This window comes from Nyctereutes procyonoides, unplaced genomic scaffold, assembly GCF_905146905.1.
Source record: "Nyctereutes procyonoides isolate TBG_1078 unplaced genomic scaffold, NYPRO_anot_genome, whole genome shotgun sequence".
Lineage (NCBI taxonomy): Eukaryota > Metazoa > Chordata > Mammalia > Carnivora > Canidae > Nyctereutes > Nyctereutes procyonoides.
The window spans coordinates 11,188,032-11,332,210 of record NW_026575031.1 but is presented as its reverse complement, the minus strand read 5'-3'; the positions used below and the strand labels follow the sequence as shown (position 1 = coordinate 11,332,210).

At 42.3% G+C, this 144,179-nt stretch overlaps 4 protein-coding genes and 4 non-coding genes across 11 annotated transcripts in view; 5 read left to right on the top strand and 3 right to left on the bottom strand.

The window, feature by feature from the left end:
- The window catches only part of GATM (glycine amidinotransferase), a 16,589-nt gene extending 11,300 nt beyond the window's left edge, over positions 1–5,289 (top strand). Inside the window, exons 5-9 of the mRNA XM_055316858.1 lie at positions 53–190; positions 366–530; positions 1,765–1,828; positions 2,295–2,411; positions 4,259–5,289. Of these exons, the coding sequence (XP_055172833.1) occupies positions 53–190; positions 366–530; positions 1,765–1,828; positions 2,295–2,411; positions 4,259–4,371 (597 nt within the window). The 3' untranslated portion in view covers positions 4,372–5,289. The remainder of the gene's footprint in view (positions 1–52; positions 191–365; positions 531–1,764; positions 1,829–2,294; positions 2,412–4,258) is intronic.
- A 21,521-nt stretch (positions 5,290–26,810) lies between these two features.
- LOC129504124 (protein SET-like) lies at positions 26,811–28,782 on the top strand. The gene is made up of 2 exons (XM_055316630.1): positions 26,811–26,847; positions 27,096–28,782. The coding sequence occupies exons 1-2, from the start codon at positions 26,811–26,813 to the stop codon at positions 27,965–27,967; spliced, it is 909 nt and encodes a 302-aa protein (XP_055172605.1). The 3' UTR covers positions 27,968–28,782.
- Positions 28,783–66,747: 37,965 nt separating this feature from the next.
- SLC28A2 (solute carrier family 28 member 2) lies at positions 66,748–94,642 on the bottom strand. Its single transcript, XM_055316627.1, is given in 16 exon segments — positions 66,748–66,812; positions 68,406–68,537; positions 82,978–83,038; positions 83,040–83,088; positions 83,293–83,363; positions 83,366–83,397; positions 85,331–85,389; positions 85,391–85,410; positions 86,206–86,366; positions 86,369–86,403; positions 86,577–86,741; positions 87,186–87,308; positions 87,310–87,419; positions 88,887–88,939; positions 93,785–93,871; positions 94,624–94,642. Coding segments are annotated over 16 exon segments (1,242 nt in total).
- A 12,226-nt stretch (positions 94,643–106,868) lies between these two features.
- On the bottom strand, positions 106,869–106,972 carry LOC129504286 (U6 spliceosomal RNA). The gene has a single exon (XR_008663326.1). It is a non-coding gene; the product is annotated as a U6 spliceosomal RNA (small nuclear RNA).
- An 8,288-nt stretch (positions 106,973–115,260) lies between these two features.
- Positions 115,261–115,332, bottom strand: TRNAH-GUG (transfer RNA histidin (anticodon GUG)). The gene has a single exon. It is a non-coding gene; the product is annotated as a tRNA-His (tRNA).
- A 655-nt stretch (positions 115,333–115,987) lies between these two features.
- TRNAH-GUG (transfer RNA histidin (anticodon GUG)) lies at positions 115,988–116,059 on the top strand. Its single transcript has one exon. It is a non-coding gene; the product is annotated as a tRNA-His (tRNA).
- Positions 116,060–117,533: 1,474 nt separating this feature from the next.
- TRNAH-GUG (transfer RNA histidin (anticodon GUG)) lies at positions 117,534–117,605 on the top strand. The gene has a single exon. It is a non-coding gene; the product is annotated as a tRNA-His (tRNA).
- Positions 117,606–123,358: 5,753 nt separating this feature from the next.
- On the top strand, positions 123,359–143,049 carry SHF (Src homology 2 domain containing F). Of its 4 annotated transcripts, XM_055316859.1 has the most exons (7): positions 123,359–123,859; positions 132,921–133,062; positions 135,404–135,610; positions 137,130–137,270; positions 138,485–138,656; positions 138,801–138,920; positions 142,290–143,049. In XM_055316859.1, exons 1-7 carry the CDS (start codon positions 123,359–123,361, stop codon positions 142,474–142,476), a joined length of 1,470 nt encoding a protein of 489 aa, XP_055172834.1. In that variant the 3' UTR covers positions 142,477–143,049. The 4 variants fall into 4 exon arrangements, with proteins under 4 accessions (XP_055172834.1, XP_055172835.1, XP_055172836.1 ...); XM_055316860.1 differs by lacking the exon at positions 137,130–137,270; XM_055316861.1 differs by lacking the exons at positions 137,130–137,270; positions 138,485–138,656 and having other exon boundaries at positions 138,725–138,920.
- The last annotated feature ends 1,130 nt before the right edge of the window (positions 143,050–144,179 follow it).

Sequence of the window (144,179 nt, the reverse complement as noted above, 5' to 3'; positions counted from 1 at the left end):
TAATTTTCTTATGAACCAATGCATGATATGTATTCATTCTTGTTCCATTTAGAATTACCCTATCCATTCTGTAGAAGACAGACACAAATTGGCTGCTCAGGGAAAATTTGTGACGACTGAGTTTGAGCCATGCTTTGATGCTGCTGACTTCATTAGAGCTGGAAGAGATATTTTTGCACAGAGGAGCCAGGTCAATAAAAGCTGCCTCTTAAATTCCATGCTTTATTATTATATTTTATTATTGTATTATTTACTTATAAATTGTATTTATTTATTTTTTGAAAATATTTTCATCCTAAATATTTTTAGTTATCTAAACATAGAACCAAATCTTTATAGAATTATTATCATCCTTTCATTTTCAGGTTACAAACTATCTGGGCATTGAATGGATGCGTAGGCATCTTGCTCCAGACTACAGAGTGCATATCATCTCCTTTAAAGATCCCAATCCAATGCATATTGATGCCACCTTCAATATCATTGGACCTGGTCTTGTGCTTTCCAACCCTGACCGACCGTGTCATCAGGTAAGGGAGTTTTTAAGACTCTGGAAAAACAATAGAGTCTAGTAACTTAAATAATTATCACTTTTATTTTAAGCACTTCCATATTTCCTAATGATTATAAATTACAAATTCAGCAGTGCTCAACATTATGATAATCAAACATTGGATTGCTTATGGTGGATTTACTACAAAATGTCCAGCACTCACAAATGTACCTTGAAGCCATGATAATTAGTGTAGTGTCATCAGACTTTGACTTTGCTGCTTGCTGCTTTCAAAAGCTTCAAGTTTGTGTGTCTGTGTATGTTTTTATCAAACAGTATATTATCCCATAACTTGTAGCCAAGACTCCACAGCAACTGAATTGCAAATAGAATGATCCCTGCATGGCTGGGTGATGCCATTGGGTAGTGGGTATCTTCCTCCCTCTCCAGTGTGTCAGGACCCCTTTGGCCAGCCCCACCCTGCAGGGAGGAGCAGAGCCACTGCACTGCAGCTGGTCTATCCCTATCACCTGCAGCCTCCTACTTCTGCTCGCTCCCTCCTACTTCCAGTTGGGTGGTGAGTGATTTTGTGTTATTTGGTAGGCTGCAGTTCACCTTTTTAAAAATGACTATTTTATCATGTTCATTTCTATCCCATATATTTATACCCAATGACCAAGTTTACTTATCTGTTTCATTTTAACATAATTTATTGATGTACTGAGTATGTGAACATAGGGATGGCTGGGTTATAATAAGTCCCTAAGGACAATTATAGTTCCTGGGAAAGTCCATCCTTAATATCTATCTTTATGTTGTGGTATAGATACAAAATGATGGACTATGAAGTGGATGGACTATGGGTTTAATGCAGTGATATTTTTGTTTCCCTATAAACTAAATAGTGAGGAAATATTTTCATTTTCTTTAATGTGAATTTGTCAAGGACAGTATCTTGTATTTTAAGGCCTCTGAAACCTAAATAAAGCATGAGAATATTTTTAAAAGCTTTCATATTTCTGTTACTTTTTAAAACTTTAACCTGGTAGTATGTGGATTTTATGTACATTTATAATTAGGATTCAGACAAAATCATTTCAGATGTTTAGAAATTTAATTTCTTTATTTTGGCAGCTGAGAAGTCAGCATCTCAAAAAGAATTATTAATCATAAGAGCTACCAGAGACTAAGAATGATAATAATAGCATGTATAGATTTAAACTTTGTCTTTGGGGTTTATTTTTTGTTTGTTGTTTGTTTTTGTCTTGAAGATTGATCTTTTCAAGAAAGCAGGATGGACCATAGTTACTCCTCCAATACCAGTCATCCCAGATGGTATGTTTACTATTATGTACCCATAGCATAAAATGAGTACTTCAGTGATTGAAGATCTTTCATCTATAGATAGCAGCCCAAATTTTAGTACTTTAGAGAAAATGTTTTCCCAGGAAGGAGTAAACTAGCATGTGGGCCTATAGGTACAAGGACAAGGCTGGGACTTATGTTTGCAACCTCTCCTTCCATGGACAATGAAAGTGAGAAGATGGGAAAAATCAGTATAAAGCAATATCACAAAGCAAGAAATGACTTTTTAAAGAAAACAAGGTGAAATCCGAATGTGTAATGGGCATAGATTGAGTCATAACATTCATAGATAAACTATCTTAAGATCAAAATAAAATCCACAGGGAAAGTGAACTACTGAAAGAATAGAGGTGTCACTTTAACATTCTTCACTTTGGAATCCATGCTTAAACATAAATGAGAGTAGACATGATTTAACAGTTGTTGCTATTTTTAGATCACCCACTCTGGATGTCATCCAAATGGCTTTCCATGAATGTCTTAATGCTAGATGAAAAGCGTGTCATGGTGGATGCCAATGAAGTCCCAATTCAAAAGATGTTTGAAAAACTGGGTATGTACAATAAATGAAACATGGTGTCATGCATTAAAGTGTTAAACCAGAAGAACTAAGGAAATTACTTGCTAGAAAAAAAAAAGAAATGACTTGCTAGGTCTAATGTATGGTTTATCTAATTCAATTTCTGTTCCTTTTAAAGGTACCAAGCTATTATTTTGTAGATGCACAATATTTTTATTTTTAATAATCATAATCCCAAAGGTTGGAGATGTATTCCAGGCTCCTCAGACACTCCCTTAGCAATAAATGTCAATCTTCTATGACTTACCTAATCTCTCGGTGGCCACGTATGAAGAACTACCCCTTTGTAGATGGGCATATGGATTATTCAGTCTTTCTCCAAATAAGAAATTGACTTGTTGAGGGTCCTTTAAAAGTAATTTCATTGTCATTACATATTTTAAAGGACTTATAAGGGTACAGATACAGAAGTGACTTATGTGTGTGATAAGCACAGTGAACAAAGTCATGAAAAGCAGTAGAGGCTGTCAGTAAATCTTCAGCTTTGAACTAAGAATTAGTTTTTACTTGGGTGGGAATCTGCTTATATTGATATTCAAAATTTAAAATAGATATTCTAACACTATTGAGAAAAGTATTGAAAGAAAGGATTTTCATATGGCTAACTCATAGAGTATAGAAAAATGTTTATCACTCTTCACATACTTGGCATATCCTAAGTGTCAAAGAAAGCCAGGCAGTATATACTTGTTGAAAATGAGTCATGTTTTTATTCATGCCTTATATTTCAGGTATACTAAAGAAATTATTTGCCCCCTTAACACATCCCTCTTTAATGTGGTATCAGTTTAAAAGGATTGTCCTGTCAGTTTTAGATTGAGCTCTTTAATGATTTGACCTCTAATACTCTGCCACCATTTTTGCTGACTTTCATTAAATAGCCAACGGCTGGCTTAGTTTCTTTGTCCATTAATATTTTATTGTTCCTCAAGTTAAAATATTATTAAGAACCAAATATATGATTTGTAATATTATTTTTTATAATTTTAGACCCAGGGAATTTGTTAAAGCAAACTTTATCAAGCAACTAGAACCTCTCCAATTCAGGATTAAAATGTCTCTAGCCATCTGAATAATATAGATATGTCTGTCTACCAAGAAGCATCCTTGTGTTTAAAAGTCCACTCCTTATCCCAAGCCCACTCCTTACCCCTTCCAAGCCCTGTTCTTACTTCCCAAAGCCCTGCTCAGTCTCATTTTCTCAGAAATGCCTTTTCTGATGGCTCCTGCTGCTTCCTTCCCTGACTAACCCAGTAGACTCTTTAGTGACTCTATAGCTATCTTTCCCCTCAAAATAATAAGTTCCTTGAGGGAGGAGAGTAGATTTCATTTTTAAAATCCCCTTATGCTGAACACAACAGATTTTTTTCTAAATACCACTGGTTGACTGGGCCATGCACATCAGCACAACCACATCAGTAAAATAGTGCCAGATTAAACTAATTGCCTGAATATATTTGGTACCTGTAGGATTCTACAACCCAGCATATTAAAATATGAGTTCAGTTCCACTGTTTTCTTAAGGTGGTAAAGTTAATCCTGTCAGATACATCTACTCATTCAACTCATGGACTTGTGAATTGTCAGTAGAACAAAACAGACTTTACAGTCTCTGCTGACTTTCTGGTGAAGATTTTATATCAGCAGTGGAATAGGTTAGATGAAATAGAATTGGTGACAATATGGTTGAAAGACTGTTTGGGGTTCAGGTAGACTTGAGAATTAGAGACACAGGATTCCTACCCATCTTTTGGCTTACTTCCTACAGGAAATCTTCACGGGAGTCCATCTAACAGACACATGTCTCTCTTTTGATGCAGGTATCAGTACCATCAAGGTTAACATCCGTAATGCCAATTCCCTGGGAGGAGGCTTCCACTGCTGGACCTGTGATGTCCGGCGCCGGGGCACCCTGCAGTCCTATTTTGACTGAGGGGGTCTGGGTGGCTGGTGGCTTGGGCTCCAATAAATCTAGGAAGCTTAGGGAGAAGGTTCATTCTCTCACTTGAAAAAGTGCATGAACTGTAGTGCTTTAAACAATCATATCTTTAACAGGGGTCTTAAGCCTGGTTTATTTTTATTACTTTTCTTTGATATAAGGAAATAACTTGTGCTAGGTCATACTCTCTACTCCTAAATTTATTTACTCTTTGGCTTCAAGTGTAAACATTTGGTAAATATGAAGCAACAAAAATTAGTCGTTTGAGTAACTTGGCCACTAATATTTAACCGTCTACCTCTGTTGTTAATTTTCTTTCCAAAAGGCAGCTTGAAATGTTGGTCCTAATCCTCATTATTTTTTCCTTTTTTTCTAGACTTGTGAATGTTTCTATCACTTCTCTTTTCTAAATGAGAGAAAGACTTAAAATGTACACAGATTTGAAGAGAACCAGATAATTGTCTCTTTCTCTAATGAGGAATTTAAAATTTTAATTTCTCATCTTTAAAAAATAACCTAGACTATGCAAACATTTTAAGTGAATTTTCCATAAATGTTTTTAATATTCTTATTTCAACATTGGTGATATTTGCTACTAAAAACCTTTTCATACAACTTACCTCATTTCAAGTGATTTAATCTTTTTTCTCTGTCCAAATTTTACAAAACTACTTAGTGCAATAGGTTATAACTCAATTCTGAGCCTAAAGTTTGATGTCCAGTATCTAATGGATATATTGCATCTTTGATAATCTCAGCTTGGTTTACAGATGTGCGAATTATTTAAAGCACAGACCTTAAAAGCATTAAAAAAAAAAAACTAATAGAGGTAAAACCTATATGCAACATGAAATAATTTTAATGTTGGATTGTATGTGTATTTTTATTCTAATAAACTTTTATGTTACAGAATGGATTTCGTTAGAGTTTGTCATCAGTCTAATTATTTTAAGCATAAGTAAATTACTAGAATGTAGCTCTAGGGACAGAATTCTAATGCTCTGAAATAATATATTCATCCCTACTAAATAATTTAAACCTAATACTTGTATTCAGAAATGTTTAGCAGAGTCAGGTTTTATTAGTTGTGTTTTTTTATTTTTATTTTTATTTTTTATTTATTTATTTTTTAGTTGTGTTTTTTTAAAGATTTATTTTATTTATTTTAAAGAGAGCACGTTGGGGAGGGGCAGAGAAAGAGGGAGAACAGGAATCCTTAAGCAGACTCCACACAGAGCACAGAGCCAATTTAGGGCTTAATCCCACGACCCTGAGATCATGACCTGAGCTGAAAGCAGGAGTCAGATCCCTAACTGACTGAGCCACCCAGGTGCCCCAAAATTTTGTTAGGTACATAATTCATTAAAAAATATCTGAATGTTTTCTGAATCTAAGAAACTAATCCTAGGCCCCAGAAAACAAAGAGAGTCTCTGTTCTCAAGATGCTAAATGTTTTGACTCATGAGATATCTGGAGGGTTGGAGGGTGGGGAAGACCTGCTTTGAAGTGAGCCATAGGTCTCTAGCCGTGTCCATGCCAACACCTTAAGCTCCATTGTATTCTGGTGTCCTTTTTTTGCCCACCACAGGAACACCTTATCAGTTCTATACTCCGGCTGAATCCTCAAGAAGTCCACAGAATCGTGTGGATGGGTGCACACTTAGGATATATATTCCCGGGTCTGAATACTGTTCAGCAGTTCTATTACATACCCCTCCACCTATTCCAAACCTTCACTATGTTCTCTTACCTGATCTTATCATTACATTTTTCACTGAGAAAATAAAGGCAGTCCAGTGTCAGCTCCCTCAGCTTTTCTGCTCCAAACCCCTGCAGATTGTCTGTATTTGCATTCTCTGGTTGAAGTCCTCTCTCTCCTTAACTTTATAGCTAAGCTTCTAAAGAGAAAAGTCAGGCCTTCATCTCATCACTTGTCATGTCTTTACTTCTCGACCCTCTACAAAGAGATCCTTCTCTCACCACTACAGAAAACAAGGTAAACCTTCTGAGCAGGTCTAACCCATACAACTATCCTTTGACTCTAATCTTTCCTTCAGGAACTTGCTGTATCAGTTATCATTCTTGTAACTCCAGTCTCTCTGCACAATGTATGCATGTTATTTTTTCCTCCTCAGTAAATAGTCATACTTAAAATAATTTCAAAATAAAAACTATTCTTTTGACTGAAGTCAGAAGAACTAAGCTAGAAAGAATACATCTACTATCTTAATTTTTTCACCTTTTATTTACTCCTCAATCTCCTGCTATCTAATTTCTAACTTATCACTGCAATGTACTAATATATATCCCTGATCTGACCTCTGCAGTGCTATTTTTAGTGGACATTAGTCAGGCCTTACTGACCATTCCTTTCAGTGTCTCTCCTTACATGGATTTTTGTGATGCCACTTTCTCGCTCTAAAAATAAATAAATAAAATCTTTAAAAGATAAATAGGCACATGAATCTGATCACTATGTATGTTAACTTGTTTCTACATAGGAATACCACACAATAGTTTGGGAGAATGTAAAAATACACTACCACAGATTTTTTTTGGCCAACTTTTTGGATACATAGGATCTTTTTCTTTATTTGAGAAATTAGGAAAATATTTTTAAAATACGCCATTTTGGGGCAGCCCGGTTGGGGTTTAGTGCCACCTTCAGCCTGAGGCGTGATCCTGGAGACCTGGGATCTGTCCCGCGTCGGGCTCCCTGCATAGAGCCTGCCTCTCCCTTTGCCTGTGTCTCTGCCTCTCTCTTTCTCTCAAATAAAAAAATTAAAAATAAATATAAATAAATAAATAAATAATAATAAACACACCATTTTTAACTTCACTAATGGTAACCGTTAAATGAGGCTTGATTGCTAAAGACTCATCAGAGTCAAAATTACATGCTTATAAATCTATAGTATATTGCAGGAAAAGGATACAATAGAGCAACAGCATTAAGTAAGGACATGCATCATAGCCAAAGGCTACCTCATAGCAAAGGGTTCAGGGCAGCCAAGCCCAAGCTCCACTTGTAATCCCTCTGTAAGGGGCCATCTAGACACACTTTCTACAGATCAAGAACCACCAATGTGGACATGGACCATCTCAGAACCAAGGAGCTCAAGATGGAGTCTTGACCAAGGTTTCTCATCCCCTGCTGGTCATGTGGGCACATACTTGTTATGTAACTACCTCCAATGACAAACCCTCGGGGTGTCTCAGACCAGGTGTAAATGATCAATATTACTGTTATCAATAAACAGTGCCAACAGCTTGCCCTGAAACTCTTCCCACCCATGGTTACAAAGCAGCACTTAATAATCTGTAGACATTATGCCTTGATGAGATGTCAGGATCACGTGGGTACATTTCCTAATTTAGTAAAACAACTCAGGCCAATTTCAGTCCTGCAGGAATTAATCCTCACAGTACAGTCTATTCCCTTGATACATGCTCAGGTGTTTTTTGTTTTTGTTTTTGTTTTCCTTTTTTTTTTAGGATTTATTTTTTTATTTGAGAGACAGAGAGAGTGTGTGTGTGTGTGCGCATGCACAAGAGTGGGGGAAGGGCAGAGGGAGAAACAGAATCTCAAGCAGACTCCCTGCTAATTGTGGAGCCTGATTTGAGGCTCAATCCCATGACCCTGAGAACAGGACCTGAGCCAAAATCAAGAGTCAGATACTCAACCAACTATGCCACCCAGGTGTCCCAATAAGACAATTTTTATTATGAGTTTTAGCCTTAGCAGAGGCCAAATAACAGCAAATCCTTCTTAGGAAGCACCATAGTCAACCTAAAGGAAAAGAGGCTACTTGCTTATGGGACATAAATTCCTCCCATGGAAACTCATGATAACATGCTCCATTTCCATATTAGAATGCAACTTCTTTGAGCATTGTCCACATTGGAGTGCTTTTCTGACATTACCCATGATGCATTTCAGGTCTTAACATAATCTTCTATCCTTTCGTTATTGGAGCTGTTTCATAAATGGTCAGTAACAATCCTATAACTGTTTTCTAGAAGGAGTATACTAGAGAGTAGCAACTGGTGCTTTTCTAGTTCTAAAGCCCAGAGGTCACCATCGATCAATGGCTATGGGCTTTTGTCAGAGACTCTAGTTGACATGAGTACAGGCAGAATGCTTCTAATTTAATCTTATCTTTAGGATCATATAGTCCTAATAGAACAATCTGAGCTGTAGCCTTCTGCAGTCCTATGAAGCCTTGTTTGCTGTTCAGACCCTCAATCAGATACATCCTTTTCCTGGGTAATTTTATAGATTTAAGCTAATAGTATCTATCCCCCGGTGAAGGATATAATTTTTCCAAAAACTAAATAGGCCCATCAGGTGTTGAGCTTCCAGTTTATTCTGGGAGGTGAGAAGCAACAACAATTTATCCCTAGCTGTCTTGGTAAGCCACAGGTTATTCCACCTCGTGCAATCGCCCCAAGTTTTACAGTCTGTGTGGGACCCTGGATTATTTTGGAATTAAATTGATCATCCCCAGTCATATGATTTATGACCTTAGTAAGGTTGCGTTTAGCTTAATCCTCAGTTGCTGAGATAATCATCATATCACCAAAATAGCGTACTGAAATATTGTCTAGTTGTATTAGATCCAGGTCTCACCTAACCAGACTGACAGTACATGGGAGAGTTCAGTATCCTTGAGGTGATCCTGTACATGTATGTTATGGACCATAACATGTGAATGCAAATTGGTGTTGCCTCTCCTTGGAGACTGGTAATAAGAACAACGTATTTTCTGTGGGGTTCTGTGGGGTGAATTGGCTCACTTCTCATTATCTCTGTAGACACTAGGGCTCTGCTTCCTGTATCCTGCTATCAGATCAGGTATCACTCCTCCATCAGCTGTCTTGTCTTTCAAAAAATGTGTGGCCAGCTCTCATTTACTATTCTCTCTTTTCCCTTCTCTTCAGCCTTGTGGGTTTTAATCTTGTTATTCTGCAACTACCATTTTAGAGCAGTTTCAAAGATAAGTGAAGATAAATGTTTGTGTTTCATCCACTCCGGTCCCTGATTGTGTAAAAGCCGTTAGACCATTAATCCTAAATTGCATGATAAAGGAGGAAATTGAGGGAGTACCCCAAAAACTTCATGAGATTTTGTAGGAAGTTGGGGGGTTACCCACAGCTTTGTCTCTTCAGACTCCTAGGATGTAAAAATCCCAAGGCTGGGTGTACAGTTTGGTAAGTGAAGTACTCACCTCGGGCACAAATTTAAGGTAGCCCGAAATTTACTGATCCACATAAATACTTCAATGCAGTATTATTAATTAAAATTCATTAATAAAATAATGAAAAATCCATGATGAACAAAACATAGAATTTTAAAATAAAGATAGGGTCAGTATTATTGATGTTTCTTTTGCTTCTACTCCAATGTGGCTTAATTCCTGATTGCATACTAGGAATTAAGGTGAAGTAGAAGTAAACCAGCCCTTGCACTATCTTCAGCCCAGCTTCAAATCATCCGTAGCCCAGAAAGCCCTTCAAATTTTCTGTAGCTCAGAAAAATCTCTAGCCACCTAATGGATTAAGATGAAAGATGATACTTGATTGCCCATAGTCTAAGATGCATGAAAATAAGCAATGAAAATTTTTTTTGAACAAATAGAACATCCATCTAGGGTTCAAATTATTTCTAAAAATAAATTTTCACAAAGTCCCACATATAGCCAAAAATAGATGCAGGAGGAGAAAAGACCCCTTCAGAACACATCATTCAGTAGAAACATATCCACAGGGACTCCTGATTTCAGATTAACAGAAGTAGACTATAAAGCAATCCTCCCACACCGCATGACCATTAGCAGACCCTCCGCATTTCTCTTCCAACCCCCAGGCCATTACTAATCTACTTCTTGTCTTTAGAGATTTGTCTACTCTGAATATTTCACATAAATGGGAGCATACAATTTGTAATGGCTTCTTTCACTTAGCAAAATGTTTTCAAGATCATACATTTTGGGGCAGCCCGGGTGGCTCAGCGGTTTAGCACCACCTTCGGTCGAGGTCATGATCCTGGAGACCCGGGATAGAGTCCCATGTTGGGCTTTCTGAGTGAAGCCTGCTTCTCCTTCTGCCTGTGTCTCTGCGTCTCCCTCTGTGTGTGAATGAATGAATAAATAAAATATTTTTAAAAAGATCATACATTTTGTAGCACATATCAGTACTTCATTCCTTTTTGTGGCTAAGTAAAATTCCACTCTATGGATATTCCACATTTTATTTGTCCATTTCTACTTTTTGGCAGTTATGAATAATGCTGCTATGAACATCTGTGTACAAGTTTTTGTGTGGATATATTAATTTCTCTTGGGAATAGGACTGGAATTGCCGGTAACTTCAAGTATGACTTACAGAAGAAAATCACATAAAAAAAAAAAATTAGTAAGGGGACCCCTGGGTGGCTCAGCGGTTTAGTGCTGCCTTCAGCCCAGGGTGTGATCCTGGGGTCCAGGATAGAGTCCCACATCCGGGAAGCCTGCTCCTCCCTCTGCTTATGTCTGTGTCTCTCATGAATAAATAAATAAAATCTTTTAAAAAATTCTTTAAAATTTCTTGAAGCATATCGGGGGGGGGGGGGATTTTTCTCAGGTATTTAAAAATTAGACTAATGGGATATTTTTATATAAACAGCAATTTTATTATTTTCTAATATGATAGTGTAGTAATTCAAAGTAGACCAAGAAAACATTGACTAATAGAGCACCACAGTAAAACAGAGAAAAAAATAAACAATTTGATACAAGAAAGCATGGGCTTCCCACAAGGTGCTACTTACATTGAAATTTATTATTTGCATGTTCATTGAAAATAATGTCTGAAGCCTTTAAAAAAGTTGCAAATTTTCCCATATAATTTTGTAAATGGCCTTAATTTTCTATGGAAATGGTATCTCTGAGGTAAAATTCTGATTTTGTCCCTTCAGATGATCACAAGTGGTATGAAATCTGTTTTAGTGAGGTCTTACTCTAACCTACACTGCACAGAAAGGCAGTTTGGGTGTTATTTGTGTGGATGACCATATATATGTATCCTCCAGCCAAAGCTGAGATATTGGCCAGCATTTTGGTCCACACACTGTGTTCTTGGGCTCCAGGATACAGACAGAGGCCTTCAAACAGCTTTCTACTCTGTCCCTACAGAAACTATTTCCATAACCAGAGCTGTTGGCATTCCTTTTGCATAGAATGAGAACAAACTTTGGCACAAGGTTAAAATGTCTTTAGTTCTGTGAGACATTCTGAGAATTGCTCCAGCAATTTCTCCCCTCTCTCTGATGCACTGATATTTTTTCCTTCTCTACAGAGACATTTCCATTCATATACAAATATGGTATTATTTCGTCCACTTAAACAACAACAATAGCATTCTTCCTTTTTTTTTTAATTTTTATTTATTTATGATAGTCACACACAGAGAGAGAGGCAGAGACATAGGCAGAGGGAGAAGCAGGCTCCATGCACCGGGAGCCCGACATGGGATTCGATCCTGGGTCTCCAGGATCGTGCCCTGAGCCAAAGGCAGGTAGGTGCTAAACCGCTGCGCCACCCAGGGATCCCCAACAATAGCATTCTTGACCTCACTTTTGCCTCTAGCTTACTGCTCTATTTCTGTACCCTCTCTAGAAAAATTCCTCAAAATAATCATCTAACCCCATGTCTGCAATTTCTCTCCCATTCTCTCCTGAACCCACTTACTCAGGCCTCTACCCCGACCTCTCCACATAAGCTATCCTTGTTATGGTTACTAATATCTCCCAGGTTGTAAAATCTAAAATCCAAGGCACATCTCCACCAGCAGTGTTCTCAACAGATTACTTCTTTTTCTTCCTTGAAGCATTTCCTTCCTCTGGCATTCAGGATACCCTACTCTCCCTGGCTCGGACTGCCCTCAGTGGCCATTACTCCTGAGTGTCCTTGGCTGGTTCTTCCTGACTCCAGATCTGACCCTAAAGGCCAGAGTGCTCCTGGGCTCAGTCTTGGCTCTTTGTCTTACACTCTATCCATGTTTTCTCCCTTGGGAGTGTCATGTGTTGAGATGGCTTCCATATTTCTATTTCCAGGCCTGACTTGTCTATACTCGTATAATCCAACTGCCTACTCAGTATCTCTCCTTGGATGTCTAATAGGCATCTCGATTTTCACACATCCCAAACTGGACTCCTGATCTTTTTCCCAAAACTTGCTTTTCCCTGAGTGTTTGCCTCTGTTTATTTGGTTAAGGTAACTCCATCCTTCCAGTGGCTCAGGCTAAAAACTTTGGACTCATCCCTGACTCCTCTCTTTCTCTGGAATAAAATGAAAAGAAAAATTGATATCTGTTAAGATAACGCTTAAAGACAAAGGGACAGCATTCTCACCACTGTCTAAAAGGTGTAAGAGGGCTACTGATGCCTCTTCTTCTCCCAAAATGCCAAGCATCACCTATCATCACCCTTTGGACAGACAAGGACAATTTTTAAAAACTTTTTTGTATATTTTTTATTGGAGTTCAATTTGCCAACATATAGCATAACACCCAGTGCTTATCCCATCAAGTGCCCCCCTCAGTGCCCGTCACCCAGTCACCCCAACCCCCTGCCCACCTCCCCTTCCACCACCTCTTGTTCGTTTCCCAGAGTTAGGAGTCTCTCATGTTCTGTCACCCTCACTGACATTTCCCACTCATTTTCTCTCCTTTCCCTTTCATTATTTTTTATATTCCCCAAATGAATTAGACCATATATAATGTTTGTCCTTCTCCGATTGACTTACTTCACTCAGCATAATACCCTCCAGTTCCATCCATGTTGAAGCAAATGGTGGGTATTCGTCTTTTCTAATGGCTGAGTAATATTCCATTGTATCCATAGACCACAGCTTCTTTATCCATTCATCTTTCGATGGACACCGAGGCTCCTTCCACAGTTTGGCTATTGTGGACATTGCTGCTAGAAACATTGGGGTGCAGGTGTCCTGCTGTTTCACTGCATCTGTATCTTTGGGGTAAATCCCAGCAGTGCAATTGCTGGGTCGGAGGGCAGTTCTATTTTTAACTCTTTGAGGAACCTCCACACAGTTTTCCAGAGTGGCTGCACCAGTTCACATTCAAGAAGAGTCAACAAAACTAGAAGACAATCTACAGAATGGGAGAACATCTTTGCAAATGACAGATAAAGGGCTAGTATCCAAGATCTATAAAGAACTTATTAAACTCAACAGCAAAGAAACAAACAATCCAATCATGAAATGGGCAAAAGACATGAACAGAAATTTCACCAAAGGAGACATAGACATGGCTAACAAGCACATGAGAAAATGCTCCACATCCTTTGCCATCAGGGAAATACAAATCAAAACCACAATGAGATACCACCACCTCACACCAGTGAGAATGTTGAAAATTAACAAGACAGGAAACAAATGTTGGAGAGGATATGGAGAAAAGAGAACCCTCTTGCACTGTTGGTGGGAAGGACAATTTTTTTTCAAGATTTATTTACTTTTTTTAGATGGGGGGTGGACAGAGGGAGAGAGACTCTTAAGCAAGCTCCACACCTCACACAGGGCTTGATCTTAAGACTCTGAGGTCAGATCTGAGCCAAAACCAAGACTCAGTCACTTAACTGACTGTGCCACCCAGGCACCCCCAGACAAGGAAACTTCTAGTCAGATCTCTAAATTCTACTAACTGGATAACAAATACTCAAACTGATTCCAGTGGGAGGAAGGAAGGAAAAACACAAGGCTGGACATTACATTCCTTTTACACACTCTACTTATATACATCGAAATATTTTTCACACATTTCTTTTATTCTCTACTCTCAAATGGTCAACTTGCCTACCAAGTGCTAAGGGGAACTCTGAGATGTCAACCTTTGGAAAAGTTCTGTGCAGAGCACATAGTTGTCATAGGTACTGTGGGGTGCTTGTATTGGAGGGAGGGAGAAACAGAGTTGGCTTTACCTCTTCTGGGGACATAAGGGATTCCTAAGAAATTATGGTAATGGGGAAAACTTCTGCCATAGACAGAATGTAGACTCTAAGTCCCTCTGGGAGCTAGTTACTTACTTATTTATTTGTTTGTCTGTTTAGAGGGAGAGAGAGCACAGGAGGGGGTGAGGTGTACAGGGAAAGGGAGAGAGAGAATCCCAAACAGGCTTCACGCTAAGGATGGAGCCTAAAGCAGGGCTCAATTCTTCAATCCCAGCAGAAACCAAGATCTCAACTTGAGTGGAAACCAAAAGCCAAAAGCTTAACCAACTGAGCCACCCAGATGCCCGTCTCTGGGAGCTTTTTAAACAGTAGGTGTATCTTCTGCTTTTTAAAAATCAGCCCCTTTGCAATTTCTTTGAGATATGAGCTATGTTTTCCACTCTTTTGTGGGGAACAGGGGGAACCACACCAAACAGCCTGAGTAAGGTATTTTATGTTTGATGAATACTCAAAAAAAGTTGCTGATTTTTCTGAACGTTTCTCCCCCTTAGAAAATGGATGAGTTCCTTTTATTCTTTAAACACTCATCATATTTATATGTGTTTCTATGACCAAGACAGAAGGAAGCACCTACCTGTCACATGAGGAGATTAAGATACACAAGTCCTAGTGAAGAAGGTATTTGAGACAGTCTTGGAAAGTTGCTCTCCTAGTGGAGGGGCTTCAGGCAACAAGGAAGATTAGGAGAAGAGATCCTAAGGTAGCCATGTGTTTTACACATTACCAGTTTATTAGGAGAAAATCTAAAAGGATTGTTAATCTATCACTATTAATAGAACTACCTTCTTTCTCCCTTACAAATCAGCATTTGTACTCTTGTTGTCATTCTTCCTAACAATCTCTTAGTCTTTGGTGTCCTGAGTGCATGGAAATACACTTCTTCCCCTCCCATCATCCACCATCTATAACTAATTATATTTTGACATAAAGGAAATGGACACTATTTAATAGACATCCTAAAGATTGAAAATATTTTTAAAAGCTCCATCTGAAAAAAACTGTGACAGAGAAGTATGAAGAAATTACTTTGTATTTATATTTTAACTTTACTTTCTATTAAATGTTATTTTGAAATATTATTTTCTGGAAAAGACAAATGAATGATAAAGTTCTTTTTTTAAGATTTTATTTATTTTGGAGAGAGAGCATGAGCAGGGGAGGGGAAGTGCCTACACAGGCCTGGATCTCACAACCCTGAGATCATGACCTGAGCTGAAATCAAGAGTTGGACACCTACCCAACAGAGCCACCCAGGTGCCCGCGAATGATAAAGTTCTTTTTATTTTTATTTATTTATTTATTTATTTATTTATTTATTTATTTATTTTAAAGATTTACTTATTTATGATAGACATAGAGAGAGAGAGAGAAGCAGAGACACAGGCAGAGGGAGAAGCAGGCTCCATGCCGGGAACCTGACGTGGGACTCGATCCCGGGTCTCCAGGATCGTGCCCTGGGCCAAAGGCAGGTGCTAAACTGCTGTGCCACCCAGGGATCCCTAAAGTTCTTTTTAAAAGAAGAAATTGCATAATAGAAATCTGTTAGAGCTATTACTAAAAAAAAAAAAAAAAAAAAAAAAAAGCTGTGAACCCATGAACAAATGCTTACAAATAAACACAAGTAATTGATGTAAATTAAAAACTCAGTCCTAGTTTCAAAGAAAGAATTGATAAAAGTAAAGTTAAAGAAATAAGGTTCCTTCCCACCCCTCTGTTTTATGGAGATATAATTGACATGTAACATTGTATTAATTTAAAGTGTACTACCTCAGGGGTTAAGCATCTGCCTTCAGCTCAGGTCATGATCCTGGGGTCCTAGGATTGAGCCCCACATCCGACTCCCTGCTCAGTGGGGAGTCTGTTTCTCTCTCTCCCTCTGCCCTCCACCCATTTGTACGCTCTCTCTCTTTCAAATAAATAAATAAAATCTTTTTTTTAAAAAAAAGGTTGTATTATTCAAGGTTCTCAAGGGAAACAGAACCAATGAGAGAGATAGATATATCCATATATATATAGATATAGAAACAGAACCAATATATATATATGAGATATATATACATATATATATTATATACATATATACATATGTATATATATATATTTAGAGAGAGAGAGAGAGAAGGAGAAAGAGAAAAAGAGAGAATGAGGAGAGAGAACATGATTGATTTTAAGGAATTGGCTGATGCAATTATGGGGGCTGCCAAGTTTGAAATCTGCAGGAAGGTTGGCTGGAAATAGGCTGAGTGTCTATGTTGCAGTCTTGAGGGAAATTCCTTCTCCTTCAAAAAACCTCAGTCTGTTTTTAAGGTCTTCAACTGACTGGAAGAGGCCCACCCACATTATGGAAGGTAAACCGCTTTACTCAAAGTCTACTGATTTAATTGTTAATCACATCTAGGGATCCCTGGGTGGCGCAGCGGTTTGGCGCCTGCCTTTGGCCCAGGGCGCGATCCTGGAGACCCGGGATCGAATCCCACGTCAGGCTCCCGGTGCATGGAGCCTGCTTCTCCCTCTGCCTGTGTCTCTGCCTCTCTCTCTCTCTGTGTGACTATCATAAATAAAAATAAATAAATAAATAAATAAATAAATAAATAAATAAAAATTAAAAAAAATAAAAATAAATAAATATTAATCACCTCTAAAAAAAATCTTTACAGCAACATCTGGACTGGCGTTTGACCAAACAACAGGGCTCCATAGCCTCACCACGTTGACACACAGAATGAACCACCATTACAAAGGTAGTCAAGAAGGAGTATTCTTCCTCTATTTCTTCTTCAGCTAAGGAAGGAAAAGAACTCTGAGTATTCAGGGGCGTGATCAGGTGCACTAAGAAGGGTCACCAAATTTATTCAAGATTGGCAGGCACCAGCCTAACACTATTAAAGTCTCAATGAAAGAAGTAAGTGCTTTTGGCACTCTACAAAGCTGCTGAAGGTCCCAGAACTGTGGCCAGGCCAGAATAAACACAATAAAAATATGCTCTCCTTTCTACTTAAATCAATCCCTAGAACTATACAGTGGTATGAAATGGGGCACTTTACTGGTCTGGGCACTAGTTTTGCTTTGGCTCAGTCAAGCCCCTTGGAATTTTTATACAGCTTCTCTCCCCGGTCCTCCCTGAGGTTCCCCAGTGCAGAGACAGCTACATGCTTAGGCCAAACTGCTCCATTGCTATTCACATATAAAGTTCACCTTGCAGATTTTCATCCTGAGGTCATTTATGAAGTTGACTATCTAATCATTTGGACTTCTTGTTTTTTTTTTTTTTTTAAGATTTTATTTATTTATTTATGACAGACACAGAGACATAGGCAGAGGGAGAAGCAGGCTCCCTGCCGGAGGTCCGATGTGGGACTCGACGCCGGGACTCCAGATCACACCCTGAGTGGAAAGTAGATGCTCAATCGCTGAGCCACCCAGACATCCCTCATATAGACTTCTTGATCTACCCGCAGAGGCTGAATTAATTTTTTCTAAATTAATATTTTTATTCCCCTATTGTAATGAAATCCAAGCCTCTCTGATGTAGAATTATGATAGAAAATTATTGATCTGCCACAAGCATTCTAGAGAGTGAAGGAAACACATGGCATTAACAATTTCTCTAAATTGAGTCCATTGAAGGAATCAGAGAAACCCTGTTTCTTTTATTTTTTTATTCAATTCTTTTTTTTTTTTTTTAAATTTATGATAGTCACAGAGAGAGAGAGAGGCAGAGACACAGGCAGAGGGAGAAGCAGGCTCCATGCACCGGGAGCCCGACGTGGGATTCGTTCCCGGGTCTCCAGGATCGCGCCCTGGGCCAAAGGCAGGCGCCAAACCGCTGCGCCACCCAGGGATCCCTATTTTTTTATTCAAAAATGGCTTTCAATCACAATCAGTTGGATAGGCCTTCCCATCCATATCTCTGATAATTCCCAATGACACCTAAGGAACTGCAAAGGAGACAGCGGTTAACTATCTGGGATGATGAGTAACAAAATCTGAATGCACCACCATTTCCCCCTCTGATTCTTTTTTCAGACCGTCTTCCATGACTCTCTTAAAACTCCATCTTTTTATTCTTGGAATCCAGGAGATAGAGAAAAACTCCCGGTGCCTTATTTACCATCTAATTCTTGTTAATGTTCCTTCTGCTAGAAAAGATGTTGAAAGTTAACAGCATCAATGTGGGTCTATAGTCAAGAATACTCTGTGGAAGATACAGAGAACAGTTTGGTGTTGCCAGAGATGGGAGGAAGGGCAAGTGAAGGTACAAACTGCCAGTTAGAAAATAAACAAACACATAAAATAAGTTATGTACAACAAGGCAACTAGAGTTAATAATATTATATTGCATATTTGAAAGTTGCTAAGAGAATACATTCTAAAAGTTCTCAGCACAAGAAAAAAAAATCTGTAACTATGTATGGTGGACAGAGGTTAACTAGTCTTATTGTGATCTTTCACAATATATACAGATATTGAATTATTATGTTGTACACCTGAAACTAATACAATGTATGTCAATTATGCCTCATAAAAAAAGAAATTTTAAAAAGAATATTCTATGGACAATAACTTACATGTATAAATTACTTTGTGATATACAAAGCACTTTCACAACCATCTATCTTATTTGTTCCTCTTAATACCTTAATATGGCAGGGATTGTTAGCTCAGATTTAAAGACAACATTGAGGCTCAAGGAGATTAACTGACCTGTTCAACGTCACAAGGTCAAAAGGTGATAGGAACCCAGGTCTTCCAAAACCCAGTTCACCGCATCACCACTATACTATACTGTCCTAATGAAATGAGTTCTTGGCTGTTAAATTTACCACTGCATGAGGTCTATATTGTAGAGGGAAGATATCACACAGATATCACACAGAAAATAATTATTGGTAAGCCTACAGAAAGAACCAGCAACAGAGGACTATAATTTTCTCAGTGGATTCTTTCAAAAATAAAAAAGAGGTGCTGTTACGCATAGTATAATGAATTTTAAAATGACTCTAGCACTCCTTCCCTTTTCCCTGTGACCTCATTCATTTTCTTAATCAGTTCTGAGATTGAATTTGCAATTCTGAGTTCTAATTGCCAGTTTGGATGGGTATGTTAATACCTTGCTATTCAAGCAGTAGCACATGGATGATAGATGGGTAACATGGGTAGCATTTGGGAACTTGTTAGAAATCCAGATTCTTAAGTCAGATTCTCACCTCAAAATTATTGAATCAGAATCTACATTTTATTTCTTTAAAGATTTTACTTATTTATTTGACAGAGAGAGAGAGCACAAGTAGGGGGAGTGGGATAAGGAGAAGCAGGCTCCCCTCTGAGCAGGGAGCCTGACACCCGACTGGATCCCAGAACTCCTGGATCATGACCTGAGCAGGGGAGCTTCTCAACCAGCTGAGCCACCTATGCTTCCTACAATCTACATTTTAAAAGATTCCCCAAGCCATTCATTTGCACTCTCAAGTTTGAGAAACATTGTTAATATATACTTGCAGATTTGTGTCAATATTATTCCGAAAGGAGGTGTCATACTAGCAAGTTCATTAACAAATAGAAAGTCTGGGCAGCCCGGTTGGCTCAGGGATTTAGCGCCGCCTTCAGTCCAGGGCATGATTCTGGAGACCCAGGATCGAGTCCCACATTGGGTTCCTGAATGGAGCCTGCTTCTCCCTCTGCCTGCATCTCTGACTCTCTCTCTGTATCTCTCATGAATAAATAAATTCTTAAAAAAAAAACACAAAAAAACAAATAGAAAGTCTGCTTCAGTTAATGAGTGTGTGAAATGACAGATAATCAGTCAATAAAAGATATGTGAAAATCAAAATGTTTGACTTAGGTTCGTGCTAAAACTATCAAGTCCAAATGACTGTAAGATATTAAATCATGACAGTTATCATATTAAAATGTACAACTTTCACTCCAAATAATTCCAATTAGCATAAGCAAAAAGTCTGGGGACCTTTCCATTTCCATATTCCCTTTACAAGCACAGAACAAGAAAATTTTACCATTTGTAAAGAAGGCCACAATCACCTAACCACCTATTTCTCTGCCCTGGCTAAATATGAAAATAACCTGAGAGGGCTTGACCACCAGACATTCTGATTTACTTATCTAAGATAGGACCTGGGTCCCCATGATTTGAATATACAGCCAGGGTTGAGAACCACTGACTACCCAATCCCTTCATTCCATAGATGAGGAAATTGGAGTTAATTAAAATGGTACCAATACAGTATATTTAAATAAAAAAATTTCTCATAAATAAGTAGTGATTTCTAAAACCTGAAACTCATTGATCAAGTGAAACTTAACTGTTCAGACAACTGTTTGCCATCTCTCCCTCTATTTTTTTTTTTTTTTTAAAGAACTAAAGGTCTTCCTTATCCTTGCATTAACTCTGTGAACATGGGTTAAGTCATCTAACCTTTCTTTGAAAAAATTGGGATCCCTGGGTGGCGCAGTGGTTTGGTGCCTGCCTTTGGCCCGGGGTACGATCCTGGAGACCCAGGGTTGAATCCCATGTCAGGCTCTCTGCATGGAGCCTGCTTCTCCCTCTGCCTGTGTCTCTGCCTCTCTGTCTCTCTCTGTGTGACTATCATGAATAAATAAATAAAATCTTAAAAAAAAAAAAAAGAAAAAATTACTAGCAAAATATTTACCCACAGGAGCCGACACAGGCAAATTTCAAAAGAATAAAACTTTAAATAACATGGTTGACTCCCATTTTAACTTGCTCTCACAGAATTTCAGCATGCATACACATAGTGAGAAGAGCTATTTTAAGTAGCTTACAAAATTAAAAACCAAACAATGATTAAAGTCTAACAAGTAATCTCTGCAACTAATAATACAGTATATGTTAAATTGAATTTAAATTTAAAAATTAAAAAATATATCAGAAGAAAAAGTATATCTACAGTATTTTAATATCATGAGTATAATTGGATCTATGCAGTTCAAACCTGTGTTGTTCAAGTCAACTGTAGTTAATGCCATTAAACTGTACACCTAAATATGGTTAAAATGGTAAATTATATGTTATGTATACTTAACCACAATAAAAGAAAAAATGGGGTTACTTAAGGTTCAAGCATCTAAAATAGGAGGATAAATCAAAGCCAGCCTTTGAAATATACTATTTTCATTTTACTTTTCCCTTATGACAAGATGTCAAATATATATAATTCACAAAAAAAACTTTATTAAAATTCAGTTCTTGCAATAAATGTGTGACTTGTTGAAAGTTACATTCCCTTCCTCTTAATTCCTTCCATCAACTACTGAATAAAAGTATTTCTAAAAATGCACATTAAAAAACTCTGAGAGGTAAACAGATGTTATGGTAATTTCCAATTTTCTGTAAAGGGCCAGATAGTTAATATCTTAGGCTTTACAGACCTTACCGTCTCTGTTGCAACTACCCAACTCTGCATTGTAGCATAAATGCAGTCATAGACAAAATGTAAATGAATGGACATGGCTATGTTCCAATAACACTTTATTTACAACGACAGGTGGCAGGCTGGATTTGACACAAGGCCACAGTTTACTTATCTCTGTAATAGAGTATGGAAGAAATGCCATGTGACTTCTAAAAGTAGGTCATAAAAGGCCCTACAGCTTCCACCTGGAACACTCCCGGGACATTCCCTCTTGGAACTTAGCCACCACCCTGTAAGAAGCCCAAGCCAGAAAGAGAAATTGGCTCTAGGTTAGTGATCTGGTCAACAGTCCTGGCTGAGCCCCAAGCCTTTGTGTCATCCCAGCCCAGGTGTTGGCATGTGACTGAAGAAGCCTCCTGATGATTCCAGTTCCCAGCTGTTCAAGTCACCACTCAACACTGAGTCTTCCTGGCTGAGGCCTTGGACAGAGTGGGACAAAGACAAAACATCCCTACCATGCCCCACAGAATTCTGTGAGGATAGTAAAACTGCTGTTTTCATGTTGCTAGATTTGGAGGTGGTTTATCATGCAGCAATATATAACTAGAACAGAGGATGACTAAAAAGCTCTTAAGATCACACACAAGGCTAAAAATCTCAAATAAAGAAAGCTAGAGTTAATAAACTAATTTGAAAATATTTTTGCTTTTTAAAAAAATATATGCTTGTAAGTGATAAATCAAGAAACTTGTAATATTCTTTTCATATGAATACTATAAACATCCTGGAGTAATACATGAAACATAGTTGCCAATTTGGGATTATCCTATGACAATGGCTTTATGGTTAGGTGATAAAACAAATCTGGGACTAGTTACCAACTAACCATTAAATATTTATGAAAATAGTAAGCAATTGGGATCAGCTAATTTAGTCCCATTGGCTAAACCAGTTTCTGTGTATGTGCAGAATGCTGAATGCTCAAATGTGCTATGGTTGCAGATCCCTTGTACATTATAGTGATACCAAATTTACAGAGCTAGTAGATACTAGAAAAGCTTTCTAATTTTAAGTAATATGATTTTTGTTCTAGTTGCAAGTAAATTATTGTATACATAAATATATATAATACATATATATAAATTTTATAAAATCTAACATGATAGATATTAATTAATGTTGAACTTCAGGGATACGTGGATTAACAATTTGCTAACAATTTGGTTATAAGTGGTTAAAGTCCAGACACCAGTCCCCCTGCCCTGATCCCACAAGGCCCTGGACTGTTGGATATGGTATAGTATCGGGATTGTCCTAAGAGGTACAGAGTATAGGTTGAAGCAAATGTGAAAGCATTGTTCTGAGGCACACACAAAATCAAGTCTGCAACAGAAGAGGCAAAAACCAGGTATAAGGTGAGGGTACAATCTTAAGCCACCAATATAGAATGAGTATTTAGAGAGAATCTAAAAACTCATTAGGGATATGTTTAGAGTTTCTGAAGCATAGCTGCAAGGATTTTTTCTAGGGAATTAAAATGGCTCTAAGACCAATTCCAGCATGTGTATGGAGGAGGTTCCTCCCACACCACTAAGCAATGCTCAGGACACCAGGTAGGTGTTCTACAGCTGAACTCAATTCTGAACTATCTACCTGGAAATAGCATCAGATTCTAAAGAGACAGATTGGGATCCCTGGGTGGCTCAGTGGTTTAGTGCCTGCCTTTGGCTCAGGGCATGATCCTGGAGTCCCAGGATCGGTCCCACATTGGGTTCCCTGCATGGAGCCTGCTTCTTCCTCTGCCTGTGTCTCTGCCTCTGTGTGTGTGTGTGTCTCTCATGAATAAAAAAAAAAAAAAAAAAAAAGACTGTTTAAAAATAAATAAAAAGACCTCTGTCCCAAAAGACTACCCTCCATGTCAGAAGCCAATTACAAGCTCATGTTGTTGTTTTTTTTTTATGACTTCATTTATTTATTCATGAGAGACACACAGAGAGAGCAAGCTCATGTTTACACCTGTGCTATAGACTGGGGGTTCCAAAGATCCACTCCTTGGATTTCAGATGCCAGTTGCAAGTCCACATTGTTAGCTCTGCTTCTTAGCAACAGGCTATAAATCAGAGGCTCTCATGACCTCTACCCTTTCAGCTTTAACTTATTAGCCAGAGTGGCTCACAGAACTCAAGGAACCATTTACATACACTTACTAGTTTAATATAAAAGGATATGACAAAGGCTACAAAATGAACATCCAGATGGAAGAAATGTTTAGGGCAAGGTATATGGCAAGGGACACAGAGCTTCCATGCCCAGCCTGGGTGTGCTACTCCCAGCACCTCCAAGTGTTCATCAACCTGAAAGCTGTCCAGATTCTGTCCATTTCCAGGTTTTTATGGAGACTTCATTACATAGGCATGATTAATTAAATTATCAGCCAATGGAGATCAATTCAACCTCCAGTCCCTCTTCTCTCCAGGATATATGAGGGTAGGACTGAAAGTTCTAAACCTCCCAATCACAGAGTTGTTTTTCCTGCCAACCAGCCCCATTCTTAGGTGACCCGGGGGTGTTCCAAAAGCCACCTCATTAACATCACAAGAGGCCTCTTTATCTCACTCACCGCTTAAGAAATTCCAAGGGTTTTAGAAGTTCTGTGCTGGAAACAGGACAAAGACCAAATACCTATTTCTTATTATAATTTATAGTATCACAGGAAGGAAGCCATTAAAAGATGATATAGCTTTAAAAAAAAAAAGGACGATATTGCTTCCTGAAATTATGGATTCATTCTTGCACTCACTTACTCTGATGGGTCTCATGCCCAGTACCCTTATTAACCTCCTAAGGTTAAATCTTTGCAACTAATTGTTATCCAGGAATATTCTACACTTTGCCAGCCTTTAACAAATAATAAGAGTATAGACAAACCAGCTATTGGTGAAACATCAACAGCAAAGTGAAGAATCAAACTATTGGTCTAGAACATGATTTCTTACAACTTTGGCACTACTGACATGCAGATGGCACATCTGACATAATTCTTTGATTTGGGGCTGCCCTATGCACTGTAGGATGTTTAGTAGCGATTCCTGGCCTCTACCTATTGTCAATAGCATTTCCCACCTCAAGTCATGACGATAAAAATGTCTCCAGATGTTGCTAAATGCCCTCCAGGGACAAAATTGCCCCCAGTTGAGAACCCCTGGACTAGAAATATAATTATCCATGTGGTGTTCTTCCTGCTTCTTTTCTTAGAATACATGCCAGGGGATTACTACTGGGGGAGGTTGTGGTTATTTTTTTGGTAATAAGCTTAAAGCATTTCCTGTTGGACTGAGGACCTCAGTTCCTCAGGTGTAAGTGACCAGAGGCCTCCCTCAGTTCCTTGCCACACTGACTTTTTTATGGGATGGCTCATAAGAAGATTGTTGACTTCATCAGAACAAGGAACTAAGAGAACAAGAGAGACTGCAAGCAAGACCAAGTCAGTCTTTTGTAACCTAATCATGAAAGTGATATTCATCATTTTTGCCTTATTCTGTTCATTAGAATTCAAACCTCATTCTGTTATTGTTATTCACCAGGGCCAGCCCACATTCAAACAGGGTCACTGGGGGCCAATTTAGAAGCCTGACTACACCAGGATGCAAGGGAGGTAAATTAAAAATATATATATTTGCATATATATCTATGCATATGCATTTGCATATATATCTTTTGTCTAAAAAGGTCTTTTTTCTACTCTCCTATTTAGTCAACAGTTAGGCATAGAATTAATTCTAAGTTGAGGGTGCTGGGCTGGCTCTCCTCCCCAACCCTACTGAGGGTAGGCTACTCTGAGAAGATAGGAAAGGGAGAGCTGTGCCTGTAGGCCAAGGACACCTAACTCCTTCATAACTCCCAATGTGCACAAGAAAGAGTCAGACCTGGTCTCCTTCAGGTTCCGAGGTGCCAGGCCAAATACATCAGTAGGTGAAGAATTACAGAAAAGCACACTTAAAAGATAAAACTTAGAAGAGACAACATTATTGGTTACTTACTAAACACTTTGAGACCCCCTATGATCTGCAGAATTTGTCCTCACAGGACAAATTTTTTTCTTACAAGTCATCCAAACAATCTGCATGATAGACACAGAAAATGAATAAAAGAATTGAATGAAGATGAAATCAGGACACTGACACATAAAAACAAAAACAAACAAGAAAAAAATTGACAAAACTTCTGCCCAGGAATAAAACAATAAAGACACAACAGTGATGCTTCGAACCCCAAAGCAGGAGGTAAAGAACTGGATGAAGACATTTCACATTTAATCCTTGAAGAGAAGGAAAACAATACCTAAAATCCTTATTTGAAATTTTGATTCTTTTTTTTTTTTTTTTTTTTATGATAGTCACAGAGAGAGAGAGAGAGGCAGAGACACAGGCAGAGGGAGAAGCAGGCTCCATGCACCGGGAGCCCGACGTGGGATTCGATCCCGGGTCTCCAGGATCGTGCCCTGGGCCAAAGGCAGGCGCCAAACCGCTGCGCCACCCAGGGATCCAAAATTTTGATTCTTATGTAAACAAAATCTGCCTTTGGATGGACCAGAGGCTGATGAAACCCCATAAACTCTCTAAGCTCCTGATAACTTTCAAGCATTGCTGATGTGAGGGATAAATTCTGGTGAAGAGGTCCTGAGAAAGCACTTGGAGACCGTACGCACTAACAAGTTCCACTGGAAATAGCACAGTCAGATGAGAGATCTGTGAGTGCTGCGTTTCGGAAGAAACCATCAGGGAAGTGAGACTCACTGCTTTCTTTTCTTTTTCTTTTTCTTTTTTTTTTTTTAAAGATTTTATTTATTTATTCATGAGAGACACACAGAGAGAGGCAGAGACACTGGCAGAGGGAGAAGCAGGCTCCATGCAGGGAGCCTTACATGGGACTCGATCCGGAGTCTTCAGGATCACACCCCCGGCTGCAGGAGACCCTAAACCACTGCACCACCGGGGCTGCCCGACTCACTGCTCTTTCATGGTCACTGGTGACATATGGACAAAGCAGGGGAACGAACACCCACCTGTGTTGGTGAGGTTGGTTGATGAATCCACACCAGGGAGAAGAAGTTGTGGGCGTCTTGCCTTAGGAAGCAAATGCAGAAATTTTGATTGTGTAATTTCATACCATAATAACCAAGAAATGGGAACTAAATATGGAATACTGTTGTGGCCAGGAGTGCCATACGTCCAGTAGATTTGCATCAAAAATGAGTTGCTTCGAGTAATCGGAGCTTCTTCCTGACGTGCCCCTCTCCCGCTTTCGTGGTTTCCTCACAGCATGGCCCCCCAAGCGCCAGTCCTCGCTCGCACCTCAAACGAAGAAACCGAGGCTGCCTCCGGCCCCCAAGCCGCAGGAGACGTCGACCTCTCAGCACTTGCCGAAGGGAGAAAAAGAACAGCAAGAAGCAATTGAACATATTGATGAAGTACAAAATGAAATAGACAGACTTAATGAACAAGCCAGTGAGGAGATTTTGAAAGTAGAACAGAAATATAACAAACTCCGCCAACCATTTTTTCAGAAGAGGTCGGAATTGATCGCCAAAATCCCCAATTTTTGGGTAACAACATTTGTCAACCATCCACAAGTGTCTGCACTGCTTGGGGAGGAAGATGAAGAGGCGCTGCATTATTTGACAAGAGTCGAAGTGACAGAATTTGAAGATATTAAATCAGGTTACAGAATAGATTTTTATTTTGATGAAAACCCTTACTTCGAAAATAAAGTTCTCTCCAAAGAATTTCATCTGAATGAGAGTGGTGATCCATCGTCAAAGTCCACTGAAATCAAATGGAAATCTGGAAAGGATTTGACGAAACGTTCAAGTCAAACGCAGAATAAAGCCAGCAGGAAGAGACAGCACGAGGAACCAGAGAGCTTCTTCACCTGGTTTACTGACCATTCTGATGCAGGTGCAGATGAGCTAGGAGAGGTCATCAAAGATGATATTTGGCCAAATCCATTACAGTACTACTTGGTTCCTGATATGGATGATGAAGAAGGAGAAGGAGAAGAAGATGATGATGATGATGATGAAGAAGAAGGATTGGAAGATATTGATGAAGAAGGAGATGAGGATGAAGGTGAAGAAGATGAAGATGATGATGAGGGGGAGGAAGGAGAGGAGGATGAAGGAGAAGATGACTAATGGAACACTGATGGATTCCAACCTTCCTTTTTTAATTTTCTCCAGTCCCTGGGAGCAAGTTGCGTCTCTTTTTCCCCCCCCCCCCTCCTCTTGTGCTCATTCGCCCTGTTTTTTGAAGTCTCTTTTCTCTCCCTTTATACCATTGTTCTCAACTTATTTTGGGGGGAAATACTTTGAGCAGAATACAGCGGGAAAAGAATCTCTACCCCTTTCTGTTCCAAATTCATTTTTATTCCTTCCTGTCTCAACAAAAACTTTATGGAATCAACACCACCGTGCTCCGTGGGAAAAAAGAAAAACCTTCTGCTCCCTTAGCTCTGCTGGAAGCTGGAGGGTGCTAGGCCCCTGTGTAGTAGTGCATAGAATTCTAGCTTTTTTCCTCCTTTCTCTGTATATTGGGCTCAGAGATTACACTGTGTCTCTATGTGAATATGGACAGTTAGCATTTACCAACATGTACCTGTCTACTTTCTCTTGTTTAAAAAAAGAAAAAAAAAACTTAAAAAAATGGGGTTATAGAAGGTCAGCAAAGGGTGGGTTTGAGATGTTTGGGTGGGTTAAGTGGGCATTTTGACAACATGGCTTCTCCTTTGGCATGTTTAATTGTGATGTTTAACGGACATCCTTGCAGTTTAAGATGACACTTTTAAAATAAAACTCTCCTAATGATGACTTGAGCCCTGCCACTCGATGGGAGAATCAGCAGAACCTGTAGGATCTTATTTGGAATTGACATTCTCTATTGTAATTTTGTTCCTGTTTATTTTTAAATTTTCTTTTTGTTTCACTGGAAAGGAAAGATGCTCAGTTTTAAACGTTAAAAGTGTACAAGTTGCTTTGTTACAATAAAACTAAATGTGTACAAAAAAAAAAAATGAGTTGCTTCAAGACTTTTAGAGGAATGGCCCTAAGCTCTCTACACACTCTGCTCTTCCTGTGCCTTAAATAAAGTGGTTGGCAAAATCAGTGCCTGTTATGGGAGTATCTGTTGTATTGGGAACAATTGAGGAAGGTTTGTTCTTTCACCCATCATTCACTGCAACTCTTTCAAAATGTGACAGTGTAATTTCTGTCTTTTCTCAGAATAATGAAGAAAAGAGTAATGAGCTGAAGGAAAATTGTCATTATCCAATGGAGAGACAAGCATGATGTTTTTGAAAATTTAATAGATTTCCTGCAAGCATTTGTTTTATGTTTGGATGGTATAAATTAAAACATAAATATTAGATGGAATAACTATGGCTGCTAAGAATCTGTCCCTCTGCTGCACTATCAACAGATTTTTATTTTATTTTTGTCATTGTTGTTCTTAAAAATATCCTATCTTAACCTTTAAAAAAATGTCTTATCTTTTATAAGAGCCATTGGATAAAATTCCCATAGGACACATCTTAGATGTTTTCTTTGCAGCTAGCAGCTTGACTGCAGTGTTGCATTCACTAATGAGGTGATGAAAAACATTAAAACCTACATGGATTTTGGTTGGAGGAAGCCATAAATTTGATAACCAACTTGATATTCAAATGAAACTCCCTGAGACATTCCACAGAGCTCAGCAAGGTAAACTGGAATCTCAGCTAATCTCTAAGAATTACTATAAAGGATCCCTAAGTTTTTCAACAGTGGAAGACATTACTCAGGAACCTAAAGAACAATAGAAAAATACCCCCAAAGCTATAAACACTGATCTCAGGTACTGTCTGTCATGGGACAGCTCAAATTCAATATATCAGAGAAACACCAGCTGACTTGTACAAACGTGATTTAGCCAATCCTGGTACACTCTCAGCCCAGCTTCACTGGTAGAAAATCATGTAGAAACACAGAGGGAAAGAGGTAGAACTCGCATCCACTGCTTAGGAAGCCGTCCATCAGCCTGACCTCAAATTTATTCTAATGTTTACGCATTCCTAAAAGTCTTATGTATTCTTCCTATGACGAAGGTTGAAAATGAGTGCTGTGAAAATGCTCAAAAGCATCTCAAAAGCATTCCAGAATGCACCTCAAAAGCATTTGATGGAATGAAGGCCAAGTAACTTGGCTTTGCTTAACATAAACTCTTACATAAAACATGATCTGGATTTAATGGTAGACACATATATCAAACTCTATACAAACAAGTCAATGATTCCTAGAGGTAATTCATAAACCATAAAAAAGTACCTAAGAGAATGTTAAAAAATTGATTTTCTCCTGGGACACTCAGTGGCTCAGTTGGTTTAGCATCTGCCTTTGGCTTATGTCATGACCCCAAGGTCCTGGGATAGAGCCCCACATTGGGCTCCCTGCTCAGTGGAAAGCCTGCTTCTCACTCTGTCCTACCCCTCCCCCTCCCTGCCAATGCTCTCTCTCAAATAAATAAAGTCTTTTTAAAAAAATATTTTTTTCTTTATTTATTTATGATAGTCACAGAGAGAGAGAGAGAGAGAGAGAGAGAGAGGCAGAGACACAGGCAGAGGGAGAAGCAGGCTCCATGCACCGGGAGCCCGACGTGGGATTCGATCCCGGGTCTCCAGGATCGCGCCCTGGGCCAAAGGCAGGCGCCAAACCACTGCACCACCCAGGGATCCCCAATAAGTAAAGTCTTTAAAAAAAAAAAAAGGTTTTCTCCTATATTTAATATTTGGTGGAAAAGTTGTAAGGTGTATATAGGCCATTTAATCACTGAATTTCTTTGCCTATACACCTCTTATTGAATACATTAGGCATTGATAATATATCTATGTAAACAACCTGTTTTAATGCTCACACCTTGAAGATTTATCTGTTCTTCCAGGAGATAATATTGCAAGTATGTTGTTTCATTTCTGCGTGATCTCTGGTTCTGGCACTCTAAAAAAATGTGAAATGTTTAAAGTCATTTTGGATATAGCATTTATTATCACTGTGGATCTAATTGTATTGAGTTGTCACTTCTTTGAAGGAATAAATTTGGAGGACGTATAGGTGGAAAGAATAGATTTTATAAAATATTACAATAAATCTCACAACTGACCTTTGACTATAAGGGCTTTAAGTATAATGTTAAAGATTTGTAATGTACACTTAATAGGAGTATCAGAGAGAGAGAAACTATGAGCTCACTAAACAAGAGTGTCAGTACAGGTTTTGTCTTTATCATGTGAACTTAAAGGAACAAGTTACAGTTGAAGTTCAAATGGAAGAACCTGCCATTCTTGTTCCATATCTGGTTGTTGCTATTTATTACTTTGTTAAGCTATACCTTCCTGAATCTTAAGCTTTTAAGCAAGTATATATTAAATACTACTGTGTCATGATCGAACTAAAATCAGAGACCACGGATCCTAAGAATTGATTTATTTTCTTCTGTCTTTTTCTGTGGCTGTATCTACTTCTTCATCTTGACTTGAAAAAACTTACAAAAATAAGAGTTTTGTGGTTTATCTATGCTTATGACAGAAAATATGACTATTGATTTTAGTGAGGAAAACCAATTTCATTTCAATCTAACTAATAAGTATTTCCTCTTATTTCAGTGAAATGTGGGTTTGGTTTTTTCAAATTTTCTTTTTATTTTATTTTTGAAAAGATTTTTATTTATTTATTCATGAGAGACAGAGGCAGAGACACAGGCAGAGGGAGAAGCAGGCTCTGCTTCTGAGCCCCGGTGGCCCAGCGGTTTAGCGCTGCCTTCAGCCCAGGGCGTGATCCTGGGGACCTGGGATCGAGTCCCATGTCCGGCTCCCTGCGTGGAACCTGCTTCTACCTCTGCCTGTGCCTCTGCCTCTCTCTCTGTGTGTGTTTCTCATGAATAAATAAATAAAATCTTAAAAAAAATCATATCAATAGATGCAGAAAAAGCATTTGACAAATCCCACACCCAATCTGATAAAATCTATCAGAAAATTAGGAATAGAGGGAAGCTTCCTCAACTTGATAAAGACCATCTACAGAAACCTATAACTAACATCATATTTAATGGTGAGAACTAGAAGCTTTCTGACTAAGATCAGGAGCAAGGCAAGGATGTCCCTTTTCACCACTCCTTTTCCTTTTAGTTCTTACTAATGCAATACAGAAAGACAAGGAAAAAGAACATAAACAAATTCGGAAGGAAGAAATAAAACTGTATTTGACAGACAAAGTGATTGCTATATAGAAAATCTGAAAGAATCAACAGAAAAACTCCTGGAACTGTCAAGCAATTATATAACAAGGATGTAGATACAAGATTAGTATACAAAAAGTAATCACTTCCCTCTATACCATCAATGAAGTAGTGGAATTTGAAATAAACCAAGGTTCTAAATGGCTATGCAATTATTCCAAAGTCATTAATTTACTAATTATTTTCCACACTGATTTGGAATGATCCCTGCATCATACACAAAATTCTCATATACATTTCCATTTTTAGATTCTCAATACTATTCCATTTAAGTGTAGAGTCCTGCATTAAATAACAAACTGTTTTTATCATTATAACTTTATGATCAAATATCTAATTGATCATAACTAATAACTAAATAACTAATGTATTAGTTACCTATTGCTGCATAGTAAATTACCCCAAAAGGTAGACTCTTAAAACAACATTTATTATATCTTACACAATTTCTAAGGGCCAGGAATCTGGGATTAGTTTAGCCAGGTAGTTCTGGTTGTCTCTCACAAGGTTGTGGTGGGGCTGCAGTTATTTTAAGGCTGGACTGGGGTTGAAGGATCCATCTCTAAGCTCACTCACATTGTTGACAGACATCAGTTCCTTACTTGATGCTGGCCAGAGGTTTTAGTTCCCTGCTATGTAGGGTCTCTCCATAGGGCTGCTCACAGCATTGCAGCTTGCTTCCTCCAGGGGAGAAATTGGGGAGTGGGAGGGTATCCAAGACAGAAGCCACAGTCTTTTATAACTTAATCTTGAAAATGACATACCATTAGTTTTTTCATAAGCTACTAGTCAGATCAACATTGGTTTAATAGGGTTTCAGATTTAACAACAACAACAAAATAGTATTCTCAGTTAAACTTGATTTTCAGATAAACAACAAAACTTTTTATTATAACTATGTCCCTTGCAACTAAAGATACACTTATACTAAGAAATACACATTGCTTGTCTGAAATTCAAATTTAATTTGGCATTCTATATTTCATCTGTCAACCTTATAATGGTACAGTGTGGGAAGAGTAACAAAGGGTGTGAAAACCAGAAGACAGAGATCATTAGACTCCATCTTGGAAACTGGCTACCAGAGCTAAGTCTTCTAAGTCTTTATTATTTATTATTTTTATTTATTTTGCTGATCAATTTCATGTAATTACTTTCTAGTTGAGCTGAAAATCAAGTTGCCAAAAAAATGCAGTTATCATTTTTATTGGGATTTCATTGAACCCATAGATCAATGAAGAAGAAATACATATATTCATAGTACAGAGTCTTCTGATTAGGACTTATTTAACCCTCTACTAAGCTTTATATTTTTCTTCCTCTAGATCCCGTATATTTCCTGTTAGGGTTTGTTGTTATTGTTGTTTTGATTTGTGATTGCCATCATTTTACCTACGATATTTTTGAACTGGTTGTAGTTGAAATATGAAAATGCTACTGATTTTTATACATTTATTTTGTAAGACTGCCTTATCAAATATTCCTATTATTTCTAATAACTTTTAAAAGCTGATTCTCTTAGGTTTTCCAGGTATATTATAATGTTGCCTGCAAATAATGATAATTTTCCACCTCCTTTTCAGTATTTAAACCCCTTATTTTTTGTTCTTTTGATTGATTACACTATAAAGCAGTTATAATTTTAAAAAATGATTTATCCATTTATTTCAGAGAGAGAGCATGAGTGGGAGGAGGGCAGGGATCAGAGGGAGAGGGAAAGAGAGAATCCCAAGCACATTCTCCGCTGATCATGGAGCCCAGTGCTCAATGGCTCAATCCCATAACCCCAAGTTCACAACCCAAGGTGAAATTAAGAGTCAAATGTTCAACCGACTGAGCCACCCAGGCACCCCCCCACTTTTTTTTTAATTAAGTAGACTCCACTCCGAGTGCAGAGCCTGACATCAGGACCTGAGCTGAAATCAAGAGTTAGGTCACCCAACCAACTGAGCCACCCAGGTGCCCCAAGCAGTTTATTGTTTTAATGAGGAAAAACTTGGGAAAGTTTTTTGTTTTTTTTTAAAGATTTATTTATTTGAGAGAGAGAGAGAGAATACGATCAGGGGAGGGGCAGAGGGAGAGGGAGAACCTCAAGCAGACACTCTGCTAAGCAGGGAGCCCCCATATGAGGCTCAATCCCACAACCCCAAGATCATGAACTGAGCAGAAACCAGGAGTCACTTAACTGACTGAGCCACCCCAGGTACCCCTAGAAAAAGTCTTCAGAACTGAGGGACAGTAATATTACTGTCATTTTATTATTTACACACATTAATATTACACATTTTATTATTTAGGTTATTTAGGTTGAGGTGTAAATGTGCTATGATGTTTCTAAACTACCCTCCCCAAATGCAGTAAACCAAAATTTGCTACATAAAACTTTCTAGAATTTTAGTTTGTTTAAATATCCCATACTGCATTGCTTTGAAAGAACTTACAACTGAGTCTGGCTTCCAGATGGCAGCCTGACTTTTTCTTTACTTAACATTTCAGGTAAAATGTTCAAGGGGGACTTTTCATAGTACTTTAGCCATATCACTTCCCAAAGAATTTACTACACAATAAGCTTTGGATGAGAATCACACAAGTAAAGATAAATAAGAACAAAGTCTTCTGAAAATCCAGAATACAGGCCACAGCACAGATATAATATAACCTAATAGGAGAAGGAAAGACAAGGAATGAGAGACTCAGCTCTCAGAGGAATGCTACATCCTTTGCCAGGCATTGGCATCCAATTTTTTTTTTTTTTGGCTGCCATTCTTTAATAACAGCTGTTAACAATCTCTTGAGCACTAGGAGTGTCAGATTTCTTTACCCGATAAATGCTTAGGAATAACAATCTGATGGGAAGGGGAAGCTACAGGACTTGTCTTAACTTCATGTTACTTCTGCATAGTAAGCACACTGTTTTTACTCAGACAACAATAAAAACAATGTGTTTTCTAAAAATGGTTTATTTGTAATTCTTAAACTTTTTTTCTTTTTATATATTAATTATGATTCTGAAGGAGGGTTGTGGAGCTTGTGAAAACTGGAGTGGCGAGCTAAAGCTCTCCTAGGTCATTCCTTTAAATATATCATTACCGAGGCTATAAAATAGCACTGTTCTACACTGTATGAAAGTATGAAGTTGGGATCCCTGGGTGGCGCAGCGGTTTGGCGCCTGCCTTTGGCCCAGGGCGCGATCCTGGAGACCCGGGATCGAATCCCACGTCGGGTTCCCGGTGCATGGAGCCTGCTTCTTCCTCTGCCTGTGTCTCTGCCTTTCTCTCTCTCCCTCTCTGTGACTATCATAAATAAATAAAAAAAAAATTAAAAAAAAAAAAGAAAGTATGAAGTTTAAAAAGACAGAATCCTTCCCTTCAAAAAACCACAGTCCAAAGGTGCAAGCAAACAGGTACAGAGAAAATGCAGAGTGAATCAAAGGAGGCGTGTGGGGTAACTGTTGATTATAAGCACAGCACAAAATAATCAACCTCTAGGATACAAATGAAAACACTGCAGGCTAAGTAGATTTTAAATTTTGCCTTAGGAACGCCTGGGTAGCTCAGTGGTTGAGTGTCTGCCTTTGGCTCAGGGTGTAATCCCAGAGTCCTGGGATTGAGTCCCACATCAGGCTTCCTGCATGGAGCCTGCTTCTCCCTCTGCCTGTGTCTCTGCCTCTCTCTGTGTCTGTCATGAATAAATAAATAAAATCTTTAAAAACACACAACTTTGCCTTAACACTGTGTTGATAATGGCAAAATATTCCCGTGCAGTAGGGTATGTGCCTTTTTCTAACACACCTGTTGATATAGTCCTAAACTGTGATGAGTTTGGAGAGGCACCTACTCCCAGCCCACAAGTTATGCAACAGCTTTTTGGGAAATAGGTAATACAAGGTATTTCAAGTCCTATGGAGAGTCTGACTGAGGTCTGAAGTATGAAAAATGATCCAGATGGAGCGGTTTCATTTCAACAGACATTTATTGAGTTCAGGTACTATGTTGGGGACGAAACGTGGTCTCTATCTTCAGAGTCAAGGGAAGAAATTTTCATCTCTGTCATCTCAAAATCACACCAGGATCTTACCTGCACATAGCAACTAGAGAGGATCCATCAGCATAAGTGGTCTTGCATTTCTAGAAGCTTCTTGTCTTTATGTATCCTCCTCCTGAACAGAGCGCGCTCACACACACACACACACACACAAAATGTAAAAGGTGCTCTGCCCTGTTTTTTGTTTTGTTTTAAGATATTATTTTTAAGTAATCTCTACATCCAACATGGGGCTGGAACTCACAAACTCAAGATCAAGGGTTACATGTTCTACTGACTGAGCCAGCCAGGCACCCCTGTCCTGTTTTCTTTAACTCTTCAACGCCCAGCTCAAAAAACAAAAAACTCTGAAAATTTAAGCTGATTTTGCTATTGCTCAGTAGGAGAAATGAATCAACAGCAATTTTTAACTAAATGAATGCCAACCAAAAGCCAATTTAAACCAAATATGCCAGTCCAAACCATTCTACTGGGAAGTAGACTGGTGCAAACTCCATCCTAGCCTGGTTAAGTGACATCCACCAGAACCCAAATGCCTAGGGAGGAGCAATTTAATTAACATTTTTCACTGAAATCTTGATTCTTATCTATCATCCTATCCTCTAAAATCTTTCTCTACCCAAGTCTTCTCTACCTGAAAAAATGCCAATCCATGCACCCAGCCACTTGCTCAATCCAGAGATGTTAATGCATCTGCTCTCTGACCTCTTGCATCCAATGACCAAGTCCTATCAGTTCTATCTAACTCCAATACATCTTGAATGCATCAACTTCTTTTTCCCCTAACACCATCCTAATCCAAGTCATCTGTATCTCCCACTTACACAATTGGTCTGCTTACTTTCCATCCTGGCCTCTATCAAATTCCTCAGATAGATATGTGATTGAACTTGTGGGGTTGTTTTGCATATTTGGAATGTAAGCTCCTTGAAGACAAAGACCATGTCTGATTTTTTTCCCCTGGGTTATTGCTAATACCTAGCATATAGTAGGCATCAATGAGACTTGAGAGAATGAATGCATGGATGCTTTGTAGAATTCCTGCATATAGGAGTCTTCCTTTGTAAAACAGTTAAAGCTCAGGGTCAATTCTCTTAAGTCTTTTTTTCCCCTCAGAGCCTCACAAACCAATTCCTCAAAGATAATTGAGTCTTTTTTCTTCCTTCAGGCAGATTGTATGGTGACCTTTTAGCAGAGCCTTTTAGGAAGAAATCAGGAGTGAGAGCTCTGATAGAGCAAGACTAAATGGAAATAATCCAAACTAAGCCTACCTCTTTTCTAAATCTTTGGAAAGAAGTGGAGAAATTGTTCTAAAACCCCATTTTAGAAATAGAGCTTTTGAGGCAATACTGCCACCTGGTGGCAATAATCTGCGGGCAACCAAGAACTTTTCCTTCCCCCTTTGCCTTAGATTCATCTAAATGTTTCTGAAATTTCACAATTTTGATTTTAGCTTTGGAATGAGTCTCTTTTGATCCATCGTGCCTTCTATTCTGGAAATGTATGTCCTTCAGTTCTGGGAAGTTTCCTGGAATTACTTCTTTGATATTTTTCTCATCATTTTCCCTGTTCTCATTTTGTTTGGAATTCCTGTAACTTGAATATTAAATCTCCTGAATTGATCTTTTTTAACTTTTTTATCCCTTTTCTCCCACTTTCCCCTCTGCTTTTTTTTGTGTTTTTTTTTTTTTTAAAGATTTCATTTACTTACTCATGAGACACACACAAAGAGAGGCAGAGGCATAGGCAGAGGGAGAAGCAGGCTCCCTGTAGGGAGCCTGATGCAAGACTCCTTCCTGGGACCCCGGGATCATGACCTGAGCCAAAGGCAGATATCTGCTTAACCACTGAGCCACCCAAGTGCTCCTGTGGGGTTTTTTGCACTACTTTTTAAGAAGTGATGATTTTGGGTTTACTAAAATATGGCTGAAAAACTTGCTGATAAAACAAAACTGAGTTTATTCCTACTAACTTGACAGCCTACTAGTAGCCTCTCAGACAGAGAAAGGCAAAGTTGAGATATTTGTGAGGTTTTGAAGTCTGGTTTAAGGCAGGTCTTTCAATGCTACCACTTGATTAAGATTGAACAAAGATAGTTCAGGGATGGAGGACACGGCAAGCAAGGATTTTGAGATGAGGGATCAAAGATACTTTTTTTTTTTTTTTTTAAGATTTTATTTGATAGAGCTAGAGAGAGCATGACCTGGGAAGGGGTGGAGGGAGAGGGAGAAGTAGACTCCTCACTGAGCAGGAAGCCAGACTAGGGGCTGATTCCAGGACTTTGGGATCATGACCTGAGCTGAAGGCAGAGGCCTAACTGAGCTACCCAAGTGCCCCAGGATCTGGGAGTCTTCAGGAATAAACTGATGCTATTGGTGCTAACCAGTTTGATTCTCATTTTAAATAAGCTTCCTAGGGAATGAAACTCCCAGGGCAGTTATTTACATCTTCATTGCCCTGTGAAGGAGTGCCCTGTAATAGTAAAGTTATACTGCCAACAAGATTGAAATAGAAGTTCTATAAAGGTAACAGTAAGTTGTGTGAGTATAGCTGGTTACAGTTTTCAGGCGTTTCCTCACCTTATTTTCCTTCCTTTTTGTCGAATTCTTCATTTCTACTATACTATTTTCAATTTACAAACACATTTTTTTCTTTCTGAATGTTCCTTTTGAATGTGTTCTTTCCTTTGTGGGACAAGGATATCTACAAGGATAGGCAATAGGGTTTTTAAAACAAGTTCTCCTACCAATTTCATAGCCTCTATTTTCTCTGAGTTCCTTTTTGTTCATTTTGGTTTCTCTTCTGCTGGAGGCTTTCCTTGATTGTCTGAGGGCAACCCTTGGCTGTCGGAGTGAGGCCTTAGCAGGGATGAGGTAGGGTAGGAGGTTGGGCTGGTCAACGGAGGATGATTTTTTTAGAATTGCAGGATTTTGCCCCTCTTGGGCTGGAAAGTTTTCCTAGTGAGAAATTATCCAATCGGCTGTGGATGGAGGAGGGAATGGAGTAAGCCTGGTTGCCAGTACCCTCAGAGCTGAGTTGGAAGCAGGGGCTGATAGATCTTGCCATCTAATATTGCCTTTTGTTTAATTCCCATTTTTAGTACAGTATCTCTGTCCTCAGCGATGCCTCATATTTTTTCTCAATCATACTCCCCCTGTCAGAGGTATCTAGTACCTCCAACATTTAAGCTCCCCTAGGGGTTCTGAAAATTGGCTTGCTCTATTTCCCCTACTAAGAGCTTAGTGAGCTACTACTCTGCAAAATCAGCCCCCACACTTGTACCTGCTTTATAACTTCCAAAATGTGGTTGCTGTCATCTGTTCACCACCAAATTATGCATTTGAGCTTATTGTCTCTTTAGAGGACTTTGGATAAGCAGTAGAGATAAATGAATGTGTTCAGTTGATCATATTTAAATAGGAATCTGCTTTATATTCCTAAAGTCCCCTCTAATTCTAAATTCTGTTATTTTAAGTGCATTTTCATTAAAGCAAGAATAACATAGGTGGGAATGATATTGAAGCAAGTGCAACTCAGGAATTTCATGTCTAAATGTATTAGGAGAAAAAAGGTAATTGGTTTTTCTTTTCAGTAATCAATTTGAGGAACTTCAAGGAAGAGGCAAATTTTGAGGGACTATTAACATGATAAGAAATGTACATCTTGGGACACCTGGGTGGCTCAGCAGTTGAGTGTCTGCCCTTCAGCTCAGGTCGTGATCCCTGAGTGATCCTGGAGTCCTGGGATCCCCATCAGGTCCTCAGCAGGGAGCCTGCTTCTCTCTCTGCCTGTGTCTCTGCCTCTCTCTGTGTCTCTCATGAATAAGTAAATAAAATCTTTCAAAGATATAGGAAACTGTGGTATCAGCTGGAAGGATAAACTGAATGAGGAAGAGACAATACTAAAAAAACAAGTTTTTTTAAAGAAACAGAAAAGTCAATCTTCTAAAATTCATAGGGATTTGTAATAGGCCTTAATTAGCCAAAACAATACTGAGAAAGAAGAACAAAGTTGGAGGACTCCCTTCCTAATTGCAAAACTTAACTACATGACTACTGAACTTTAAAATCTGTGTGGTACTGGCATAAGGATAAACATCCAATGAAATTTAACTGAGAATCCAGAAATAAACCCATACATCTATGGGCAATTGATTTTCAACAAGGATTCCAAGACCATTCAATGAGAAAAGAATAGTTTCTTCAATAAATGGTGCTAGCACAACTGGACATTCATATTCCTATCTCATACAATATACAAAAGATTAACTCAAAATGGATCAACAACCAAAATGTAAAAGCTAAAACTATAAAACTCTTTGGAAAAAAACCTATGGGTAAACCTTCATGATTTTGGATTCTGAATGGATTCTTAGATATGACATCAGAAACACAAGCAACAACAACAAAGATAAATTCGACATCATCAAAATTAAAAACTTTTGTGCATCAAAGGATATTATCAAGAAAATGAAAAGATAAGCCCTAATAGGGCTAAAGAATCAGGCCTGGGCAGCCCTGGTGACTCAGCGGTTTGGTTCCGTCTTCAGCCCAGGGCCTGATCCTGAAGACCTGGGATGGAGTCCCAGTCAGGCTCCCAGTATGGGAGACATTCTGCCTGTGTCTGTCTCTCTCTCTTTCTCCGTGTCTCTCATGAATAAATAAATAAAATCTTAAAAAAAAAAAAAAAAAAAAAGAACCAGGCCTGTGTCATGCCTTAAGGACCTACTCTGGGGGTACTGTGTCCCACAGGGATATGAAGTCTCCTTTGGGATTTCATTGCAAAGTGCATGATTTACCTCTTCACAAAAATAAATAGCAGTACAAAAAAAAAAAAAAAAGAGAGAGAGAGAGAAAGGAAGAAAGAAAAAACCGAAAAGATGACCCACAGAATAGAAGAAAAAAATTGCAAATCATGTATCTGATAAAGGATCTAGTGCTCAGAATATATGAAGAACTGTTACAACTCAATCACAAAAAGATATGCAACTCAAACTAAAAATGTGCAAAGAGGGCAGCCTGGGTGGTTCAGTGGTTTAACGCCACCTTCAGCCCAGGGTGTGATCTTGGAGACCCAGGATCGAGTCCCACGTCAGGCTCCCTGCATGGAGCCTGCTTCTCCCTCTGCCTGTGTCTCTGCTCTCTCTCTCTCTCTCTCTCTCTCTCTCTCTCTCTCTCTCCTGTGTCTCTCATGAAGAAATAAATAAAATCTTTTAAAAAAATGTGCAAAGAACTTCAATAGACATTTCTTCAAAGAAGTTATACCAATGGCCAACAAGCACAGGAAGAGATGCTCAACATCACTCATCATTAGGGAAATACAAAGGAAAACCACAATGAGATACAACTCTAAGCCCCCTAGTATGACTATTTTTAAAATGGAAAATAAGTGTTGATGAGGATAGGAGGGCATTGGAACCCTTGCGTACTGCTGGTGGAAATGTAACACAGGGCAACTGCTATGAAAAACAGTTTGATGGTTCCTCAAAAGGTTAAACAGACTTACCATGTGACCCAGCAATCCCACTCTTAGGTAAATATCCAGAAGCTTTGAAAACAGGGGCTCAAATATATATACATGCATATAATCATACCAGCATTACTCCCAATAGTGAAAGGTAGAAACAGTCTAAATGTCCTTTAATAGATGAATGGATAGATAAACAAATTGTGGTATACACCAATGGTGGAATTTTAGTCATAAGAAGGAATGAAGTATTGATATATGCTACAATGTGGAAGAACCTCAAAAACACTAGGCTTAGTGGAAGAAATCTGACCCTAAACACCACTTTTTATATGATTTTACTTACATGAAATATCCAGAATAGGTAAATCTATAGAGATAGAAAGTGATTTGGTGGTAGCCAGGGACTTGGGGGAGTGAAGAGTGAGGAGTGACCATGAATACAGGGTTTTCTTTTGGGGTAATGAAAACATTTTGGAACTTGATAGAGGTGGTGATTTAACATCATGAATGTTTTAAATGTCACTGAATTGTATACTTTAAAATGGTTAATTTTATGTTATATGAATCTTGGCTCAATATTTAAAAGAGTAGAGGAGATGCTGAAGGACCTATCAAAAAAGCCTTAGAAGTGAGACAGAAAAACAAACAAAAAATAGTTTGTTTTAGACAATAAATAGACAAAAACAAATACAAATACAGAGCAAAAACAAAACAAGGAGGCATAAAACAGATTTTCTCCTCTGAAGCAATGATGCATCTGAACATTCTTAGTTCTAAAAAAGGGAGCAGAGTGTATATAATCAGAAAAAAGCAAATGAAAGAATTTTCTAATTAGTAGAGCTCTGGGAATGTTGGTTGGACAGGTGAAACATGTGATTATCATTTTAAGTTCACTAAGATACTAACGGGCAATAAACCTAAGTGGCATAGAGACAGTAGGGAAGAACCTTGCTTTTCTGGGAACCTAGGGAATTTGAAAGAGCTCAGATTGGTTTGAAAGTGGTTACTGAGTAAACTAGAAAAGAAAAACCATTGCACTAAGGATCAGGACTTACAGAGATGTAATGTAAGGTGGGAAGATAGTGAATACCTTACAGGCTATATTTTTTAAGATTTTATTTATTTGAAAGAGAGTGAGCAAGTGAGCGAGTGAGCACGAACTGGGGAGGAGCAGAGGGAGAAAGAGAGAGAGGCCGACAAGAAAGTCTGAGGATTTATGAAGTTGTAATCTAACTTTTTCCAAGAAAGATTATTTATTTTAGAGAAAGAGTGTGCATGTGTGAGTGCTCATGGGGGGAGGGGAAGCAGGAGAAGGAGACAGAATCTTCAGCAGACTCCTGCTGAGTGCAGGCCCAACATGAGGTGAGGCTCGTGAGGCTCGATCCCAGGACCCTGAGCCAAAATCAAGAGTTGGATCTTAACCAACTGAACCACCCAGATGCCCCAGCAGTATTCTAACATTTTATTCTCAGAAAAAATTGAAAATTTAAATTAATGAGTGTATAAAGATACACATACAAATGTTCATTGCAGCATTGATTATCTTAGCAAAATAACTGATTGAAAATAAATACTCACTAGTATAGGAATGGATAATTTATGGTAACCATACAATGAAATATTATGAGGATGTTAAAAAGGGTGAATAAATTTTTATATATTGGTTTAGAAAGAGGTCCAAAACATAACTAAGTGGGCAAAAAGCATATTGTAAAGCAATATATGGGGAAAGGTTTCCATTTTTGTGAGACCAAAGAAAACAAGAAACTCCAAGGAACAAGATTCTATGTGTGTGTAGCCTAGGAAAAAAATCTAGAAGACTGCACACCCAACTGTAAACAGCAGTTATCTCAGATGGTAATGGCTGGGAGATTGTGCTTAGGTTAACATAAGTAAAGTCCTAGAACAGTGCCTGGCACATAATTGTCATTCGTTATGTGTTAACCATCATCATTTTTCCTTTATATACTCTGACATTGAATTATTACAAAAATTACTTTTGTAATTAAAAAAAAAACAATGTTCACAGAATGACAGAAAAACAAAGGGCTGAAACATATGAAAAGATGCTCAGTCTCTTTAAGAATCAAGAAAATACAAATTAAAATAATAGTATAATTTTCTGCTCATCAGAATGGAAAAAAAAAAGGGAAGGTTTATAATATCCATTTTGGTGAAAATTTGACTAAACCAGCATTATCACACACATGAAAATCAATTTGTAGCATAACTACCAAAGTCTAAAACAGAATGTATATCCTGTGATCCAGCAATTTCACTTCTAAAAATCAATCCGAAAGATATAGTTTCCATACATACAAAGTGATATGTATAAGGATATTCACCATTTAGTAGTGAAAAACTGGAAATAACCTAATGTCCACAAATGAAATGAAGACACATGGAATCATACAATCATCGAAAAGAGTAAGATCTATATGTATCAATATGGAAAATTCTCTAAGACGTAAAAAAAAGTTAGTTGTGTATCTGTTCCAGTTATCAATTTACTGCCCCTCAGCTCCAAATGTATCCTTCATAGCCCTGTTGTGATTCTGCATATTACACATTTTTCCTTTGCCAACTGATACAACTCTAAGCTATATCAGTAGGGGGTGCTAGAGAGACACTGCAGGAGGAATGGGGAATTCTCTTCCTGGTTCCTAAGTGCTTTCCTCCTTTTTTTTCCCTTTGTATTGGGGGAATACCCAGTGATGCTTGCCTACCATTAAGTTTTCAACAGCATCCCTGTGTCTTTCCATTTAATTCTGCCAGCATCCTTGGGGGAAGCTTCCCGGAATCTCAGTAGCTTCCTAGTGAGGTTTATCAGCACTCCCAGCTCAGCAGTTTCCTGTGTGCCAGTCTCAACCGTCAGCAATTCATCAAACATCATCCAGTGACATCATCTATCATATGCTCTCCCATAAAGTCCAATCTTAGTCTTAGAGAAAAGTGGACTCTTCCAAATTTGTTCCTTCCTTGAGCACTTTGCCTCAACCTTAAAAGTAGTGGCTTCTCCCTAAATCTATTATATTGTTTTAGAGTTCTTTTTACCTGTTAATAGTTAATTCCATTACTAGTTAATAATTCTCTATATTAAACTTTCCCTATCTAATATGTGGTTTCTGTCTCCTGAAGACTCTAGCTGATACAACATCTCATTTATGTTTTAAAAAACTGTGTGTGTGGTGTGTGCATACACACTTATGTAAATATTTAGATGACACAGAATATACTGAATTATTGTGGTTATTTCAGGAAAATGAGTGAGATTGGAAGTATAGGGTAAAAGAAGTTTCCTCATTTATTCTATATATTTGTCATTTTAATTTTTTACAACAAACATTAATTTAGGTATTATACAATTCAAAAGAAATATATATAATATATAAGATACATCATGCCAATTTCTGGGGATTAAAATACAGTATTAGAGGACTATTTGATGACTGAGGGTTGTTCTTGGAAAGATAACTAATTATAAACAGAAAAAATGATAAATTGGGGGCTGGCTCAGTTGGTCAAACATGTGATTCTTCATCTCAGGGTTGTTAAGTTCAAGCCCCACGTTGGGAGTAGAGACTACTTAAAAATAAAATCTTTTTATTTTATAAGAAAAAAAAGATAAACTATAAAAAGGCAATGAATAGTGTGGAAGAGGCAAATTCTACATGATAAGGATTTGAGATGATTGCATAATTTCATGAGATGCCAGAAATTATGGGCTGCTCATTGTGTCAACAGTTGCACAGGCAGGAAAAATGATAAGAGGAAGATGACCAGCTCCAGCTTCATGATATGAGTAAGCAGAAGTTAGTACCTAAAGTATAAGATATTTATTTATAGATTTAGAGCTCCTCCTAAAATTTGGAGGCTTTGAGTTGAGGGGAAAGTTAATAGAATAAACCCTGAAGTACTAACAACTGTCATTCCAATAATTTCCAGCTTTATTTTCAACTTCCTCCCACCCCTGCCTGATTGCCTATTCCACAGTAGCCACGGCAAAATCTACTACTATGGTCAGAGCTGTAAAGTCAGCATTCCCTAACTTAGCAGGGACTGCAAAATATATTTTTTTCTTGAAACTGAAGTGTTTTATAGAACCAAACTGAGGGAATGAACTTAAGGTAGTGAAGTTGATTTACATGCCATTCATATACAGTACCGATAACTGAACTTGCAAAAAACATAAAGGGCTTTAGACTTAAATGGAAACTGTGGTGTGATTAAAGGGGGGGGGGAGCACTCCACTGAACTGGAATTACAGTCCTAGCACTTATCTAGTATTTCTTTTTACTCAATTATTAAGCAGGTGGGTTTTAAAGTCAGATTTCCTGGGTTCAAATCCCAATTCTATCACATATTAGGTTAATCACTCCTAGCCTGTCTTTTCATTTGTAAAAAGACAAAGTACCTAGAGCCTAGGTTTTTGAAGACTAAGAACAGTAAGTATCTGATACTTACTAAGGTCTTAACACATGTCACTTGCACTCTCTTTCTGAGTCTCAGGGTTTTTTTGTTTGTTGTTTTTTGTTTTTTTTTTTTTTTTTACCTAAAAATGAGGCTTCCCTACTAGATTATTTCAAAAGCCCCATTCCTGCTTTACCAGTCTACAAGTCTAGAGATCAAGGATAGAGTTTTTGTTTTGTTTTGTTTTGTTTTGTGTAGAGGTGGGATGGAAGGAGGTATTATTACAGAAAATAGTCTAACTTGAAAGTCAATGAAAGAAATGTTAACAGAAAGGCAGAAGATAATTCAGCTGAAACGGTCTTCAGGAAGTTCATGATGGGCAGCCCGGGTGGCTCAGAGGTTTAGCGCCGCCTTCAGCCCAGGGCGTGATCCTGGAGAGCCAGGATCAAGTCCCGCGTCGGGCTCCCTGCATGGAGCCTGCTTCTCCCTCTGCCTGTGTCTCTGCCTCTTTCTCTGTGTGTCTCTCATGAATAAATAAATAAAATCTTTAAAAAAAAAAAAAAGGAAGTTCATGTCAAGAGAATATGTCACAGGAGTCAAAATGCCTGGTGTCCTATAAAGGCAGAGGAAAGAAGAGAGATGCCCTTCTCAAAAGTGGAGGATGTGCAGGTGATTTTGCAGTAATTTAGAAGATGAATCCGCTGATCTGGTTGTTCAGGCCCAATCCTGAGAAGGGCTAAGGAAAACTCTGTCTCAGTCACCTCTTCAAGGCCTCAGAGGTCACCTCTGCTCTCGAATCCATCTCCTTGCGTCAGTTTGATACTAACGGGGCGGCTAACTCGGGGATCCGACGGGCCCAGGCGACAGCGGACTCTCAACACACTCCCAGGCTCAGCTTGACGGCCCCACTCGGGATGAACCCCTCGGATATCCCATACTCGGGGGGGGGGGTGCGCTATTCTTCCCTTTACCCAGTCAGCGCACCGCCTGCACACTCCTCGTCCTTGGGTCTCCTCACCGCGCCGCTCCCCACACAGCTCTCCCTGCGGTCCCCATTTCTTCGGCCCCTCTCATGCTCCCACCCTAACTTTCTTCCCCACTGCTTCCTCTCTCTCATCTCTGATGTTCACATCCCACCGCTTTCCCGTTTTTACCCCCGCCGGGTCCACGCTCTTTTCCGGCTCTCACCCTAGTCTAGGCGCCGGCGGCTTGCCGCCTACCGCCACAGGATTGACGGCTGAGGGGCGGGGCTGCGCGGAGGCCCCGCCCAAGGCGCGTGACGTCCCCATTCTCCCGCCCCCTGAAGGCGGAGCCCGAGGGCGATTGGTCCCCACGTGCGCCTCCCAGGCCCGGTAGTTCTTCCCTACCCACCCGGGCAGTGCGGGCCGCTTCCGCCTGTCCCCGGAAGGGCTCCTTTCCGCCTAGAAGTGTGGTGGCCGCGGGCTGGTCTCGTTGCTGCCAGGGTCGTGCGCGGTTTAGCTCTACCTCTTCCACCTTTTCAGTCTGTTTGGCGTTTCTAGGATCCGTCCTGTTTTTTATCGCGCCCAGATTTGCTTTAAATAGGCCGAATTAGGAAGCCGGGCCTTCCTCTCCAAAGTTCCTCCTTGTTTATTGTGTGTTGGCCAGATTTCTAGAATCCAACAAACTGATTCGGAGCCATGGACTGAGCTCCATGATAGTACTGATAGTGGCTAATGCTCCAAACTTACTGAGCGACAGCACCTGTTAGAGATGCTTTGCAAAAATTAGCTCATTTCTCTGTAAGGTAGACATATATATATTATCCTCGTTTTACAAATGAGGAGATTAAGTTACAGAGAAGCTAAGTATCTTCCTCAAGATCAGCTATAATTGCAGCTCTTAACGGGCAGTTAGATTAGAACCAGGTAGTTGGACTCCACTAAACCAAACCCACTGTAACAACTGCCTTTGGGTCCCTAGGACAAATCCCACTGCCACTCAAGAAGCAAATTTTTGAGGCTTACCTCTTCTGAGTCAGATTTATAAGACATGGAGGAGGAAGGGTGAGGATGGGAAGGAAAACCAAGAAATTCTTTGTTTTGGTGTTATGTTTTCTGAGTCTGGTGAATTGGAGGATAAGATGGATTCATTACGTGTACCTACAGTATATGGATATCCTTCCGAAATCATTCTTTAAACGTGACTTGCTCAAATACTAAGAGGGAAAAACTACTAAATGATCTCTTATTTTTTTTTAAATGATCTCTTATTAAAATGGGATGGGATGCCTGGGTGACTCAGCCATTGAGCGCCTGCCTTTGGCCTAGGGTGTGATCCTGGAGTCCTGGGATCGAGTGCCACATCCCTGAGTGGAGCCTGCTTCTCTCTCTGCCTATCTCTCTTTCTCTCATTCTCTCTCACATGAATAAATAAAATCTTTTAAATAAAATAAAATGGGAAAAATCTAGCTCTCTAAAACTAAAGCATAGTATTATGTTTATTTCAAGAGAACGTGTCACACAGGAGTCAGAGTGCCAGGTATCCTGAAAAGGAGCATGGATATTCCCTAGGGGTTTGTAAATAAATAGTATTTTTGTTTCTCTATTAATATTTAAGGAGCTATATAGCAGTTATGCAAATGTAGGGGGAAGGGAAAAAACTTTGCCCATTAAGTATATATGTACCTTTGTTGTTGTTGTTGTTAGAGATTTTATTTATTTATTCGTGAAAGACATAGAGAGAGGCAGAGACATACATAGGCAGAGGGAGAAGCAGGCTCTCCCTCAATGCAATGCAATGCAAGCAATGTGGGACTTGATCCCAGGACCCTGGGATCAGACGCTGAGTGTGAAGGCAGAGGCTTAACCACTGAGCCACCAGGTATCCCTTATATGTACCTTTCAGATGATAGAATAGCCACATAAATCTCACTTCACTGTCAAAATTTCCAGAAACAGGGCTTTTCTCCACAAGTTCTATTATTCGCCATACCACATTACATCATCTAATTTATAGTATGACCAGAAACAAAAATTTTAAATATTTGATATAATATTTATCATTTCAAATATAAGTTCAGGTAACTTATATGGACCTTATAGTCCATGGACAGTCTCCTATATTACTGTTCAGTAAATTTTCATTATTACGATACAGTTAACAAGACTAAACATTTTCTAATACAGATCTTGGTAAATTGATTGTAGAGAAGGAACTCAGCTAGCTTTGCTAATAAAAAGGTAGTCTGAGTAAGGAATGGTACAGTCTTAGGTACAGTGGTCCACTTAAACACTAAACTCTTTCTACTTAGGGTCTAGAAAATGATGGTGTCCTTTAGAGAATGCTCTAAATGAAATGAAAAGACAGGGATCCCTGGGTGGCGCAGCGGTTTAGCGCCTGCCTTTGGCCCAGGGCGCGATCCTGGAGACCCGGGATCGAATCCCACGTCGGGCTCCCGGTGCATGGAGCCTGCTTCTCCCTCTGCCTATGTCTCTGCCTCTTTCTCTCTCTCTCTCTCTCTGTGTGTGACTATCATAAATAAATAAAAGTTAAAAAAAAAGACAGAGGAACACAGTGGTTAAATTAATATAGAGCAACAAAATTGTGTCAATATGGGGAAGACTTCAGCAATGGCTAAGTGAGTAAAAAAGGTATTTTTTCTTTTCTACTTCAGATTACACCAATAAGGAACTCTGGAAGATGTACTAGGAGAATTACTTTCCTGTCTTCTCCCATGCTTCATACTTAACTCTCTGCCCCTGTTGGGAAACTCACTCTTCAGGCTTTGTTGCAATTTAGTTGATGCTTTGCCAAGTAATTTCTTTTGTGGGTCTCCATCTTAAAAGTTGAGGTAGGTATCCTCAGGTCTTTCTACTTTTGACGGAGAGAGAATAGAGACTGAGGCTTAATGTTTACTGATGATTGGGTAAAAATTGTTCTGCCTTCACATTCAGGATGTTAATGGCCTTCATTATGGAACCTTAGGCAAACAGTTAATTCTGGCTCTTAAAAGCAACTAAGAAACACTCTGCATGTTCATTTGGGCATAATATACCTCAGTAATGTAACTATAATCACGTTGAACAAAATGGTTATTTTTATAGTATTCTTTTGCTACATTTGGCACTAATGATGACACAGAGCCACAATAAGAACAGAAGAATTAAAAAAAAAAGGCCAGGTAAAGATTATTCAGCTCAGAATTCTAACAATGGACCAAAAAGACTAAACTGGAGAACTAGATTGCCTTCCCTGAAATTAAATTGGAAATTCAATAGGATAGCATCCTATAACTTTCCCAGTATAGAGCCAGGACAATGAACATAATACCTCTAATGTGACTGTCATTTATTTGCTGTTGACTCCCAAATCTACATCTCTAGTTCTGATTTCCTATTCTGAACTCTATAAACTCCAATGGCCTTCTTTATCTCTGCCTGAATGTCCTGGGTGTCCCACAGGTATCTCCAACCCAGCCTGTCCAAAACTGAATTACTTATCTCCACCCTCACCCACCCCAGAACCATTCTCCTATATTTCAGTGAATGAATAGTACCCCCTTAGTTTCAAGCCAGAACTAGAGAACATTTCAGGTTTTTTCCTCCCCTTACACTACATTCTCATTCATCCAATTAGCGGTCAATCATACTAATTCTACTTGGTTCAGTGTATCAGGCATCTCCATCCTTATAAACAGTTAATACTTGCTGTCTTAGGTCTGGTTCCCTAGAGAGTCCAAAAGAGGATTTTGGGTGCATGTGATCTCTTGAGGGAATGAGTTAAAAAAAAAAACTTTGAGGGAGAGAAACAGACTAGGGAAAGGAAAGTAACCTGACGTAGTCTCAGGTAAAGTCTTGCCTGGCCTGATCCACAGGTAAAGGACTTAAAGCATTAACCACACAGCAGAATTATGCTAGCAGAATTATGCCCCCTTAAGGCACGAGGGCCAATCTCTTCTACTCTTCTAGCAGTCATCAACCAAGGGCAGTGGTTGGCAGAGGGGTATCACAGATTGTTTTCCAGGCATGGTAGCTGCAGTCAGTTGTGGGTGATTTTCTGAAGAAAGGGGCAGCTGTGAGTTATCAGTATCCATAGTTACTGCTGGGAATGGGGACTTCCACTTGGTGAAAGGAGATCTGGGCAGGGCACCACAGTGTCTTCCACACCAGCCCTCATCATCTCTCACTTGAACTACTACAGTAGCCTTCTTGTTGGAATTTCTACTTCTAGACTCGACTATCATTCACCATCCACACTACAGCCAAGATGATCTTTCCAAAAAGAAAATCTGATCACACAGCTATTCAAAATTATAGAGAAAAAGCAAAACTCATTAACATTTCACATCAACTTTTCATGTTAAAACCTTACATGACCCTCCTAGCTTTATTTTCTAGAACTCTTCACTTACCTACACTTCATGACTATCTCACACTCAAACACACATACACATGCATGACTTGCCCATATGCACACATTTACCTTTGCTCTAGAAGTATCAAATGCAAACTTCATACTCTCATGTTGCCATGCTTGTATACTGTGCTTGATCTGCCTAGAAGATCTTTCTGTCCCTGCTGCCACTTACCTACCAGCAAAATTCCTATTCCTTCTCTAGAAGAAAGTATAGCATCACCTATAAAGCTTGCCTTGATTCTTTAGCCAGACCCACCCACAGCTCTTATTGTACCAAATTACAGGACATGTCACTTTGTATTGTAATTGTGTATGTAAGCACATGTGCCTCCAGTTAAACAGTGAGCTCTTCCTTTTACTTCTTAGGACTGGCGTGGAGCTAAGGCTCAATAAATGTCAGTTGCTGATCTTTCAGGTTTATCATCCCTTGAATAACATGTTCTATTTTTTTTTAAAAAAAAAGATTTTACGTATTTATTCATGAGAGAGACAGAGACATAGGCAGAGGGAGAAGCAGGCTCCCCGTGGGGAGTCTGATGCAGGACTCCATCCCAGGACTCCTGGATCACGACCTGAGCCACAGGCAACACTCAACCACTGAGCCACCCAGGCATCCCAAAATGTTCCATTAGTTTGACATTCACAGTTTCATGTGATCCTTCCTTCCATGGCCCCAAATTGTCCTCTTAAAGCTGCATGATGTATCGTCTCTCTCTCTTTTTTTTTTTTAACACCGTAGAATTTGGTTAAAAAGTTGATGTTCATTCATGATTTTACTAACTTCAATGTTATTTTTCCTAAGTCTTTTGCAGTTCTATCTAATATAGTAATTTATATTTGAGCTAAGTAAGCTTTAAAAATGGAATAAGATTTCTACAGATGAGGAATGAGAAGATATCCTTTGACACTTAAGAAGTACCATGGACAGGGCAGCCCCGGTGGCCCAGCGGTTTGGCGCCGCCTTCAGCCCCGGGGTGTGATCCTAAAGACTGGGGATCGAGTCCTGTGTCAGGCTCCCTGCATGGAGCCTGCTTCTCTCCCTCTCCCTCTGCCTGTGTCTCTGCTTCTCTCTCTCTGTCTGTCATGAATAAATAAATAAAATCTTTTTTAAAAATAAAAAATAAATTAAAAAGAAGTACCATGGACAAAGGTGGAGGAATGAGAGTATTGGTGAATCAGAGCACTAACTACAGCATTAGGAGGACAGAGGGATGTGGTAGGGAAGAGACTAGAAACCAAGGAGTGTGGAGCCTTGAATGCCTCACTGACTGAGATGCAGGACATAACTTGTGTTGTCAGAGGGTGTGTAAGTCCTGGGTCCTCCATGTCTTAGCTTTTTGATCTTAGGTAAACATCTTTGCCTCTTTAAGCATTACCTTCCTCATTTATAAATTTAGTTGTGAAAACTTTAAAAATATATGAAACCTAATTAAAATGTGATGACTGAATGCTAGTGGGGAGATGACTGGCAGAAGGGCAAGGGAGAAAGACCAGTTCCAAAGGAGAGGAAGAGCTAGCTGGGATCTGGGAGGACTCCCCTAGTTGCTGTTGGTGGCCCAGCACAGGCAGATGGAAGAAGGGAATATGGAAATTATTCCCTGGTCAGACTGAAATACCAAAAAATGACTCATTTTTTAGTCATGCTGTAGACTAAGACCCAGGTATTGCCCAAGCAGAATGAAAAAGTTTTTCCATGTGGACTGAGAAATAGGAAAGAAGAAGGCCTTTCCCAGGTGGGGATTGGTTTGGAGGAGATGACCCAGTGGTTCTGACTCTGAACGTGGCACAGAGTTGCTTGCCTGAGAGTTGACAATACATGCAGATAGTAAAGAAGCAGCATCAACTCTAAGAGCATTCACACCTGCAGTAAGAAATAGCACATTTGGTCTCAGTGGATGGTAGGACTAGAAAGGGAATTAATTCCCAGGTAACTGCATGGCTCAATGCACACCAAGATAAATGAGGAGCTCCTGGGGAGCCCACTAACACCTGAAAAACAGAAGGTTCCTCAAAATAAGGCTTTTGAGGGATAACACTTGTGTTCGGTCTTCGTGTTTCCACATAGAGAGACTTAAGCTAGAAAGAAGTTCCCTCCCTCACTACTCTTTGGATATTTGTATTTGGGATGTGCTGGGCAGAGACTCATGTGAATGGTGACTTTGGGAGAAGGGACAGGGAATATAAGGCTCAGCCTCTAATTTCATCCTCTTTGGGACTCAATCTGATCTCAGGATGCAAATATTTTAGTCTGTATAGTAAAGAGACTGTTCCTGCAGGAAAAAGCCTGAGATTGTCCTCAGCTGCTTGTCCTGGGCAGAAAATTACTATATGTTCTTCAACTTAGCTCTCATTAATTAAAAAATAAAGAAAGAAAGAAGAAAAGAAAAGAAAGAAAAGAAAAAAGAAAAGAAAAGAAAAAGGCTGACATTTCTTTTAGTTATTTTTTTAGATATTTTTGAAATTGATAAATTAACTTTGTTGAAAATAAATTTGATTTGATTTTCAAACTATAAGAATATTTCCCTTCACCTAGATTTCTTTTTTTTAAATTTTTTAATTTACTTATGAAAGTCACACAGAGAGAAAGAGAGAGGCAGAGACACAGGCAGAGGGAGAAGCAGGCTCCATGCACCGGGAGCCCAACATGGGATTCGATCCCAGGTCTCTAGGATCGCGCCCTGGACCAAAGACAGGCGCTAAACCGCTGTGCCACCCAGGGATCCCTTCACCTAGATTTCTAATTGTAAACATCATGAAGACAAGTGCTCAGCAGTTTCAAAGATTGTCAATTAATAGTCTGAATCTGGCAATCAGAAGGTAACTGAAGACAGTTGAAAGTACTATTTCAAAAGACCTACTAGAGTGTAAACTGAACATTACATGAGAAATGAAAACAGTAAACATGACTACTTTTTGATAACATTTGGCAATAAGTAAACAAACGAGGAAAGTAATAGAATATAGGTTGAGAAGGGAATAAGATGAAGAGAGGTTTTGTAGGGTTGAGCCAGTGGAGGCACGCATGGCTCCCAGTGTTGGCAAATGCCCTCGGCTTCCTGCCCCCAGATCCCCGCTGGGGCATAGCTTGCTTCCTTCCTACTGCCAGGCACAGAATATGACCTGGAAAGGCAGGTCACCCAGGAGAGATCACCCTTACTTCCACTCCAGCCTCTGTGACTTGCAACTTAACCTAGACCACATTGCTTCTCACAAATCATGGCCAGAAGTACAGCTGAGGACCCAAAGAGCTGCCAAAGGTCTGCTCCACAGAAACCCTAGCAACAATGATAATGAATTAACATGTTGAATACATAAAGTAGATCTCGACTGTCCTAGGTTTGCAGTCCTCGAAACCTCTCTCTCATGTGGGAGTATTAGGACTCACATTTTACAGATGTGAAAACTGAGGTTAGGAAAGTTCAATTAGTTGTCCAAATCATAGGGTTGGTAGCAAGAAAGCTGAGGTTCAAAATTACATATTTCTGATTCCAAAGGCTATACTTCTTCTCCTTGGGTACCTGAGGCCAAAATACAAGCTACAAGCAAAGCTACAAAGCAAACCTAAGGACAGATCATGAGTAGCCAACATTCACAGAGAGTATTGAGTTATAGGACCAAAGAGAGACAAGTTAGGACCAGATGGGTTTGCCAGATAAAATATAAGATGCCTGGTTAAATTAGAATTTCAGATAAACAGCAAATAAATTATTAGTATAATTACATTCTAAGTATTGCATGTGATATATTTACATACAAAAATTATTTATCTAAAAAATCAAAATTTTGTATATTTTTATTTGATCAATCTGGCAACTGTATGGCCAGACATGGAAGGTTCTAAAATATACTAAGGAATTTAGACTTTTTTCCATAGCTAATATGGACCCACTGAGGATTTTGGCACAAGGAAGTGATGCTGGTAAAGTGTATTTAGGACAATGAAATTCTGATATATAAGACCAGGATGGTGGAGGAAGGAAAGAAAAATGGCAGGATAGTAGCCTGTTAAATATGGACAGATGAAAAATAAGGAAAAATCCAGTATGATAGGTCTTCAGCCTGGATGACTGAAAGAATGATAGTTAGTGATACAAAGAGACATGTCTAGAGGAGGAATTGCTGTGAAAATAAGTAAAAATGGCCTTTGAGGTGATGCTTATATATTTAAGTGGATTTTACAAGGGGATAAGTGATTTATCTTTTTCCCAGCACTTTCTCCGCAGTACTGCAGAGATGGGATGTTATTCCTCAGCCTCACAGCCACCCAGCCAGGTCAGGAGGAGGACCGAAATATTTGAAGAGACAAAACTGGCACCATCAGCAGATGGCAGTGTGAGGATTTGAAGTCCCAGGCCGCTGGCATTAAGTCTGCACTTGTTTCCGCTACTCCACGCTGCCTCTGGTTAGAGATCTAGAAGCATATCTCCAGGGAAATCATGGTAGAAGCTTTGTCTGCTGAGAGTTGGGAAGAAGGAGCTGACGGGGAGGAAGTTTGCTAAGAGGACTCGGAGGGCGGGAGAGAACCTGGGGGCATCTTTGGCAGAGAAAACAACATGAGGGATGGCTAGGAAGCTTGAGTGAGCCTCAGCATTTTGAAAACAGCAGCATAATATGAAGTTCCTAGAAAATAAGGAGCCTAGGATGACGAAAGGACATACAGGAAAGGAATAAAGGCGTCGTGTCCTCTGGGGCCTCCTGTGCCCAGGAGCTCAGAATTTTACTCTAAGCAATGGAGAGTCACTGAGCATCGTAAGCAAGCCCTGCATGACCAGATTTGTGTTTCAGAAGGGGCATGCTAGTGGCGGTGGTGTGACAGCTGGACTGAAGGTCAGTTAGGAAGCAGCTGTGATGATCCGGGGGTGAAAGAACGAGGAGGCAGAGGAAGTAGATGTTTGGGAGAGTCAACTGGACGTGGAGAGGAAAGAGATGTGAGGTGGCCAAGAGGCCTTTCCCAGGGTAACTGGGAATGGTGATAATATTTACAAAACAGAGAGTGCAGGAGAAGGAGCGTATTTGGGAAGGGAAGTGTGAAATTATTTATCTCTGCATACCTACAACCTAACTTAGAGCCAACAGAATAGACAAGCACTAAATGCATGTTAATTTGAATTTGACTCTAGACACATTTTGTTTGAGATACCACTGGAATATGCAGGTGGAAATATTTGGCAAACCATTAGAAATATTGCTCCAGAAGCTTAGAAGAACAATGAAAGCCTGTGAATTAGCTTTTTTATTTTTTAGAAGAATTTATTTATTTATTTATTTATTTATTTATTTATTATTATTTATTTGGAAAGCACACACATGTGAGCAGGGGGAGAGGCAGAGGGAGAGAGAGAATCTCAAGCAGACTCCCCGTTGAGCCAAAAGCTCAACATGGGGTTCATCTCACCATCCTGAGAACATGACCTGAGCTGAAATCAAGAACCGGCAGCTGTGCAGGCGCCCCTGAATTAACTTTTAAAGCAAGACATAAATAAAGGAGTGAGAAAGGCCCATGGACAAAATTCCTGAAAGTACTTAGCACATAAAGAGCAGTGAGGGGGGGGGTAGCTAATAAAGCAGAGAATAGGCAGCCAGAGAGGTAGGCATACAAGAAAGTTCGGTGTAATGAAAACAAACAGATGAATTTCAAGGAAGGGATTTGCACACCCATGCTCATGGCAGTATAATTCATAATAGCAAGGTGGAAGCAAATGTCCATGGGTGGATGAATGAATGAATATGCTAAATACGTGCAAAGGAATATTATTCAACCTTAAAAAGGTAGGAAATTCTGTTATATGTTACAACATGGGTGACTCTTGAGGAAATTATGCTAAGTGATATGAGCCAGTCACAGAAGGACAGATACTGCCTGATTCTACTTATATGAAGTATTTAAAATAGTTAAATCCATAGAACCAGAAAGTAGAATGGTGGCTGCCAGCGTCTGGGGGGGAGGAGAGAGGAGTTGTTATTCAATGGGTATGAGTTTCAGTTTTGCAAGATAAAAAGTTCTAGAGAACTTTTTTTTTTGGGGGGGGGCTTGAGAGGCAAGAGGACTTTTTAACAATGAGCATATGGTTAAGGCTACCATACTGTACACTTAAAAATGGTTGATGATTTTTTAAAGGGAAGGGGTTATTTCAAGGGTCTTGCTGCAGAGATGCCCCATGAAATATATGTGTGTACCTTCAGTGAGAGAATTTAATAAAGTGATTATGATAACAGTTAAATTGCTCTTGGCTGAGGAGTGAATGAAAGATGAGGAAGTAGAAAGAATAAGTGAACTTCGCTTTTGCAAGAAGTTTGGCCACGAGGATATGGATCTTTCTTGGGTAGCACAACATTAAGAGGATAGGTTTAGGGCTCACCTTGCTTGCATTCATTCTCCTTAGGGGTCACAGTCCTTCACTGATTATTGTTTAATGTCTAAAACCAGTCATTTAATACATTTTGTCCAGGTTCCTAATTGTTTACTGTGGGGGGACATTTTTCATACTAGTTAATCAATTGTGGGCAGAGACAGGACACTCTTTAATGAATAAAAAAATTTCAAATATAAAATGGAGAGTAAAATTTTTAAAAAATCAACCACCTTCCAGATTCTCCCTTTTTCAGTATCTCCCTGTGGATTCCACAAAGGTGAACTTTTATAGGCTCTAGTAGGGAACATTCACATTCTGCATCCTCATGAACAGGGTCCTGACAGTACCTGCCTGGACAGGCTAATAATTTGGTATCCTCCAAACCAGTATTTAAAAAATATTCTTAGTGGGTGGGAGACTCACCTGTGAGAAGGCAGGCAGCAAGGACTGCTGCTGCTGGGGAACAAGGATGCTTAGAGTCCAGGGCTCAGGCCACCTACATTTCCTCCTGCAGCAGAGATTACCCTGCCTAGGTGATTCTGTGAGCAGGGAAACAGAAACTGAAAACAATCCTCAAGCAATAGGGACTGCCCTACAAGATCTCCAGCCAGCCCAGACCACCCAGTGGCTTTAAGTGTAACCCCTGACTTATGCCTGAGAAGATGGACCATGGTGTAATCTCTAAAATGATTGACAAGTATCTTTACTTTACTATCATTCTAAAGTCTCCATGCAAGGAGGCACACAAGCCTCATTTACATAACATACAATGTATGTATAGGCATGTTTCCTTAAGGCCTATGCATGGTCTTATGCCCACCTCTACATACCATGACAAGGCTTCCTTCCCTAACTAAATATTCATCCTAACCCTAAATAAACTAAATAAAAGGAATCCATTATCCCTTGCTTAGAGAGTCACAGCTTTGATAGTCATTCCCTGTGATCTCCTTATTTGCTGCATTAATAAAGTTTCCTTTGTATAGCAACTCACCCAGCATAGTTTCTATCTGTGACTCACCAAGAAGCAGATTCACATTGGTTTGGTTACACCATGTCATTATCTTTGTTGATTCTTCATTTGTGAGCTGGTCTTTAATTGGGCATAACCCTTAATTGTTAAAAGCTTTGTGTAATGTTACCCAATTTATCTATTTCTAGTAATTCTGTATCTCATATATAAGAATTTTAATTTCAGTTTGCAGATGATTTGTATTTGCATAGAGAATGAAGTATTAAAAAATTATTGGGAGAGGATAGAAATTAGTCTTGAGGAAAGGCCCACTTCTTACAGCCATATAAGTCATGCACTAAATTTCAAGGGATGTCTGGACAGAGATGAGTGGGAACAGATAGATTTAACTTTATTTGTGGTTGGTTCCTAAGTGATTGTTTCAACATTATGAAAACACATTTTATTACCTAAGCATGTAACCACAGGGACTCAGATATTCACTAATGTGGTCATGAGAAACTGCTTCCCTCACGATTGGTGATTAATAACAATTGTGGATTGGCGCAACTGGTTGGCTCAGTTGGTTGAGCATCCAACTTTTGATTCTGGCTCACATCATGATCTCAGGATCGTGGATGGAGCTCTGCTCTGGACTCCGTGCTCAGTGGGGAGTCTGCTTGAGATTCTCTCTTCCCCTCTGCTTCTTTCCAAAATAAGTAAATAAAATCTTTTAAAAAGTAAAAAATAAAAACTGTGGATTGAATGACTGAAAAGATAAAAATATTTTTAATATTATGGAGTGAATATAGAATATGCTTATTTTCTTTTGTAAAACTGAATGCCTCTTTCTTCATGCTGATAAACTGTATGTCAGCTGGCTCCCTGGGCCTTTCTTTTGAGCTTTCCCAAGTGAAACTGCACGTACAAAAGAAGATTACTAAGTGATGAAGAAGCCAACTTCCTGAATACACCCTTCATTTGCTCCTTCAAGGATATAAATGAAAAATTATCAATCTTTCTTTGTCTGAAAATATCTTTAGTTCTTTTTCAGTTTAGCTAGGGATAGAAGTCTATTGACCATTATTTCCCTCACTACTTTGAAGAATTTATACCATTATGCTTTGGTCTTTAATTATACTGATGAGAGGTTTATTGTCCAATTGTTGTGTCTTTGTTAATTTGTCTCTTCTCTCTTCTGTTGAAATGTTGTTTTTTGTCAGAACAAGTTTATTTGTTTAAAGATTTTATTTATTTATTCATAAAGAGACACACAGAGAAAGGCAGAGACATAGGCAGAGGGAGAAGCAGGCTTCTCATGGGGAAAGAGAAGAGCCCCTGTTGTGGGGCTTAATACCAGGTCCCCAGGATCACACCCTGAGCCAAAGGCAGATGCTCAATTGTTGAGCCACCCAGGTGCCCCTGGAGACCTGAAGTTTTACTACAATGTGTCTTGCTATACATTTATTTTGAATCATTTTGTTCAGGACCTGAGCATCCTTGCCTTTCATCACATCTATCTCATCAATTATGAGATCTCTTATCTACTACATTAACTGTCTTGTGTATTTATTGTCTATTGCTGCCATAACAAATTACCACAAATTTAGTGGCTTAAAACTTCTCTCTCTCTCTCTCTCTCTCTCTCTCTCTCTCTCTCTCTCTCTCTTTCTCTGTCTCTTTCCACAGCTGGGAAAGATCCATTTTTAAAAAAGATTTTATTTATTTATTCATGAGAGGCACAGAGAGAGAGGCGCAGAGACATAGGCAGAGGGAGAAGCTGGCTCCCCTCAGGGAGCTCAATGTGGGACTCAATCCCTGAACTCCAGGATCGGCCCTGAGCTGAAACAGAGCTCAACCACCGAGCCATCCAGGCATCCCCAGGAAAGATCCATTTTTAAGGACTCATGTGATTTCAATGAGCCCACTGGGACAATCTCAGATAATCATCACATCCCCAGGTTTTTTTTTTTAAGATTTTATTTATTTATTCATGAGAGACACAGAGAGAGAGGCAGAGACACAGGCAGAGGGAGAAGCAGGCTCCATGCAGGAAGTCCAACATGGGACTTGATCCCGGGACTCCAGGATCACACTCTGGGCCGAAGGGAGTCCCAGGATCACGCCCTGGGCCGAAGGCAGATGCTTAACCGCTGAGCCACCCAGGGATCCCCCCCATCCCAAGGTTCTTAACCTTAATCACATTTGCAAAGTGCCTTCTTTCATGTAGGGTAGCATATTCGTCGATCCTAGGGATTAGAACATAGACATCTTTGGAGGACCATTATTCAGTTTATTATGCCTTGAGACCTTAGCTTCAAATACCAAAGTCTCATCCAATTTTTGCTGTTGTCCCTTAGAGTATCGAATTCTCTTGCTCCAGCTACTTTGTCGAGAAGCTTGGCTATCACTTCTACTACTAGTGACCTCTGTGAGAATGTCATTCCTCCAGACACAGTAGTCATTAATGGTAATCAGACTTCTGATTGTGGTCACCTGGAGCTTTTGGGGTCCCTAGGCTACATGGAGGCAGAAGGAAAAGAGAAAAAAATGGCCTGTTCCCCAGCCCTATAGATACATTCCACTACAACCCCAAATTTTGGAATATAGTAAATAATCCCAGTCTCTTAAATTTTTTCATGAGTTTAGAACTTTTCCTTTCTAAAACTAAGCCTTCTTTCCAAAGACACTCAAAACTAGACCATTGGTTCTAACTGATGGATAAGCCCAATTCTATCCCCTCCTAGTTGTTACCTCCTTTTTCTCTTACTCTACATCCCTGGCACACCTGCCCTACATGCCCACCAAAACAATGAAAGTCCTTGTGCATATCAGTTCATGCCTGTGACTTACCAAAGTGCTGTTCCATGGGTTCTCTGAACTGCCACTTCCTGAATAAATATGGAGGTCAGTTAAAATACCCTTCTTTAGAAAGATTGAGTTGATGAAATATTACAGGTTTAAATACAGTTTAGGTGAGAGATTCAGTCATAGGTTATTTTCCTACAACCAACATTTTTCAAGAGGACATGACATCAGAGATTACCTCAATCTTTTATCTTACCTAGAATCAAAGTCTCTTCAAATCTGGTCCTGGTTAGAGGGAGGGGCAAGATGGCGGAAGAGCAGGGTCCCCAAATCGCCTGTCCCCACCAAATTACCTAGATAACCTTCAAACCATCCTGAAAATCTACGAATTCGGCCTGAGATGTAAAGAGAGACCAGCTGGAATGCTACAGTGAGAAGAGTCCGCGCTTCTATCAAGGTAGGAAGACGGGGGGGAAAAAGAAATAAAGGAACAAAAGGCCTCCGAGGGGGAGGGGCCCGCGAGGAGCCGGGCTGAGGCCGGGGCGAGTGTCCCCAGGACAAATCTGGTCCTGAAAGAAAAAGAAAAGGCTTCACTTTTGTCAAGCTCCTTCCTATATTATTCTGATCCCCACACATTCTCAGGTCCTACAATTCTTTTGGAATGTAGACAACTTCCTTCTGCAGCAGGCTGAGCAGAGCTCTGACACAAGCTATTAGAGGGCCAAAAGGGTGATGGAAGCATGTCTTGAAGAAAACAAGTCACTTTACAATGAATCTATTTCAGGTGAGTTCATATATGATCTCTAGGCAAGGGGAGGTTGTTCTCCTCTGTAAAGAGGAAATGTTCTGCTTCTTTAGCTAAGGAAATTTAGGGACAATTGGGAGCTCAAGGTTCTGTGACTCAGCCACCCATATATTCATTGTCCAGGTTTTAAGGTCTCACATTTTTCCTATCTGGAAAAGACTTTGACATGGGAGACCCATTGAAATCATGCATTCAATCTCTTTTGCAGTTCTGCCACTCTAAATCTTGAACCTAATTTTCAACAGTGTCTAACTTACTGCTGCAAGAGATGGGAGTCTCCTTTATGGTTGCCACAGAAGTCCTCTGGCTTTCATAATGTTCTTACATTGTCAATTAGCTGATTCAAGTGTGTGTGTGTGTGTGTGTGTGTGTGTGTGTGTGTGTTGCAAGGCTTATCAATGCTGTTAAAGACAACCAGTCTATTCCTCAATTCTCATCATTATCATTTCTCCCATACCAATCAAGTACAGTATCCACTTGGTATCCCAATGCCTTGTCTTCCACTTGCACCTCATCCCAATTAACTGTAGGTGAAAGCTTTGGTAACAATGATGCAAGCCACTACATAGTAGGGATTATTATCCCACTTGAGTCAGGAAAACCATTCCTATTGCTTTCAGATAGAAGCAATAGGAAGTTGGCTATTCAACTCCAAAATCCCATTTTGAGGGTCTGCTCTTAAAAACCACTTCTGGTACCAGCATTTTTAATTGAGGGTCCTAAGAAAATAAAGTTTGAAGCAAAAGATTATGTGCAAATGCTTTACTGCTGGGTGAAATTCCCCAAGGGGAGAGAGGGAAGGAGAGAGAGAGAGAGGAGAGAGAGAGAGAATTAAAGTAGCAAAAAAGTAAAAATAAACATAAAAGATGTATTACCAAGATGGTCATAGCTTCATTGCCAACAAAAGCTGACTGTTGCATCTTATGGGGCATCTCCAGAGAGTACTTACAAAGCTACTGCTTCTCAGAACCATCCACCACACAGAAGGCAGTTTACAATGCTGGCTGCTTTCTGTCTCCTATTTCTCATTGGTTGAGAAATATGCCCCCAGACTAACTCCCCAATATTTCTGGACTGTATTACCCAGCCCAACCAAGTATCTTCTTGGGAAACCAGAGTCTCTGCTGACTATTCTGGCCAATTTTCAGGTGCTTCAGTCCTTCCTCCTAGTCAATACTAAATATAGGGGCTAGATGGCAGCAGTGGTGTGGCTATGGCTTTATGACTGTAGGATGCCTCATAGGGCTCTTGTGAGGACTCAAGTCAGGTAGTAGTATCCAGTGCCTGACATATAGTAAGCACTCAGCAAATGTTAGCTGTTATTATTAATAATTAGGTGAACTTTTTATGTGTGACTATTATGTGGTATGACTATTATGAAAATTTCTCCCACCCCTTCTAAGACTTTGTTAAGCACTGCTGGACTCAGCACTCTGATACAGAGCCAGACACAAGTGAGTGGTTCAACAATACCACAGGATATGGTCTATAGGAGTGGGAGACAGCCAGGGAGCCAAATGTATTTGCACCAAATTCATAATAAAGGTAGCTACCAGCCAGGTGGGATGCAGCTATGCAATGGTGCTGAGCACTTTGCTTCTCTAAAAACATGACTGTGATAATGCCTTCCATTGTCTAGCAACCTTAAAAAATTCTTTTAAACTTTTAACTGGTCCCTGAAACCCACTAAGGAAATAAATTGGTATTGTTTTTTGTTCTATAAATTATAGCCATATAGCTGAAGGATAATTTGCCCATTCACAGAGTCATAGATTTGCTTCTGAAACCATGAATACAGGAGCCCTCAAATGTCAAATATCTGAAGGATAATATGTTCTCTGGGAAATTTTCTGCATCATCCCGAGTTTGGCTAATCATAAATTAATATCTTTCATTTAATGAATAATTCACATCTTAGTCTTGTCACCATAGAAAAGAGGGCTACCAACTGCTAATGTTTCTTTATGAGGCATTCGGTGCCACAGGCATAAATGTTTACTTCCCTTGAGGGAATGACAGCTCTTGACAAGTGGAAACATGATTTCAGCAAAGAAATTGCTGTTCTATATGTTAAAAATGGCTTTAGTATTCTGCTATGATTCCTGCTTAAAATATATGGAAAGGATTTTTATAGTCAAGGTAAGTCTCTGTACTGATAAATGTGATAGACATGAATCTTGAGAGAGTGAAAAAATGAATTTTGGGAATTCAAAAAATATGTCTTTGCCTTTCTGGAAGCAAGAGTTGAGTTTTTAAAAAATAAAAACTGATAGAAGTTATTCAGTCTAATGAAAAATACAAGCTACAACGTGGGTGGTTTCCAATAAACTTCCTACGTCATACCTTTCTTGATGACAAATGTTTACCACGAACGTCTGGTATTTGTGTTAAAACCATCTGAATACCTAGTTGTCCCTGTTACCTGATCTACCTCACCCCTATCACCTGAGAACAAATTTGGCTTCATCAATTCTGATCTTTGGCCCTGTGCTCTAAACATGGCAGGGGGGACTCCTGTTATGATGCTTCAAGCCACCCTGAGCAATTACCAGCCTCTAGCCCTACCCTTCTGAGACTATCTTTGGCCCTAAGAGAGTAGTAGGACATGCAAAGGTCATGGAGTCAGGTGCCATCAAAGCTGTAGAGAAAGATAAGGAATATACGGTAGAGTTATGAAAGAAGTATTGAACTTTAAATTGGGAGACGTGAAAGAGAAAGAAAGCCAGGGAACCAAGGAGAGAACATTCTTTAAGTATCTCAATATTCCAAGTGCTTTAAAGTTAAGACATTTAATCTCCACAACAACTCTTTAACAAAGCCATTTTATCTTCATTGTAGGACTGTGAGAACAAAGGCTCTGAGAGGTTAGGTACCCTTTTCAAAGTAACTTAAGTGTAGATTTCTTAGGGAAAGTCAGTAGATCTGTGTGGTGATGTGTACATGGATGAGTGGCATGACACAGTGGTAAGAACAGTTAGAATGCTAGATTTCACCCAGATAGTGAAAGCCTTAATAAACCATGTCATTTTCACTATATGATGCTGGCTTGGGTTCTTTGAGCTCTGTACCCAAGAGCATACTTGCTTAGTAAAAGTCTCTCTTCCTGAATTTCCTTGTCTTTTAAATGGAGGGGTGAGGAATGACACTATCATACCTACCACAGAAGGTTTCCTTAGTTCCAATGAGTCAATGCAGGGGCACCTGGGTGCCTCAGCCACCAAGCATCCAACTCTTGATTTCAGCCCAAGTCATGATCTCAGGGTTGTAAGATCAAGTCCTGTGTCCGGGTCCATGCTGGGTGTGGAAACTACTTAAGATTCTCTCTCTCCCTCTCCCTCTCCCCCTCAAAAAAGAAAAAAAAAGAGAGAAAGAAAAGAAAAGAAAAAAAGTTTATACATAGAAAAGTGCCATGCAAATTCAACTAATTTCTTGTCATTTCTAGTTGCATAAATTTACAATCCAGCTGGGATGACATGACATAAATATAACCATAGAATTGTAACTTGAGGTCTAGCTGTCACCCAACCCACTAGAGGATCGACCATCCTATAAGATTTAATGGAAATGGTTTTGCACCCCCATCCTAAAATGAGACCGTCTGCTGACTAGATTGCCTTTACCACATCATCTACATTGCATACCACTTGTATTCTTGAATTCTCCAAAAAACCACGGGCAGCAGAACATATATAGAGCAGACTTTTACTAAAGATTTGAAGGCAAAGCTGGGGGCTGGGGGGTTATATCAGGGTAGATATTAGGTATCCTTGTTCTTAGATGCCCTTTGCCCTATTCTTCTTCTGAAAAGTCCTCTTTTCAAAGTCCTCTTTTCAAACTGGCCATCTCTTTACAAAGGGCCCTAACCCAGCATCATTCTTCTCTATTCTTTATTTTCTTTTCTTTTCTTTTTTTTCTTTTTGCCTTCCCATTTTCTACCACTTTTTTCTACTTTTTTGAAAAGTCCTTTTTTCAAACTGGCCATCTCTTTACAAAGAGCCCTAACCCAGCATCATTCTTCTCTATTCTTTCTTTTCTTTTCTTTTTTTTCTTTTTGCCTTCCCATTTTCTACCTATCCATAAACTTCACTTTATTCACATTATACTTAAATAGCAATAATAACTAACACTGATTAAAAACTTATTTTGCACCAGGAAGTACAAGTGCTTTATGTGTAACCTTTGATTTGGCAGACATTTTCTCTCCTTTTGTTGTGCCCCAGGTATTCATGCCCAAACCCTTGGAGTTTCGTCTTTTTTGTTCTTCTACAAATATTAAACAACTCTGTGTGTGTGTGTGTGTGTGTGTGTGTGTGTGTGAGTGAGTGTGTGTTGTTGAGCACAGTGCTAGCTCCTAGGGCTTTGGTAACAAATAAAACAGACTTGGTCTCTGCCCTTAAGAAGCTCCACATTCAGAGAGCTGATAAAAGTAACTTGTTAAATGAAGTCAATTCTGTCTTTGCGGGAATTGCCAGCTTGAATAGCAATCATTTTTCTACTTGCTGCAACAGAAGACAACAGTAAGACAAATAGCAAAATGAGACAATACAAAAAATGCCACATAGCAGGATATGATTGGCATACAAGTAGTTCAGAAAATGTAAATACTTTAGAAACTCATGAGATCACTTAGGTTAGACCCGTGAGCCTTGAGACACTGTAATGGAGAAGGAAGACAGGCAGGAAGGGCTGAGATGGTGAGAGTGGACATAATGGTTGAGTAAATCCTTTGAAGTAGGTAGACCTGCGCTCAAATCCCAGCTCTGTCACTTACTATGTGACTATAGGAAGTAATTTAAGCCTATCTTTCCTCCTTTGGAAAACTAGGATAATACTAGTACCTACTTCAAAGGGTTGTTAAATGGATTAAATGGGGGGAAAAAAGCAAACATGTAAATCTTGTCAAGCAATGCAAGGTATGATAAGTGCAAGGCTTGATATATAAGGTTCTTACACTTTACTTGTGAAAAGAAAATCTTCAGAGCACCTTACCATTTACATAATGTGGTTTTTTTCATATACATTACTCAAATTTTCTAGCAGCTTGTCAAATATATAATTATCATCACATTCATCATGCAGAAGTGGAACATGGGCTTCAGAGAGATTAAGACCTTTCACATGGCTTGAGAGGGACTTTGAATCCAGATCTTCTGGATCCTAATCTTTCCTTTTTATTCCTGTCTTAAAAGTCAATTATTCCCACAGAGGTGATAGACCATTAAATGCTTGACAACCGATAGCTTAGCCAAAGACTTTTGAAACCAAGAGTAGATTAGGCATCTAAAGGCAAGTCAGAAGCAGAAGTCAAACACAAACTTTGCCTACCTAAGGCATCTAGAAATAACTGGCCAAATATAAATCAATCTAAATGTCCATCAATAGAGGCACCTGGGTGGCCCAGTTGGTGAGGCTTCTGACTCCTGGTTTCAGCTCAGGTCACGATCTCAGGGTCATGAGATGCCTCTCTGAGCTCAGCCTGGAGTCTGCTTGAGATTCTCTCTCCCCTTCCTCTACCCCTCCCCACGCAGTTTCTCTCTCTCAAATAAATCTTTAAAACTAAATGTCCATTAATAGGGAAGCAGATAACTTAGGAGGTATCCTTATATGGAATATCGTGTAGCCAATAAAATAAATGAGGTAGATCTATATGTACTGGCCTGGAAAGACCGCCACACACACGCAAAGACGGCGCACAATGGAACAATCAATTTGCACAAGAGACGTTTCAATGTGTAGCTTTGAAGCCGACTCCACCCATTTAAGGACCCAGTCTGTCACTCTCCTTTCCTTATGCCCACCGTCTCCTTTCCACACTGCCATTCCCACATCCCACCACAGCCGTCTTTCACAACCCGCTCTTCTGGTCCTCTTTCCTCTTGCCCGCTTTTCCTTAGCCTCCACCCTTCTCTGCCGGAGGACCCCTTGGCAGAGATAGAGGCACGGAGCCCCCCCCCTCCGCCCCCCCCCCCAAAGAGATGGACCTCCCTGCGGAAGCCGGACGCACGCGCCCTGGCGCCTCCCTAGACCCGGAGGCGGCCTGTTTGCCCCGCCCGCGGGAAGGAGCCCGAATGCGATTGGTCTCCTGCGATTACGCCTCCCAGGATTGACCGGCCGCCGACTCCTCCCACCAAGTTTGGTGCTTCTCGGGAGGCGCTTCTTGGCCCTAGGAGGAGGCGGCGTAGCTTTTGCTAAGGTCGCATTTGGTACCGGATTTTCCTGCTCGACTGTTTGACAGATGACGGCATTAAGGTTGCCATGCTTCCTGCTGTGTGGTCCTATATGTTATAGCAAGAGTTTTCTTTAAATAGGACACGGAGAATCAGAAAGCAGGCCCTTACCCCCTGAAAGATACGGAGCTTCCTTTGTCCCACATGCGTCCGTGTGAGAGCTAAATTTCATACATAACGCAAATTAAAAGTCGTGAATTCAGCTTAAATAGTAATAGTAGGAGTTCACCTGTACATTGGGCTTACAGTGAGCGGTCACTGTTTTGATCCCTTTAAAACCTCACAGCCTTTACCTAGAATGCAGGTTCCATTATCCCCATTTTATAGACAAGGATGCCAAGACACAGGGAAGTTAAGCAACTTGCCCAAGATCACCCAGGGCTAAGTGGCAGAGCCCCAGTCGGAACCTGGCCTAGTGTCCGGTACCACCAACCACAGCATCAGTCTGCCTCTTAGAAAGAAACCAGGCAACGGTAAATATTATTGCCTAGGTCAAGAAGCAGTTTATTGAGGCTTCGTTTTCTTTTATGTCAAGTTTGGAAAATATGGGAGAGCAGATGGCAGTGGAGACTGGAAAGAATGGAGACTGGAACCTCCATTCAGGAGATTCTGAGCTCAGGTAAATTATAAAGTAGAAGAAGGTAGATTAGCTAAGGGAACATACAAATACAAATACCTACATCCATGCTTAAAATATATGTATATTTAATTGAGACACCTGCTGGAAATTGCTGAGAGTAACCTTAAACACTTGGGAGGGAAAACAGAAGGAGCTCTAAAGCAGAAGAGAGAACAGCTTGAGTCTGAAAAGACTATCGAGGAACTGCAGGGCCAGCTGTGGTACAAACAGCTCCCTAGAGAAAAATTAGAAGGTCAGTTGGGATGAGTATCGTGCAGAGATGGATCAACTCAGGGAGACACTGGCAAAAATTCAGGTCCCCAATTTTGCTGTGGATGATGACTCTTCTTGTGAGTCAAGCAAAGAGAAAAGGCAAATAAAGAATAAGGTGTCTTCTGGGGAAGTTTTTGTCAGAAGGTACTAATCAGTGACATAACTTGAAATAAACTTGCTTGATTTTTCTTTTATTTAAAAAATATATAGGGGGTCCCTGGGTGGTGCAGCAGTTTGGCGCCTGCCTTTGGCCCAGAGCACGATCCTGGAGACCCGGGATCGAATCCCACGTCGGGCTCCCTGCATGGAGCCTGCTTCTCCCTCTGCCTGTGTCTCTGCCTCTCTCTCTGTGTCTCTCATAAATAAATAAATAAAATCTTTAAAATATATATATATATATATATATATATATATATATATATATATATATACATATAATTTATTGAGGTGAAATTCACATAACATAAAATTTAAGTGAACAATAAGTCATATTTAGGACATTCACAATATTGTGCAACCTCTATCTATATCTCGATCCAAAACATTCCTGTCACCCCAAAGTAAAACTTATATTCATTCAATAGTCATTTCTTATTCCTGCCTTCCCCCAGACCTTGGTAACCACCAATCTATATTGTCTCTGTGGATTTCTCTGTTTTGAATATTTCATACAAATGGAATCATGCAATAATAAGCCTTTGTGTCTGGCTTCTTTGAACTAGATAATTTTTTTTGGTTCCACTATGTAGCATATATAGCACATATAAAGTACTTCATGCTTTTTATGGCTGAATAAAATTCCATTATGTACGTAACATGATTTGTGTATCCATTCAGCAATTGATGGATATTTGGACTGTTTCACATTTTGACTATTGTGAATAGTGCTGTTATGTACATGCCTGTACATGTACGTGTTGGAATACGTACATGTTTTTAGGTCTTTGGGGTGTATACCTAGGAGTGGAATTGCAGGGTCATGGGGTAATTCTATGTCTAACTATGAGAAATGCCTGCATCCTTTTGAAATTCATTCTTTTTTTTCTTTTGCAAAAGAATCTTTTTTTTTACATATTTTTTAAATTGGAATTCAATTTGCCAACATATAGCATAACACCCAGTGCTCATCCCATCAAGTGCCTCCCTGAAATTCATTCTTAAGGATATATTATTCATATTATAAATAATATTTGATATATGATATATATTAAGCATTTTAAATCAGAGTATCTTAAAGTTAGCACTGTTGACATTAAGACCATAGAATTTTTTGTTGTGGGGGCTGACTTGTGCGTTTGAAGATGTTTAGCAGCAATTCTGGCCTTTACCCAGTAGATGTCAGTAGCATCCACCCAGTTGTGACAACTAATATTGTCTCAAGATCTTGCCAAAGGTTTCCTGGGTGGCAAAATTTCCCGCTATTCCCACTGAAATCCATTGCTTTAAAGGATTCTCTGTACACTGGAAGCAAATCTGTCACTAAAACAAAACACTCAAACAAAGTAAGGGCATTTAAGAAACAGATGTTCCTTGCAAGTTTGCATACAGGAAATATTGTTTATTGTGTAATGATGTTAAGGAGTTTGCAGATTTCTAAATGTGTGACAACCAGAAAACTGTATCATTAAATATTCATCTAACTTTCATATATTCTTTTGTTCCAGCTCACCCACAGAACCCCAAGAAATATAGCTTTTCACATCAGTACATGTTATATATACCAAATCGCTTTTACAGCACACCGCATCACATAATTTTTAAGATGGCAGCTAGAAGCAAGATTTCACAAGATTTTTTTGGTATGGTAATATTTATTATTTCAAATCTAAGCTCAGACAGAGCCCATAAGGAATTTCCTATTTGGCTCAGCCAAATAATGGAAAGACATCTGCTAATTTTCATTATTGAGGTACAGTGAACCAAAATAAAATTTTTACATTTACCTTTAAAGATCATGGTAAGAAAAAAAAAAGATCATGGTAAGTTAATTGTAGAGTGGAAACTCTAAGTACATAAACACCTTTGCTATCAAAAAGCGATTAGGATCAGAACTGTTATGGAAATGGACCAGCTTTGGGCACAGGCAGCATTGGTGTAAAACTCACAGCAAAGTCTATGGCACTGAACTCTATCTACCCAGGTATGGAAGTGGAGGGGTGGGGCAGGAAGGTTGGTGCCATTCTGCAATGAAAAGCCAAAGAGATACCTAGTAGGTCACATAAAAGTAATGCAACAAGTGTATCAATAAGTACTACCAAACTGCTGAAGAAAAACAAGAACACAAACCTATAGATGGATTCAATTGTGATGACCAAATAAATAAGACAGAATTAAATGTATTTTCTCATTCATGTCCAAGATAATACTAGCAAGAAAGCCTGTAGAATAGGTCTACTTCTGTGACTAACAGCTACCACCATCAAATCACTGAGGTGAAATTTATGCCTTGAATTGTGATATAGAATTCATTTTATTCTGAGAAGTTGGTATTCCAAAGCCAGTCTCCTCTTGGGAAAACAGCTCCCACTTATTTAATTATTAGATGTATGTATATGTGTGTGCTTATTTTTTATTAATTAATTAATTAATTAATTTATTTATTTATTGTTTCGGCTTTATTGTGGTGCAACTGAAAAATGTAATTGTAGGAATGCCTGAGTGACTCAGGCTCAGCTGATTGAGCAGCTAGCTCTTGATTTTGGCTCAGATCATGATTTCAGGGTCATCAGATGGAGGCCCACCTCTGGCTATGAGCTCAGTGGGGAGTCTGGTTGAGACTCTCTCCCCCTTGTCCTTCCCCCCATTTACATGCTCTCTCTCAAATAAATAAATAAATATTTTTAAAAAGAAATATAATTGTAGGGATCCCTGGATGGCGCAGCTGTTTAGCGCCTGCCTTTGGCCCAGGGCGCAATCCTGGAGACCCTGGATCGAATCCCACGTCGGGCTCCCAATGCATGGAGCCTGCTTCTCCCTCTGCCTATGTCTCTGCCTCTCTTTCTCTCTCTCTCTCTCTCTGTGACTATCATAAAAAAAAGAAAGAAATATAATTGTAATATATTTAGAGTATATGATGATTTCACATATGTATAAATGTGAAAGGATTCCCAACATTGAGTTAATTAACACACCCATCACCTCACATGTTTATCTTTTTCTTTCTTCCCTCCCTCCATTTCCTTGCTTCCTTTCTTTTCTATTTTGGTGAGAACACTTCAGTTCCACTCTCTTAGCAAATTTCAAATTTCAGTTATATAATACAGTATTATCAACTATAGTCACTGTTATATATTAGATTCTGGGACCTTATTCATCTTATATCTGAAAGTTTATACTTTTATACTGGTCATTCCCTATTTTCCCCATCCCCAATCCCAGGCAATCGCCATTTTACTCTCTGATTCTGTTTTGGACTTTTTTTTTTTCAGATACCACATATAAATTATACCATGTGGTATTTGTCTGGTTTATTTCAGGTAGCATAATTGTTTATCCATGTTGTTGTAAATACTAGGATTTTCTTCTTTTATAACGATAAATAATATTCCTATATATATATATACATACATATATATACACACATATACCACATTTTCTTTATCCAATCGACAGTTGATATATAGGTTATTTCCATATCATGGCTACTGTGAATAATGTTGCAATGAACATGGGAGTACAGAGAGTGATTTCATTTCCTTTACATATATACCCAGAAATGGGATTGCTGGATCATATGGTAATTCTATTTTTAATTTCTTCATCAGTCTCCATTCTCTTTTCCATAGAGGCTATACTATTTTACATTCCCATCTACAGGATATGTGTTTCTTTTTCTCCGCATCCTTGCCAGCATTTGTTGTCTCTTGTCTTTTTTATAATAGCCGTCCCAGCAGTTATAAGGTGATATCTCCTTGTAATTTTGATTTGCATATCCCTAATTAGTGATGTTGAGCACCTTTTCATGTACTTGTTAGCCATTGGATTTCTTCTTTAGAAAACTGTCTATTCAGTTCCTCTGCCCATTAACTGGATTATTGTTGTTGTTGTTGTTGTTGTTGTTATTGAGTTGTATAAGTCCCTTGTATATTTTGGATATTAACCCCTTCCTGGATATGTGGTTTACAAATATTTTTTCCCATTCTGTAGGTTGACTTTTCATTTGTTGATAGTTTCCTTTGTAATACAGAAACCTTTTAGTTTTATGTAGTCTCACTTATTTTTGCTTTTGTTGTTTGTGCTTTTGGTGTCATTCCCAAGACCAGTGTCAATGGGGTTTACCCACCATGTTTTTTTCTAGGAGTTCTAAGGTTTCAGGTCTTATGTTCAAGTTTTTAATCCATTTTGAGTAGATTTTTGTGTATGGTATAAGATAGAAATCCAATTTAATTCCTTTGCATATGGATATATGAATGTGAACTATTTATTGAAGAGACCGTCCTTTCCCCAGTTCTTGGCTCCTTTGTCAAAAACGAATTGACCACATTCGCATGGGTTTACTTCCAGGCTCTCTCTTCTGTATTGTTAATCTATGTGTTAGTTTTTATGTGAATCACTATAGCGATTACTATAGATTTGTAATATACTTTGAAATCAGGAAGTGTGAGGCCTTCAGCTTTGTTTTTCTCAAGACTGTTTGGCTATTCAGTGGTTCCACATGGATTTTAATATTGGTTTTTTCTCTTTCTATGAAAAATGCCATTTCAATAGGGATTGCATTGAATCTGTAGATCACTTTGGGTGGTATGGACATTTTAACAATATTAATTATTCTAATCCAGAAACACAGAATATCTTTCCATTTCTGCCTTTTTAAATTTCTTTCATCAGTGTTTTATAGTTCTCAGTGTACTGATGATCTTTCATCTCCTTGGTTAAATTTTTTCCTAAGTATTTTATTATTTTGGATGCTTCTGTAAGTGGGATTTTAAAAAAAAAATTTTTAATGAGATTTTACTTATATTTTTTCCAATAGTTGATTGTTAGTGTATGGAAATACAACTGATTTTTTTTGTATATTGATTATGTCCTGAACTTACTGAATTCATTTATTAGGTCTTACAGTTTTTTTTTTTTTGTGGAGTCTTTAGGGTTTTTTATACATAAGATCATGTTATCTGCAGAGATAATTTTATTTCTTCTTTTCTGATTTGGGTGCCTTTTTTTTCCCCCTTGCTTAATTGCTCTGGCCTGACTTGCAGTTCTGTGTTGAATGAAAGTGATGGAGGTGGGCATCTTTGTTATATTCCCGACCTCAGAGGAAAATGTTCAGCTTTTCACTGTTGAGTATGATGTTGGTTGTGGGTTTGTCATATATGGCCTTATTTTGTTGAGGTACAGTCCAATATGTTGGAAGTTTTTATCATGAAAGGATATTGAATTTTATTAAATGCTTTTTTGCATCTATTGAGATGATTGTATGATTTTTTTTAAAGATTTTTATTTACTTATTCATGAGAGACACAGAGAGAGGGAGAGAAGCAGAGACACAGGCAGAGGGAGAAGCAGGCTCCATGCAAGGAGTCCGATATGGGATTTGATCCTGGGACTCCAGGATCACGCCCTGGGCCGCAGGCAGGTGCTAAACCACTGAGCCACCCAGGGATCCCGACTGTATGATTTTTATCCTTCATTTTGTTAGACTGCTATATTACATTTATTGATTTGTATATGTTGAACTATCCTTGCATCCCAGAAATAAATCCCATTTGATCATGGTGTATGATTCTTTTAATGTACTGTTGAATTTGGTTAACTAATATCTTCTTGAGAAATTTTGCATCTATATTCATCAGGAATATTAGCCTGTAATTTTCTTTTCTTGTGGTATTCCTATCTGGCTTTGGTACTAGGGTAATACTGGCCTCATAAAATGAGTTTAGAAGTATTCATTCTGGGCAGCCTGGGTGGCTCAGCAGCTTAGCACTGCCTTCAGCCTAGGGCCTAATCCTGGAGACCTGGGATCGAGTCCCAAGTCAGGCTCCCTGCATGGAACCTGCTTCTCCCTCTGCCTGTGTCTTTGCCTCTCTCTCTGTGTGTGTGTCTCATGAATAAATAAAATCTTTAAAAAAAATTTAAAAAAGAAGTATTCATCCCTCTTATGTTTTTTAGAAGTGTCTGAGAAGATTCATATTAAATCTGTATTAACTGTTTGGTAGAATTCACCAGTGAACCCATCTGATCCTGGGCTTTTTTGAGGGGAGAATTTTGATTACTGACTCAGTCTCCTTCTTAGTAATCAATCTCTTTAGAATTTGTTTCCTCAGATTCAGTCTTGGTAGGTTGTATTTTTCTAGAAATATATTCATTTCTTCTAGGTTATCTAATATGTTGGGGTATAATTGTATAATTGTTCACAGCAGTTTCTTATAATCCTTAGTATTTCTGTGTTACCAGTTGTGGTATCTCTTTTATTTCTGACTTTATTTGAATCTTCCCTCTCTCTTTCTTAGCTAAAGTTTTATCCTTTATCTTTTTTTTTTTAAAAAAGAGCTTTTAGTTTCATCGATCATCTCTATTGTCTTTTTTGCCTCTATTTCCTTTCTTCTACTAACTTCTAGCTCAGTTTGTTCTTTTCTAGTTCTTTGAAGTGTTAAGTTAGATTGCTTATTTTGAGGTCTTTCCTTTTCCTTAATGTAGGTATTTATTGCTATCAATTTTCCTCTTGGAATTGCTCTTGCTGCATCTTTGAAGTTTTGATATATGGTGTTTCCATTTTCATTTGTCTCAATATTTTTTTTCAAGTTTTTGCCAGTTTTACTTAAGTATAATTGACATATATCACTTACAAATGTAAGGTATGCAACATAATGATTTATGTATATATTGTGAAATGATTACCATGGTTAAGTTTAGTTAAGATCCATCACCTCACATAGTTACAATTTTGTTTCCTTGTCATGAATCAAGATATTTTAATTTCTTTTTTGATTTTTTTGGGGGGGTCCACTGTTCAGGAGCATATCATTTTATCTCCACATATTTGTCAATTACTAGTTTTTTTCTCATACTTGATTTCTAGTTTCATAGGATTGTTGTGGTCAGAAAAAATGGTTGGTATGATTTCAATCTTCTTAAATTTATAAGATTTGTTTCATGACCTAACATATGATTTATCAGAGAATTTTCATATATACTTGAGAAGAATGTGCATTCTGCTGCTGTTGGGTGGACTGTTCTGTAAATGTCTGTTACATCCATCTGGTCTAACATTGTAGTTTAAGTTTCCTGGTGGATTTTCTGCCTGGATGATCTATCCATTGTTGAAGGTAGAGTATTGAAATCCACTAGTATTGTATTGCTATTTCTGTCTTGAGATCTGTTAATACTTGCCTTATATCTTTAGGTACTCTATGTTGGGTGCATATATATTTACAATTTTATAGCTGCCTAATGAATTGACTCCTTTATCATTATATAATGACCTTTGTCTCTTGTTACTGTTTTTGGCTTAAAGTCTATTTTGTCTGATGTAGGTATAGCTACCTCTGCTTTCTTTTGGCTTCCATTTCCATGGAGTATTTTCCTGATCCCTTCACTTTCAGTGTATATGTATCTTTGAAGCTGAAGTATGGGTCTCTTGTAGACAGCATATAGCTGGTCTTTTTTTTTTTTTTTGAAATCTGTTCAGCTACTCTATCTCTTTTGATTAGAAAATTTAGTCCATTTATATTTAATTATTGATAGGTATGGACTTACTATTGTAATTTTGTTGTTTTCTTACTTTATTGTAGTGCCTTTGTTCCTTTCTCTCTTTCTCTCTTCCTTTGTAAGTTGATCATTTTTCTGTAGTGGTGTGCTTTTGTGTATCTACTACAGGTTTTTGTTGTGTGGTTACCATGAGGATTACATAAAACATCTTATAGTTATAACAGTCTATTTTAAGCTAATAACAACTTAACTTTAAATGCATAGATTTATACACCCTTCCTCACTTTGTTTTTGCTGTTCCAATTGACATCTTTCTATACTGTGTATCCATTAAATATTTTTGTTAAATATTTTTGTCTTTTATCATTTGTATTATAGTTATGTGACTTACGTGCCATCATTACAATATTAGTCTGAATTTAGCTATATATGTGCTTCTACCAGTGAATTTTGTACTTACAGGTGTCATGTTACTAATTACCATCTTTTTATTTCAGCTTAACATTGTTTCCTTTAAGATTTCTTGTAAGACCAGTCTAGTGGTGATGCAATCCTTCAGATTTTGCTTGTATGGGAAAATCTTCTTCTCTGAAGGACAAATTTTCCAGGTAGAATATTCTTGGTTGGCAGTTGTTTCTTTTGAATATACCACCCCACTTCATTGTGGACTGCAAGGTTTCTGCTGAAAAATCTTTTAGTAGTCTAATGGGGGTTCCCTTGTCTGTAATAAATTGTTTCTCTTGCTCTTTTTAAGAATCTCTCTTTATATTTAACTTCTGACAATTTAATTATAATGTGTTTCAGTGTGGGCCTCTTTAGTGTCCCAAAGGGAGGCCTGCAGTTAGCACTTACTTGAAGTAAGTCAATCGGAGAAAGACAAACAGTATATGTTTTCATTCATTTGGGGAATATGAATAATAGTGAAAGGGAATATAAGGGAAGGGAGAAGAAATGTGTGGGAAATATCAGAAAGGGACACAGAACATAAAGACTCCTAACTCTGGGAAACGAACTAGGGGTGGTGGAAGGGGAGGAGGGCGGGGGGTGAGGGTGAATGGGTGACGGGCACTGAGGGGGACACTTGACGGGATGAGCACTGGGTGTTATTCTGTATGTTGGTAAACTGAACACCAATAAAAATTAATTTATTAAAAAAAAAAACAGTTAGCACTTACTTACAGGCTGATTAGAAGTTAGGCCCTTAGGTACCAGGAGGGAAAGCATGCCGTTAAACCCCTTTCAGGGAGAAACTGGGAAATGAGCATTTTTGCCTACTCCCTCTATTCTGAGACTGGCTGGTTAGCTGTTGGAGTTACTCCTAAACCCATCTGAAAACTGCATCTTTGTTATAGTCCTATTGTACTCATGAATGCAAACCTCATTTATTATCAGAGCTATGTGACTTAGGGGCTCATCCCTTGGGTGGCAGCCATAAAAGTTAAGGTATCAGACATGAATTCACAAGCTCTTCCAGAGAGATACTGGCAACTTAATTTTATTGTTGAAGGGAGCTAGAGGGGAAAGATGAACTCCAGGGAGGATCAGAGTTATCCCCTAGATACACACTGGTTAGAAGCTGGATCCTCAGGCAGTGACTTGTAAAGTATGCAGTCAAACCTCTTCCAGTGAAAGACTGGGAAATGGGTGTTTTTGCCTGCTCTCTGCACTGAGCCCTGGGGGGATAGCTACAGTGAGTGCTCTTGTGCAAGCCCATTAACAAGGGCTTCTTTGTCTGCTTCAGTCCTGTGGGATTCATGAATGCAAGTCCTGTTGGCTATCAGATTCAGGCAATCTGGAAGCTTGTCCCTTGGGTGGCAGCCACAAAAGCTGTGGCACCAGACATATGTATGAAGCTCCTTCCAGAGCGATGCCGATGACCTGGTTTTACCATTGGAGTGAGCCCAGCGAAAGGTATGGAAGTGCCTATCAGCTTGTTCAGGCTCCAGGGAAGATATTGGTCAGCACTAAAATGCATGCTAACTGGAAGCTGGGCCCCCAGGTAGCAGCTTGTATATAGCTAAACCCTTTCCAGGGAAAGACTGGCATTTTTGCCAGCACTGTCTGCACTGAGGCTTGGAGGCATAGCCACAGTGAGTAGTCACACACCATTAAGAACAACTTCTTTATTCTCTATAATTCTGTGGAACTCAGGAATCCCAGCTGTATAGACTATCAGAGCTAGGTGTTTGGGATCTCATCTCTTGGGGGTCAGGAGTCTTAAAAGTTGGAGCACTAGATGTGCAGTTCAAACCCTTTCCTTCTCAGGGAGAAGATGGGAGTTAGGATTTCCCTTGGATTATATGGTGCTGTACCAGGCGTAGGGTTTATGGAGAGACTGTTTCAGATTTTCCTACCCAGTTAGATGTGTATATTTTCTCAATTGCCTGATATGTAGGAGTCACTCAGCCACTAGTTTCTGGATTTTTCTCAGAGAGAATTACTCCATGTGTAGCTATACATTTGGTGCATCCATGGGAGGAGGGAAATTCTGGAATCTCTTATGCCTCCATATTGGTCTGTAGTCACTTCAGACTTACTTAGTATAAATGAGATGGACCAAAACATTATCTCTTTCAGATTCTAGATGCTAAGGACACTCAGTAAGTGACTTTGCCTAAAGTCACTTTGAAGGCAGAAATGAGCAGGAAGACTATTTTATTAATTTTTTAGTGAAGTTGGGACACCTGGGTGGCTCAGTGGTTGCGCATCTGCCTTTGGCTCAGGGCATGATCCCAGAATTCTGGGATCAAGTCCCACATCAGGCTCCCTGCATGGAGCCTGCTTCTCCCTCTGCCTATGTCTCTGCCTCTCTCTGTGTCTCTCATGAATAAATAAATTAAATCTTTAAAAAAATTTTTTTAGTCAAGTTTAGTGACATAAAGAAAACTCATCATTAAACAAAAATTAGCAATTTTCACTTTATTCATTTACTCAAGAGTATGCTTACAATGACACTGACTGAACTGCCACAAGAACACAGGAATCAAAACTATGCCAGACCATGATCTATCCAATATATAATTCATCTTTAATAGTACTTCAAAAGGATTATTTTTTCAGAGGATGATGTTGCCCTCTCTGATGATAACCTTCAAACAGAAGAGGGTAATATCTCTTAATTTGGGATAGTAACCTGTCAAGCAGCTAGCACCTGAACATCTACCTGTATAGTGAACAAATCACTTACTTAATGATAACTTCCCAATCTATTTCCAGCTCTGATTTCTCTCCTGAATCCCAGGCCCCAGCTGGCTTGCAAGTAGCTTCACATGGTGATCCCCCCCCACAACCAGTACCTCCAAATCAACATATCCAAGTGAATTAAGCCATAATCTGTCCTTTACTCCTATTCCTGAAACTAGTCCTCTTCTTTACAGTGAATGAATGGCACCTCTTAGATCCACTTGCCCAAACCAGAAAGAAGTCAGTCATTTATGAGTCCTTTCCCTTCCTCAAAACCCTTCCCTCCTGTCTAGCAATGTCCAATCCTATTGATTCCCCTTGGTCTAGTGCATCTCCACCCCTACAACCACCTAGTATCAGCTCTCATTATGTCTCACTTGGACTATTACAGCAATGTGTTTATTGGTCTCTCTGGCATCCAAATGGCTCCCAGAATGATCTTTTGAAAAAACATCTTATCATGCCAAAATTCTGTAAGTTAAAATCTAAATCCCTAACATTTCACACAAGATTTTTTTTTTTTTTAATTTACGATAGTCACACACACACACACACAGAGGCAGAGACACAAGCAGAGGGAGAAGCAGGCTCCATGCACAGGGAGCCCAACATGGGATTCGATCCCAGGTCTCCAGGATCGCACCCTGGGCCAAAGGCAGGCGCCAAACCGCTGCGCCACCCAGGGATCCCTCACACAAGATTTTTAAAGATATTTCAACCTCATCTCCCAGAATGCTCTTCATTTATGTATATATCACTACTAACACACATATCTTTTGCTTTGGGAGAACCATTCTAGTTCCTCAAATATTTTTGTGTTTCTATACGTAGTTCTTTTAGTTTAAAGATAATTTTTTTCTGCTGGCTCCTTTCAATATTTTTTCTTTTATTTTTGATTTTCTGTGATTTCAAATGATATGCTTAGGTGTAATTTGGGGGGTGGTGCATTTATCCTGTTTGTTGTTCTCTAAGCTTCCTGGATCTGTGGTTTGGTGTCTGACATCAATTTAGGGAAATTCTCAGCTATTACTGTTTCAAATATTTCTTTTATTACCTTTTTCTCTTTCTGGTATTTCCATAATGTGTATGTTATACCTTTGGTAGTTGTCCCATAGTCCATGGATATTCTTTTCTGTTTTTTTCCCAGTCTTTGTTCCCTTTGCTTTCAGTTTTGAATATTTCTATTGATATATCTTCAAGCTCAGAAAATACTTTCCTCAGCTGTGACCAATCTACTAATAAGCTTATCAAAGGCATTCTTCATTTCTGTTACAGTGTTTTTTGATCTGTAGCATTTCTTTTTTCTCTTAAGATTCCTATATCTCTGCTTACATTGCCCATCTGTTCTTGCATACTGTGTACTTTATCCATTAGTGCTCTTTGCGTAATAATTGTGGTTGTTTTAAATTCCCAATGTGATAATTTCAACATCCAGACATGGCAAGATGTCTTCAAGTTGTGTTTAACTTTTAGTGTGCCTTGTAATTTTTTTTTTGACAGCCAGGCATGATGTACCCATAAAAGAACTGCTATAAATAGGCTTTTAGTAATGTGGTAGTAAGGGCAGGGGAGGGGAAGGGTACTATAGTCCTATGATTAGGTCTCAGTCTTTTAGTGACATATGCATCTGGACTATCACAAGTATTTCTTACGGTTTTTTTCTCCCTCTTTAGTTGGAACAAGATAGCTAGAGTGGGCTAGAGTTGGGTATTTCCCTTCTCCCAGGTCAGGTAGGCCCTAATAATACCCCAGCTCTGGTTAGGCTCTGGCTAACTAGTTTCCCTTGTGGGAAGTCCTTGTCAAAAAGAACAGAGTGCTCAGGGATCCCTGGGTGGCTCAGCAGTTTACCGCCTGCTTTCCTTTGGCCCAGGGCATGATCCTGGAGTCCCGGGATAGAGTTCCACATCGGGCTTCCTGCGTGGAGCCTGCTTTTCCCTCTGCCTGTGCCTCTCTCTCTCTCTCATGAATAAATAAATAAAATCTTAAAAAAAAAAAAAAGAACAGAATGTTCTGGTTTCAAAATGGTTCCTTTCCCCCTTTTCCTGCCAAAGTATTAGGGAATTTTTTTGTCTGATATGACTATGAAAACCTGGTCTATCTACTGGAGATAAACTCCCTAAAAGTATGGGGACTTCATACTGAAATGAGCATTTCAGACTGATCATTTTTTTAGTTGTTGTTAGAATGGAGTAGTGACTTCCAAACTCCTTGTATTCTATTCTAATAATATCCCAGAATTTGGTAAGCAAGTTCAGGTTTGCACTATCTAAATGCACCATGGTTTTTTCAAGACAACTTTATCCTCTCTCAGTCTTCTTCATTTCTGTCAGGAGCAGCCCATAATTTTTTAGCCACTTAGGGCCACTGCCAAAATTTCACCTACAACCTACCTATATCCCAATCACAATAAATACAGTACCTTCTTATTAGGGAAACCCCACTACTTACTTATTCCTCTGCCTCTCCACTTCTCAGTACTGCACCAATAAAGGTAAAATCTGTCACTTATCCATATGAGAGCTAATATGAGGATGTATCTAATGAGAGACAAGAACAAAAATCTAGACTGCCACAAAGACCCATCCCTCTTTTTACATACTATATTAGCATCCCCATGATTACCCTCAAGACCTTATTTCTCCCCACTCCCAGAAGATTCCTGAGTGGATAACAGTGTACAAGAGGAGGGAGCAGGGATCCTAGTGTTCACCCAACTCTGAAAGCAGCCTTTGCAGCACACATAGGTTTCATAGGTTCTACTGGTGAAATCTGTGTCCTAGGAAGGGGACACAGTCAGTTTCAGCTCCCCTGAGGACATAGAGGATTCTTAGATAAGGAAGACAGAATTCCTAAGGGGAAGATTTTACACATGTCCCTTAAGGCTCTTAATTCTTTGTGTATGAATTGAGAATGTTATAGATTAGGTGCCTTTTCTTTGCATCTTTGAGATGGATGGTTAAATCAATATTGAGAGATATTTTTTTCAGGATCTATGTAAGTGATTTCTGCCAAGAGATGAAGCTGAAGTGCCTACCTGCCACACAGACACTGATAAGGGATACACAGGCCCCTGTGAAGATAGCACTGACCACAATCTTGGAAACAAGTCACTCTTCTGGCAAGGTACCACTGAGGCTATAGACCACAAAATACAATTTAATATCGTCCCTACCAGACAATCGGGTATGCTTCATGGGCACCCATGTACAAGAATGCAGAAAAACAAACATAGCAGATGAAAAGCATCCTTAGCACCAACCACCAGAGGCTAGCCAGTGGTACCCCAAGAAGTATGTTTATAGGGATCCCTGGGTAGCTCAGTGGTTTAGCACCTGCCTTCGGCCCAGGATCGAGTCCCACGTTGGGCTCCCTGCATGGGGCCTGCTTCCTTCTCCCTCTGCCTGTGTCTCTGCCTCTCTCTCTGTATCTATCATGAATAAATAAATAAAATTAAAAAAAAAAAGAAGTGTGTTTATACATTAAACCTGATGGGCCACAAACTCAGAAATCCCCTAGGTCAAGGATTGTGTATCTGACCCTAACTTCAGTGCTTCTGTGAAATTCCAGAGAAGTATCTGGATCAAGCAAAGCTCTTTGTGGCCCAGGCAGGCACAAACACTTGGATGTTCACTAGATAAGGTTTGCATTCTTAAGCTATGGCCAGAATTAGATGGACTGCTTTGAGCAAGAGGGATAAAGAGGGCAACACTCACCTAAGCCTTGGCTGCATGATGCATATCCCACTGCTAGATGTCAATCACATGGTTAGACAGTAATCAGGCATCAGAATTAGAACAATACAGATCAGTGTTTAACAGAAAAGATAAACTGAGATGAAATTGTTTCACTTTTCAATTGTTTAATCAGCTACCAAATAAATTCACTTAATGAGGGATCCCTGGGTGGCACAGCGGTTTGGCGCCTGCCTTTGGCCCAGGGCGCGATCCTGGAGACCCGGGATCGAATCCCACATCGGGCTTCCGGTGCATGGAGCCTGCTTCTCCCTCTGCCTGTGTCTCTGCCTCTCTCTCTCTCTGTGACTATCATAAATAAATTTAAAAAAAAGATTTAAAAAAATTCACTTAATGATTCTACTCCAGAATATGAGTGCCATAAAAAGTGGACACACTGAACTGTATTTCTTCTTTTTTAAAAAGATTTTTTTTTAATTTACTTATTTGAGAGAGAGTGAGCAAGAGAGCATGAATGGGGAGAGGGGCAGAGGGAGAGAAAGAAGCAGGCTCCCCAGTGAGCAGGGAGCCCAGTGAAGGGCTCCATCCTAGGACCTGAGCCAAAGGCAGATGATTAACCTCCTAAGCCACCCAGGCACCCCTGAACTGTATTTCTTCTTATATGTTAGTTTTAACTTGGATCTTCCAAACTTTTGGAATCTGCTAGTCATTCTCCCTCCCCTATCCTCAAGGATAATTCCACTTTCTTCATATCATTTTCTGTAGTCATCACCCACATTCAGCAATATCTTGGCAGTCCAACTGTATGTAACTGTGTCTGCTTCAAATACTTATACCTCCCACACCTGATGACCTGTAGCTTTTAATCAAACACTTCATACCACTTGCTCTTTCTATTTATCTGCCTTGTGTGTGTGCTGCTTTTATTTGTATTTTGAGTCTTTGTGTAACTCCTATTTCTATGAAGATGGTTGGTAAGCAGCCTAATTTCAGAAGCAATCTTTGCTACAGAATAAAAACTCAAATATCTTTATTTTTAAATACATTATGTTCATTTAATGGCAAAATAAAAATATTACACCACTATAATCTCCCTCATAGGAAAAATAAAAATGAAATTGGTCTTTTGGACCTCCAATCAAAAGGAAAAAAAAAAAAGAAAAGTAACAGAAGTTGAGATTGTAAATCCAGGTGGGCTCCACCCATAGTCTGGTAGCAGTGGTTGCCTTAACTCCAAATTAACTGTCATGTGAGAGGGCCCATTTCACATCAGCTTCTCTATCTGGTCTCAAGTTGTACTGAAAAACCAGGACTGCCCACTACAGAAGCTGGAATCTTGTTGGCTTATTGGGTGTTGGGAAAATGAATTAATTCACTCAAGCCTCCCAGTGTGATTCCTATGGAACTGAGATTGGCAAAATCCACAGTGTTAAAATATAATGATTTCAGCTCTCACCTCAGGAAAACAAAAATAACTGAGTAAATAAACTCAGTCCCTTGTGTGCAGCCATATAATCAGGATAAAAGTACTAGAGTACTTAGGACCCCCAGCTTGTCCACACTACCCTAAAGAAAGTGGAAAGGATGCTCAGAAAATAATCACTTCCTGAGTTATTATAGGAATAATGATATGGAAACCCCATGGGCCTCTTTGCCCAGCACTCTTCTTGTTGAAGCTTGTGAATAAGGAATGAGGATGATGGAGAAAGAAAAGGAGATTGATTTACAGCAACTTAAACATATAAATGAAGAAGTGGACCTTAGACTATCAAAAATAGCAAACAAACAGACTATCAAAAACCCTGGAGTGCTCCAACTGTAAAGACCCAACAATTACATTACAGAGAGAAGCTGGGTCAGACTGTGGGGGAAGAAGACCTCAGGGCAGCATGAGCATTGGAGCTAAGTGTATTGTTATGCTTGCTTTGTGGTTAGGCCTAGGACACTGGAAAGGGATCTGTGGGTGTGAAACAAGCTTTTGTTTTTTGTTTGTTTGTTTGTTTGTTTTTTAAAATTTTTATTTATTTATGATAGTCACACAGAGAGAGAGGGAGAGGCAGAGACACAGGCAGAGGGAGAAGCAGGTTCCATGCACCCGGAGCCCGACGTAGGATTCGATCCCGGGTCTCCAGGATCGTGCCCTGGGCCAAAGGCAGGCGCCAAACCGCTGTGCCACCCAGGGATCCCCACTTTTGTTTAACGTGTTCTGTCTGCCCACAGACAATTTGTGCTTTTCAGGATTCTGACTTACTGAAAGCCACTGTTTGTCTTCAATCCACTCTTACATTCCAAAAAGATGTCTGTTCTTGTATTGAGATAGTTGCTGAGCTACACACTCATTTGTGAAAAACTTGATCCCTACCATCACACCTACCACTGGTCATTCTGCTCACTCTACACCCATCATGAAATCGTGGGCCTTAGGATATAGGAGCAGATGACCTGGGTGAAAGAAAGATATCCCAGGGAAAGGAGGCCAGGAACCAAGGACTCTCTCTGGAGCCCTGACTCAGTCTCCACCCTTCTCCTATCCAGGTTCTCTTTTAGCTCACTGTAGGTCAGGATATGCGCAGTTCAAGGACTACTTAACCGTACTTAGATGGATAGCCTGACTTTTACCTGGAAAGATTTTATACGTCTACCAATTCTCTTAGCCAGGAGAGGGCAGCACTGATGAAGGACACCACAGTCAAAAAAGATAATCAGGATGGCTGCTAATGGTTATCAATATGGCCTATGGCGTCCCTGGCTCCATTGCTGGCAGCTTCCAGGACATTATTCTCCTCCCTGTGATTATTTGGCATAGGGGAAGAATATGGTGTCTAGGGTAGTCTCAGCTCCTCATAGAAGAGAAATCCCACTGTCCCTGCAATGCAGGAACGCAGGAGGAGACTGCAAGGCTAGCTTGAGAGGTGACAGGGGTTCCTAGTGACCCTTTTGGTGGCAATTATAGTGAAGCAGTATCGGATTTAATTGCCATGAGATTGCACTGACACCAAAGACAGAGGATAATGGCATGTGGAAGACAGGCTGGTGGGAGGGTTAACCAAAAAAAAAAAAAAAAAAGAAAAGAAAATCAACACGGTTAGCTAGAGGCAGAGGTAGACAAGAGGGGATATGGAATCATTATTCCTTTACCAAGACACCTGAAGCCTCTGCCACCACAGCATCACTCTTGACCCTGCACTTGACCTTACCATCCCCCAGATGGCCTCAAATGCCTCATTGGACTTACCCACAGGGTAATTTTACCCCCTTCTATTCTTGAACTTGGCCTTCCTCTGATTTACCAGCTTTGACAAGGCAAGAGCAGAAGGGGCAGCCACCACAGAGGCAGAAATTAAGGATGCTGGAGGCTCCCAACACAATGACCAAAATGGTGGCAAACGCTCCAGTCATCACTGCATGGATTTCAGAAGGCATGATGTCTGCAAGATATAGATGGATGAGCAGGGGTGCTTCTGTCTATAAATAAGGAAAGCTGTGTCAGATTCAAGAGGTTGCATCTCCCCAGCCCCAAAGTACCCACCCTGCTCCTAGGACATATCCCTGCAGTGTGAGTACCCCTCCAGCAGCCAGCTCTGTTCTCAGATCCTCCCAGCGTTTACCTCACCCCTGCTGGCACCTACTCATATCCTGGATGGCACTGTTCTCATTTGTTTTCACAGGAATTTTTCTCTCTCACTTAAATTTTAAAATGCTATAGAAGGGAAATGGTACATTTCTTTTGTATGTTTTCAGTGTCTGAAGCCATATACTTAATGAGTGATCTTATGGAGTGCATATTAGTTACTTGAAAAGTACTTGTTAAATTAATTGCAAATAGATGATTAAAGCCCAGTGTTGATGACAGAATCAAAGGAACCATGTTTGTTTTTAACACTGTGTGTCAATTATACTTCAATTAAAAAATAATGTTTGTGAAAATGTTATGAAATTATGAAGGCCCAACTACGTAAACTGTATCTTGAATTTAGATAAAATAATGTTATTTAATCACTTAATGAGCAACAGCTATGTGCCTACTGCTGTACTAGATGCTAGGGATATTAATATGAATAAGGCAAAGTTTCTGCTGTTAGATGTCTAGTATAAGAAACTAAGCTGACAATGCATAATTTCAGCAAAATGTGGAGTGCTATGGAAAAAGTGTGCAGAAGTACCCTAAGAACATTTCAGAAACAGTTAATCTGCCCAAGGCCTTGGGAAAGACCTCAATACTAACTCTGGGTCAATTTGACAAGCCATTGTCCCTAGCATTGAGCTGAATAGTCAATAGCATATATTGGGCACCTACTCCATACAGATAAATGTGTCAGACAAATATTATGAGAGACAGCCTTCATGTTAGCCCTGAGCAAGGCAAGTTATTGTCTCCTTAGAGACCCTGGAAAACAGAGGTCACAAGGAGAAACCTGAATACAGGGCTAACATCTTGCATAGCCCCTAAAGAAGGAGAAGATTGGATCAGGACATTTCCATACATTCCTGTGTAAGAAGTTGGATCAGTGGTTAAGGATATCCAAATTAAGTATGCCCAGATAAATATGAGATGTGAAAGCAAGCAGAGTTTCTTTTGAGCTTCCAAGTTTTCTTTTATCAGTGATTGGCTGCCCAAACCATCCTCAGATATTTGACGTATCAGAAAGAAAACATACTTTTCTCAACCTGTTGTCTGCCACGCTTTGTGTTCCCCAAAGAAAAGAAGATCAAGGGGATCCCTGGATAGTTCAGCAGTTTGCCTTTGGCCCAGGGCATGATTCTGGAGTCCTGGGATCAAGTCCCACATCAGGATCCCTACATGGAGCTTGCTTCTCCCTCTGCCTGTGTCTCTGCCTCTCGTTCTCTCTGTGTCTCTCATGAATAAATAAATAAAATCTTAAAAAAAAAAGAAAGAAAGAAACAGAGATCAAAAGGCCTTAGAGTGCTTACCAACCCCACAAAGATGCTTCTTGCCACAGCCAGGGTGTTTGTGGCAGTGGTACCTGTGGTTGTTTACAAAAATCAGGTTACCCAAAGGGATATAAAGTCCTAAAGCATTAGCATTAACAGGAATCTTGGAAAGTATCCTGCAAAACCCCTTCTCCATTTTACTGGTAAGGAAACTGAGGCCAGGAGAAGCAGAGTGACAAGTGTAAGGCCACAAAGCAAGTTATAAACAGAACCTGGACCGGAACTCAGGACTCCTGGCTTTCAGAACAAGTAGATTAAAATTCATTATGAAATAGAAATGCAGCCTCCTTTCTGTCCCTGCTCTGCCCCTCAGCCTACATAGGGCCTGGACATGACCATCTAAAATCAGGTATGCTTGAAAGAGTTTGCCTTTTCACATTGGCTTTACCACTCTACATCCTACACACAAGCATTTTTCCGTAATAAGTGTCATCTTCATGCCTCCTAACAGATCACAAGATGAAAGCCCACCTGCTGACTGGTATAAGAATGAACCATCCACTGCGCAAGGCTCAAGTAGCAGAGAATGGACATCATACATCCAAAAAAAGGGATGATTGGGAAAGTCTATAGTAAGAACGACAGGGCAACTGGTGAGATGAATGTGCTCATGTGTGCCCTAAATGAACTGCATTTCAGGCCTCTGAATTAAACTCTCAGCATCCTAAGAGCAGCTGAAAGAGTATAGATACCCAATGGGTATTTAAACACAAGCTAGTTCAGGAATACATTTACATATATTACAAATCTATCATCCCATCAGTACTAAGCCACAAGGAGATGTTTCTGAGCCTTCCTCCCCAACCCCTATTTCATTCCAATTTCCAAAGAATGATCAAAGGGCAAGACATTGATGCTATTTACTGAGGAGATCAAATTCTCTTCTTAGGGCCACCTGGGTGGCTCAGTCACTTAAGTGTTTGCCTTCAGCTCAAGTCATGATCCCAGGGTCCTGGGATTGAGCCCCAAATCTGGCTCCTTACTCAGTGGGGAGTCTGCTTCTCCTTCTCCCTCAGCCCCTCCCCCCTCTATTTGTGCTCTCTCTAAAATAAATAAATAAAATCTAAAAAAATAAAATCTCTTCTTAAAGTCAAATTGATATATACACTAGTTCATCTCTTGGACACACATTTTCTTTTTCTTTTTTTAAAAAAAAAGATTCATGTATTTATTTGAGAGTGAAAGAGAGAAAGAGAGAGGAAGAACCCTCTCTAGGGTTTTAAAAGAACACTTCTAAAAGGGCTGAGCCTTCACATTCAATTTCTCATACCTAGATCTGGTCTCCCAGCCATCAAAATGCATTAAACTGAGGATTCATTCTGATGACCAAGATACCAAAGAGCCAATTGAAGACCCAGGCCCAAAACACAGCCCTCCAGGACACTTAGGACCAATTAGAACATTATTCCAAGATGAGTTCTGAATCCTAGTTGTTTATTACTTGTTTTGACTTTTAAACATGAGTGCATGTACTCTGGGTAGAGCCAACCTAGGATGTTAACAGTAAATCTGGAGTGAGGAGCAGGGAGAAATGGAAATAATATATAAAGAGCCACATATATCCATATGGTTTTTAAAAACTGTCCACAGACTAAATGACACACACACACAAACACACACACATATATATATATATATACACTTACAAATAAAAGTGTCATAAACCAATACTTTTAATATTACTGTGTGCAATATGGATTCTCTATTGTATTTTCTTTTCTTTTCTTTCTTTCGTTCATTCGTTCTTTGTTTGTTCTTTCTTTAACACTGATCTGGATCCACAAAGTGATATCAAGATTCACTAATGGCTCACAACCTATAGTTTGAAAATAAGTGGTCCAGGGCCTCTGAGAACTTTAAAATTTCTCTAAGGAACAAAACTGTCAGAGAAGCAAATTCCAGAGATTGTTAAAAATTTAGTTCTATAAAAAAATAAAATAAACAAAATTAGTTCTATGCCTTTGTAATCAAGACTTGACACATGCACTTTTTAATTAGTAACACATGTCCCTTGGCTATGTGATACTATGCCCATCCTGCAGACCCAAAACTCATTGCATGGCAGTGTTTGGAGCATGCAGAGGATGAGAATGAACATGCAGATTCCTGTGAGGGAGATCAAATGCTCTGTAGACTCTGGCTATCACCTCTCTCCCTCAACTCTTACAGAATGAAGTTAGAAGAGTCCAATCTGAAGACACAAGTCACATGACTTCCTTTCCCTCAAATTTTTGTAATGCTAAGATGTGATAAATAGGTTTATTCTTGGGCAGCTCAGGTGGCTCAGCAGTTTAGCGCCACCTTCAGTCCAGGGCATAATCCTGGAGACCTGGGATCGAGTCCCACCTGGAGCCTGCTTCTCACTCTGCTTGTGTCTCTGCCTCTCTCTCTCTCTCTCTCTGTCTGTCTCTCATTAATAAATAAATAAAATCTTTAAAAAAAAAGACTGTTCTAATGGATAACGAGAGTATTTTTTAAAATGGTCCCCTGTGGATCTCTACCCAATATCCAACCACTCCAAGGGCAGGAGTAAAGGCTAAGCCACAAATCAACTACTTAGGGTCTTGTGGTCCTTTGATGTACCAGACATGTTTGATCAATACACAAACTGGTTTCTTCATGTCTGAGTATTGGACAAGGAAAGAGAATTAGAAGAGAGGTCTCATATGAAAAGAAAGGAAACAAAAAGAACATATTGTCCATTGAGATGCCTCAGTAACAACAACGACAAAAGTCTTCACAGGTCACACTTGAATTTCAGAGCTGTTCTCATTGTGAACTCATCTCACTTAAAGGGAAATAAAATCTGGCTTCCATAATCCACCCTCCTAATGAGTGTCAAATAAATCAAGGATCCAAAATTTAGGCTGTAATCTGGTGTGTTTTTCCAAATTATCACTGTTGTGAACATTTTTTTGTGTGTGTGAACATTTCCTGTGCATCCACTGAAGAATAGGCAGAAAAGAGGAACTTCATAGAGAGTGTGAAAGTTATTCTCTCACCCCATGCATGCGATCAAAGGATATGTGCATGCCATAGTCAGTTAGATGAGCTATGGCTGCTGTAGAATCCCACTCAGTATACATTGAACAGTAAGTTTGCTCCTTCAACTCTAAAGAATTGTAAAAGATACCAGTCGGGTGCAAGAATTCTAGAGGACTAGAAGGGGGTGGAGCATAAAGAGTATCAGGGAAGGAGCACCTGGGTGGCTCAGTCAGGTAAGTGTCCGCCTTCAACTCAGGTCATAATCTCAGGGTTTTGGGATCAAGCCCCCTGTCGGGCTCCCTGCTCAGTGGGAGTCTGCTTCTCCCTCTCTCTCTCTCTTTCTCTCTCTCTCTCAAATAAATAAAAATAAAGCCTTTTTAAAAATAAAAAGAGTATCAGGGAAGTAAGGGAGACACATATGGCCACCAGATCAGTTCAATAGCTTAATGTAGCTGCAAACCTCTATGTTTTATTTCACTGAAAAGGAGTATGGTTTTTCTCATTTTTGATACAAGCCCTGACAATAAACAGACTGAAACTCTTCCATGAAACTTAACCTCCCCCACCCCCGCCACTCCCTGACCTCCAGCAATGTTGAGACATGAGGCTACAAGAAACTGAAGTCCAGTACATGGAGGCCTGTTGCTATTTGCTCCCTGAGCCTTGCGTTTCTAAGTGTAGGGGAGTGGTTTGAGAGACAGCTCAGGAGCAGTCAAAGGAGAAAAAGGGAAGATAATGAAATCTTATTCATCATTTCATCCAAAGCTTCAGGCAGGAGTTTTTAAAGGCCTTTAGACGTCTTGTTAGTTTTTTACCAAAGAACCTTTTTCAGAAAGTGGTGAACCAGGACCAAGAACACCAAACAGGTGAGGACAGACAAGGCCAGTGCCCTCTGGGAATCCACAATGCAGGTGCCACGATGCAGCTTAAGCTAAAAAGAGAAGGTACCAAGTGAGGATCAGCAAACAGGGCTCCTTGGGGGCAAATGAAGCTCTAATGATGAATGCCTGAGACTTAAAGCAAGAAGAACTGTCCAGTGACCTTGCTATCCAGCCCTAAGGGTCAGGCTGAACTACAGTCCTCAAGGCAAAGATCGATGGCCATTTTCTGCTTGAGGATTCCCAGGAAGAGTCCAGCTTAGTTTGAATACTACATTTTTTCACTGATTTCTTTTTTTTTTTTTTTCACTGATTTCTAATGAAATCTCACTCCCTTCTATTTTATCTGATATCCTCTTTTGGTCCCTTGGAGTAGATTTGATCAGCATCTACCACTAGACTCTTCAAAAGTCATCTGTTCTCAAAACCATATAACACCAGTCATTTTAATCTTTCCTCTGGAGCAAAACCACATAAACAAGGCTACTCTTAAGAAGTGTAGCCATATGGTTCTCACCTCGTGGCTGCTTGACTTGCCTCAAAATAAAAGTTTTGTTTTCATCATCCTAGCTCCCTCTAATATTGGCCCCAAAGTCCTATACATCACTGACAGTATACTTTAAACAGGTTTTCTGTCTTTTTAAAGTGTTTTATATCATTGTTCTTACTAATGAAGCAGGAAATAAGTAATATATACTAGGCTTCTCTTGTAAAGACTATAACAAGCTGCATTGATTCAAGAGACAAGAAAGAAAAAACCCAGATTCTCTCAAATATCTAAGTCTATCAAATAGTATAGTTTTGAGAAATAGTTCATTCTCAGGTTTTACCTATTCCTAGAACTGCAACTCGATAAATTATGTTCACTTACAAGTCATGAAGATCTATACACCAAATAGCCCTTTAGATCAGTTTGTGAATAAAGTTGCTTTCCATCTAGCAATTGTCTTGATACAAGGTTCCATTCCTAAAATAACTGTTGTCTCTTGCTTCCATGAATTCTCAACATCTTACCCAAACAGGCCCAGCAGGATCTTCTTGAACAAGCCAGCATGTGTTTTGTAGAAACTTCTTGCTCCAGTAAAAGGCTGTAGGTTCCTCCTGATAAGAACACCAAAACTAAGTTACAAAAACTACTTCATCCCATTTGTATCAATTCCCAGAATTTATATTACCTGGCCTGGGAAGAATTTATTAACCAATGAGGAAAATTATTCAGCCACGGTACAATAGATAATATTGTGGCATGGCAGAAAAGCCAATCAAACCTTGCCAAGGAGGAGCAGGTCAGAATAAGCCTACCCAACCTGGACTAGCAATATCCTCAGTAATCTCCAACCACAGAATTGGACACTAGTCACATCAGGAGAGACTCTTGGAACTGACTTCCCCCTTGTTCCTTAGGGACAAGGGATTGTTTAGCTTCCAAGATTCAGAAAAGGGCTTATTCTGAGAGGCAGCTTTGACCAATCTTCCCTAAGAACCATACGAACCCATAACCCTGAGCAGTCAATCAGATGTGCACTGACAGACTGGAAGAAAATCACTACCACCGTCAAGAATCCCTGGTGAGCAGGACCTGATGCTATTCCAGTTGACCACTGACATGTGCTTTCTATGTGCTGGGCTCTTTGTGGGAACTTTATAAGGAGTAGCTCATTGACTCCTCCAAACAATTCTGGAGGTGGTTACTATTATCTTTTCCATTTTACGAATGTGGAAACTGGAAAACAGAGATGTTAAGTAACTTTCCCAAGGTCATTGAAGGTGTAAGGAGCATAGACAGAATGCAAACTCAGGCAGCCCGGCTTCAGAATCTGAGCTCTCAACCATCCTCCTATGCCATATCTTACCTGGGCCAGGCTCACCCATCTCTGCCCTTCCTAAGTATCTTCAGCACACTTAAGTCATATGAGCAAAGGTCTCCAATTTGCAAACTCTTCAAAGGTCCAAAGAAGGCAAGCCCAGCATGAAGGTCCCGTTGGCCATCATGCTGAGCCAGTACAGCATAGCCAGGGCTGGGACCAGTCACTACGTTCAGATGCCCAGGGGTCTTGGTTCACAGATTCCCATGACTCTCCATTGCTATCTCTCCCATCTGAGATGCTCCCTCTTCCTTAAACATAGCCTTTCTTTTCACTCTTCCCTCCTCCTCATTTCCCCTTTGCAGGGAGCCCAAGCCTGTGTTAGTTGAATAGAGAGTATATTACCAGATATAGGTAATTTGAGAAAAGAGAAAAAAACCTTTATTGCCACCCAAGTGAATCAATTCAAAAGGATACGTCTCATGAACTCTGTTGCCTTTCCTTGCTTAATAGAGAAAGTAGTGAGTAAAAGAGATTGCTTAGAGGTATTTGTGTGCCTGAAGTACGTTATTATCTCTGGAACATCATTTGCAAAGTGTATCAAGGAACGAATTTAGTTTTAATCTAGACTTCCTGTGTCAGGTACCTTTGGTTTGCCCCTCCAGATCCACTCTCCACCCAGCTCTGTACTCCAGAAGCCTGACCCTGTGGACTACCTGGAGGGCTCCAATGCCTTCCAGTTCATCTGATTGGGTTCTACCAAGGGGACCCACAAAGAGATCAGAATGTATGAAAAGACTGAGGTCACTGTATTGAGGAGGTCTTTATCTGACTCTCCTCCTGGGTTCTCTTACATCTTGTCCCTTCAGGCCTAGGAATAGTAGCGGTTCACTGCTTACTGCCTCAGGTTCTTGCACTATCCTTTCTTGTGGCTCCACTACATCTTGCACACATCTTTCTAATGGTCTCTTTGTAAATAAACCCTCCTATAATTATCTGAATTTAAGTATTCCATCTGTTTCCTGTTGGGACCCAAACTGATACACTAGGTGAAGCTGATTTAAAATTATACCCAGTCAAATGCCAGTTCAGTAAAGCCACTGCAAAATTAGAGGGGGCATACTACTCCAAAAATAAATAGAAATCACATGCCTAGAAAAGGTTTGTCATCACTTTGTAACCACGTTCAACTATTTCCTGGGAACTAAAGTTCAGTGGGTACCACCAGAAATGAGTTAAGAACAATAACTTTAGCAAAATCTATTAACATTCTAATCCTAGAATATCAAGTTGAAACTAGACCTCTCTGGTTAAAATTTTAAATAAAAAAAGAAAGCCATAAGGGGTATTGCAAAGGAAAAGAGAAAACAAACTCTCACACTCTTTTAAACCAATTAAGCAGCAGAGCATAGAGGTATGAGAAATCATGGTCTTGGTATCTTGCTTGGCCAGGGCTCTTGTTAATACTACCTAGCTCTTTGCTTTACATGACATTACAATTTGAGGGTTAGTAACTGTTCTATCTGAAAGCTGAATTGAGAAGAAATCTGTCTGATAAATGGTGAATCATAATACCTTGGCCAATCATAATACCTTCACTTTCTGTGAAGTATGTACCCATTAATGAATTCTCTAAGTATGTGTATGGGACCTTTTTCAGATATGTACTAACAATAACCTTCTCTCATGCTTACTGCTTGCAGCCTCAACCGATAGAGCATGAAAGAGTAGAGTAAAGGCATTAAGTCATGCTAGGTGAACAGAGCATTAGTGGGTACTACAGGTTAGGCTTAGCAGCAAAAGTATTCATGCATTTTTGCAATGACTATTCATAGGATGTGAAAACTCAACTAAGTGAGACAAAGCTATGGAAACTCCCAGGGCCTGCAGTACTAGCATTTAGCAGTTAGAATGGAAAGCTTAGGATGACTTTCAGAAAGTCCATCTGCAGTGCTGTTGACACTGTGACCCTGGTTGATTTTTTTTTTAATTTATTTATTCACAAGAGACACACAGAGAGAGGCAGAGATACAGGCAGAGGGAGAAGCAGGCTCCATGCAGGGAGCCCAATGTGGAACTCGATCCCAGGGCTCCAGGATCATGCCCTGAGCCAAAGGCAGATGCTTAACCCCTGAGCTACCCAGGTGTTGATCTTTTCTTCTCTAGCTTAAGGTAAGAATGACTGAGTCTGAAAAGCAAAAGATTATCAATAAGCCAAAGTAGAAAGCCAAATAGGAGCTAGAAAACCACGGAAGGCAAGAGAAAAGTCAACCGGGTGGAGGCCAGTAAACTTACAATGGAGGCAGAGACTCCATGAAACTGGGGATGACCAATTCTGAGAACCATGAGCCCAGGTAGAGTAAGAAGGGAACCTAAACCAGAGCATGGCCAGGTGCTTAATGCTGAATTGGGATTATTACCTTAGAAAAGAAAGCTTTCTCCACAGAGTACCCAAATCTCTGTTTCATGTGTCCATTTCAGACAAGAGAAAAAAATCAGATCTTTTTCACACTAACAGTGGAGATCCAATGCCAAAGGTCCATGAAGACAGTAAGGTGATACATTCAATTGGCCCTTCAATTCACCCTCAACTTCTTCCTTCCAGAACTCTTATCTCTCAGAGTTAGAGATAGCATTAGTTCTGACAGGCAATAATCCAGTGGCCTTTTCAAGCCAAGTCCTAAATTCTTTGTTAAGCAAATGTTTCTCCTGATTTCTAGTACACAGTCAATGATGATCATCGGCTTCCTATGTTGATACAATTTGCTCCTGTTTATACATTCTTTTAATAATTTCAGTAGGAATTTGAGGACAGAAAAGCTCTAGCTTCTTTAGCTGCAGATAGCAGACTCAGGCCCTAATGAGAAAAAAAGTGGAGTAGGGGAAGGAGCTCCTACCAAGGATGCACTGCCTAAAATTCTTCACTTGGGATTTGTATTCACATGTAACATAGTCAAGCCTGAGATATTCTTCCAAACCTCATTCCAGGGAACTTGTATAGCTCACACCCACCCACCTATCTTGCTATGCCCACCCATCCCTGCCAGGCTTACCACCATCCTCCCAGGAAGTCAGAACAAGTGCTCTGACAGGACAGCCAGAAGAGACAAACAGACTTAATAGAAGCAGTTGGAGAGCTAGGAGGAAAAGTGAAAAAGAGATATAACCCATAAGGAGGAAAGATCAATGATATTCAATGATACATAAAATCAGGTGGCATGATAAATGAGATGCTAGATTTGGCAGTGAAGAAGCAACTGGTTCTGTGTGAGTGAACTGTTTACATGAGAGCCAAGGACCATACCAAGTACTAATGAATTTTCAGAGCAACTGGACTTGTTCTTCAGAGCAATTTGATGGTGGGAATGATTTCCATAATAATATGCAAAAACAAAATACAAAAATCAACTGTGTTTCTGTGTACCAAAAAATGAAGTTTAATGAAAGATATTTTAAGATATAATTTTTAAAATAGTGTATCTTCTAAGATTTTTTTCTGTCTCTCCCATCTATCCTCTCTTTCTAGGACTCCAATTATATGTATACTAGGCCACTTGATGATATCCCAGGAATCTCTAATACTATTCTCTCTCTTTCAGTCTTTCCCCTGCTCTGTGTTTTATTTTGGATAATTTCTATTGCTATGTCTTCAAGTTTACTAATCTTTTCTTCTGCAATGTCTAAGTTGCTATTCATCCCATCCAATGTACTTTCTTTCCAGATGTTATATTTTCAATTCTAGAAGTACAATTTCAAACTTTTTTTTTATAGTTGTTTAAACTGTCTACAGGGTAGATGACACACAGAAGGCCTTCCTGCCCTGCTCCTGTCTCACCCCCCAGAAAGATTCCATTCTCCTCTGTGATGGCCTCAGCCATCTGTCAGACAGACAGAAAGCTTCTCCAGCAGCCCAGAAACCCAGTTGAAACAAACCCACCAAAACATTCATCATTCACAATTCAAATGCACAGTACTTCCTAGAGCTGTTACACAGCAGGCACTTGATAGATACTTGTTGGAGAGTCAATAATGAAGAACAACTCAATACTCAAAAAAAAAAAAAAATCCAGGGCAGCCCAGGAGGCTCAGCAGTTTAGTGCCACCTTCAGCCCAGGGCATGATCCTGGGGACCCGGGACTGAGTCCTGCATTGGGCTTCCTGCATGGATCCTGTTTCTCCCTCTGCCTGTGTCTCTGCCTCTCTGAGTCTCTCATGAATAAAAAAAATAAAATCTTTTTTAAAAAATCCAAATAAAAAATGGGTAGAGGGCCTGAATAGTCATTTTTCCAAAGAAGATAAATGGACAATAGACACATAAAAAGATGCATAACATGACTAAGCATCAGGGAAATGCAGATCAGAACCACAATGAGATATCATCTCACATCTCTCAGAATGCCTACAATCAAAAAGACTAGAAAGAACAAGTGTTGATGAGGATATGGAGAAAAAGGAATGTTCATGCATTGTTGGTGGGAATGCAAACTGGTGTAGCCACTGTGGAAAACAGTATAGAGTTTCCTCAAAGAATTAAAAATAGAAATACCATATGATCCAGTAATTCTACTACTGGGTATTTACCCAAAAAATAGAAAACACTAATTTGAAGGGATACACACACCCCTATGTTTACTGCAGTATTATTTACAATAGCCAAGATATAGAAGCAGCCCAAGTATCCATAAATAAATCAATGGATAAAGAAGATGTAATATATATATATATACACACACACACACACACGTGCTTATACATACACATATAAACACACATATGCATATATATACACACATGTATTTTTTTAAAGATTTATTTATTTATGATAGATAGATATATATAGAGAGAGGCAGAGACACAGGAGGAGGGAGAAGCAGGCCCACGCCAGGAGCCTGATGTGGGACTCGATCCCGGGACTCCAGGATCGCGCCCTGGGCCAAAGGCAGACGCTAAACTGCTGAGCCACCCAGGGATCCCCAACACATGTCTTTCTATATATGTATATACCTACCATGAGATATTACTCCACCATAAAAAAGAATGAGATCTTGCCATTTGTGACAACATGGATGGACCTAAAGTGAAATAAGTCAGAGAAAGACAAATACCATATGCTCTCACTTTTAAATGGAATATAAAAAAAATGAGCAAACAAACAAACAAAGCAGGAACAGACACTTAAATACAGAGAACAAATTGGTAGTTGCCAAAGGAGAGGGGATGGGAGGGATGGGCAAAATGAGTAAGGGGAGTGGGAGGTATAGGCTTCCTGTTATGGAATGAATAAGTCATAGAGATGAAAGTTACAACATAGGGAATATAGTCAGTGGTATTATAATAGTCTTGTATGGTGAAAGATGAGAGCTACACTTGTGGTGAACATAGCATAACATATGGAGTTGTCAAATCACTATGTTGTACACCTGAAACTAACATTGTGTGTCAACTATACTTCAAATTTTAAAAATGGAAACATTTAAAAAAAATAATGAAGATAGAAGAAATCATGCTGTAAGGAAAGGAGCTGGATAGCTCTGAACATCTTTCAGGCACTCCTGAAATCTTCCCACATGGGTGACCCCTACTGAACTCTTAAGGTTGGGTCTGACAGTGTTAATATAGTACTCATGTCATTTAGCCACCTCTGGAGAAAATGTTTAAAATGTGTTTAAAATGAAGGAGTTATATTAAGAGGAAAGGCCAAGAGACTGAAGATCCAACTTTCTAATCATTGGCTGAGCTATTGAGTGATTGTACTATCTTGTTATCAGCTAAGGAAGAGAACAGATCTAGAAATTATCCTGCTTCCAAGAGAATTATTGAAGAAATCCAAGTACCGACGAGGAGTATTTGGAGGCCCTCCTGTTCCTCTCTTACTCAATTCCATCTCAAGTCCGTGGTGCAAGCCAGGGTCATAAAATAGCTGTTACCTGGGGGTTTAGAGCAGATTATCTTGCAGAATCATACAGATTTTTAGAGCAAAATGGACCTTCAAGATCTTCCTGCTAACCACAACTACACTGATTGTAGACAATCCAAATCATGAAGCCACAGGCAGTCACCTGATGGGTATGGCATAAGGACTCTGTGCTCTGCTGTCTCTGCACTCTGCTGCCTCTGCACTCAGGCTTTCAGTGAACTTAACAGCCTATGACGCTTCCCACTTCATGGAGAGGACATCCAGTTCCTCTCTCTTACCCTGACTTTAAGACACTCCTATCTTCCCAAAATCCTAAAGGTCATTTTCTTTTTTTTTTTTCTAAAGGTCATTTTCATTTAGATGACCCACTGATGTCCCAGAACCACCATGTTCTATGTAAGAACCTCCTGTATCTTAGATGCTACCCTCTCCTGATTCCCCTCTGTTACCCCCTAAGTAAAGCACTCCTTATACTTGCTTCTCTCTTACTGTATCTGCCCCCCAACCCGCATTATTGGCACTTTCCCTCATTTGGCCTTGTGTCAGAGCTAAGCATGTGTTAGAGCTAGGAGCAGAGCTTGAGTTAGAGCTAGGGCCTTGAGGCCATCTCCCCAGAGGGGAAGTTCCTTGAAGGAAGATCTTGTGAGGGAGAAAAAGAGATGTGGAGTAGGGTACAGAGGGACACATTTAAAGACCTATTTCTTCAACATCACAATCTTGGATAGGGTTGACCCTGAATACCAAGCCATCTGAGTTACTGCAGTCAGGTTTAGGGCAGCCTGGGTGGCTCAGCGGTTTATGCACATGCCTTTGGCTCAGGGTATGATCCTCAAGTCCTGGGATCAAGTCGCATGTTGGGCTCCCTGCACGGAGCCTGCTTCTCCCTCTGCCTGTGTCTCTGCCTCTCTCTCTGTGTCTATCATGAATAAATAAAATCTTTTTAAATAAATAAATAAATAAATAAATAAATAAATAAATAAATAAATAAATTTTTTAAATGGCAGGTTTAAAGGGGAGGTGACAAGTGTTTTGCAAGGATGCCATTATTTTTTAATGTCTTATGTATCCAATCATAGTTAATTTTTTTGAAATGCTCGCCATTTCTCCTGGCATTCTGATGCTTTTTAAATTTTGCTGGCAAGAATTTTAAGGTCTTTTTCTCTCGCACTTTGGCCCACATGCAGTTTCCTACTGCAGTGAGACACTGAATGTGTGAAGAGTGTGGAGAGAGGGGAGGGAGATGATAAATGTCCCTCCAGGCTGCAGTGCTGGGCATGGCCAGTTCAATGGCCACATACCAGATAACCTATTCTTTCAGGAAAGAGTTCTAAAAATACCAAATTGAAAGATCAACCAAACACTATCTGACCACAGAGAGTGGGACTATGGTAAATACTAAGGGCTTATACTTCTCTGTCCTGGCATTAGGGATTTCTATCTTCTCTCCCATCCTCTGCTTCTACATCCTGTTTGTACTTTCTCTATCTCTCTGACTCTCCCTCCCTCTCTCTTCTTTGTCTCTCCCTCAAACCCCTTCCTTCCTTTCTCTACCTCTCCTAGTTATACTTTGCAGTGCTCTGCCTGAGATGTTGTGATGGAGAGAAGTCTGGGAAGACAGCCTCCAGAACACCTGTGGGGCCCACCACGGTCCTTGCAGAGTGGAGCTGATGACTGAGGCAAACAGTGCATGTGCTGAGCGCATGTGCATTAGAGAGCAGGTAGGTGAACAGTCATGGCCTGGTGATGGGGATGGACAAGGCTGTGGAGAACCCAGAGAAGCCCCATGAGAGTGTCCTCTAGACAATGAGCATCAACAATCTTCTACAATTAGTCTTATAGGCTGCGGATTCAAATCTTTATTTTCTGTTTGCTTAACTACGTAGGAGATTTTTGCCTTGGGTTCTGGTTAGAAAAGCCTGACCTCTAGTATTCCTTATTGATTTATGATTGGCTAATTATTTTCCATGGTTAAATTGTGCAGTGGACGAAGTCTAAAAAAGTTGGTGTTGGCCTCACAGTCCTGACCCTCCCCCTAAATGCTCTAATACTGACTAAAGTCTACCTTTTTTTGGAAAATAAGTTATAAGGAAGTAATCTTTGGTCTCTGTTATTAAGCATTTCCGGGTTTTTCTTTCTTGGGTTTTTTTACTTTTGTTGTTGTTTGTTTTTTTTTTTTTAAGATTTTATTTATTTATTCACTCATGAGAGACACACAGAGAGAGGGAGAGAGGCAGAGACACAGGCAGAGGGAAAAGCAGGCTCCATGCAGGGAGCCTGACACTGGACTCGATCCTGGGACTCGATCCTGGGGCTCGATCCTGGGGCTTGATCCTGGGACTTGATCCTGGGGCTCGATCCTGGGACTCCAGAATAACACCCCGGGCCAAAGGCAGGCACTTAACCACTGAGCCACCCAGGGATCCCTTGGGGTTTTTAACTTTTAAGGCAGGATTAAAAATACTAGGAATCAGAGGCTCTTTGGGCAAAATGACCTCATGACATGGGGGAAGGTAGAATATTTAACTTCCATAAACCTCAATTTCCACTTCTGCAAAATGGAAGTGGTGATAAGCATATCTGCCTACAAGACTGAGACTGATTAAATTAGAACCAAAGTGAAAGGAGAGGAAAAGACATTTGTATAAACAGTAAAGTGCTCCAAGAAGGGTAAATCACTTAGCATAGTGCCTGGTGCAAATTAAGTGTTCACTTGGTGGTGGCTATCGTGTCCTACACCAGTAACATAGCAGGAATTACTGGAGCATCTTAGAGCAGGACGTAGAAGGTGGCAGGAGAATAGAGAGAAAGAAATGGAGCAATATGGTGATTGCTGGGGAGTCATGCAAAGAGCAGAGCTTCTATTTACTTTAGTCTATGCAATTTTGACTATTACCAAAAAAACAAAAAAAAAAGTCTTTCAGAAACTTGACTTTGTTTCTAAACAAGAAAAATGTACACTTTTCAAAGCACAAGTTCATTTTTTTACGGACACGAGTCTCAAGGAGACTTCACTCATTAGTTTACAGATTTCCTGTAACTAAAATATCCTCCCATATATTTGATATAAGAATTGAAACAAAATATTAAGTCTGATTTTTAACAAATTTGAAGTAGCAAGTTCTTTTCTGAAACCTTATTTCTTTTTACCAAGAGCCAGTTGTTCCCTTAAGGGGAGTGAACAATATGTCTGCAACATCGACTATCTTATGGAGACAGATGTCCTTATAAGAGAAAGGCAGAGGGAGGTTGGAGACACAGTAGAGATGAAGCAATATGAGTACTGAGGCAGAGATGGAATTAGGCAAGCCACAATCCAAGGAATATCTGGAGTCACCAAAAGCTGAAAGAGGCAAGGAAGGATTCTCCCCCAGGGTCTTTGGAGAGTGCAATTCTGAAAACACTTTGGTTTTGGACTTCTGGCCCCCAGAACTGTGTGAAAACAAAATTCTGGTTTAAACCACTTGTTTATGGTCATTTGTTACAGTAGCCTTAGGAAGTGAAAACAAGTGCCCAAAGGACAAGAGTAGGCTGGCACCCAAGTCTCTGGACTCCCTCAGTCATATGTTTATTTCCCTACCACCATTTCATACCCTCTAAATTCTGATCTTAACAGAGATGTGAAAAAAATTCACACTTTACTGCTGAAAAGATAACTTCTTAGATGGAAGCAATGGTATTGCAGGTGCTGCTGCTTCTATGAGTTGATGCTTAGTCCATCCAACAACTAAGCTTTTGGGCTTTTGGGCAACAATGAAATCTTAGTTGTTGGATGGAAAGTGATATATCCCACTAAGATTGGTATTAAACATTAGGGAATCATTCTAAGATCTGGAGGAAAGAACTGATAAAATATAGCCAGAAAGATAAGCCAGTTGATTCCAACAAAATACAGAAAATAGGTAACTCACAAAGTCTATATGCAATCAACAGAATTTACTGAGCATACAGTATGTGCCAGGCAGTTGGGACGCCTGGCTGGCTCAGTTGGTAGAGCATGTGACTCTTGATCTTGGGGTCATGAGTTCAAGCCCCATGTTGGGTGTAGAGCTTATTTAAAGAGTAATAATAATGATAGTAGTAGTAATAAAAATGTGTCCACAAATCCTTTAAAAAAGAAAAAAGTTTCTGGATCTGGTAAGCAGAGTTCTTACTTGAGGCACCACAGTGGAGAATACACCACATAGCTCTTGTTTTCTCCTCCAGATCCCCTTTCCATCTCTCTCATCCTGCTCTGACTAGTGTGAGCTACATCACCAGGCTGCCTCAGTCTCTGGTTTCCAATTTGGCTCAGCCATTGGGAACCACTAACAGGAGATTGGATACCTTTCTGTCTATTTCATTAACTATCCCAGTGCTTGTTCAGTGGACTCATAAATAAAATGGCCAGGATGGCAGAGACGAAGTTATGTATAGGCTCTACAATAGGGACTTCTCATCAAGGTGAATCTGGCCTCTCCTACTGGTGATTGCTGAATCTACCAAGAACAGAGACCAATGTTGAGTCCATAGTATGGCATCGTTCTTCAGGGGCACTAGCCAGTTACCTGATAACAGGTTGATTATGTTGTCCCACCATGGAGGAGGAAGCAATTCCTTAATGAACTTAATGCTAATTCTGGATATGGTGTCCCTTTATAGTTTGATGTTCCATAGTAAAAGTTAAGGGAAGACTATAGTAATACCATTCTGTCAGGACCACTAATGGTTCATATACCTAAGAGTAAAGGCTTGAGATATCAGATAAAGAACCGGTTGATCACCAATTAAGAAAAAAAATCTTAGTAGCTAGGCATATTTTTCCTTGGTTTATTCTGTATATATTTATACTTCTTAGTTTTTTTCTTCTTCTTCTCTTTTCCCTTCCTGTGCTCGCCCATTTAGGATGAGTTGATGACAGTTAACCTTATATTTTGTTTTTAGATTTCAGGATATCAAGGTGGGGGGGGGGTGGCGGATCGTGACTGAAAAAGAAAAAGGATGACCATCAGAAAAAAAAAGAAAAATGACTGATAAGACTTTGGGTCTCCCCTTTTAAGGAGAGATGGTAAGGCATCTTTGTAAGAGAGGTAGTTACAGCACATTAGGTGTAAGCATTATATTGTCACTATCATTGTTTGGAAGCTAAATGTGAGTAAAATGGTATGTATGGATTCTGAGTACCTAAAATAATGAACTGCACTAGATTGTCTACTGGCAACTCAGCATCCCACTTCTGTGATCCCCCGAGATTTAGGAATTCTGGAAAATGTTTCTTAGAATCCCTTGACAACTGTTTTTTCCATGTTAGATTCCACAAATGAGAGGTACTTGTGTGACATTTGGAGAACAGAAGAGAGGGAGCTAGCTTCTTCAAGACTATTCAGACTTTAGTACAACATCCATTCATGATCAAAACCCTCTGCAAAATAGGTCTAGAGGAAACATACGTCAACATAATAAAGGCCTTATATGAAAAACCCACAGGTAACATCATAGTCCATGGTGAAAAATTGAGAGCTTTTCCCCTAAGGTCGGGAACAAGATTCTCTCCACTTTTATTCAACATAATATTGGAAGTCCTAGCCATAGCAATCAGACAACATAAGAAATAAAAGGCATCCAAATTGGTAATGAAGAAGTAAAACTCTATTTGTAGATGACTCTGTATCTATAGAAAACCATCTTTCGCGCCCTGGGCCAAAGGCAGGCGCTAAACCGCTGTGCCACCCAGGAATCCCCAGCCAAAACAATCTTGAAAAAGAAAAACAGGGCACCCCAGATGGCTCAGCAGTTTAGCGCCACCTTTGGCCCAGGGCCTGATCCTGGAGACCTGAGATCAAGTCCCACATCAGGCTCCCTGCATGGAGCCTGCTTCTCCCTCTACCTGTGTCTCTGTCTTTCTCTATGTAAAATAAATAAAATAAAATCTTTAAAAAGAAAAACAAAACTGGAGGTATCACAATTTCCAGACTTCAGGTTATACAAAGTGGTAGCAATTAAAACAGTATGGTACCAGCATTAAAAAAAATAGATCAAGAGAATATAATAGAAAACCAGAAATAAAACACAATTATATAGTCAATTTAATCTTTGACAAAGGAGGAAAGAATATACAATGCAAAAAAGAGTCTCTTCAACAAATAGTGTTGGGAAAACTGGGGGGCTACCTGCAAAAAAGAAAGAAAGAAAGAAAGAAAGAAAGAAAGAAAGAAAGAAAGAAAGAAAGAAACTGGGCCTACAAAAAAAATAAACTCAAAATGGATTAAACATCTAAATGTGAGACCTGAAATCATAAAAAACTCTTGAAGACAGCACAGGCAGTAATTTCTCTGACATTGGCTGTAGAAACACTTTTCTAGATAATGTCTCCTGAGGCAAGAGAAACAAAAGCAAAAATAAACTATTGGGACTATACATTAATTTATGCGTCATCCTTGCACAGGAGCCATGCTAATCTCTGCATTGTTCCAATTTTAATATATGTGCTGCCAAAGTAAGCCCACTATTGGGGCCATATCAAAATAAAGTTTCTGAACAGTGAAGGAAACAAGACTAAAAAGCACCCTCCCGAATGGGAGAAGATATGTGTAAATGACATATCCAAAAAAGGATTAGTATCCAAAATATATAAAGCAAGGAAGAGAGAGACCAAGAAACAGACTCAACTATAGAGAACAAACTGAAGATTACTAGAAGGGAGGTAGGTGGGTGGGTGGGGGTGGGTGAGATAGGTGATGGGGATTAAAGAGTACACTTACCATAATGAAAAAAAAAAAAAAAACTATTCAAACTTTCCCTAACACTCTTCTCAAAGCTCTTCTAGTGTTTGCCCAATTCCAAACCCTCTTTCATATTTAGATTTTTATATTATGGCAGTGCCCCACTTCTAGGTAATAAAATCTGTAATAATTATCTATCAAAGTATAACAAATTACCTGACATTTTAGCAGCTTTAGATGATGAACATTGATTATCTCACAGTTTCTTAACTCAGGCATTTGGAAGTGACTTAACTGAGTGGTTTGGGTTCAGAGTCTCTCATGAAATTGTTAAAGTGTCAGCCAGAGTACAGGCATCTGAAGGTTTGACTGATGCTGGAGGATCTGCTTTCAAGATGGCTCACTCACAAAGCTATTGGTCAAAGATTTCATTTTCTTGTTTTTAAGATTTTATGCATTTATTCATGAGAGAGACAGAGACAAGGCAGAGAGAGAAACAGGAGCCCAATGTGGGACTCGATCCTGGGACTCCAGGATCACTCCCTGGGCTGAAGGCAGATGCTTAACCACTGAGCCACCCAGGCATCCCCAAAGATCTCATTTTCTTGATGATTGTTAGCAGGAGCCCTCAGTTCCTCAACTCATGGATCTCTCCATGGTGTTGCTTGGGCATTCTCAAGACATAGAAGCTGGCTTCCTCTGGAGCTAGTGATCTGTAAGTACCAAAGGGAGGCTGCCCCCAAGGTGGGCCACTTTGGCATGAACAGTATTTTGAGTTAAAAACAATCAAAACCCAGTAGATTCAGGAAAAGCTCTTTATGTCCCCTTCAAATGCCTGCTTGTACAAGGAAGAGGGCTATTAACAGATTCTTCTCCACCTAAGTAACTTATCTACATCATAGGGAAACCTTTGTTTTCCAAACATCTCCTCTCACCTTCCTACTAATGGTCCTGTCTCCCTTGTATTCTCAGACCTTACCCCTCCCTTAGCTCATATAAGCCTCATGTTGCCTCACTGTCTACAATTTCCATGTGTGTGTGTAGTTCTCGTACAAACATTATTTTGTTTATAAATTTATTTTTTATTGGTGTTCAATTTGCCAACATATAGAATAACACCCAGTGCTCATCCCAAGTGCCCACCTCAGTGCCCGTCACCCAGTCACCCCCACCCCCCGCCCACCTCCCCTTCCACCACCCCTAGTTCGTTTCCCAAAGTTAGGAGTCTTTCATGTTCTGTCTCCCTTTCTGATATTTCCCACTCATTTTTTCTCCTTTTCCCTTAAGTTCGGCATCCATATGGTGACCTCCTGGGAGCAGGGGACCACCAGGTTGCCTAAGGAGGGGTGAACCGGCCCAGGTCGGAAACGGAGCAAGTCAAGACTCCCGTGCTGATCGTACAAACACTATTAAATTTGATTTTCTCCTATTAATCTGTCTTATGTCAATTTAATTCTTAGTTCAGGTAGAAGGACCTTATAGGGCAAATTATTCCTCTCTGACAGATCCAATAGAGAGAGCAAAGGGGAAGCCACAATGTACTTATGACTTCATCTCAGAAATGACACACCATCCCTTCTACTTTATTCATTTGAAGATGTCACTAAGTCTAGCCCTCACTCCAGGGAGAGAAAGTAAGCTCTATGATCGGGAAGGTAGGAGCATCAAAAGATTTGTGAACATATTTTAAAACTACAAGTTCTCTTGAAGCATTTGATCTAAAGAGATTTAGGGAGGAAAGGAATTCTTAGCCATTTTGATGATACAGTAAGAAAGTCATCCAGACTCAGGATGAGGCCAGTCAACCAAAGGGTAGTCATGACGCAAGTATTTTGACTCTGAAATTTAGGAGAAATTGGGAAAACAGTTAAGTCAGTTTTTTGCAATTTTTACATGTATCTCTCCCTTCTAATTTAAAATTCCATTTGAAAATTGCATATTCTGTCATCATGTCAGATTCTCAATACCAGCAATGACATTAGGGCAGCACAGATACATCTATTTTCATAGTATTTGAACTACCATGACTCCAAAAAGTATTCTACCCTTGATATTAGAGCTTCCTCTCAAACCTCCCATCCATTTCCTTCATCCAACATGTCCATCCCTTCTACCTCTGAGTTGAAGAGCCTCTAAGCTTATTGCTCTCTGATCACACACCTATGGGTGTGATGTGAGGAAAGAGCTCCTCCTTCACCCCCAGGTTAGTCCCCAAGCCCCAAACTCAACAACCAGAACCAGAAACTGAAATTCTCTTCCATCTCTCCTCTGAACTAAGACTTTGTCAGTAAGGACACCTGGGTGGCTCAGTGGTTGAGCATCTTTGGTTCAGGCCCTGGCCCAGGGGTCCTGGGATCGAGCCAGTCCTGCATCAGGCTCCCCACAGGGTGCCTGCTTCTCCCTCTGCCTAGGTCTCTGCCTTTCTCTCTGTGTCTTTCATGAATAAATAAAATGTTTTTTAAAAAAGACTTTGTCGGGCAGCCCAGGTGGCTCAGCGGTTTAGCACCGCCTTCAGACCCGGAATCGAGTCCCATATCAGGCTCCTGGCATGAGGCCTGCTTCTCCCTCTGCCTGTGTCTCTGCCTCTCTCTCTCTCTCTCTCTCTCTCTGTGTCCCTCATGAATAAATAAAATTTAAAAAAAAAATTGTCAGTAATTACTCATTTGTATGTCGTCTTTCTAAAATACAGATATGATTATGTTCCTCTTCTGCTTAAAAATGGAGACTTAAATAGTCCCCAATACCTATAACAAAGTCTATAAATGGCCTTCAGGAAATTTGTGAATTCCTGACATTTTTGTCATAGATCCATCATTTGAAGAACAAGCCTATGGCTTCAAATGGATCCCCCAAACAGTAAGTTACCACAAAATGTTAAGAACCACTAGCCTCCATGAAAAAAGACCTGACTTGACAAGGGGCGAGTGAATCATCACAATTTGGCTCCACCCCTCCTCTCCTTTCCATATCTTATGTCACAGCTATGACTTGTCTTTCCCTATGCTCTTTGTATATTCATGCTTCCTTGCCTTTGTTTCTGCCTTTCTCTCTGCCTAGGATATCTTTTCCTCTTTTCTGCCAGGAAAATTACTATGCATGCCTTGTAACCCAGCTCAAATGTCATATCCTGGGGGAATGAATGATCTAAGCTGTAATGCATTTTGTATATACTTCTAACATAATTGTAATTGTTTCTTCACTCTTCTGATTAACCCTGGACTGAAATGATCATCTCAGAGTAAGAATGAGTCTTATTCAAATTTATATCGTCAAAGCCTAACATAGATCATACTAGGGCCTACTGTTTGTTGGGTGGGTGAATGGGTGTTAGCTTGTACCACTGCCTGACAGAACAGGGACAACTTCCCTATGAGCATTCCTCTACAGACTGCCTACAAACTGAGGACAATTTCTTCTTCCCCTAATGCTTTGCTTTACAGTGGGCTTGTAGTGTACTTTTAGATTTTACTGATTAGTAAAATTTTAAAAATAATTTTGGAGATCAACATAGGATTGCCAGTTTACAGTCCAAGTAAAGACTGTAGAAAAAATTATCACTTACCTTATCACGTTATAAAAGAAAAGTCACTTTAAAACCTCAAAAGTTTGAAGGATATAATCTCAGCCTAGAAGACAGTCCTTTGAATTAAATACATTTAGCCTTTTGAAGACCTTATTTTTCTCTCATCCCATGATGAAAAATTTCTGTTTATCAGTTCTAGAATAATGTTTGGAAATCACTGATTTAGACCTTTACTTCTGAGAGATGGCTCCTGCATTCTTCCTCAGGAATGAGTTTCAGGCCTCATGACAAGAATAGTCCTTCAGGGTCTCTCCATGGATTTATTTCTACAGGAACAGAGAAAAATACCTGGGAATAAGAGACCAACTGATGCATGTGTACTAGGGGCATATCTCAGTTAAAAATTCAAGAATGCAAGAAGTGCAACTTTATCTCTTTTTCTTAAATTTATTTTCTATTCAAATATGTTCTACTGGGTGACGAATATAATCTTAATTCAGGGTCCCTCTCCTTTTCTTTCCCTGAGGGTTGCATCTTTGACCCAGGTTACTGATTTAGTGCACAAAAGATCCTAAGCACTGATGAGATTATGATGTCTCATGTGTAATTGAAAAAAATTAAGTATTTATAGCTCGTTATTTCCCAACAAAGTTCTGGGGTCTTCTTCTCTCTCTCCTGAAATTATCACTTCAGTGCTTTATATTCTTTTAAAAAGCTCTCTTATGTTTTTGGGTAGATGATTTGTTTTTCTGGTGTCCTTGGTAAGTTCTTGGCCTACCAGTGAGGCCATCTGGTTCTGCTCATTGGCCCTTAACATTCACTTGGATATATTTTATTTTATCGTGGGTCTATGCAGATCACCAGAGTCATCCTCACCCTGCCTACACAAGACTGCCTCAGATCTGAAGGCTCTTTATGCCACCCATGAGCCGTTCAGGGTCAGAATTTATCTCCTCAGTGTAAAACTTTGATTCCCTTTAAAATGCAACACTTGTTATTATTAGCCATCATATTTCACACAAAGGAGCAGAGGAGCAGACGGAATAGGAGGATGGAAAATAGGCAGAAAACAGGAGAACACTATATCACATTATTTTCCGTTGGCTCAAATTCTATTTATTTTTTGTTTAGCTTTCTTTTCTGCACTAGACCATAGGTCTATGAGAACACACATCTACCTCATTCATTATTATTGCCCCAGAACCTAGAACAGTGCCTGCCACATAGTAGGCCCTCCATAAATATTGTTGATCTAATGAATGAGAATAATGAGATAGGAACAACACAAAGAGGTTGAAGAGAGAGTGAGGGGGCTGGAAATGCTAAAAATAAACTTCAATTCTTTTACAATTCTGGTGGAAGTTTATATCAGTTTTCTCTTGAAAAGTTTTGTTCCACTGAAGCAAGAAATGGCTCTTCCTTCTATCATTTTTTTTTGAGGGGGGGGGAAGCGAGAATCTTAAGCAAGCTCCTCATAGGAGGGGCTCCATCTTAGGACCCTGAGATCCTGTCCTGCACTGAAATCGAGTCCCACGTTTAACCAAATAAGCCATCTTGGCCCCCCTCTTGTGTTTTCTGATTGTTGCCTCTGGGCTAGTTTTTTCTCCTAGCTGAAAAACTAAACTATTTGGGCCAGGAGTATCACTATATACCATTGCAGCTCTCCAGGATGCAAAGCACTTTAAGTGCTAAAAGATGATAGTTTACTGAATGAATGAATGAAACTTGAGTCCTGAATAGCCAGAGAATCTCTGGGCAATAGGTTCCCTGTTGGGGGTTAAATCCAAAGTGGGTCTTGAAAGCAGCACCTCCTAGTGGAAGTACATGGGTGCTACTTCCTCCTTAGATGCCCCCAAATATGGGCCTCTTGGTGACTCCTCCCAGAGCTCCATCTTTTCATCCTCAAAATCTTAATGTTACCCCTAGATGAGGCCCAATAGACTCTGACAGGTCCCTTCTAGTAACCCTGAGTACTGGCAAGGTAAATAATGCAGGGCTTCACTCCAACCAAGTGGTCTAGAAAACAGCAGCACCTTCTCAGACTTGACTGTGCAAGTGAATCACCTGGGGAGGATCTTGTTAAAATGAAGATTCTGATCTAGTAGTTCTGGGCTGTGAACAAGATTCTAATTTTGAAGCACCTCCAGGAGCTACCAAGGCTGTTGGTCCAATCTGTACCACACCTCTGTGGTGGCCAGCAGTTATAACAGTAGCTCCCAGAGGCACCAGATGTGACCAGGAAGTCATGACATTGTGACATTGGGTGTTTATGCAAACTCTGAAGCTCATAAATTACAGTTGTCCCCTTCAAGTCAACACACTGGGGGTGCCTGGGTGGCTCAGTTGGCTAAGCTTCTGCCTTGGGCTCAGGTCATGATCCTGGGGTCCTGGGACCAAGCTCCGCATCCAGCTCCCTGCTCAGCAGGGAGCTTGTTTCTCTCTCTCATGCTTTCATCCCCTGCTCTCTCTCAAATAAATAAATAAAATTTTAAAAATAGTACTGTATGTTAACTATACTGTAATTAAAATTTAAAAAAACTTAAAAGTAATGCTTAACAAAAAAGTCAACACACTGATATCAAAAAATAGTTTGCTGGAATGTTACCTAAACCATTTTTGGAATCGCTATTGAAGCTTGTTACACCTTAAAAACTCAGTGCAACTGGGTGGCTCAGTGGTTGAGTGTCTGCCTTTGACTCAGGACATGATCCTGGGGTCTAGGATCAAGTCCTGTATCATGCTCCTTGTGGGGAGCCTGCTTCTCCCTCTTCCTGTCTGCCTCTCTCTTTGTGTCTCCCATGAATAAATAATAAAATCTTAAAAAAAAAAACAAACTCAGTGGTGACATCTTTTTCTTTGAAGATGGATTTAAAAGCAGTCAAAAAAACATTTCAAAGTAAAATATTGAGACTATAAATATTGATATGGATTAACTTATATGTCTTATAAATTAGCCCTGAAGGTAATCCCCAAACAAGAGTTCCAAAAATATCTGGGGCAGCTAATTGGAGTAAGTGGAATGTCTACTTGTAAACACACCATTTAGATGCCTAAGTACCACTGCCTTCCTTTTTAAGGTGTTGATTTAATTATATCCTTTTTAAGGGGTTGATTTCATTATTAGTTTAAGTAAAACATAAATAGGGCTTAGTAAGTGGCAGGCACTGTTACTTTACAAATATTCATTTCATTTTCATAATAAGCCTGCTTTATTCCCATTTTACAAACGAGAAAACTGAGGCACAGAGACATTAGGTGGCTTACCTAACATCACCCCACTAATTAATGCAGAAGTCAGTATTCAAACCTAGGGAGTCTGCTTCCAGGTGCCACCAGCTTAATTATTAAACTATGCAAACCTTACTCAGGGTTAGGATTAGCCCAAAGAAAGAGTGTTAGCTACTTGTTAGCTACTAGAGTCCATCAGAAAGAAAAGGAAAAAATTAAGTGACTTATAGTGGAGACTGAAAGCCAAAAACAAACAAAACAACAACAACAACAACAACAAAAATCCAACCCAAACAGAAACAGCTGGAGCTGGAATGTGTGAACAGAGGTCTTACACCTCCTGCCTCTTTTCCCAGTTCTGATACATAGAAGAGACCTCAACGTGGTAGGGATAGCAAGTTCTCAGGCTGACCTTTCGCTATTTTATTCTCTCACGCTCTGAGCTGTCGGGTCTTGTGGCTTTAAACTCATCACATTTAGGGAACTGGGAGCAGGGAGACCCTAGGAAATTACAGCCCACAGTAGTATCTTGCTTTTTACATGCTATTCAGTGAGACTTTGCCAATGGATTGTGGGTATAGAGGGCACAGCCCCACCAAAATGTCCATCTCTTCCAGGAATGCTTCCTGACTTGCTTTGCCACCTCCACGAGAGGAGCTAGAGAGGCTCATTCCTCACTCAATCCTCTCTCATTCCTTCCTTGACAGTGACACAAGCCTCCAGCAAGCAGCCACCCAAGAGTCAAATCTAAACCTCACTTCCAATTTGCCTAATGCCGAATGACAGATGCGAATTTGTTGAGCTTGGATTTTTTTTTAAGTGCACAAAAAATAAACTAACAAATAAAATGTGCTTTAAATCTGAGGTGGATTAGGGAAAGAAAAAAAAAACCTGCAGGAGGAAAACACCCTCTCACCTAGGAGGTTGTAGAAGTGGGGGCCACAAGCCTATCATTAACATCCCTCTCAGTGGCTCTCTAACCCTTAATGAATGTTTGCCATCTGTTCCTATAACCCCTACACTCGGAAGTATTGACGTTTTAGCAGGGCGAGGCTTTTCTGAGGACCTGGTGTACGAGCCGATCACTGACAGTGACCAAATGAGTTAAGAGAAAAAAAGTACCACACAGGAATACGTCCCAAAACAACCACACCGCGGGGAAGGTGGAGGTGGGCTGCTTCACTTGTGCCCCCTTTTGCCGCACTGTAGAATTTCGGCCCTAACCTACAATTAAGGGGGCAGTCGGGGCACAGCCGCAGGGAAGCCATGTGGCTCCCCGAATCTAAAAAGGCGCCCTTGCCGTGCCATTGTTCCCACAATGCCGTGACTCGGATTCGAACCGAGGTTGCTGCGGCCACAACGCAGAGTACTAACCACTATACGATCACGGCGCGCTACCGGGACGCCACGAGGTTCGCGCTCCCGAGTGTGGGCCTTCTGGTGTACCGGCCGCCGCCTGAGCCTTCCCGTGCTGCCCTGGGCCAGCCATGCCTAGCCTGGCCCTCGCGCCGACCCCGAAGCGAAGTGGGGACGCCATGGACTCCCCCTCGGGTCTCTGTCGGTCGTGCGCACGGGTCGTAAAAAGAAGGACCTGAAAACGCTTTGCAAACCGAAGGATTCCTACGAGGCTGGGACTCCGCCGTGGCCGGGACGGAGGTGATGACCCGGGGTCGCCCGAACGGGGGGTCCCTCTTGCACCCACCTTGCCCCGGCGCTCACGCAGCCTGAGCGGACTCTGGCTGGGAACGGGGCCGTCTCTAGAATTCTACCACAAGAAAGAAAAATCGGTTCCGCCCCACCCCCACAAGGTCCTTAAGGCGCGGGGGTGAGGGGGCAGAGAAAGCCCCAGCGCAGCCTCCACGCTGGCGGAGCGGCGGGATCTGGGCCGCGCAGAGGGCGGACAGAGGTGGAGACCCGTGAGTCTGCGCGCACGCGAGAGGCAAAATTGGAGAGCGGCGGGAGCCGATGATGACGTGGCAAGGGGGCGGGGCTTTCAACAGAGAAGAACTCAGGCGAGGAAACCGAAGGCCGGATCCCCAGTAGCTCGCCGTGATCGTATAGTGGTTAGTACTCTGCGTTGTGGCCGCAGCAACCTCGGTTCGAATCCGAGTCACGGCATTGCGAAAGGCAATGACACGGCTAGGGATCTGGCTTTTTATCACCGTCCTCCATTTTTATTTCGAGTTTGTAACATTCTCAAAAATGGATCCCAATCCCTTTGTGACAGTTGAAAACGACATTTACGTCACGCCGGCTCTGGCTAAATTGGACTCCCGAAGAATACAGGCTTCCCATTACTCGGGCCACCCGCCATAGCGTTCACTGGGGACAAAGCACGGAGGCGCTCACAAGGCTGATCATTGTCACAGGCATGTGTACGAATTTTCACGGCTTCGCTGGAAAAGGACTCCCAATAAGAATAGGAAGAGAAGCCTTTGCAAAGGAGGTGACTTTCGAAGTAGCTCATAAAGGCAGAAAAAGGAATTTGCCGAGCAGCCAGGATAATCTTGTGTGCAAAAGGTATGAAGGAGGTCTCAAAAAGGAACTACCGGCAATTCCTCTTTAAAAACCCAACCCCCTTCCCCACCTGGAAAGGACCTGTTGAGTGAGTGAGTGAATGGATGAATGCATGGCAAGTAATTCAGGAATGAGAAACAACGCCGAGGGATGAGCTGGAAAAGGTGGACGAATTTCCTGCATCTGTGGGTGGAGGAGAGAAAGGATACGACTAGTGTTTAGAAACCTCCCTCCGGTGACTCTGCAGGGGACGGGGGTGATGATGAGAGCAGACAGGTGGTCGCGGTGGATTCTCTTGTTAGAACCAGTGGCACGTTCTCAGTTGAGCAAAAAGCCTCCGCCTGCTGGGGACTCGGCCTGGTTCTAGGCGCCTTGGGGCGGGAGCCCTGGCGGACAAGAAGAAAAACCGGACTGGTGGTGCCCGCTGCCGCCCGGGGCACAGCGGAGGTGGGCACCGGGTCCGGCGGGAGTACCGTGAGGGAGCAGTCAGGGCTGTCAGGGCCGTCCGGGTCCGGAGAGGAGCTGCAGGGAGGTTGATGGGGAGCGGACGAGCAGGGGGAGATGCGTTCACTGAGCCCTTTCTGCGTGGCTAACTCGTGCTGGGGAGGGGGGCTGGGCGTCCACAACCACCGCGGAGGAGATGCTGGGTCACTCCTCCGGGAATCAGCAGGGACGGGAACCCCTTAGGAGCGCCGCCTTCACACCCCGGGTCGCTCGCTGCAAAGACCTCCCAGGCGGAGGAGATGGGCATCTTCCCAGGAATGCGAGTTACACAACCTGTGAACCGAGATCCGGCCAGTCCCGTCCCTGCATGCCCAAGTGGTCCCCCCTAAACTCCCACCTCATTCACAAGGAGCCCACCCTTCCTCAGCGGGTTTGTTCCGGTGGCTAAGGGGCCAAAGCCTGAGAACCCGAGCGACGCGCGGGAGCGCAACGCGCCTGCGCACTCTCGGACTCCGCGTTAGGCTGGAGCTCCGCCCCATGGGTGGGTCTCTCGGTGACGTGCAGCCTGCGAACGCCTATGACTATTGAAGAGGACAATCAGAAGGCCACCCCTGCAGGTCCCCGGTAGCTCGCCGTGATCGTATAGTGGTTAGTACTCTGCGTTGTGGCCGCAGCAACCTCGGTTCGAATCCGAGTCACGGCATTGTGGGAACAATGGCACGGCAAGGGGCCCGCCTTTTTCTTAACCTTTCGTCTTGCCACGGATAATATTTTGCAGAGATCACAATTCATTTTCTCGAAATGAACCGCCGCATCTTTCTACCTTGAAGAGCGAGCTGCCCCTCAGATCGCCACCTCCAGTAATTCGCACTTAAGGCTCCGAATTCAGTTTCACAGCAGTTCTAATCCTTTCTCGAAGGAATTGGAAATCAGTGTCTCAATCGTTCTACAGCAGCAAAACAGCGCCGCCGTGACCTTGCGATTTTTTTTCCCTTTTATGAATTTTTAAAAATTGAGTTGTTTATGTTTAAATAGAGAATACATGTGCACAAGCCCAATGAAAAGTAAGTGTCCCTCTCAGTTCTTCACCTCATCCACCAATTATTGCAGTTTCCCTCATATCTTTCCATGAGACCCTTGCATAAACAAACATTTATATAGCACGTATGTAAAAAAATATATCCCCTTCTTGCATAATACAAACGACCTCTTCCCTTCCTTGCCCTCACACCCAGAAGTCAGACACAATTTGCTATGATATAAGTGCACAAATAGGCAATCTCCCTTGACAACGAAGAGTACACATACTGGGGGGTAATATTCACCCACCGACCCTGTCCTTTTTCTCCCCAGACCCTGGATCCTGGTGAGGACAGGTGAGGGATGGCTGACTTGGTGAGATAGGGAAAAGGGATTCCTTATTGTGCTTTAAAAAAACCTTTGGATGGGAGCCTGGGCTCTGTTGAGAAGAGTCCTATTTTGATTTCATGTTGGAAGGACAGGGTAGCATCCTAAATTTTGGGTTGTGAAGAGGGACTTGACTTGGTAGTCCATTTGAAGACCTTTCACTTCCATCTATTATCTTATTATCAGGATCAAACTTAAATTACAGGCCACTAATGTTAGAAAATTCAAGTCAATCAGAGGCAGAATTGAATCTTACAATGTATATGTTCCAAGCATACAGCCACTCCATAAATATTTGAATAGAAGTTTCTTATGGAGCCCATAAATGAGTGAAGTGGGCCAGTTTACTTCATGATTGTACCTTAGCCTGTATTCTTTCAAAACAGAACCATGTTATTTTTATATCAGACAACTAGAAAACTAGGCCCAAATGAAACTCGACCTATATCTAGAATCTCAAAGAACAGAGTGCATATGTGAGTGTACTAAGATATGTTTGTCCTCTCAAGTTTGTGAACAGAGATAGGCCTGAAGCAAGCCTGGTGACAATAGGCAAGGACCAGTCTTAGATGAAAGCAAAACCCAGAAGAGATCAGAGCTCAGGAGAGGACTGGGCATCCAAAATCAGACAAACAAAAGTGAGAGAACCCCACAAAGAACCCCCTAAGAAAAGTAAAGGCTAAGGACTAAGCGTTGGGACTTGCACAAATTTAGGAGGTTCAAGGAGGGAGAGGGCGTGGCCTGAAAGAAAGGAAAACCATAACAGTGTCCTTTAGAGAAAGTTTGGAAGAAGAAGGGTTCAGGGATAGAGGTCAGTAGATTCAGGTGCTGCAAAGGAGAAAGAGGAATAAGATAAAATTACTGGGTTTGACACTTAGAAGTCATTGTTGACTTTAAAAACCGTCCACGAGGGCAGCCCAGGTGGCGCAGCTGTTTGGCGCCGCCTGCAGCCTGGGGTGTGATCCTGGAGACCCGGGATTAAGTCCCACATCCGGCTCCCTGCATGGAGCCTGCTTCTCCCTCTCCCTCTGGCTGTGTCTCTGCCTCTCTCTCTGTGTTAATAAATAAAATCTTTAAAAAATAAATAAAATAAAAACCTTCCACGAGAGCAACTAGGCACTGTATATCAAAGATTCAGGAAAAAAGAAATGTACACCCTTTACCCCAATAATTCCATTTCTGGGAATCTTGCTAAAGAAAATAATCCTAAACTTGGAAGAGTTATCTGTGTAAAGATGTTTATTAAGGTTATTTAAAAGGGAAGAGAGTGCAAATGTCCCAAATGCTCAATAAATAAGGTAATATTGAACTAAACTAAAATATGCTCATTTGATGATATATTGAATAGTTTTGGGTTTTTTTTTTTTAAGTATCAAAAGTACATAAATGAAGTATTAGGTCATCTTTTAAATACCATTTCCAACGAAAAGGAGTAAAGTTCCCTTTAAAAATGACTGATTATGGGTCTGCAGCAGGGGAAACACAAATCTGAAATATGTTCTGTAACAAAACAAGTTAACTGCTTAAAGATTGATGGGACCAAGTCAAAAGGACACAGAAGCTTCTTTAAAGAGCTCCTCTTGGCCAAATTTGGGACAATCTGAGCATCAAAAAGGAATAACAGCAATAATGGTAACAAATTATATCACACTGAATAGATAGATAAATACATAATTTTTGAGACCATGGGGATGAGAGAGAAACAGAGAGACAGAGAGAGAAGCAGCAGAGCAGCAGCTTTTTTTTTTTTTACAAGAGAATACTTGATAATAAATGAAAGAAATGACAAAATTAGAGTCACCATTTTGCAATCCCCAGCATCATAACAAATATAAGCAGAGATCATCAATGGAAGCTAAAAACCACTGGGCAAATAATTTTATTTGTTGGGAATAAATAATCAAAGGTCTTCGGATATCCGAAGACAGCTTACCCTTAAATTGTAAAGGAAAGATCTGATGAACTCCAAATTATCCAAGTGATCGAGCCCAGCATCACGAATAAAAGGACAAATGTGCACTACGGGCCTACCAGTGTGACATAGTGGGAAGTCCACAACATCCCCTATGTAGTGGTCTTTTCTGAAATGTCTAACCTATACTGAATCATGAGGAAACTGGAAAACCCAGAATGTGGGACATTCTGCATGACAGCTGCCCTGGACGCTTCATAATGATCAATGTCTGAAAAACAAATTAACAATAATAAAATGGGGAACTGTTCAAGATTTAAAAAGACTAAAGAAACTTAACAAATGCCATAGGGGGGAGCCCTGGTTAAATCCTGAATCTGATATATATATATATATATATATATATATATATATATATATATATATGACATTTTAAGGGGAAAAATGGAAATAATTTAGTATGGACTGCATAATAGACAACACTATTGTGGATGTGTTCATATGGCCCTGTAGGAGAATTCTTTATTTTTAGGAAATGGCTGCTGAATTATTTAGAGTGAAAGTGTCATATTTGCAACTTGCATCAAACATTTAAGTTAAAGAGAGAAAGGGATAAAGTAAATATGGCAAAATGTTAAAAAAAAAAAGTAGTGAATTTAGGTGAAGGATATACAGATTTTCACTGTACTTGTTTCTGTGAACTTGTCTGTAGGTTTGACTTTTTTTAAAAAAATGGAAGAAAATAAAGCTCACAATAAAAATGGGGAACTATGCAATGTTAAGTGAAAAAAATAAGGACATAAAATTGTGTATGCCACAATTATAGCTATATAAAAATAAGAACAAGAGAAATGATCTTTATTCATTTCAACATTTGTTAAGCTCCTGCCACATGACAGGCTCTGCAATAAGACATGGGAGCACCCTGCTCCCCTACAGAATCCTGATTTTATGGTATAATGCTTGAAATGCAAGACTTTGGATCTGGCGACACTCACCCAAGTCTCAGAGAGCCTTGCTGTGATCACCTCACCTCTATATCTTGGGTTCCCAGCAAGCCGCTTGGTCCCCATGAGGGGCTCAACAGCCTGCTTCCATGAGTCCATACGCTGTAAAGGGAAGAAAGTGCACTAATAGATAATTTAAAATAACAGGAAGTGCAAGGTGCACATAGGGTATTAGTTTTAAAATTATCATTTAAAAAAATAAATAAAAATATCATTTATATTCTACTTTTATGATATCCACCCTCCTCCTCATCTAACATTTTTTCCTATTATTCTCCACCAGGAATCCTCCCCTTCTTTATGCTGCTTCCTACCATTGCTTTGGCCCAGCTCATGTTAACCCCATAACTTGGAGTGACCTTTAGCTTTTTTTTTGCTTCATCTGGTCAAATCCTACCCAGCTTGGGTCTATTTCCCTCACGAAGCCTGCCATCTTTTGTGTAGACTCAATTGATTTGGTTCCTCTGAGCTGTCAGCAGCTTAACTCCAAACATTCTAAACAAACGTGGCTTCATTTGACAACTACCATTGTAAGCATTTCACAGGTTTCAAAACCTGTTCATTGTCCATTGTCTAATCCTCACACAACAATTATTATGTCCTTTGCAGATATAAGGAAAGTGAGGATCAGTTGCATTGAGTACCTTGTCCACAGATCTGGCTAGAGCCCACTACTATTGGACTCCTGAATCAATGTCTCCTACAACCCTACTACTCTAAGTGTGTGTATGTTTTGGGGGTGAGGGTGGGGACCAGCAGCATCTGATAACTAGTGAGCCTGTTAGAACTACAGTCTGGGATGCTACCTCAGCTAGACCTACAGAATCAGAAACTGCAATTTAACGAGTTCCCTAGGTAAGATTTGTGTTCACATTAAGGTCTGAGAAGCACTGTCCTATAATGCCAACTAGAATATGCACAAAGCAGAAACCCAACAAATATTTGGAGACCTCGGCCCTGGAATTCCTAGGGGATTCCAAGTTTTGCCTTCAACATCTTCCTCTACTCGTCTTCCTCTAAGCCGCCTTCCCCTTCGGAGCCTAATGTGGCTCTTTGCTCCCTCAGATGGCAGATGTGAGCCCAAGGATGAGAGAGACTCTGAGGCAGTGCCCAGGGGGGATGATGGTGAGATGAAGCTGCTACCTTCTCGGCAGAGCCAAAAGCAAATGTTGGCGTTTGCTTCAGGGCTACATTATTTCTTTGGAGAAACGGGCTTTATTTCTAAGACAAAAACGCCTATCGCTTGAGCATCGGAGCCTCGAGCCTCTCGAGAGGATAAGGGGTTGTGATAGACAACACTGGAACTGTTTCTAGACTTGATTTATTGACTTGTCTGTTTCTATTCTGTCACTAATCTGATTGACAACGAAACCTGGGGTTTGACTTGAAGGGATTTCCGCGTGTGTGCTTGCTGCCGCCGTCAGGGCCGGGTGGGCCTGCCCCAAGCCGCGGCGCCCGTTGGTGGGAGGCGTTCGTTCGCGTAAGGGCTGTTTGCCTGTGAGCAGGGCGTGTGTGGAAACGACACGGGAGAAGTGGGTGTCACTAGGGAGTTGATTATCTGTGATGTGAGATGTGTCTGTCTGGATCGGGAAGCAATGCAGTGGGAGCAGCTGGATGGGAGGCGGTAGGTGGGGCTCCCACGGTACGCGGGAGAGAGGGGATTGTCACAGACACACATCGCACGGAACAGCCCCTCCTCTCGCCCTCCCTAGCTGTTCTTCCTGGGATATTTCCCAGTTAGGAGGCCTTGGGGAAGGGAGGCGTCCAAGCGCTGGGAACCCAGACGTGTGAGGTGCCGCGCGTGAGCTGCGAGCTGGGGAGGGGGACAGATGGAGACAGGTGCGCCCCCACAGGGGCACGTGTGGGGACACGTGGAGGACTCACCTTCAGCCCAGGATTCGCATCCCCTGCGTTGGGGGTCGCCCACTTACTTCTCGTGTGTCCACACCCGCTGGAAGCCCGCACCCCGCCCCTCCTCCCTGGCAGGGGGAGGTCGACCCCGATAGGGAGCGGAACCCCGCCCCTCCCTTGTTACCCACGAGCCCCGCCCCCCCGCCGCCCGGCGGAGCTCCGCCCCCGCCCCGCCCCCCGCCGGCCACCGAGCTCCCCTCGCTCAGTCTGGCTGGCCCCATGTTACTGAGCGGAGCTCCTCCGGCGGGCTCCGGCCCGGGGCAGCGGGCGCAGGGGAGCGCGGGGAGCGGCCCGGGGGGGTCGCGCCGGGGCGCCGGGGGAGCGGGAGCCGGCCCAGGCGGGGGCGGCAGCGGCGGGGTCGCTAAGTGGCTCCGGGAGCATCTGGGCTTCCGCGGGGGGGGCGGCGGCGGAGGTGGGGGCAAGCCGGCGCCCCCGGAGCCGGACTACCGTCCCCCCGCACCGTCCCCGGCCGCGCCCCCTGCACCACCCCCGGACATCCTGGCCGCCTACCGGCTGCAGAGGGAGCGCGACTTCGAAGACCCCTACTCTGGGGGGCCGTCCAGCTCCGCTGCTGCCCCGGCCACCCCCACCGCCCCCGGCCCCACGCCGCCCCCGCGCCACGGCTCGCCTCCCCACCGCCTTATACGGGTTGAGACCCCTGGCCCTCCAGCGCCCCCTCCCGAGGAGCGGATCTCTGGACCCCCGGCCGGCAGCGACAGGGTGAGTGCTGCGCCGGGCGGGGGTGGCCGGGGGGAGGAGAGGTGGTATGAGGTCTGGGGCTTTCAAGAGGGACAAAGGTGGCCTGGCCGGGGCCGGGCTGGGCCCCTCCGGGTTACGGTTCCTGGAGGACAAGATCTTAATCCTTGACCCGGAGGCTCGGAGCCTTCATTCACCTTTGTTCGAATTCTCGACCGACTAATCTGGGACGTGCGCCCCAAACTCTGCTTCTGTCCGTGTTATCGCCCCAGGACTAGTGACCCTCTTCCTCACGGGCTTTGCTCTCTTCGTCTCAGCCCTCCGCCTCGTCCCGGGGCCTAATCAGCGTGCTTTTCTCTAACGGTATTTGAGCACCCCCACCCCACGCCAGTTGGTGGCCTTTCTGCCCTCCGGGAGCAGCGGCTCCCTGCCCTTTGATCTCTGACCCCCTCCCCCTCCCCCCACCCCCCGCCCCAGAGCAGAGGTAGCACAAAGCTCCGTTCCTCCTCCTCAGGGAGCCCAAGCATCCTTGCAGGTGCTAGAGCCCCAGGAAGGAGGTGAGGGCTGGGGTTTCTCCCTGTGGATCCAGCAGGAGCTGGCCTTTGCCTTACTCAGGGGTACTGGAGCCAGGTGGACTGTTGTTCTCAGGAAGCCAGGACAGGCAGTGTGTAGCTCTGTAGCTCTTCACCAAGGATACTGACCACTGAGGTCCAGGCAGGCCCACAGCACTACTTACTTCCCTTGTCCCCCCAGCTGTGGGGGCAGTCAGTGTTTAGAACCTGTTGCCCAGAAAGGGCTGAGCTACTGAGCTCAGCCTCTCCTTCTTTTGGCCTCTTCTTTCCCAGGTCCATTCTGAGGGAGGCTAGAGCCTTTGGGAGACCTGCAGGTGTGGGATAAAAGGAGACTTGGGCATTCACTGTTCTGGAGAACATTCACTGTGCCTCCGAGGCTTCTGGTGGAGAAGCCATCCCTTGCTCAAGCCCACTTCAGCCTCCCTCCTTGATAGCTGAAAGCCATCTTCAGGTCCCTCTAGCCCTAAATTCCATGACAGTGACTCTGTGGGCTGTCCTGGCTCTGTTGTCCCCTCACACATCCCTCGAAGCTCAGCTCTGAGGCTTAATCCCTTTCCTCAGCAGAGAACACAGTTTTATTTGATTGGAGAGCAAAGTTCCTGTCTGAATCCATTGGCTCCAGGGTTGAGGTTTTCAGTGGAGAGAGCGCTGTTTTGCCCTATTTCCTGGATGAGAGAGATGTGTCAGGGTCAGAGCAGAAGCCTCAGGAATGTGAATTATTTTTTCCCTAGTTCCTGCCATGGGGCATGGCTGCCCCTCCTGGGCCAGGATCCTTAGCCCGCAGAAGGAGACTGTGCTATCATCACATGTCCTTTAGCTCCTCTCCTTCCTAATTGTCCCCCACTGTTGGGTGATGTGATGGTGGTAGTGGCAGTGAGGCAGAGGGAGCATTAAGCTTTGTTCTTACTATTGGCCAGTTAGTTTCCCTCTCCCTGACCACTGCCCATTGGCACATGGGCCTGAGCTATCCCTGGCATTCCTTTCTGCAGTCTTGGAATGACCTAACAGGCTTGCTCCCCAAGTAATGAGCTCCTCTAGGAAAAAGGATTGTTGTCCTCCTCATGTCTGTATTTCCCAAGTGCCTGACATGCTCGGCATAAAGAAGGGGTGAATGAAATACGTCCATTGAATGGTGACTGTCCATTGCTAGGGTGACCTGAAGGTCAGAGACTCCCTTAACAACAGCTCCCCTTTGTACATTTCCCCACAGAGACCCCCCAAGGAAGGGGCTGTGTCCACACAACTGTGGTTGACCCATAGCCTCTTCTCACTGAGGGCATCCATGCCTCAAGCTGGGTTGGTTCTGTGATCTGTGGGCTGTTCAGACCTTAGGGGCCAAGAGGTGTCTGACTCCTTTGTCAGCTGCAGGGACAGGAATGAAATCCAGCAGGATCTCCCAGGAGCCACACAATCTGTGGTTTCTTTAGTGGGTGTGATGAGAAGGATCCAGGATGCCATCCAAACTGGCTCAGGGGCAGGGACATTGTCTCTGCGGGCCCTGACCTGGAGCTTCCCATCACAGGGAGAGGGTAGCTCCACTCATTTAAGAGCAGAGTTCAGGGGATCCCAGAGTCTTCCCTTAGGAAGAGTCCAGGTCAGGTATCTGAGCCCCTTATTCTAAACCCAAGTGATGGCACATGCCTGCAGCACTCACACAGAGTTGCTGTCTCTGAATGGTGAGCCAGCCTGTTGAGCTGGAGTTTCTGTTCTGTGACATGTTTTGTCCCGATTCTCTCTGTTCCTCTCCTCTTAGCCACGCAGGTCTTCTTGGCTTGTTGCTTTGGGTTACTTCCTGAGGTGAGATGAGCTGCCTCATTTTCCTTCTTCTCCTGGAGCCCAGTGGCTGGTGCCGGGTGGGTCAGAGCCCTGTGAGAGGGGCTGGGTCATGAGGTTTGATGAAATGGGTGGAAATACTTCTGTAATGAGAAGATTGAGGGGAAATGAGCCCTGTGGAGAGTGACTGTGGGGGGCAGGAGAGATTGGGGATTTAGACAGGGCCCTGAGAGGCCCAGGGAGCTTAGGACCATTAGTGTCTCCCCCTGCAAGGCTCTGGCTACAGGCCCTCCCTTAAACCCACCACTGCATTTGGCACAGGGGCAAGGGTGGCCATCTGGGCAGGCCTGGCAAGGCAGGTGTGGGAGCAGCAGGAACCGCACCCTGAACCAGGCAGGCAGGGCCTCACCATCTGGCCACAGGAAGAACTCCCTCATGGTGCTGGGCCCTGTCTGGCCTCCAAGCCATACTTGGGCAGAGGGGTTAGGGCCTTCCTTGCTTTGCTCCCTTTTCTCAGACCTGCAACAGGAAAAACCTGGTCTAATTAGGAAAGGGGGATGGGTATGGGAAAGGGACCCTGATTGGATGAAGCTTTGAGCTGTCTGTGACCATCTGCACAGTGTGTCCTTTGCTTCTATCCTGCCAAGATATGCGCGCATTTGTGTGTGTGTGAGAGAGAGAGAGAAACAGAGAAAAAGAGATGGTGTGAACAATAAGACAAGCACCCTGTATGAATTGAAACTAGGGCTCTTATTCTTAGCTCATGGAGAGGCTGTTGGGGTTCATGAACCTCCAGATTGTGTACAAATATTTGGGTGCATGAGCATTTTTCCGGGAAAAGGCTCCCAGCTCCCAGATTCTTAGAGGGTTTCATAGGGCCCAGTGTTTTAAGAACTTTTATAAATAGGTACACATCATACATGGTGTCCACACGGAGTCGGATCCTCCAAGTCCAAATTTGGAGGCAAGTGAAAAGACCGGTAGAAAGAGAAAAGGGAAGGAGACACCGAGGGTGTCTGAAGTCCAGCAAGACATAACTGCCCTGGAGTTAGGAGGGTGGGTAGGGGCTGCTGCTGTAAGATCACAGGATCACGCCTGTGCCAGTGTCTACTGAGGATTTCCTTATCATTAAATGACACTGGCCTGGACACTGAAAGGGACTTACCACCCTAGAAGACTTGCCTTTTTTGGTTTGGGTCCTTGCCTTTTTTGAGTTTGTTTGTTCTTGCTTGAATTTTCCTTCTTATGACTTCCATAAGAGTCTGGAGTTCTGATCTGTTTATCTTGCACATGTCCTTTAATGGAGGCAGAGGGAGGAAAAGAGAAGGGTCCTAATGAAGGGACCTTTGTGGACTGGTTAGATCTCTTAACCCTTTGGGGCCCTGGCTGGCCATCTTTGCTGCCACTGGTGCTTGGCCAGGGGTGGGAAGGTACTACTGAGGCCTGCAACTACCAGGGGATTTTATGGCAGGCCTGTCCACTCTTCCAGTGCTCACTCCTTTGGGAAGACATCTGCAGCTTGTTGGTTTGGCCAGTGACTCAGTGACACTTCGATCAGTGCTGGCACTCCACCTGTTGGGAGCTGGCAACAGCTAGGGCCCCTTGGATCATGGGTGGGTGCAGCTGGCTGGGTCCTGGGGGGCTCTGGAGGGTAGCTGCTGCCCCCTCCAGCTGGGCCTCCCCACAGGACCAGTGTGATGTTAGGCAAGAGTGGAGGCAGAGCCCAGTCCCCCACATGCAGTGGGCCTGCGGTTCTTCCACAGCCTGGGGTGCAGCCACTGGCTTCCTGGCACCTCAAGGTGCCTCGCTCTTTTGGAGCTGGCTTTGTGACTGTCACTGTGAGCTCCTGGAGGACCCAGAAATTTAGTCTTTTTGTCTTTAATGATATAATGGCAGATAGTTATCTAGGACCTGCCTTGTGCCTGGTACCATTTGGAAGCAGCTGATATGCTTTAGACCAGTTGCTTCTGGCAACGACCCCATGAGGAAAGTTCTGTTATTATCCCCCAGTTATATATAGGGAGACTGAAGCATGGAAACATTGAGTCACGTTTGCATGGTTTCACAGCTAGTAAGTAGGGGAGCTGAGATTCACAGCTAGGCAGCCTGACTGCAGACCGCCTGCCAGCACCATGCTCTGGGACCACTGCACCTTAGGGGAGTCCTACAGACAGGGGACAGCTAGTGTTCACTGAGCATTTGCTGATGAATGAGGGGGAGGAGACTCGGAGGAGGAATGGAGAGTGCGGTCCGTGCTGAGTTCACCATTTCCTGAACCCGAAGGCCAGCACTTGCCACCCAGTTCTGAAGTGGCCATAGACACACCTTAAGAGGCCTGTCGGTAGCCATTGTGTGTCTGTGATGTTTGAATGTTTTACAAGCATGACATTTCTTTGTAATTAGAAAAAGATAACAAATGTGTCTCATGTGAAGAAGTTTCCATGGCAGATAAAATTGGGAAGGGCATTCCAATAAGTGGGAACAGAGGGTGCAAAAGTTTGATCTTTTGGAAAAGCAAATAGCATACCATTTCCAAAACTGACAGACTTTCAGCGGAAAAAGGATTTCACGGTTAAATACTTTGGAGAAATGCCGAGTTAAACAAAATTAGACAGCTCTCTTTGCTACATGAGTTCTCAGAGCCTTTAACATGCTAAAATGTATTTTAAATCTACAAGTAGAAAAGATGCCACATTTCCCAAATTCTCTGGAAAGTCTGCAGCAAGGCACTGAGAGTCAAGAGACCTGGGTCCCAATCTTGTCTCTACTGCTGCAATCTGTGTCCCCTGCCGAGCACTGAAACTCCGACTTTAGTGTCTGAATAGGAGAGATCATCATCAGGACTAACATTTTTGAGCACTGACTCCATTCCAGCCTCTGAACTCAGGACTTTTACATTCATAGGCTTTTTTTTTTTTTAAGATTTTATTTATTTATTCATGAGAGACACACAGAGGGGGGGGGGGGCAGAGACACAGGCAGAGGGAGAAGCAGGCTCTATGCAGGGAGCCTGATGTGGGACTTGATCCCAAGTCTCCAGGATCATGCCCTGGGCTGAAGGCTGTGCTTAAACCACTGAGACACCTGGGCTGCCCCATTCATGGTCTTCTTCCCAATCCTACGAGGTAGGTACTAATACCATCCCTATTCTACAGGTGAAAAACCAGAGGCTTCCAAACATTAAATGTCAACTGAAGAAATGGAGGAAAGGGGTGGTGGTAGACTTTGGGGACCTTGCAGAGCCCAAAGCCTGTGGCATGTGCTCCTAGCTAGCTCCCCTTGGACCCCGGGAGTTCCTGGCCCCAGGACCAGGACTGCAGGGGCCAGCTGCATCTGGTGTGGAAGGTCGCACCAGATGGTGGGCCTGCCAGCTATTGCGGGAGAGGCTTAGGCAAGCGAGAGAGTCAAAGCAGGACAGCTGCTCTGGGAGGGGCACTGCCCATTTGGAACAGGCACAAGAGCCAGGTCTGGAGCCTGCCGGATGGCAAGAGGAAGGGGATCTGGTTGGCAGGAGGCCTGGGGACAAGGGGGCCTCTGAGCAGCAGCTACTTGCCTACTAGTTTGGAAGTATTTCAGCATTTCGACAGCATTCTGTCAACCAGACAGAGGGTTTGCCTAAATATTAGCCCTGGTTTTGGGTGCCTTCCCTGCCAGTTCTTCCCTTCTGCCCTTGAACTGGAGGCTTTGATCCCCATTCAAATCCCCCCATTCTCCTGACAGCCTGCTCCTGCAGCTGCTACTGGTTTGTCAGAGTGGTTGGAGTTGGGGATCTGAGAGTCCGTGTCACTCCAAAAGATAAAGTCTGAGGAGAGGGAGGCCTTTTGAGCATCCAGTAAATGTGCACTGAGCACCTACCTTGTGCCAGACCCTGTGATGGATGTGGTATACAACAGTGAGTACAGCAGTCAGGTAAAGGTCTCATAAACAATAAATCATGATAGAGCAAAGGTATCAGAAGCCTGCAGAGGCCGTTTTCTCCCACAGTTTTGCCTCCTCACATGACCTGTAGGCCACTGGGAAGCCAGGCCTGGCCTCTGACAGGGATCCTATGGGCCCGGGGTGGGTGCCCATCTTGCCAACCTTCCCAGCAGGTGTTTCTGCTTCTGCTCCTGACTCCCAGCCCTGTGGGTGGCTCCTGTAGGTGACCTGCCCAGGGCGGGGGGGCTAGGGTTTCCTGGAGCAGGGTGTGGAGTCAGGGATGGAACAGAGGAGCCATTGACCTGCCCACAGAGCTGCCACCTGGGTGCCCACAGGCACTGTGGGCTGGCACTTGGGAAGCCCGTGCTCAGCTGGGGAGGGGTCATGGCTCAAGCCCAGCCCAAGACTCCAGTGGGAATGGCACTAGTTTGGTGAGGGAATGGCTGGGCAGGAAGGGGGGCGGGTGTCTGTAGAGTTGGGGACCCTGGGGCTTGGGCCAGGTGCTTCTCACTGAGCAGCTTCCGGGGACTCAGTGCTCTCCCCCCATCTCCCCACTGAATTTGCTATGCCTTTCTCTTCCAAATAAACAAGGAAAAGTGTTTCCTTTGTCCATTCTTCCTGTTTTATGTGAACTAATTTAACAAATATTTACTGAGCACTTTTAGGCACTGGGAATTTAGCAGTAAACATGGTTCCTACCCTCAGGAAGCTCACGGTCTATAGGAAGACAGATGATGAAACAAATATTTATGACACAATGTAATAATAGCTCAGCACAAAGGCACCTAACCATTGCTTGGGGGAGGATGGAAAGGCTTTCTGAAGAAAGAGAATAATCTAATCCAGGCAGAGGGAAAAGCTTGTTGGTAAGAAACAAAACATAGAACTTTCAGGTAACAGAGTAATCCAAGGCTGGTAGGGAGAAATCGAAGAGGAAAGTGGATCTTTAAATCCCTTTAACTTTGGGCTTTTTTTTGTGTGGGCATTATACCATTTAAGGATAACATGTCTGTGGATTTGGTTACTGTTAAGTATCTGCCACTTAGGAGTGTGAGGCTGGGGGCCAGCTCCCAACTCCAGAGCCCCCTTGGTCAGGTGGCTGGGGCTGTGGGTGCTACTTGGCCTGAGAAGAAGCAGCTTGGGGTAGGAGTGGATTTCTAGAGAAAGGAGGACTAGTGGGGAGGGCTCCAAGGGGAAATAGGCAGTGGTCTAGTAGAGACATTTTTCTAGTACCTACTGTGAGCCAGGTGCTTATTAGAGCTGGAGAGTCAGAAAGGACAAAGAACTCTAGGCTAGGGGATGATCCAAAGGTGGGGATGGTATGACCTGAGATGGTGGTCTTCTCAGAAGCAGGTAGAGATTTGAGGGAGGTGAAGGAGCTGGAGGGCTTGGGTGGGAAAAGATGGAATGATGGGAGCTGAAGAATGGAAGGGGGAGATGGTAGGAGATGTTGGGATGTGCTTCAGAGACCTCTAGAGGGGCTCACAGGGGGCCCCAAGAAACATGCAGGAGGGGTTTCTGTGGTAGGCAGTTTCCTTTCTCCATTTCTGCTTTGCTAGGGGTCCCAGATCCACTGACCCAGGGCAGGTAGTCACCCCCATAGCCTCCCTGCTCAACTGGCTCCCACAGTCCTGATCTGGCCCAGACCCAAAGCCCACACCAAGCACAGAGGAGATGTAGGAGTGGCCCCTCCTCATGCCGCAGGCCCCAGAGCCACCTCTTGTCAATGCCTGTCAACTCAGTGTGCCGTGCTTCCCCTGAGGTGCTGGCAGCCCTGGGCGGGCTGGGTTGTGTCTCCACCTCAGCCTCCCCCCTTCAAGGAGCCAGTGCCCTGCTTGGAGAAAGGCTCTATTGTCCTCAGCTGCACCCCACCCTGAGCACCTTGAGCTCCTCCTCAGGATGTGTGGCTTACTGTTCAGTCTGCCTGAACTGGAGCAGGGAGAGAGGGATGGTCATGAACCACCTGTGAGGGAGAAAGGGGCAGTGTGGGATATGAGGCCAGGGCACCACCTTTTCTGTTCTTATCATCAGGAGCCAGGGGCTTTCAGCAGAGCTCAAATCCTGGCTCTCCTCAGGGCTGTCCTAAGGTGGCCTCTTCTCCCCAGATGGCCAAGATGCCCACTGGTGGCAGGTTGGCAGCATAATTTCACACAAAGGGCACAGGTTCCAATCAGGTTCCTCCACTTATACAGAATAGTCTTGGGCATGTTGTTCCCTACCTGTCCCTGAGCCTCCATTTCCTTAAAATGAGGATAATAATACTCACGATGTTGTGATGAATGTTCTGAGGATAAACCAGTAGAACTGTACCATAAAGTGGGTACTTGGCTCTTTTCTTGATGGTCAGCAAATTTTTCTTTGTTCAGCATCTGGGAATGAACTTGTAGGCCTAGATCAAGTTAATCTGTTTTCTGCTATTCCTCACTTGTTCTTTGAACTTCTCCAACACCTCTCTGAATTAATTCCCTCTGTTGAACCACCTGGTGTCAAATACCTCTGTTGCCCTGTCTGGACTCTGACTGAGGCAGGCCGTAAGGCCCAGAGCTTAATCCGGGCCATTTAACCTAAGGGGGGGTGCCCCAGAGGCACAAAATTAGCAGAAAAGAAAAATCTATCATTCTGTTGACAGCCTTGAAGGGGAGCCCTGCAAAGGAAGAGCCAGAGCTCGTCCCCATCCAAGGTCAGAGCCTGCCCTTGGATACCTCGGGCTCTGGATGTAGGACATTCTGCCCAGGACTCACTCCCATGGACAGAGCATCTAGGGAGAAGCAGAGCTGTCTCTCAGATGTCTGAAGCCTGCTCTCCTCACTGTCTTTCCACAGTTGGCAATCCTTGAAGACTATGCGGACCCGTTTGATGTTCAGGAGACTGGTGAAGGCCCAGCAGGAGCTTCAGGAGCCCCCGAGAAGGTGCCTGAAAATGACGGCTACATGGAGCCCTATGAAGCCCAAAAGATGATGGCTGGTGCGTGGTGGAGTCAGGGGTGGGGACTGCTTCCTGAAGCCTACATATTTGTACAACAGGTTCTGGGACCCACAAGACAAAGGCTGATTCCATGATCCCTTTACTAGATCCTTGGAGACCATGGGTCTACCATGGACCACCTGGGGTCCTTGGCCCTTGCCTTCAAGAGATTTTTTTTTTTTTTAAGATTTTTATTTATTTGACAGAGAGCACACAAGCAGGGAGAGCAGCAGAGAGAGAGGAAGAAGCAGGCTCCCTGCTCAGCAGGGATGTGGAGCTTGATCCCAAGACCAAGACCAAGATCATGACCTGAGCTGAAGGCAGACACTTAACCAACTGAGCCACCTAGGCGCCCCAAGAGAGTCATTTTAGAAAAGGAGCAGTGACTTGTGGTGCCTAAGACATGAGGCGGTAGAGAAAGCCACACAACCAAGGGTCAGGAAGGACAAGATAGTGGTATGGGCCAGAGGTCATGGAACCCAAAAAGAGAATCACTAGCTTTAGAGAAGGTGGTGAGTTTGAGATGATGTGATGTCAAAGTGAGACATCTTTATGGCAGTTGGAAACACATGGCTGGAGAAGCAGATGCAATGCACGTTATGCTGGTCAAGCCTGTCAAGGAGCAGGGGCAGAGAGCAATGAATAAGACCTGGTCCTGGGGAGCAGAGCAGAGGTCAGGAGAGGATCCAGGGAAAAAGCACGAATGTGGGTGATCAGAGAGGAGGAAAGGGGTGAGTCAAGCCAAGGCCCCAAGGCAGGATTAAAGGAAGGTTTGTTCAGGGGCAGATAGTTTTAGAGTTGGCCATACTGGGGAGCCAAGTTGAGAGAGGCCAAAAAGGGGCAGTGAAGGCTGGAATGGGGCACTTGAACTTGCTCCAAAAGAAGGAAACCGATATGGATTCTTAAGCAAGGCAGAAACAGAGCAAATACATTTTAAGGGGATTACTGAGGCTTCAGTGTACAAAACAGACTAGAAGAACTGGGCATCAGAAAGATGAGTTAGCATTGGTGGAAACTGTTGAGACTTTAAGGAGCAATAATTAACACTGCTTTCTTCCCCTTCTGAGCTTGGAGATCATTGAGAAATAAGATTAAGGAAACAGATGAAGATAAGAATGTCAGCTTTATTACTGATAAAGTAGATTAGGGAACATTACTTAGCTATCTCTCCATGATGGGCTTCTTAATACTTCCCAGAAGTAAACTTGCCCACTCAGCCTTGGGCCATGCAGGACAGTTATAGGCCCCTTCACGGGGGGCAGGAGGAGAAAGAACCAGAAGACAGAGCTGAGAAAGGGAGCAAGCATCCACTGGTGATCAGATAAGCTGCTCTCCTTTCTTGGGAGAGGGGCAAGGAGGCAGAGCATGGCCAAGAGTGTTATTCCATGGGGCTCATGGAAACGTGAGCTGATAGAGTGGAGGTCACCCTCACAGTAATCTAGATGTGGAGAGATGAGGGTAAGAGTCATCAGGTACTGGTGCCGAACAGATGGGATTTAGAGGATGAAGGAGGGCCAGGACTGAGGGAGAGCAGTGTAGGAGACAGAAAGGAAGAAAGTGGGGAGGGTGGCTACTCTATGTAGATCAGATGGATGTTACCCCGAGGGGACCCACGAAGGCCCAGTAATTGTAGGTGAAATTTTGCGCATTTTCCGGGGGAGTAGCTCCGTAGCTTTTATTAGATTTCCACAGGGGTACATGATCCCAAAAAGAGAATCACAGAGCAGACTAGAAGAACTTCTGGGGAAAGTGGCAAGTTTGAAACATAAAAGTGAAAAATCTTGATGGCAACTGGAAGTGGATAGGGTGCCATGAGACTGGGCAAGGAATGAGGGCAAACGAGACCAAAAGAGGGTCCAGGGAAGGAGACCAAACAGGGGCAATCAGAGAGGAGGACCACAAAAATGACTTATCAGAGGGGACAGTTTCAAAGAGGGAGTGATCAGCGGTGTCTGATCAATAAAGGATTTTCTGATTGTCAAGTGTATTACTTGGGTTGCAAGGGAAAAATTGGACCTGTGTAGCCAAGAGGAGGTGGATTAGGAGAGACCCTGCCTCAGTTTCCAAAATGTGTAAGCCTCATTTCCCTAGCCCTTGCTGGCCATCTAAGAATCTTTTTTTCTATCTTTCACACTGGTGCTTCTCTGCCCCTGCCTCCATTGGATCCCATTGTTTTGGAACTCCAGAGGTGTTTTTGAGGGCAAGGGATCCCGGATGTGTGCCTCTGAAGCCAGTGGCATCTCTGAAGCAGACTTGGTGGGTTCCTGAGGGAGGGTGCCAAGTAGCTGAGCCAGGCAGCCAGGGCTGCTCTCACACCTCCCCTCCTGCCTTGCCCTGGCAGAGATCCGGAGCTCCAAGGAGACAGCAGCTCAGCCCCTGCCTCTGTATGACACGCCCTATGAGCCAGAGGAGGAGGGGACCACCCCAGAAGGTGAGGGGACCCCCTGGCCTCGGGAGTCCCGGCTGCCAGAGGATGATGAGAGGCCCCCCGAGGAGTATGACCAGCCCTGGGAGTGGAAGAAGGAGCGGATTTCCAAAGCCTTTGCAGGTAAGTCCTGGTTGGAGAGGGTGGGTCTGCTGGAGCCTCTGAACAGCACTCCAGGCCCAGGGGAGTGGAAGGAGTGGACCCCAGGGGCCGTGGGAGGCCCAGGTGCTGGGCTCCAGGGAGGTATAGTTGAGTGCATCACAGAGATTGGTGAATTGGGCAGTGTGAGTGCAGCACTGTGTGCAGGGTCAGGGAAGGGGCATCCCTCAGACACCAAGAGGCTTAGGCCACTTCCACCTTTTGGGAGATTGGGTATATTTTAAATAAAGAAATTCCAAACAAAATGATAAAACTTGTGATATATGTTGAATACTCACACTTAACAAAAGAGGAAGGCATTTAACTCTCCAGACAATGAAAACGGCTGTGTGTAACCTTTAGAGATCCCAGCCCTGAATTAGTCTCCCAGTAGCAGGCTGTGCCAGACCAGGGGCGCCTGTGCCTCAGGGGGATTTCTGAGGAGCAGGAACTGGTGGGGAGAGGGAGGCTATGAGAAATCCCCCTTTGCTGAATGAAGGGTAGGTTTCTCCTGTACCAAACACCCCAGCGCCTATCCCAAGCCTGGAGTCTACCCTGCAGAGGTGTGTGTTGGTGGCCTGAGTGGGTGGTGCTACAGCCTGGAGAGTGCTTTAGTCCCTGGACTTGATTGAGTGAGAACATAAGGATTTAAATGTCATTCAACTCCATCCCCACTCCCATGCTCCCCTCATCCCTCCTTGGGCAAGGGGCTCATCCTGGAGCTGAACTCAGCTCTCTGCCCTGTCCTCCCCACCCTGGCGGCCAGACTGGATAACCACAGGTTTCTAATTTGTTTCCTGTAACGTGTGCACCATTGAGGATGGACCGTTTATTTCCAGAAGTCTCCTTGGAGAATCAATACTGTTTGGATTGCTTAATGGGAAAATCTATGCTCGTCATTAGGAAACCTCGTTAGCAGTCCTGGAGCCGCCAGTGGCATCCTTCTCTTAATTGTCAAGGCTCAGGATTGAGGGTTGTGGGGGGTAAATTTCAATAAAATATCTGCCCCCACATCAGAGACTTCCTGACAGCCTGGAACTGGGCTGTCTCAGTCTCGCTGCCCATGACTTCCCAGGCCATGGGGAAAAGGAGGAAGGACAGCAAGTCAGAGGGTGCCAGAAGGCCATGAGAACCTGGGTGTGGTGCTGGGAGGTGAGGGCAGCTTGTTGTTCCTCCTTTCCTCCTTCCTGGTCCCTCTGGGCCCTGGAGGCTTGTGAAGGTTTAAATGAAGGGCAAGACTGCATCCTATTTGCTATCTGTGCCTCCCACCCTTGGACTAAGCTAGCCTGGTGTGATCACTGTGGCTCCGTCCAGCCCCCTGATGGTCCTGTTCCCCCTAAGAAACCACCCTCGCCTCTACTCTGACCCTCCTCCTTTCTAGGCTATCCTGTGTCCTGGCTCTGGGTTTTGGTGTCTCAACCTCTGCCTCTCTCTGTCTCTCTCTCTCTCTCTCTCTGTCTCTGTCCCTGTCTGTGTTTCTTCTCCCTGCTGCTACTGGCTCCAGTTGACATTAAGGTCATCAAAGACCTACCTTGGCCTCCACCAGTGGGACAGCTGGACAGCAGCCCCTCCCTGCCTGATGGGGACAGGGACATCTCCGGTCCAGCCTCACCCCTCCCTGAGCCCAGCCTGGAGGACAGCAGCGGTGGGTCCTGTGGGAGCTTCTGGCCAGGGTCACAGGTCCCCTCACCCCTCAGGCCCTGTGGGCTTGGGTTGGAGGAGCAGAAGTGGGGTAGGGTTTGGAGAACCTGGGAAAAATCTCCCTCATCCTGGAGGAAGAGAAAGGGCATAAAGTACATATCCCTCCTTCCTCCCAAAGGTGTGAGGAAGGGGTCTCCCACAAAAATCCACTGTTTTAAATTCACTTCTTTGCATATGACTTTAATGCAAATGACTCTTGGGGTGGGGATGATGATAGCACAGGTGTCTGACTCCTGCAAGTAAGGTAAGCCTCTAATCCTTACATCTGGTGACTGAGAGACAGATAAGGGCCTGAAAGTACTAGAAGGAGAGAAAAAGCCCAAATAAGGAGAAAGGAAGCACTGAACACTTAATCTTCGTTCAGTTTTTTACAGAATGGGCAGCCAAAGGCTTGTGAACACCTGTTTGTACATTTATGCCTGAGTGAGGCGGGGGTGGGGTGGGGGGTGGTATTTTGTAAATACAGGATGGAGGAGGGTCTCTGTTGCCTGTCCATGTGCACTTGCACCCATGTGGCCCCTTGGCTCCCTCCCTGCCTCGTGCTGGCCCAGTGGTCAGGCCTGCCCTGGGCTAGGAGGGCAGAGCTGCCTCAGCTGGGTTCCTCCGGGTGGGGGCAGGGAGCCTGTGGGCAGCGACCTTGGGGGAGGGGGGAAGGGGCAGGGGCTGGTGACTTTGGGCAGGATTAGCCTGTCAGGATGGCACCAAGGGGAATTGGATAATTGTTCTCAAATCAATAAGTCATTTCTACAGAATGGCTTGGCAGGGTGATATGGAGAACGGTAATGAACTCTGAGGAGGAGAAAGAAACAATATTATCAGCGGTGAAGCCACCCCGAGGGGGAATGGAATAGGGGAAGGCAGGCAGCTGTTCCACAGGGAGAAGTTTAAGTGGTTTCTCATGTTGCTCCTGTCCCCTCTCTTCCCACAGTGTAGGGACTGGTAGGCACAGTATGGCACAGAAGGGCTGAGCCCCACCCCCAACCAGGGAGTGGACCCAGGACTCTGTCCCCAGAACCAGTCAAGCCCAGGAGCATGTCCCACCCTTCCAGAACATTCCTTTGAACCCCTTTTGGCAGAAAATGGGGGTGGAACACTGGTTATTCTATAGGGCTCTATCTCTGGGGTCTTCAGAGTCTATGACCAGTATATTCCCCACAGCCCAGTTTGAAGGATCTGAGAAGAGCTGCCTGTCACCCGGCCGGGAGGAGAAGGGGCGGCTACCTCCCCGACTCTCTGCAGGGAACCCCAAGTCAGCCAAGCCCCTAGGCATGGAGCCCAGCAGCCCCTTGGGGGAGTGGACAGACCCAGCACTGCCTCTGGAAAACCAGGTGTGAGTGTCTGTGTCCAGCTGGGGACTCTTTCCCCTCCCTTCCCCTCCCGCCACTGGCTTGCCTGCAGGGGACACCCAGAATGGGTGGGCCTGGACAGCGAGGGACCCAGCAGAGATGCCCCCCTTCCTCTCTCTTGTCCTCAGCTGGTACCACGGGGCCATCAGTCGAACAGATGCCGAGAACCTGCTCCGGCTGTGCAAAGAGGCCAGCTACCTGGTGCGCAACAGTGAGACCAGCAAGAATGATTTCTCCCTGTCCCTCAAGTGAGTAGGGGTGGGCCAACTACCGGTGTTAGGCAGGATTTGCTTGTCAGGATGGCGCCAAGGAGAATCCTTGGGAAGACAACAAGCAGGACAGGAGGAGACTCCAACATTCTCCCCATGCCCAGCCAAGCTGGGGAGAACTCCATCCCCTACATGCACATTTGCTGATTCTGGGCCAGGCGCTGGGGATCTGGAGTGGTTTAAGGCTCAGCTCCTGACCTCAAGGAGCCTTGAGTCCGTTAGAGGAAACAGTCAAACTACAGTGTCCAGCTCAGAAAGTTTCTGTCACTTACTAGCTATGTAGCCTGGGGACTCCTTAACTTCTCTGGGCCTCATTTTTCTTATTTATAAAATGATGGAATAATAATATCTACCTTATAGGGAAGGATCAAGTGAAATAATACATGGGAGGCACTTAACACCATGTTAAGTGCCAAGTAAACTATCACAGTCATCTTTATTAATGGCAGTCCAAGATGTTCCTGAAACACAGGCGAGGAGATAGGAACTTTGCCTGAGGGGAGGCTGGGGATCTTGGGAGGGGGTGGAGTAATGGACACAAAGCTATTGTTCACTTGGAAGAAGTGGGCAGGAGGTCTGGGTGCTAGTGGCTGTTAACCAAGTTTTAAGGGATCCAGGAAGAGGAGTGGGAGGCAGGGCACTCCCTTCCCATCAGCCTTGGTCCTAGGGAGCAGATATACACAGACCAGCACTGATTTCCTAGGCCATCCCGGCAGAATGGCCAGTCCTCCCCTTGGTACCTGGGAGTTCTGCCCCTGCACCCCACATGGCAGCCTGTCAGAATGGTACGTCCATTCGCAACCCCTCATCGCTACTGGGACATCTTACCACCTCCTACGGCATTTCCCAGTGGGCATTAGAATACAGGTGTACCCCCACTTCAAACAAATGCAATATACAGAAGTTTGGGACTATTAAACAGCTACATTTGAGGATAATTACTCAACTTCAACTAAAAGATCATGGGAAAATGCCAGTCAACCTAAATTTTATTCTTGGGCTCAGTAAAACCAGCCAAGTGACCCTAGGCAAATCATGTAACCTCTCTGGGCCTTGGTTTCTTCCTTCGCAAAATGCATTGATGGGTACTTCTTAGGTTTCTCGTAGTTCTCATACTCTGCAAATTATCATAAAATCATAAAAGGAGCATTAGGAAAAGTTCATCTGTCAAAAATTTGATATAACACTAGGAATGTGTATTGCTTTAATAGTTAAGATTCATAGAGCATCTATGTGCCGAGCAGCATATATACCCTCTCCAAACCAACTACCAACCTGCAAGATGAATCTCTTTTTTTACAGACAGAAATAAATACAAAGAGGTATGTGACTTACTCAGGGCTACCAGGTAATAAAGTGCCAAAGGCAGGATTTGGACCCGGCTCAGTCTGACCACAAGAACTACACTATTTCATTGCATAGCTCCACCTCTCATCAAGTCTGGACAGTCCAAGGCAAGGGTCTGACTCCCCGAAGGGAGCAGGGCAGGGCTTAGCCTTAGCCTGGGGAGTAAGGGGGGAGGCAGACCTGGATGCTACTACAGCCCAGGCAGATCTGGCCCCACTGGCGTCTGTCTGCCGGAGCCTCGTTTGCATATAAATGGCTTCTCTGAAATACAATTATGGTTTCTCTGCTCTCTGTAATGCAAGGGCTTTCACTGGTAATTAAACAGCTTCCTCCAAAAGCCATGTCAGCTCTGGCCCTGCGGCCCAGCTAGTCCCACCCAGGCTCCTAAGGGTTGGGCAAGGACTCTGCTTGGGACTCTGTCCCAAGAGGTCGGTTATCCAGAAGGAGGCTTGTTGCCACACTGTTCCTCTTTTGGCCAGATGTCTCCCTCAGGGAGAAGATATAATGCAGTTTTTGGGGGAGGTGATTATTCCAAGTGGATTGTGGGTATGGGGGTATCTCCAAACTGTGAGAGAGTAAGGGAAAGCAAGGCCCAAACTGCTGATACAACTTGGGCTGGGGCCCATAGGGTAAATGGGAGAGGGACTCCTCACTGCCTTCCCTCTCGGCCACCCCCAGGAACTGTTCATTTTCCTCCAGCCCTTAGCTCCTTTGCCCAGGGCCTGTGTGGTCACTGTCAGCCTCAGCCATTATCTCAGGCCTACAGAAGAAGGATGCCTGCCACCCCCACAAACACACAGCTTGAGGCCCCCAGCAGGCTTTAGGGCACTGTATCCTGGGGCAGGGGGAGGGGATTGGGAGGGTGGGTGATAAGGGCCTGTTTTTTCCTGCCATCCGTTTCTTCTCTTCAGTCACCCACTCTCCCCCACTCACTTACCTATGGGCCTAGGGAAGTGGGTCCAGTCAGAGGCCTCTTGATACCCAGGCAGGGGAGGGAAATGAGGCTTGCCCCTCCTCACTGGCCCTAGCTCCCATACTGGTTTCTGAGCCCTGCACTTGTCTCCAAGTAGGCTCTTGCCAGGAGAGACAAGTATGCAGGCTTCAGGGCCCCCCAAGCACTGTGTCGTCCTTGCCTGTGGTAGCTTGGGTAGATGCTGTTCTTGCTGGGGCCCCACCCCCATGCTTTCTCTCTAAGAGGGTGTCCAGACAGCTGGGAGCTGGCCAGAGCTCTGAGCGGCAAGGTCCTTGTCTTGTGGGCAGGGCCAGGCACTAATGTCAATTTCCTGGATTGTGTCAGGGAGATGGGAGAGGCAGCGGATGGTTTCCTCTCTGAGGGAGGGAATGGAGTTAGAGCCTCACCAATGATGTCATTGCAGGCTGAAGGGATAGAGGAGCTGGGGGCTTGGCCCAAGGCCCAGTTAGCAGGAGGGTAAGGGGATATCCCCAAGACAAGGCAGTTGAGCCTTCCCTGATTTGGGAGGGACTTCCAGAGCAGCTTGCCCCCTGCCTGGTTTCTGCAAGAGAGAACCTCAACCGAGATTCACTTGGTTATCACATCTATCCACACACTGTCTTGCCAAGGATGTTTGTGTCTCCACGTGAGTCACCAGGTGTCCTCCCCCACAGCTCAGAGATGAGGAGAGTAAACCAGCCCTGGCCATACAGGCTGGAGGGCACTGGTGTCTGGGTCCCAGGGTTTGGGGCAGGAAGAGTGGTTGGTTGCTAGAGTTTCCACTTACACACACCCTGTACACACACACACACACACACACACACACACATTTGTGGCACACCCAGTGCCCTCACCACACAGCCAGTGCCTACTGTTACCTACTCACAAAAATCCCCTCTGCCTCCTCCATGTTTTCTGCACTGACCTCCACCTTCCCTAGTCACCTCCCCACACAGCTGGCTAGAACAACCACATTTGCTGCAGGGGTGGAGGTGGGGAGGGGGCTGGAGGGGGCCCCTACTCACCAGGGTGTCCTCTCCTCTTCCCAGGAGCAGTCAGGGCTTCATGCACATGAAGCTGTCCCGGACCAAGGAACACAAGTACGTGCTGGGCCAGAACAGCCCCCCCTTCAGCAGCGTCCCTGAAATCGTGCACCACTACGCCAGCCGCAAGCTGCCCATTAAGGGGGCCGAGCACATGTCCCTGCTCTACCCTGTGGCCATTCGGACTCTGTAGATGTGAGGCACGGGCACCGTGACGAATCCTGGACCCGGCCCTGTGCCCATCCCCTGGCCGGGGGCTGTGGCCCTTTCCAGGGACTCGTTCTGTCAAACCTTCCTTCCCCTCTCCCGAGAGATCGAGTGGACGCTGGAGATTCCTTAATTTATTCTAAAGGGGACGGCCTACTGGGGCCTTGGAGTAAAAGGTCGTGTGGGGCCGGGGGCGGAATCGCGGAGGAGAAAGGACAGCCCCTGGAGGAAGCCGCTGGTCTCCCGAGGAGTCTTAAGCTCCGCGGCTCGAGGCCTTTCCCACCGCCGGCGCACAGTGGCGACCCCCTTCTCCACCGCCCCCTTCCCCCTGGGTCAGTGCGGGGCGCCCTGGCCATCCCCCCGCCTCCCCCTAAACCGCCGGCGGGCTCGGTCCAGAGTCCGGTGCGGGGCTCGGGGGGGGGGGGGCAGACCCCCGGGATGGAGGTGGCATCGGGGGTGGGGAGACGGAGGGAAGGGCTCGGGCCGAGGGAACTAGCGCAGTCCCGGGCCGCGCCGGCTCCCGGCCAGACGCAATAAATAAACCCAGTCCTGCCAGGCACAGCCGCGTCCGCGCCTCCAGCGCCGCCCCGGGCTGTCGGGGGAGGGGGCGGCCGAGCCGCGCGGATTCTGTTTATGAATCAGCTCTGGAGCAGACACAAGCCGGCTGTGAAAAGCACTTTCGAAGCCTCAAGTTCCTCCCTTTGACGAGATGTCAAAACCTCCCCGCCGCCCCCGCCCCGCCCCGCCCGGGCCCCGCGCCCCCTCCCCCCTCCCCCCTCCCCTCGCGCCGAGGAGCGCGCCTCCCGAGGGCGCGTGCCATTTCCTGCCCACAGCCCTCGCTGGAGGAGGGGGCCGCGGACAGACAAAGAGGCAGCGCGCCCGGCGGGCGGGCGGGCGGGCGGCCCTGCGGCCCTGCCACGCGGAAGCCGCGCACCCGCGGGGGCGGGAAAGCTGGCGCGGCCCACTGCGTCTTCTTTCCAGAGGAAGCGGCGCCTGCCGCGCCTCCCCCATTCCCCGACCGTGAGTCCGGCCCCTGGGGACTCGCAACCGGCAGGTCTGGGCGCGGATCTCCCCTCCGCCTGGGGCTTCGGGCTCGCGGCCGAGCCTGGCGGGCGGTTCGCGTGTGCCCCCTGCTGGCCGTGCCGCGGGGCGCCGGGCGCGGGCGCCGGGCTCCAGCCGGCCCCAGCGACGCCCCAGCCAATGCCCACTGGGCTACGGGTCGGAGCTGCTGTCAACCCACTCCAGGCCCGCGCTCCTGCTCCCACGGGGCTCCCACGGCCCTGACAATGCCCTGGGAGCACAGTCTGAGGGCCTCCTTACAGAACCGAAACCTGCGACATCCAGTGCAGTGTCGATCGTGGGATTTGGGAGTTTCTGATGCCCTGGCTATTTTATTGAAATCCAGGATCTATGATCTGACACATGTAAGAATTCTGTAGGGACAATCGAAAGGCTCACTTGAAACTTAGACATTCCCTCAAAGAGGGTTGCCCTATCTTTAACCTGGAGGGTATTCATTCACTTTGCAGATGAGAAAACAGGCTCGGAGAGTTTAGGTGATGTGCTCATCCGGCTCCTTGCTTTCATCCCTTTACCTGGAAGACCCATGTAAGCACAGGTGGTCAATTTCTGTTGTTCAGAGGTCCTGGAGCAAGCCAGGCAGATTCTGTCTCCCTGCAGGCTCCTGCT

Coding starts and splice junctions, on each gene's coding strand:
- LOC129504124 (XM_055316630.1), top strand. CDS start 26,811: ATGGACAAAGCAGGGGAACGAACACCCACCTGTGTTG. Junction 26,848..27,095: donor ACGAACACCCACCTGTGTTG/GTGAGGTTGGTT, acceptor GTTTCCTCACAG/CATGGCCCCCCAAGCGCCAG.
- SHF (XM_055316859.1), top strand. CDS start 123,359: ATGTTACTGAGCGGAGCTCCTCCGGCGGGCTCCGGCCCGGGGCAGCGG. Junction 135,611..137,129: donor GATTTCCAAAGCCTTTGCAG/GTAAGTCCTGGT, acceptor TACTGGCTCCAG/TTGACATTAAGGTCATCAAA. Junction 138,921..142,289: donor GATTTCTCCCTGTCCCTCAA/GTGAGTAGGGGT, acceptor TCCTCTTCCCAG/GAGCAGTCAGGGCTTCATGC.